The sequence below is a fragment of the Sceloporus occidentalis genome, unplaced genomic scaffold (genome assembly GCF_023333645.1).
Source record: "Sceloporus occidentalis isolate IW3139 unplaced genomic scaffold, rSceOcc1.0.p SCAF_99, whole genome shotgun sequence".
NCBI classification, from domain to species: domain Eukaryota; kingdom Metazoa; phylum Chordata; class Lepidosauria; order Squamata; family Phrynosomatidae; genus Sceloporus; species Sceloporus occidentalis.
Window position 1 is genome coordinate 2,531,492 of NW_028317079.1, and position 128,509 is coordinate 2,660,000.

At 39.6% G+C, this 128,509-nt stretch overlaps 1 protein-coding gene across 1 annotated transcript; it reads left to right on the plus strand.

Annotated features, from left to right (window-relative positions):
- Nucleotides 1-42,679: 42,679 nt before the first annotated feature.
- On the plus strand, nt 42,680-120,659 carry LOC149284105 (protein FAM13A-like). The gene is made up of 25 exons (XM_089497153.1): nt 42,680-42,706; nt 47,281-47,470; nt 49,147-49,356; nt 55,561-55,741; nt 57,742-57,892; nt 62,990-63,070; nt 63,613-63,693; nt 67,771-67,931; nt 91,664-91,705; nt 95,107-95,148; nt 95,947-96,129; nt 97,226-97,409; nt 98,073-98,149; nt 99,105-99,147; nt 101,091-101,238; nt 107,694-107,907; nt 108,002-108,146; nt 108,924-109,005; nt 109,538-109,758; nt 110,609-110,692; nt 113,242-113,337; nt 115,994-116,075; nt 117,531-117,729; nt 117,845-117,946; nt 120,536-120,659. Exons 1-25 carry the CDS (start codon nt 42,680-42,682, stop codon nt 120,657-120,659), a joined length of 3,150 nt encoding a protein of 1,049 aa, XP_089353279.1.
- Nucleotides 120,660-128,509: the final 7,850 nt, after the last annotated feature.

Here is a 128,509-nt window from a genome sequence, read left to right on the forward strand (position 1 = left end):
GGGGCAAAGGTAGGAAGTCCTATGCTTCCATTCTGTGGTCCTGTGAGTGAAATCTGAGTGCTAATTCACGAGAGGGTGCTGGCTGGGAGCATCACATAAATCACTACTAAAGGGGGGCTGGGCATTTGGATAAATATACAATGTGGGGCTAGCTGGGGGCAATACACTAGGGTGTGGGCGCATTAGGGTGACTGCATTGGCCAATGTTTCCAGGACACATATAGCTTTAACATTCTGCTGACCAGCCCAGATAAAATGCTGCCCTGCAGTATGGGGGATGTATAGACTCATGGAAGGAACAAACTAGTCCGATATACATCCCCCATACTGCAGGGCAGCATTTTATCTATGCTGGCGGCATCAATACACAAGGGTAGCAACTGGGGCAATTACACAAAAGGGGGCAAAAACACTAAAAGGGGGGTCAACGACAAAGCAGTGTGGAAAATACTTTTTTTTTAGGATTATTGTTGAAGCTAAGCCCATATGGTGGGTGTCAGTGTGTCAGAGCCTGTCCTGGTGTGTGTGTTTAAGTTGAACTATAGTCACTTTAAAGGACAAAACTTTCTAGGGCCAGAAATCAGTGAGCAGAAAAGTGAAGGTTTTGTGTTATTTAATATATTTCAATCTGCATATTTTATTAAAAAGGATTAGTCGTGTTAAATTGTGGCTTCAGGCGTCCTGTGTATGATGGCTTTTTTTTTACTGACGTACTCCCAATCCCATCACATTAAATCAACGTGTGTTAGAAAATCAGGAAAAGATGTGCATAAATGGTGGGCTGATTTGGTGGTGAAATGGGCCACTTGACTAGACTTGCCCCCCAGGCCGTAGGCTGCCAGCCCTCCCCTGATACAAAGATTGGATAGGAATAGTTCCAAAAATAAAACCCTATGTTCATTGTTTAAATCTTTTGGAATTACAGTTTAAAATTAATCAGAGTTAATTAATTAATCACTGTTTAAATAAACCTACCATTAAGATTATAGACCGATCATGTCTTTGTCAGTGGGCAAACGTACAAAATCAGCAGGGGATCAAATATTTTTTGCCGTTACTGTACATACCCCCTCCCTTCCGCACCACCTTACTGCCCCTGCAGCTTTGGGTCCGGCCGCTCGTACACTGCACGAGCAGCCTTGGTTTCATTGCAGGTCTCATAACATGACTCCTCTGGGTTACTGTCTCCCCGTGCCAGTTTAAAACTGTTTCTGAACAATTTCGAACGGGCACAAGGACCCAGGAACACGTGTTCGCAGGGGTCACCTGGTTTCCCCTGTAGTTACGCCACTGTTTGGGCTGGTTAGAGGGAGATCCATGATCTCCCACTACCGGCCCTGCTCCTGCAGACCCCACCCTGACCCTTGCGGCCCCTCACTCTGTGCCCGAGTACCCAATGGGTCAGTCCACCTCTGCATGTGTGTGTGTATACTAAGGTATACTTACGTTTGGTACAAAATAATTAAAAAAAACTTTGTGACAATGAAAACTATTAAGTGGACCGATCAAGGTTCACAGCAATATAGATGCACCTGATAAATTAGACTATATACCCCTAATGAGGCTGCATACTTTCCTTTAACAGACTAAGGAGACTTACCTGTTGGGCTCCAGAAGAGGGGAATATGAAAACAAAAAAGTTTACAAGTTTGGAATCAATTTTGATAGCCCTCTTCATTCTGGTGACTGCTGTCTGCATTGCGTTCATTGTGCTACATTTTGTTGACGTTCCTAAGAGTACATCCCTAGACACAAATGGTAAGACTTTAAGTGAGATTACAGGTAATTTAAAGAAGCATATTACAGTGGACTCTGGATTTCTCCAGTTATTTATCACGGTCATATTAGAATAAAATAATCTGTGTATATGGGGAAGCTTTTTTATTAAAGTTTATTATAAATTTCCCAATGCTAAAGCTATTTAATTGCTTCATGTTACTTAATTTTTTTTTATGTATTAAAAATTATTTATCACTAAAAAAAAATTTAACTCTCGATAATGTTGGCAGAAGAGGTTAGCACAGAAAACTTGTATTCCCTGAACTATATCAGGTAGAATCAAAAAATCTAAGTAAAAACATGATTAAATGGTTTTAGTATAGAATTCCAATGTCACTTAGAAGCAATATCTGAACTGTGCTTTTCAATGATGGATGGCTTTCAATTACTCTTTTCCTACAAAATAACATTTCCTTCTGAAATTATGTAGTTTTTGAAGATCCCTCTTGCTCAACCTCAGGTACCATATATATATATATATATATATATATATATATATATATATATATATAGATATATAGAGATATATATATATATATTACCACCCTGATTTAAAACTTAAGATGTTTTTTTTTTTATTTATTTATTTTTTCTCCATGCTTGTAAACGAAGGAATGCCGTTTTGAAAAACTCTTAAGAGTTGCTTCTAGCTATTCAATTCAGTATTCACATAAATGAAAAAATACTACTGTAAAGTACCAGTGAGGGAGTTTAATAATTCATGAGATAGGCATATTGTTATCCTGGAACTAAGGCAAGGCCAAGAACTGAACTCTGTGCATCCCCTGTAATATGTTTTGGTTGTAATGCGTATAATATTTGTAGAAATTGAATTTTTGATTCTTTTTCCCAAGTGTCCCCAAGTGCAATTTCAACTCCTGCTTTGCTTTTTCCCTCCACTTGAATTATTAATAATAACACATTACAAAGGTGAATGCGTAGATAATGTTTATCTAGAACATTTTTTTAAGTATGTGTAGACCTGTCACCTTATCTTAGGCATGGTCTGATATTATTAACTTTGGACCAGTGTTCTCACTGTGCCATTATCATGTTTTATGATGGAAAGATTGGAATCCGGTCAAGAAAGCATTCTCTACATATATCACCTGCATCAGGTAATACTTTGACCTCTGCCTGTCACACATACATTTATTGTCCAGAAAAATGTAACTAAACATCAAGATAATCCTAAAATACTGCCATAATTATCAGACTATAAATAAGAATAAACGACTAAAGACCTTTGGTCTATTTTATTTGCTTGTTTATTTTGCAAATTTCAGATAAATAATTGTTAGAAGCCACAAGGCTTAATTAAGCATTAGACTCACGACTGGTTGGATTTGATAAGGGCTGCCCCTATCCTCTGGAATGGCCTCCTCCGGCCTGTCTATCTGTCCCCCGGCCTTCAATCCTTCAAAAAATACCTCAAAGCCAACTTCTTTAAGGATGCTTACCAGATTGCACATCGACGCCCTCCCATGTTCCTTAAGCGCACATTTTATAGTACCTCTCCTGCAAAAGAAGTGTGGCTGGTCCATCCTTAACAATGGCGCTTTTACTTATTGTGTTATACACCCTTAATCCCTCTAGATTGTAAACTCGTTTAACCAGGGCCCTCCTCATATGTTGTTTGTGTGAGTCAATTTTTTTTGTTCTAAACTACTCGTTAAATCCTGTCTAACCATTGTACAGCACTACTGAATATGATGGTGCTATATAAAAAAAAAAAAAAATAATGATGGCGCAGTACAATTCAAGTCTGCCATGTCGTTTTTTTATATTAGGTCTAAACAGCAGTGCCATTATATAATATAGATTATTGTTTCTGCTCTGTGTTTGCACACTTTAAATTAATGTATATCTTACATACATTCCTACATCTCAGCTGACCTGATAAAAAAGATAGAATTACATTTTTCATTTACAAGCCTTTACATGTGACAGTGAGCGAGTTAATGGTGTACTCTGCATTTATTCTAATGATGTCAAACATGACAGCAAGATCCATAAATTACTACGATTTTCTTCATCTGAACTGGCCTACATTTTGTGTGCACTGGGAGGTTAACATGCTTTTACAGTGCTATTTATTTGAATTCTGTGCAGGTTGTGGTACCATAAAGCACCTGTCTGAGCCTTCAGGAACCTTTTCAAGTTCCAACTACCCACAGAACTATGAAAATAGTCAAACCTGCATGTGGGAGATAACAGTCCCCGAGGATAAGGTAAGCGATTGGTTTGGGTTCTACGCACAGTAGAATGTTAATAAAGAGTATTAAGAAAATATCAGCAATTTGAATGTATAGAAATATCCCTCAGATGCATATTTGAAACTGTTTGAATTTGTTTATTGTTTGTAAAAAAAAATGCATATAATAATACATAGTTATTACACACCAACATTGTGTTTGTGAGATACCTCTGTTGCCATAGCACTGAACGCAAGCCTTAAATTATTCCCACAACACTCTTGTAAAATAAGATGATGCTTGTGAAAAGGAAGCACAACTTCTTGGTTTATTTAATGTTGAATTATGGAAGATTTTTTTTTCATAATGTTACATTATATTGTATTTTTTCTACATAATAAATGTTGGCTTGTTATGTGTCATTAAGTTTGGTAGTCATTCAGAGCCACATGCCTACCAGAAACATTGCACTTAATGCCCACGTCATGTGGGGCGGCCTGAATGAACCAGGCAACAGGCTTGCTGAACATCATATGATATCCATATAAGGTGGTGAGCGCAAAATCTTTTAAAAAGGTAAAGCCATGCGGTAAAAATTCACTTTAAGGTGGAATCCCAACAGGCATTCCCATGTTTTAAATAGTTTATGTTGTCAAAAAAGTCATATTTCTCTGTAGGATATAGAATTAAAGGTTCTGTAAATTTAACAGCTGTAAAATTTGAGTACTGATGAATCTCAACCACTTACGAGATATATATTTTTTTTATTAATCCAACATTTTGCTTCATTGATATTTTTTGCCAGGGCCACTTAAATGTTATGTGACATAACAGCAAACACCGATAGGTTGCTGGCAAAGCTTCTTAAACATGTCTGTGCAATTTTATGTGATTAAACCTTGGGCACAAATAGTATAAAGATAGGTAGGCTAGGGTGGAAAAGTCAAAAGAGCTTTTTGTCTAGAGAAAAAATAGCACCTATAATCAATATACTGCACTAATGTCATGTGATCAAGTGCCGTTGTTGATATTCTTGCCAAAGATACAAACATGGTTGGAAAAAAAATATTCTAACAATCGATTACCTGATATATTTTAAAGGTTGTTCACTTGTGGTTTGTTGAGTTTCACCTGGAAGCCAGCACACTGTGCATTGGAGATCATGTCACTGTTGGAGATGATATTGGCACATTAGGTAGGTACTGCCAAGAGGTAAATGTTTTAGAGCAGTATATTAACATTACATAATGACTGGCCTCATCTACTTACATAGCCCAAGTCGTATTTTACAAAAGACATACCTATCACTGGGCAGAGATGATCACTGTAATAGAAAAACACAGTGTGGTTGGTCACATCACCTTAGCGAAGTTACATCATGGTGGCTTGGTGGCCCACCCACAAAACACAATAATAAAGAAACAAGTGAGCAAATGAATGCATCTCCATACTCCAACTGATGAAGTCCTGTTGGTATAAAAATCTGAAGTTTACACAGCAGAAAGCACCATCTTTAATTATAAAATCATAGCCTTTCTGTCGACAGATGCCCTTTAATTGGTCTGCTTGCTTTCAGACCAGTCCAGTCAAATTATCCGTGACCACCTTCCTCATTACTCAATATAATCACTTTAATTAATTACATTTCTTCTTTTTAAACTCCCGTGGTAGGTTGCAAATATCACATCGTGGCCAAATGATTATAATACATTCGTTTTGCTTGAATAAATTAAACTGGGAATTTTCAGACAGATAATACTGTATGTTACTGTATGTATGATGAAGGGAGAGCCTGATGGGTATAGAATTCTTGCTACCCTAGGAGTTGGAATTAAAGAAGGAATAAATTAGGCATACCAAAAAAATATAAGAAGCTAATTTAATATTTGCAAATAATGCTGTGATAAATTGTTATCTCACGCACCTAGGTTGAAGTATTACATATAAATAAGTATTTACTCTGTAAAAAGCTTTTTAATGTTTAATGTTTTTAGCTAAATCTAAAAATGACATTTGTATTGGCTGTTACAGACAGACCTGCTAAGGCAAGAGCTGGTTTTTCAATATTGTGAGGAGATGCGATTAAAGAATTCAATACACATGACACATTGGCTTTTGGCAGGCTTTTGCAGTTAAAACCAATAGTGTTGTTGCTAGGCAGGTGGTTCAGGTAGAGCAGCTGATTGGTTAATCAGCTGTTTAGCAGCGCGCGTTTCCGGCGGGAAAATTCATACAGCTGATTGGTGCAATCAGCTGTGTTCGTGGCACAAGACAAGTTTGAATTCAAATAAATAGAAGCGCGCAATGGGTATAATTCTTAATAATTGGCGAAGAGCTGTCCCCGAATAAGCGTCCCAACCTCCTCCCCTCCTTTTTTTGTTATTGTTGTAGCTGTTTCTAAGGGTAAAGGTTGCCTCTGCTTTGTGGTGGATTGGTTATTAAACAATCTGGCTATGTAAGTGTGGATTATATTATGTTATGTTTGTTTGTTATTTATAGTGGGTGGTTATTTGTTTGTTAATACCTCTTATACCCTTCAATAAAGCTACGGCCAGTTGTTATCCAATTTAAACGGTGTTTGTGGTTTTTCGATCAATTTTATTAAAGTTTAAGACATGTACATGCAATGGAAATAGTATGTGTGGCATGCAACTTCAACTATGTGTATCTGGAGTTAAGTTCATTCTCCACAGGCTTGATTTCTAGTTCTAGCATACCCTAGCCTAGGGCATTTATTACATCCAAATTTGTTATAGCATGCTAATGAGAGTAACTGTAGCCTTCATGTATTACACCCTCTCTTTAGTATATAACATAACAGTGCCTGTCCTTTCTTCCATCAGGTACATACTGCGGACATACGGCTCCCAAACCATTGGTTTCAGTGGGCAACAAAGTTACTGTATCATTTATAAGTAACAGTAAAACAACCGATAAAGGATTTCAGGCTAAGTATGAAGCCATTAACCCCAGCAACACGGCAGGTAAGCTTTAAAATAAAACACATTATGTAAAGAGTATATTGCAATCAGCGAGATGATTATGGTTGATAATACATTACATATTGTATAGATTTATAATACATTAAATATTTCACACTGTTTTTACCAAGGATAAATATGGGTACAGGTTCAAAAAGAAATCAATATATATATTATTATTTTTTTTTAATTATTATTATTTTTATTTTCGGTACATATATATTTATATGTGTATGTGGTGGTGTATTGTCTCACCTTTAATCATGTCATGCCCAGAGAGATCATACAAGAAACCTTAACATTTAGGAAGCCTATCTTTCTTAATTAGAAAATGGATAATTATTAGTTATGAATAAATGAAGGAATATAATGCTTATGATCACAGGTTTGCTAATGAACAATATATATTATAGTGATACTCACTTGAGAAGAATTTGCGCCTCACCCTCCTACATCTTCTGAGGGGTGCTCTTGGACCGACGGGGGTCCTAGGCATGGGCCTTAATCTTCTTATATGGTATTAGACAGACTTTTCTTTATTTTATTGTGTGTATAAATTATTTTTTTCCAGATATTGTGGGAGGAGGAGGTCTCCTGCATACAGAAACAGGGGAGTTTATGCCACCAAGGACAACTGGAAACACGTATATGAATAATGCCCTTTATCAGGTAATGACACTAACACTGAGCATGGAGTGTCTGTGTCTATGGGCTTCATAATGCTGCTTGCTATGTTAATCCAGTAATTGCTGAAAGATGCATGTACAATGTATAACTGGCTTATCTGCACAGAATTGTGGGAACTGAAACCAGGTGCGGTCATGTTTTAAGTACTGATAATTGCATTCTATGGAAATAAAGCAACAATTTCAGCACATCAATCAAGACTTGTAATTATAGTACTGTTTATTACATTTAATAATCACTTACCCAATTGGATAAGGTAAAAAAATCCATTATAGAATATAATTAGCAAATAAGAATTCATATAGAAATGTGTAGTTACTAAAATTTGATTGGCATACCTAATGTAACCTTAGGTCTATATGGTCTTTCTGAGAACGCGAAATCATAAGGCAAGAATCCTATGCTTTGTCACATAAGGAAATTGATTATTGTCACTATACAAGCAATTCTTTATTATAAAATGTTTAAAAAAAACTGTTATACAAAGGCGATTCTTTGTGAATTTGTCATTTGCCACTTAGGTGGTTTCCAATACCTCACACAGGATTATCTAAGGTTTTAAACCATCATTTTTTTGATTTTTTTTCTAATCTGAAAAAATATACTTTATTTAATTCTGCTCTTTTGTCTGCAAACCGGGATGCTGTAATTGTAGGCAGTCCTATAATATGTAGGTTCACTTTCTCAGATCAAATATAACACCAGACATGGCAATTCTAAAGAAAACCTGCTTGTCCAATGATATCCTTTCCTCCATATACAGTAGATATATATGCCTAATGTAATACTTAAACCCTTGATAAACAGATAACATGCTCAGTGAAAGTTTATGCAGGAGAAGACTGCATAGCACTGCCATAAAGAATCAGCTCAGTGTTTTGCTTGTGAAGGGAAAGTCACCTTGACTGACAATAATGGCATCCTCCAGGTTTGCAGACAAAGCAAGCTTATTGGAACAAAATCAGATAAAATCCATTTTTTGTCAATGCTAATCTAAATTACTATATGCATCATTATTTTATGCTCAATTTGAGAAATATTTTACCATGAGACTTTCCCTTTATGTATTTTTCCTATGGTAATTGAAGAATTATACCGATATTATATACAGTTTACTTTACGATAAATTATTGTATTGATCTGTGTACCGCTACAAAATCCAAATCCAAAACAAATTGATATCTATTGGGATCATTTCTAAAATGAATGCTTTTTTTTTATAAATATTATTATTCAATAAACAATCTAGTATTGCTGAAAAGAAAATGTAATTGAGAAGCACCCTTTATCTGCTTTGTTTGTTTAGTGGAGATTGTCAGTTGCCACGGACCATAGGATTAGGCTGACATTTTCATCTTTTGACCTTGAACCTGAAGGCTCAGCAGGCTGCAAGGATGTAGTTGAAGTATATGATGGCGACATCAAAAGTTCACACAAAGTTGGTATGTTACATATATATTTACTTAGTTATTTAATTTTTGGTAAACCATTCTACATTTTATTTTTACAACAGAATTATATTTATAACAGAGGCACCCCTTGAGCCATGTAGGTGGAAACAGGGCATGACATGACATGTGTTTGGGGCTTATCTTCCTTCAACAGTTGGTGGAGTTGTAAGGAGACTCTGGGGAATCCCTTCCCTATTAAGGGGCTCTTTTGTTGATGATACTTAATATGTTTGGGTAAATATTTGCGAAGGAAAAACTTCGCAAAAAAGAAGATGCCCATGGTCTGAATAGGTTAATTTGTCCAGCGTGTGGGAAAACAAAAAGCATAATGCAAAGGTAATTGTGTTGTTCCACAATTGTTGTTAGTGGTCAATGATAGTGGACCATAAAGAATATTTAAGGGAACAGCCTCTGTTCTTCCTCCAGTGGTAAAAGCCAACAGGTGCCAGCCATTTTGCAGCATGTTAGATCAAAATAAATTGCAAATATTTGTCACGTCTGTCATTTACAGGAAAGGTGGAAATCAATTTGTAGTAAGCCTTTGTATTCTTCTTCATTTTTTGTCTGTGAAGCTGTCTTTTCTTTTAGTACACCACTCCATGGAACAGCCTTAATTAGCTAGATTTAAAAAAATATTTTTTTAAGAAATGTGTTTTCCTCCTTGTGTAAAAATCTAAAATGTTTTCTGAAATGAATTGCTTGTACGGAATTTTGTTTATATGTCTTAGATGTTTTTTCTACTAGTAAGATTACCATATTTCTAGATTAACGGATATGTTAGCACTAAGCAGAAACAAATTTTATATTGTGTAACATATATAGTCAACCTTCAAACAAAACAAAATATGTTTTTGGTCTAGGCATAAACTGGTTTACCACCAATGGATGCCTTTTTTTACTGTGGCATTTTATTTCACTAAATGTTGGTAGCAATGTTGCAAGATCTACGTGTTGGTAAATTATTTTACTGATAGGTCCCCTTTTAGTCATTCTAAAATATCGATTGAACTGTGAGTAAAATAATTTACTAATAATTTAATAATCACTTACCCAATTGGATAATTTACCAACATGTAGATCTTGCAACGTTGCTACCAACATTTAGCATTATGGGATCTGTATCCTCCGCATAAGTAATAAAAATAGAAATAATAATACAAATTAGAAAAGAGTCTTCATGTTATCAACTGCGAGATAAAACTGTAATTAAATCCAGAATAAACTTATTTAGTATTTTGTTTAAGTTACTCAGATTTAAATTTTTGAGCAAAATGTAGTAAGGTCATGTAACTCTTGCCTTAATTCTCATAATCCTTCCGAGAAGATTGTATAGGAATCCTACTATCAGCCCAATTAGAACATCATACCAGGCTTTGTGGACTCTATTTTAGCACTGTAGAGTGCCTATAAAGGTTTAGTTCCTCTAGGACTATTATCACAAATGTCAGGCCATAATTGAAGCAGTACGAGTATAGCAAGACAATAATAATATAAGTATCCTGTATAATAACATGTCAATAGGAAGAGAAAATACAGTATTTGAACGTCTTTCAGACTTTATTAAAATCAGAAGAAATATAAAAAATATATAGTAATAATAATAAATCATTATGTTTACAGGACAGTTTTGTGGAAATCAAATTCCAGCACCCTTGTATTCCTCTGGAAATAACCTAGTTGTACGTTTCAAGTCAGATAGTGAAGTTGCAGGACAAGGTTTCCATGCCCAATACATCGCTTTCACCGGGAATCCTCCTGCTACCGAGAGTCCACCAGTAACCACAACTACCCCTTCTTATGTTGGTAAGCAATTATTCTTAAAAAATGTACAACTGTATTAGTTAGGAATCTAATTAGTCCATGGAGACATTTGCATTATGTTATGTTATTGTTTCTTCTTAGTAAAGACATCGCTGTACTGAAGTTCCTGCTCTGCATGCTCTATATTAGTGAGGCCGCTGGCCTACTCGCAGCGTACCCATTAGTGGTTCTGACCAAAAGTGAACATTTTTTTTACTTAAATAGGTTGCTTTACGTTTCAGAAGTTTTACATTTCATATCTGAGATGGCCATAGATGTCAGCACTACTAGGCAACGATCTCCCAGTTTTCACACGTCCACATTCTGTCCAAAACAGAACTCCGCCAACTATGTTTAAGTTACTTATATAACTGCATATAAATTAGCTCCTGGATTGGTTTAAGAAAATACTTCAGCAGCAGCCCACTTTTATGCACCTTTGCAGGCAGGCCCAGACTGGGACAAAAAATAGGCCCGGGCATTTAAGCCCAAGCAGCCCATATTTATTTATTTATTTATTGTTAAAGCCCACCCTTCATGTACCATCTTTGCATTTACTCATTCACACAAATCATTAACACATTCATTAATGCAGTCTCACAAATCATTCAAGCAATTCATCCACACATGAATTCATTAATTGTCATACGCATTCACACAATTCATCCACACATTTATTCATTCATTCATTCTCATACGCATTCACACTACCCCCTCTCCCCATCTTATCTGCCCCTTCTTAGTGTTCCCCCTTTTCACTATGTACCCCTTTTCACTATGTACCCCCTCTCACTATCTATCCCCTCTCCCCATTTCTCACTATCTAACCACCCTCTGCCCCTTCTCACTGCACCCCCCTCCCTCACCCTACTTACCTTGTTGCCGGAGCAAGCAGCAACTGCGGCCGGGCCCGCGGCAGGACCGGACTGACTGGGCCTATGCGGCCTCTATGGCCGCATTAACGCAGAGCATAAGGGGCACCTGCCCCTTAAGCCCGCCGCAACTGCGACCGGGTCCGCCACTCTAAGGGGCCGGGAAGCCCCCACCAGGGCCGGCCTTAGGGGTCTGCGGCCGCACAGGGCTTACATTAAAACATCGGGGGTTTTTGTTTAACTTTATTTAACATCCTCCATATTAAATAAAGTTAACAAAAACGTTATTTTAAGGTAGGGGCCTGGAGCTGCAGCTCCATCAGCCCCTAAGTCAATCCGGCCAAATGCCTGGTTTGCCCGATGGCCAGTCCGGGCCTGTTTGCAGGATAGTTAACTATATTCATTACATTTGGAGCAATTTGTTATCTGCACCCTGTTTTTCTAAACATTAAAAATAATTAAATTGTGGTTAAGAAAATTAAAATGCAGTTCATTTCATGTTTGTTATAATGAGAAACTTATCTCGGGGTACATAATTAACTCTCAGACTTTTCTGCAAACAGCAAGAAGTTTTATTTAAACAGTAAAAAATCCTAATTAATTATATGGATAGCGTTTTCAATTTTTACAAGAAAGAAATGCCTTTGGCTCTGCCATTTATCCCAAGCGCTTTAAACATGCAATCTGCTCGAAGCTGATTTCCTATATCCCGTGGAGATGTCTTTATAAAAAGGGTAAAATTTCTGTGCCCGGCTTTTAACAGGGTATTGCTAATTGGTTCTTCTTTGCCCCTCTGGTACAAAAAAGAATAAATGGTTTTTCAAAAGCAGAACATTCATAATAATGCTAATAATGTGTCCCCATGGTAATTTCCTATTGACAAATCAGTATTCCTTAATTTCAGGAAATTAAAATAATATAGATTTGTGTATTTCCCAATTGTCAGGAGGTTTGCATAAGATAAAGTATGACATTTGCAGGCAATGGAGCAGAAAAGGGATCCCATTATGGTGTAAAAGATGCCTTCTGTGGTTATACCATAGTACTGTTTGGAGAGACCTTTTATAAGAGGACCCTTAATGTATGGTAGTACTGGTTTTATTTCATGACTTTCATAATAACATGTCCTGAAAAGTGTTGCTGATGCGTTTTTTCTTAAATGTAGTAAAGTCTATGTAGAAAACACTTGCTTTACGTAATTATTACGTTGTGTTCTTTGTAGAGTCTGGCTGTGGCAGCAATGCTCTTCAACATGGCCGTAAAGGTGTCCTGCACTCCATGAATTATCCAGACACTTATCCACCAGATCTGGACTGTAAATGGAACATCACAGTGTCACACGGTTGGCTTATCAAACTGACCTTTACGGACCTCTCTATGGATGGCGAAATGGGACTTTGTGAAGGAGACAAACTGACTATATCTGACAGCTCAGATTTGATAGGTAAATGGTAATCACTGCATGTGTTACATCTGAATGCAAGGTCTATAATGATGATGGGGCACTGGGCAACCTACCCATAGTGGTTCTCGCAAACCACCTGTACCTGCTGCCAGGAGCATGCAATGACCTGAGCCACAACCCACGGCAATCCTTCCATTCATCTTCAAGTGCACAACAATGAGAGTACTTTAAAGGGCAACTGATACAGACCCCTAGGACATGCCTAGTTCAGGGCAACAGCACCTTTTGTCCCATGTTAAAGACGGCTCAAGGTTATATGCAACAAAATAAGCACAGAGCACTATGTACACCACATGCCATTCATCAACCAAAAATATCAGTCTTGGATGAATGGCAGGATTTATGAGTGGAAAAAGATAACCTGGAAAATCGGTATTGGTGAAAGCAAAGCATGAAGTTGGATAATTTTGATATATCTATTGATATATATATATATATATGCTTGTTCTACCTAGGCAACAATGAATTGTACTGTATTGTATGCTAAGCAAAGAAACCATAGCAAATCTGTCATTTTATTCTTTCCTCTGAAAGAAAGGATATCACATGTACCAACCAATCAGTCATTGAATTTGGCACGTGAAAATTTAAGTGTTCCTGGAAAAATATGAATGTTAAAAGTTTGGGGTCACTTATCTGTTTTCATGGAAAACAAGGGCATTTCTAGCTGAGTAACATAATTGCAAAATAATTTTCTAATGATCAATTAACATTTTAAACTTACATTTGGATTAGTGAACGCAATGTGCCATTGGAACACAGGAGTGATGGTTGCTGATAAAGGGCCTTTGTACGGCTATGAAGATATTCCATTAAAATTGGCCGTTTCCAGCTACAATAGTCATTTACAACATCAACAACGTCTACACTGTATTTCTGATCCGTTTGATTATATTTTTGTGGACACAATTTGATTTTCTTTCAAAAACAAGAAACATTTCTAAGTGACCCCAGACTTTTGAACGGTAGTGTACACAAGGAGCAACATGTTTACATGCTTACCAGGAGTAGCCTACCTAAATTGCAATGAGGGGATTTTGTCCTTCCTTATTTTTTTCATCTGATAACAATAACATAACAAATAACGTGACCATGTAAAGCAAACCTTTGAAGCATGTATCTTTTATGCCTTTTGAAGGGATCTTTTGTGGGTTTGTCAAGCCTCCTGTGATCATCAGTTCAAACAACCAGCTTTTCTTGACATTCGAAACAAATAGAGAGAGCTTTGATACAGGATTTGAAATAAAGTGGGAAGCAGTTCATCCTGAAGATATTGAAGGTATGTGTCAAAGAACAAGAAGTAATTTACTTGCTTGTTTGCTGTGTACAATTAATTGTTTGTGACAAAGATAGCTTAATTTTTTTCTTAGATATTCCATGTGTTTCTATATCTTGAAATAGATGTAGGTCAAGTTGGCAAGTGACACATTACTTCTGATCAAGCCCATTCATGTCAGGACAACTGGCAAACAATCTAACATATGATAACATAATATTACATATACCACACAACACAGAGGTGGAAGAAACTAGGCACTTAAGATACTCTAAAGTATCCTAGAGTTTCTATTTGCACATGAAAACTCTTCCTTGATGCCAATCACAGCGCATTCTATGACCTAAAGTCCCTCTGTGCGGATGGACACTGTGAAAGTGGCTCTGGCTCTGTGCTGGATTGATCTTGTAATATATGTACCTGCTGTAGAATCGATACAGTAGTAGACGTCTACTACAGGATGAAGCTCAAGGCCTCCTACCAATTGCTCCATGTGCCCCTTGAGTAATCCAGTCTTCTTGGGTAATCAAATCTTCCCATTTACCGTATTGGCTCGGATATAGGCCGCCCCCGTATATAGGCCGCACCCTAAAAGTTTGGTGCTTTTTTAAAGAAAACGTTTTTTTCTTTAAAAAAGCACCAAAAAAACATGCTGCCACTCTGTCTCCCCCCCGAGATATGCTGCCACTGTCCCCCCCGAGATATGCTGCCACTGTCCTCCTCCTCCTCCCCCCCCAGATATGCTGCCACTGTCCCCCCCGAGATATGCTGCCACTGTCCTCCTCCTCCTCCCCCCCCCCGAGATATGCTGCCACTGTCCTCCCCCCCGAGATATGCTGCCACTGTCCTCCTCCCCCCCGAGATATGCTGCCACTGTCCTCCTCCTCCTCCCCCCCCGAGATATGCTGCCACTGTCCTCCTCCCCCCCCCGAGATATGCTGCCACTCTGCCCCCCCCCCGACTTACCAGAGCAGACTCCCGGGTGTCTTGCGGGGCCGGCGAGGGACATCAACGCAATACGCGTATACAACTTACGGTGCCGGCACTCAGCGTATTGCGTAGATGTCCCCCGCCGGCCCCGCAAGACACCCGGGAGTCTCCTCTGGTAAGTCTTGGGGGCAGAGGTAAAACGCATCGTGCGGACAGTCACCAGCTGCGGCGATGCGGGTAAACAACCTCCGCAGCCGGTGACCGTCTGCACGATGCGCTTAGACAACCTCCCGTGCCGGCACCCCCCCCCCCCCGTGGAAAGTGCTGGCAGGGGAGGCTGTCTGAGCGTATCGGAGAGTAGGATACGGGTCCCCTGTGTGGTGTTTAAACCAAATATAAAAATATATCTCACAAAGGTTCGTCTACTTTAACAGATATTTAATAAGAGACAAAAACACAGTAACATACAATAAATGAGTGACAGCCCAACATACAATGCAACACTTTACAAGACTAACCTGCAACCTAAAGGTCCAACATAACCCAGCACACCACCGATTACCCCATCCATGCAGGATGGTGGGCAGAGAGAAACTGAACTAAGATTTTGCATTCAACAGGCATATTGAATCACTGTAGGTGTGCCCTCGTTAACATATCAAAAGACATGTAATACAGGAAGAGTTCAACTGGCTAAAACATTGACCACAATACTTATGTCACCACACCCTGCACCGCTGCGGGGGATCTGTATCCTAACCCTGCTGCCTGCCCGGCGCCCGGGACTGCATGTCCCGGGCGTCGGGCGCTAGACCCCGAATATAGGCCAATACGGTATATATGTACCTACATTGTGATCCTGTATGTTTAAATGACCCATGGTCTATTAAAGTATATCAATAGATAATGTGTTTGTGTTTAGCAGAACAATATGACTAATTTCATATCTGTATCCACAAATCCAGGAGATATTTGCGTTATATGCACACATCCCCAGTGTATAATTATGTTAGAATGGGTGAATGCTTACTGCTTATGAAATTAGTCCCAGTAGAGAAAACTGATTTACAATTCACCTTGAAGCTATACGGCTAAATTCCCAATAAATGTACTTCAATGGTACTTCCAAATATATTAGATGAGACCGCGCAATTATTAGTGACCATCCCATCTTGAGTAAGAGGCTCAATCCACAGAATACTTTGAAGAATATAAAAGTCTATAGTTTAAGGATTTTTGGTACCCTTTATCGGGCCAACATAGAGAAAGATATAAAGCTATATAAGCTTTTGGGACCTCCGAGGAGTCTTATTCAGGTAGAATTCGCGGACGTCCATCAACTAAAAACTAAAGTTGGGCTAATACAGCTATATCCATTTTTCTTAAAACATTTGCAGATAATTTAAATATAGCTAGTGGTAATTTCACTGACAAATGTAGAATCAGGAGTTCCTATGTTACCTTTGGTGCCTGAAGTGTTGTCGTGTTTCATCAATTCTAGAGAAATTAGTTTCTCTCATTTGTTCCTTTGAGTATATCTTGGCTTTTTTTAGTCTAAAGGATATTAAACCTGTGTCCCCAGAGATAATGTCCTATTCTATGCGGATGATATGTTTGCTCTTAAAATATAGGAACTTTGTTGAAGTTGGTTAAAAAAATCAACACCCAGTCCTGTCAGATCACAATAGGTATGCTTCTCTACCCTTTACAATCATAATAATTGATTGTGGATGTCCCACGGAAGATGAAAAATGTTTATTTTTCAGAATTTTCCTTTACTTACACAGAGATCCAGTCATGTGGAGGATACTCTACTGAAGAAAGTGGTCTGATAAAGTCCCCTATGTGGCCGTCCAAATATGCACCCAACAGCATGTGTCTGTGGCGTATAGAGGTACAAACTGGAAAAAAGCTGACGCTAAAATTCACTCATTTCGAGATTGAGGATCCAGACATCATTTCCAAGTCATGTTATGATTATCTAGCTGTTTATGAAGAAAATGCCGGCCAAGTGATTAAAAATGGTAAGTTCCCTATCTGTAAATAATGTTACAGTGCGGCAAACATTTAATGACTCAATGCTTTAGTGGCAAAATTTAATGATTTAGCTAACAGCACGAGTTGATTATGGGTATATATAAAATGTTCCAACTCCTCCTATCAGGTAAGATCATAGGTTGCCCAGTGTTTTTGGAACATGGCCTAGAATTCTAAATGATATGGATAGAGCAGCATTAATCTAGTCTACCCATAAGGGGTGATTAGCCTCTGCCAATGAGCTGCGATGAACCATAAACATCAAAAGCCCCTATGGTTCCACAGTATTGTGACCCACTAGGTCATACCCTAATGTACCATTCATGCCTTAATTGGACTAATCGTTCAAATAGGAATCTAAAGTATTCGTCTTCTTTGCTTGCTTTTATCCTGATTCCAGTATATTTTCATCAAATATCATGATACCCATAATAATTTAGTGGGGCAAATATATGTAGAGTAAACAAACGCCCAACAGAATATCCGAACTACCTTTTGTGTTCTCTCGTGGCTGATGTACTCTTTCAGTGTGCAGCCACATGCTGGATACATGCTTCCTCAAGCTACAAAAGCGATATCAAAATGTAGATTGCAGCCTCAGGTATCCAGCAGGAAGCCGCAATCCTGTGATTTACTGGCTGCTTGACCATTTTCGCTGCAATTTAAGTCCTGAAACCTACATTTACTGATAACACATTCCAGTTCTAGTCGAGGTATAAAAATTCAAATGGATGCATCTATATTCCTAAAATGTTCTTAGTTTGTATAAAAAGCATTTGTGGTGCAAAAAGGTAAAAGAAGAGCAATTAGCAGGAATATTCCACTAGTTGCTACGTGGACTGCACTATTATTACCACTTGCTCCAGAATTGCTCTTCCAACAGAACTCCCATGGTGTTTACGAAGGTTTTAACTCATACACATCTTCTAAACTCTTGCCTTTTTGTACACTTTATTATAATGAAGACATTATTTAACATGATAATATGCGATTGTATGACATTTTTCTCACCACTTTACAGGTCCATACTGTGGAAGTCTCATTCCAGAGTCATTTGAAACTCAGGGCAACCTGATTGTACTCCGATTCCACAGTGATTTCTTTACAGAAGGGAAAGGATTCCGAATCTTCTGGTCTACAGATCCATTGGCAGAGCCTCCTACAGAAGCTCCTCTACCTCCCAATCCTTGGGATGATATACAAATAGGTGTATTTTCATGGATTTGCAATGTTAAGATCAGAAATAGCCCAGGCGCTGCATATTAAATTTGATGCAAATTCTTTTGATGATCTTAAGCTTTGGCCCATTTGAATATTTTCCTCAGAGAAATACGATAACAGAAGATACATTTTTGTTCTTTTCTTTTTTTTTTTTTTTAACAAGAGGTTTTCATTTCTTGCAGATTGGCCAAACCAATGTGGTAAACCAACATATCCTCCTCAGATTAACACAAGAATTGTCAATGGTGAGCAAGCTGTACCTCACACTTGGCCATGGCAAGTGTCCATGCAGGTAAATTAACGCTTATTATTACTCAGAGGATCATAAAACGTGCACCAGTACTCGACCCTGATAATTAAGTCTGGCCTCCCTCTGACTCAGATTAACTGCATAACCCCAGGGAGGGATTAATATTAATAATATGCATAAGAGTGTTACTGCACTGGAGGAAAATCATTTTTAATGGTCTGGGCTAAGTGAATTCCACAGCACTAAGTGTAATTACTTTCAGCCAGTTTATAAAGAGAGACTTTAAACATTTTAGACAAGGTCATGTGTACTTCAGAACACCCTGTGGGTAAACACCAGCCGTCTCTTAATGTAGATCTTTGAAATAATGTATGATGAAATATTATGAAATCTGTGCGTGTTAAAAGCATTTAACACATCACGATCTGTGTTCCAACTCTGAATGGCTTAGGACGGTGTCTCAATGTTACTGAAAGCCAAATGGATCTGGTTTAGTAAGGAGAATTAATAATGTTTCACTTTTTTTGAGACCAGAGACAAAACATGTATTTGTTAAGGCCATTATGTGCAATATGCAAAATATACATAAATAAAGTATATTAAATGTTAATATGTCAAAAAATAATAATGAAATAATTTACGAGATTTAAACTGTTTTGCCAAAAGGATGATATTCAAAGTAAAATCGCTCAATGGCATTTTATGATGGGTCTCTTTTTTACCAAAGACTTCCAGGTGATTTTAAAATCCTCAGATTTTGTCCCAGTGTCCATCTTCAGATATCTATCCACATGCCCAGGGTATGCAGATCCCAGGACTGATTTGCACCACATACTGGGACTATTTTTTCTAGGCAACTTTTAACTTTCACTGTTTAGCATGAGTTATATTTATTTTACGTTACTTCTTTACCTACAGGTTTTTTTTATGGTGAATGCTTTTATGTTATTTTATATCTTTATAGGTTTGGCCAAGTTCTCGGAATGAAACCATTTACTTCCATACCTGTGGTGGTACTCTCATCCACAAGAACTGGGTTCTCACCGCCGCCCACTGCTTTATTAAGTAAGTTTTATTATTATTATTATTATTTATTTTTCCATCTGAAATAAAATGTTTCTTATTGGATATTAGAAAAAGGCAACTTTTAAATTGGTTCATGTGAAATAAGAATAGTACACAGGGTAGTTTTTTTTATACTTGATCTATTATCAATAGCATACAGTTAACAAGTGTGTGACATCGCATGTCTTCTTAGTTATTACACAACACATCATCAAGTTGTGTTTTTCAAGTTATGCAGATGAGTTGTTCCGCTGGCGTATGTGTCTTGGAAAGCACAACCTAACCATAGTGGAGCCCTCAGAGCAGTGCTTCAAGATCCTTGGAATTTTCCGTCACGAGGGGTTTAAGTACCCCAACATTCCAGTGGAATATGACATAGCCTTGGTAAGGCTGGATGGAGAAGTGTTGGCAAGTGATGTTATTGACTTTGCTTGTTTGCCACCCAAAGATCAAGTTCTAAACCAAAATGACAGATGTCATGCAACTGGCTGGGGAGATGAAACAGGCAAGTACACATCACGCTATAAATCAGGAGACAGGATTTAGCATATAGGTGATAGTGGGGAAAAACCTGGTCTCAGATTACCTTGAAGACACATAACAAAAGAATATGACTATATGACTATATGACTATATATATATATATATATATATATATATATATATATATATATATATATATATATATATATATATATATAGGACTAATATATGTCCTGTGGCCACATTAAGTAAGTCTATTGATAAAACACTGTTTTAAAGGTGTAGAGTATAAGAACAGGTCAATGCTAATTAATTAATCACATTAGTCAATCTTTCTCTGTGTTTATATAATTTACCCCATTGCAATCTATTGAAGAATTGTTATTCAGCTACTTGTGCTTTATCTCGATTCATGTGTTAAATATAGTTTGTGCCTGTTGTTGATTGCATTCTTATTTTTCTAAAAATTAAGGAGATTCGTTGTCACCAAAAGCTGCTGAAACTTTGAATCAAGTAGCTTTACCAGTTATTCCATATGACGTTTGCAAAACGCCTCAGTACTGGTGGTTCCAGATAAGAGACTCAATGATCTGTGCGGGTTATATCCTTCCTGATGAACTAAAGTCAGTGTGCCAGGTCAGTATATATTTGGCAGTGTCGGACAGGGTGGAAACCTATGCATGTGTTTAGGGGTATTCTAGATTCAAAATAATGGCTAGGTATATAACCCGTTAACCCTTAAAGGCATCCTGATCCCCCAGATTAAATATTATGAACATTCAAAGTACTCTAATATTTACTGCCACTTGTGTAGCAGACCTAGTTGTTCAGTGTGCAGCCGCCAGCTGGATATACATGACAACACATTGTGAGAGTGTGAGATCGTAGTGTGAGGCGGCCTGCGGGTACATCAATAAGTGACCGCTGGCCTTAAAGTGTCAGGGCCAATTTTCATCCCCAGTCCTGCCCTGACAAAAACACTGTAATCTAGTCTACTTTATCACATGTCACATCTTTATAAGCAGGTTCAAGTCCAGAAGTCAAAGGGTACAACCTATTTGTGTACAGTATCGTTTTTATTATTTCTTTTTCTTTTTTTCCCCACAATATAATTGTATAACCAAAACCTGCACCGGCATTGGCACTCTTCGGTCATCTGTCGCATTTTGCTTGATTTTTCACAATGCTATAGAAACTACGAGCTGCAGACAGTTGCCACTTCTATATTGACCTACATATTTTCAGAGACATTTATACTGCTTAGAGGAAGAAAAAGCAGAGGTTTCTGGGAGGTAAACTCATGAAAATAAATGGAGCAGCACTAAATCATTTTATTTTAATTAATTTAAATAATCATCATTTACATTAAAGGACTGTTCTTAGTGCTGTTTTTAGAAGCACATACTGTATAAAGTTTATTTTTAAGAGGAAGTCCAATGGAAAGAATTCAATCATTTTCCTTTGATCATTAAATACAGTGTTTTAATATAGTTGTGTAGTTTAGCACTGAGGCTGGTTTTAAATAATTTTATACCAATAAGTTTCCTTATTCTATAGACCAGGAGGTTGCCATTCTAGTGTTTCAACACCAGTTCCCTCACACTTGTAATTTCCCCCTGAACTGTCCAGCGTCTCTTTTACTGTAAATAATTCCCTTACGAAAAAATTACTGCAGTTTTTCTGAAGTAATACTGCAGTTTTTTGGACATGAAAAAACTGCAATACTGCACTTTTACTGCAGTATTACTGCACATTTACTCCACTTTTACTGCATTTGTACTTCACTGTACTGCAGTATTACTGCACTTTTTTTTTTATATTGCAAACCTACAGTTGCACTTCAATGTACTGCAGCTTTATTGCATTTGTACTTCCTTACAAAAATAACTGCAGTACAACTGCAGTACAGTGAAGTACAAATGCAGTAAAACTACAGTAAATGTGCAGTAATACTGCAGTAAAAGTGCAGTATTGCAGTTTTTTCATGTCCAAAAAACTGCAGTATTACTTCAGAAAAACTGCAGTAATTTTTCATAAGGGTGTATTTTGCAGTAGGACTACCCACACCACCTGTGGGTAGAATTACATAGTAGTACCTCTTGTCCATTCCTGTGGATGCACGTGGTGCCACAACAGATCCACCTGTTCCTTGAAGGTCACACTCGCGTCTCAGAGATGATCAGCAGTATGCTCAGTACACCAAGATCAGGTCATGGGCTCTTTCACCTTTTCTCTCTGTCCCAGATTTCTGACTTACTCCCTATCAATAGCATTCATGTACTAGCCAAGGCTGGTAGCCATGATTTTGTCACTGTTACATTGGGATGTGCCTCTCTCTGCTTAAGGTGAAGCCATCATCCAACTTCTGGATTTATTTCAAGTAACTCAATTCAGCCTACACTAGCGTATTCTGTTTAATTATCTATAGTTTGTTTCTATAGCATCCATGAGTTAAAATGTGTTTGCAATTAACAGTTGCAGTGTTTGATATATTATACCACATCTCTCTTTATACAATACAGGGAGACTCCGGCGGGCCACTTGTATGTCCATCTATAACTGATAAGTCAGTTTGGGAGTTAAATGGGATTACCAGTTTTGGGCCTATCGGTTGCATTATGGATAAAAAACCCAGTGTTTTCACTCGAGTCTCTGCTTATTTGGACTGGATTGATCAAACCATCAAGAAGAATATATATGATGTCAATGGTAATGCTCTTTGATCTTCCTAATAGTCTGAAATACAAAAATGTGAAAATCCCAGTGTCTGCTGCTGTCGTATGACTTTATGGGTATACACGTTTCTGAAAGGTCAAAATCCCCTTTGAGAGTCATTACAAGGAGGTTCCTAAGTTTGTAGGTGAAACTCTGCACTATGATTCATAAGAGGAGAAAACTAGTCTTCCCTGGTGCGTACATGATATAAATAGAACAATTCGGTAAATTGGGAGAGGAAAGTCAGTGCCCTGTGTTTAACTGTCTCTTCTTGTCAGTGCTTAAGCATGTTTTTCACTGGCTTTAAATAAACGCGACCTTGTATATCCGCAATGTGGGTGTTTGGAGAAGTTTCTTAAAACAAATTGAGAACTCTGGAGATGTACAAAGCTTCCTGTTTTGCCTTGATTACAAATACCCTATTAACCATGTAGCTCAAATGGTCAAAGCAAGGCTCTTCTTGTTATGGTATTCTTACTCATTTTTTCTGTATTTAAAAGTATCTGGCTGCGGCGGACCCAAGGATTTGCACGACAAGTTAGGAACGTTCACATCGATGAGTTTTCCCTCAACATATAAAAATAATGCGACTTGTTTGTGGAATATCGTGGCCCCAGAGGATAAAGTCATCCATTTGCACTTTAACAGTTTTGTGATTGAACAGAGTAATGACTGTCTCAACGACAACCTTGTTATATCCGACGAATTGGGAAGCCTTGGTAAGTAACACATTAGTAAGATTTTTTTTATCCCAATTCTCTGATTTCGCCAATATATTTGCATTGATCCCCTCTCTAAACACCATCACTAATTGGGCTATTCAATAATCAAGGTCACTCTACCAGGAAACTACCCAGAGCCGTAACTCTTCGGGTAACAGGTGTGCTGGTCTACCGATGTGGTAGATGATATCGGTGGACAGTTAACATGGTCGGAAGGGGAGAGGGGTCTGAGTCCACACCACTCCCATGACCCAAAGATTCTCCACGGAGACCCAGAGGAGCGGCGCTTAACCTGGAGTCTCTGGGTGAAATCCATTCATTATGAACTTGTGAATTCATTAATTAGTAGACCCAATAGCTGGACTGGGTTTCTCAGCAGCCTAATTGCGCTTGAGTTCCTTGTCAATATCTTGGAAACGAAATGATTCTGCTTGGCAGAAATTTGCAAGCAACACGTATTTTTTTCTGAATACTTAGTTTGTTTAGCTTTGTTATCTTAGTCCAATCTACAAACAGTCTTAATCACTCAGCCAGACACTCTGGTTAATAAAAGTCTATGTAAGAACAAACTTCATTCATTCGCACTGCCATAAAGAATCAGCTCGGTGTGGTTTTTCAGCAAGTCACCCAAAATTTCACATGGAGGACAACAATTGGAGCCTCCAGGTCTGCATATATTTATTGGAAGAAAAAAAGATGAAACCAAAAAATCCATGAGACTTCCCCTTTAAATAAAAACGTGTAAAAACTATTTAGCTTGGGTATTTATGGGAATTTAGAGTTCACATTGGCAGAATAATTGTTGGCTGAATCAACATTTCCTTCAGTGCATCATTAAAACTTAAATGAAAATGGTATATGTGAATATCTTAAAATATATGCCTAATGGCTATTTATAATTAAAATGCAGATTTCCAGTTTATAGAATGATTTGACTTCCTTTGTGTGCATTTAGGTACGCACTGCGGGGGATCTTCTCCAGTGGATATTGTTAGTTACAGCAATCTACTTTCTGTGAGTTTTAAGACCAACGGCAGATTGGTGGAAACAGGATTTTCTGCAACCTGGGAATTTGTGGACCCTGCTACTATCCCCCGTAAGTTTAAACACTTATACCTTAAGTGAATTATTCTATTAACCCATTAAGGACAACGGGTTGTCCTTAAATCCATTAATCCATTAATGACAATGCATTGTGAGCCCTTACATGTACGTGCTTTGTCGTGAAGGGGTTAAATATGTTGTTTTCCCTTCATAATAAACAGGCAACAATGTGGCCGATACGTTGTAACTAAGGCTTGAAGCACAGCTATTGCTCTATGCCTTTTTAATCTGTACTGTATGTAGTTAATCTCTGATGCTGAAGTGCAAATCCACTGAGTGTGTAGTTAACCTCTTCAATTCCGGAGTGCAAACCTTGCATATACAGTATTTGTAGTTAACCTCTTAAATGATGAAATGCAACATTCTTATGTGTGTGTAGTTAATCTCTTCGCTGCTGGAGTGCATTATTTCAGGATGTGCTGCTAACCTCTTTAATGATGGAGTGCAAATGCCTCTGTAAGTCTGCTTAACCTCTTTAATACTAGAGTGCAAACCTTTGTAAGTGTGATGGCACTGCAGCTGGGATGCAGGGCACTGGGGCGCCATCGGCTAACCGAAGATATTAACTAAGGTAGTCAAAACAGAGCTAGAATTCAGTTCACACCCAGTGAATGCCATTGAAAAAACACCTAAGGCATAAGTATTGGGGGTTCTGTCGCACTATATGGCCATATATTGCTTAGCACGCCAATATGTCAAAGTACCCTAATTTCACTAAATCCTACTAAATTTTACTTGGCTATATTGCTTGCCAAGGAGCTGAATCAATGTGACTGTACTGCATTTTAACCCTAATGAGACTCGGAAGCAATTTAAAGCCTTCCCTGAACACCATCAATGAGGCGCCTATGTGTCAGTAGGGGCTGCTAAACCCTAAGATTTGGTCAGAACCTGCAAAAAAAGAAAATAAAAATAGGGGAGTGCACAACCTAAAAAAGCATAAAAGCCATACACACGATTAAAAATGGTCAGTAGTGCCATTATATTGGTTGACATTTTTTAAACTGCTACCATCGTGTTGAAGTGGTGCATTTTCCTTATGTAAAGTAACTTAACTCAATATTGACAACTAAATAATCTTTCCTGGATTAAATAATGGGGCATATATATATATATATATACCCACTGTATTTTAATGGATCGAGATCTTTTATAAAGCATTTCACATTTTGAGAGAATGCTGACACCTAGTGGATTAAGTTTTAAGTGCATATTCAGTACAGATCCCATATTTACAACAAATATAGATTTAAGATGTATAATATGTAGTATGTGTTATATAAGCTTTCATTTAAATAAATAGTTAATTTACTGTGAATTACTATGATCATGTGGCATCTATGATAACACAATCATCATTTTTTCCAGTTAATGTTCTCAGTCATGTTACTTGTAATTGGGTTGCTGACATGTTAACTTTGAAGTGGCGAGCACCAGCAGGCATGGGATCTTATATTTCAATGTCTTTTTAACTTGTTTCCCAGACATAGCTTTATGTGGAGGACATTATAATGCAAACTACGGAGAGTTTTTCTCACCTAATTGGCCTAATAGTACCTACTATGGAAGCCAAGCTTGCACCTGGAAAATCACGGCTGGAGCAGGTGAACGGCTCCATATTGTCTTCACAGACTTTACTCTCCAAGGTGCCAACCCCGCTGGAATTTGTAAAGACTACGTGGAGATTTTCGATGGAGACAAAGCTGGTGCTTCTAGATTGGGTAAGGCGTCTATGAGAGTTCTAGATCATGGTTGAACGAAACTTTTCAGAATAGTTCAGCTAAGTAAAAAAAATGCTTGCTTTAAATCATGATACTTAAGGGTTATACATTTTAAATACCAGTCATGAATTTCACTAAAAGGACTTTGAGATTGCAAAAAGGACACTTTATTTTGTTAATAAATGGGGGGATTCATGCCTGCCATGACCAGTTTGCTTCACATTTGCATAGTATTTCCCAGATACCTTAATGTCTATGTTTCAAGCAGTGATGATTCAATGTCTCCCCATGCCGCAGACTGTCTTTCTTCAGACTAACAAGGATCTTTCCTGTCTTTGTGCTCTGAAATGGCTAGTGTAGCAGCGCCGTGGAGACAAAATACAGCCACGGGATTATCAAAGCACCATAAACAGGAGGAACTGTGCCTGCAAAATGGGAACACTTAGCTGCCCCACTTACCAAAGATCAGAGCACATTGTCAGCAACACTGTATTTTATGAGCACAGAAGCTTGCTTATGGCTGAGCATGGGGTGCTCTCAGCCAGCAACCCACCGGGCATTTGCCCGTCGTGCCAGATGCCTAGTCTGGCCTGTAGGTGAGCAACAGGTAAAACATAGTTTGCTTTACAGAGCCGTGAATAAAACAGGCAATTACTGATCAGTGTAAGAAGCTCTTTATTTTCCTCTCCTGGGGGACCAAACATAATTATATTGCAATATTAGATTTTTCTGTGTTCATGGCTTCACTGCTAATTGTACAGGCTTTTATTTGTTGCAGGTCATTTCTGTGGAACAACTATACCAAGTACTATAAATACAACAGGAAACACTGCTGTCATTAAATTTGTCACCAACAACGTTATGATGTTTGACGGATTCCGTGGATACTGGACAACAAATATCTCTAATGCTGCGGACTTCCCTTTTAGCATTACAAAACCATGGAGTGATATTCCAATTGGTAAGTAGGATAAAACAGCTTTTCAAAGTTTGCACCAGCATCATTCCTAATACCCACACCAAGTATTTACTTGTTTCATATATAAACATGTCGGACCTTAGGTATAAACAGAAATTCTACAGCTGGGTGGGATGTCACAATGTGCATATTTCACCTACACCTTCGTGATAAAGGATCTGGTTAAATGGACAGTTTAGTGTCCCATGAAGTCTCTTTGTAAGTACTTGAATAAAAATTCTTCAACATGGTAAAAACAATGCTTCAGAGTTGCGTTGCACAAACCTTCCCATGGTTCTGTTTTCATACCAATTAATCATTAAGTCAGTGACCAGCACAAGTCATTAGAACTCTTGCTCAGCCTGCGCTGTAGCTGGCTAGTGGTGAGTATGCCATGGGGAGAGAGATAAATGCATAGGGGGATTCTGCAGAATCCCTCCTTGCATTTGTATAGGGGGAAGTGATTATTAAAGGGACATAATGTACAAATTACGTCCCTTTAATAAGATTAACGGATCTCCGTTTTCTTTTTTTAAATTATATATAAAAATAAAATATATTTTATATTTATTACAATTTATATACATATTGAGGTGAGTATTTTTCACCATTAATCTCGCATGCCCTCCCCTGAAATTAGCAAAATTTGAAGTTGCATGGATTTGCAAACAACTTGTTGGTAACTATGTTGTTTTCTTAAGCTTTAGAATGCAAAGACATGCAGCCTCAGTCGACTGACCTCTTGACTGCTTAATAAATAGACAGATCTGGTTGGTTAGTGACACTACCTGCATTTGTGACATTTCCTCCCTATCCTGGGCTTCAGGAGGGATATATTGTATATCCTTGTGTGGCACAACCACACATTTGTGTATTTTGTTTCAGCCAATAACTTGTTTTTTTTTTTCCAGACTGGCCTACAAGTTGTGATATCCCAGTTAAACCATTCAGTGATGCTGAGCAAAGTAAATTAGGAGGGCTAGTTCCTTCACTGGGACACTTTTCTGTACAAGTAAGTATGGGATGCCTTAACTTACATGTGAATTACAGTAGTTAGAAGCCGCTCAGTGACCACTGATGCACATACCTGGGCAACTTCTGGGCTCCGGCTACCCGGAGCCATCCCTTGCAGGACACGGCCAGGACTGTGTCTATGCCTTTCCATGCCATTCCACTAGATGGCACTAAAGGGCTACAGTGGTCCTTATGTAAATTAGGTAAGTCACATGTCTTTATACACTTCATGTGAGTTGTTAAAACTAGTACAGGTTAGTAACCAGGCAAAATATGTAATAAGTGGACAAAGTAGTGCATCTGGTAATGTGGTAAATAAAAGGCCATCTCCTTCAAGTTGGCCGTTTATCAAGGTTTCCAAGATTCAATAAAATGGTATAACCATAGCCTTTGGCAAAGTAAGGTTTTACGAAACTGATTCTGTTTGTGTACCACAGGCAATCCTTTGTCTGGAGAAATGGCATTTATTTCACATGTACAGTATTTTTCTGATGTATAATAAGCTTGGTTTCCATCTTAATGAACCAACCAAGACACAAGTTCTTCCTTCCTGAGTAAATGTACTTTGTTTGCTTGCAGATCCATGATAGACCCAATCTTCCATTCCTGCACAGGTGTACCGGCACGCTCATAAACACACAATGGATTCTTCTGCCTGCTCACTGTTTAGATAAGTAAGTACTGGAAACAACACCATTATGGGATGCACTCACTTTTCACTTCTTTGTTATGCACTTTTAACGGCGATCACACACAAGAAGAAAGTAATAGATTGCATGCTGGCAGTTAGGTGAAACAGGTCTAACCACTAGACCCAGATATTCCACATACTTTTTTACATCATGTTTTGTTTATTTTTCCATGTTTATAGTCCAAAGACATTTACGATGCATTATTGTAAACCATTGTTCATAAAGTAAGATGGACCAAGTGGTTGAATTGGTCTTTTAAGGCACAACTTTACTGAGAGGGTGGTAGATAACTGGAACATCCTCCCAGCAGAAATGGTCAGGTTAATACAGTGAGGGGATTTAAATATTTTTCAGCATGACTATATTATTTGTATATCTATAATACATTTGGTATCTAAAAGCATTTTAACTAGATCCCTTTGGGTTTCACGTATAGCCATGGTGGTGGCAAAAGTAATTAGGACATTACACCCTGCACTAAGACACTGGCATTATCCATCCCTTCTATGTTCTCTTGTTTGATTAATGCATTTTGGATGGATGGGATATCTTTAAAACATTTCTAGCTTAACGAGGAGGGACACATAATTACTGGGACGCTTCATGTATGCATGGCAGCCAAGATATATAAGTGTAAATGTTTCTGACATTTATGTGCTGTATATAGGTGTATCACCCAGGACAGGGTACATAGGTACAGTTATGTATGTATAAATAATAAATATGCTTTTTCAGTACATTCAATATACATTCCATATTTAACATTATCTCATTTGTTTCTTCAGTGGCCAAAACCCTGAGAGTCTGCGAGTGTGTGCTCAGTCTGGATCTTCAAACTCATGCTATGGAGTTGATGGTGTTATCAGGCACAAAGATTTTGCTTATCCACAGATTAACGATCACTCTCATGATATCGCTCTATTGCACCTGTCTGAACATGTGTCTGGATTACAACCCGTGTGCTTGCCGGGCTCTGAGCAGCCGATACATGCACATGCAATGTGCTACTGGGCTGGATGGGCTGCTGCCACAGGTACTGGCATGAGATGGAATGGCATTAGACCAGACTGACAATGTGTACTGCAATGGTTCATCAACTGCATGTAACGGCACACATACCATACCTAAAGATTCATTTGGAAATCAGTGAATTAGATCTGCTACGCATTAAAAAAAGGAACAAAGTTAAAATGCCAAATCCTAATACTACACAGTGCATCATGGGCTGAAATATACATACAAATTCCATGTTATTGATAAGTACATGTAATGTGCTGCCCCGCAGCATGTGGGATGTATAAATGAGCAATGGCTTCCCTTTTTATATCCCACATACTGCAGGGCAGCGGTTTACAGGTAACATGTGAAATGTTTATGTGTCTGGGAAAAAACTACTGGGTCAGATTAAAATCACTGCTGCCGTGTATAAAGTTCTCCAGATAGCATCACATTGGCTTGATACCAGGATGTGTTTACTTTTTTTATTGATACCATTTATTTGTTGTTATTTTGTGAAGCAGTATGTTATATGTAAGCATAATTGAACACAAATTCAATCAAAGAGGTGATGGAGGCAATAGGATATGGGGAGAGGGGGAGAGAAAGAGAGTATGTATGTGTCAGTGTAAGGGTATGGTGTAAGAGTGAATTGATGTTACTGTAAGGGTATGCTGTTAGTGTGTGTTGGTGTAAGGTCATGGTGTTAAGAGTTAGAATATGCTAGTGTAAGAGTATGGTGTTCAAAGTGAAAGTGATGTCGCACAAGTTAAAAAGGCGAAAAGACCTTCAGGAGGATGCTGTGAGGAAATGGTAGTTTTCAGACACAGAGCTTCAGCTAGAAGGGACATTTAAAACAGTGTATCATTGTTTATTGTTAGATGTTTGCATACATTTACAGACTCAATAAATACATTCATTGTAATGTGTTTGTTCATTTAGATTTAGTTCTTCCAGTATCCATCATGGAATATGAAATCTGCAGTTTACCCAAGTATTGGTGGAGCCAAGTCACTTCTTCAATGATTTGTGCTGGTTCTAAATCACCTGAAGAGCTACAATCAACTTGCCGTGTAAGTATCTGTCACATAAAACAAAAATATCTGTAAAAAAATATAAAAAATGAAAATAACCAAGGACTATTTATATGTTGTTTTATAGCTAATAATTCACGAGAGAGATTTTAATATAAGAAAGGCTTTTAGCCTATTATGTGTTAGATTTTGGTCTTTAATTCCTGTTTTCAGCAGCGTTTATACAGCAGGTTTTATTTAATAGCCAATCAGGGCTATCACACTGAAATGTATTTAATATATTGCTTTCCTCTTCAGAGTGACACAGAAGGTGCCCTTATCTGTAAATCAGACGTATCGCCCACATGGGAGGTTAATAGTATTGCCAGTTTTGGACCCTCAGATTGTCTTTTGGACAAAAAGCCACCTGTCTTCACCGAAATAGCTACCTATAAGGACTGGATTGTAGACAGCATCAAAAAGTTCACCTGCGAGAGCCAATCTGGAACGAGGGCAATTTAAACTGCGATCATGATTTGTTCTTTATAAAAGTTTTAATTAAAATAAGAAACATTTAATGGTGTCACTCTTTATTCCTGCATCCGGGGTTACCGCCCTCAACGAAGAGAGATAATCCATTTTCTTCGAAAACAACAGACTCTTTTAAGAAGCTTTTCCGGTTTCTATCACAACGACCTATCAGTGCCTGCTTTTGTGTCACATGACAAATAAGGGTTTCCAGCAAATATTATGAACGAGGCATCATTTTACATGATTATGTTAAGATTTCTGGGAAGTGTTTAGACGTTTAAGAGTACTGGGAATGGTGTTCCCAATGCCGTGTTTAGGTAGAAACTTTGGTGCATTTGTTGGATCAGTCCCAGTGATTGTTGGTAGCAGCTCCTGTAGTTTTCAGCTACGTGCTGGCTGAGAATTATAGGAGGTATATAGCCAAACCATTTCAGTATCATTTTCTTAACTACACTTGCTCCCTGTTGTTTTTATTGCATATTTGGGGATAAATGTTCTGAAGGATGTACAAACACCCCATCTACACCTGTCAACAATTGATGATTGTGTTTAATGGGTCTCCAAATGCCTACTGAGTGAAGACAAGAACCAAGATTCATTGAAGGGGGTTATTCTTGATTGGGCAACAGAATAAGTGTTTTAATTAAACTAATAATATAAGACATGCACGTCACATAAGTTACCACTGGAAATGCCACCTTGAGGTCTATGATGCAAAATCACAGACTTCAATCAATGAATCAGCTTGCTGGGATAAATGGGGGAGTTTGGTGGAAAATCGGGACTGTCCCACAAAACATGGGATGGTTGTGAGGTATGCTTACATGCCACCTTACATACATGCTAGTAAAAGTATATGTTACATAGGTTGGAAAAAAATATTTATTTTGTTATGCCCACAATCATCTACATAGCCCAAAAGGCCAAGTATCTCCTCGTTGTGTGTTTAGAACAATATACCTTCTCTTAACCAGACTCAGACGAGACTGCATGTATGCGGAGCACTTGGAGGAAAGGAAAGAGAGAGCGGAGAAACGATAGAAACATTTAAATAATGAAAAGTACAAAAGAGAAATGTTAGAACAACAGGTGATAATCTAAAACTAGAATGTCGGAGGTAATATAAGGATGTTTTACTTTACTGAAAGGGTGGTAGATAAATGGAACAGCCTCCCATCAGAAGTAGTAGAAGCAAATACAACAAAGCCAACGACATAAAGCTATCCTGAATCTAAGAGAAGATCAAAGATCGATTTATATCTAACATCAGGAAAAATGGGCAGACTAGATGGGCCGAAGGTTCTCATTTGACGTAAAATTCTGTGTTTCTATTAAAACATTAGGCAGAACGGGACTGTAAAAACCTATATTTGCTTTCCAAAAACAAACGGGAAAAGGTTTAGAATCCAAAATCTATTACAGACACCTTTCCTATGTCTTATGGAAAGGTATACAAATTTAAATAGGGATATACCTAAACACCAACCAACATTTGAAAAAAATTTTTTTACAAGACATCCATATTCCTATGAGCATCTATGAGGCGAAAGAGACTTTATGTAAGAAGTGACAATCTCTCAAGCCTAATAATTTGCTGGGCCTTATGGACATACCTGGGTGCTTTCTGCTCCCTGCGGGATGTGGGTAGGAGGTCCCACCGATGTGAGTGGGCAGCCCCGCTGATGTGAGTGAGCAGCCCCAGTGATGTGAGTGGGCAGGCCTGCTGATGTGAGTGAGCAGCCCCAGTGATGTGAGTGGGCAGGCCTGCTGATGTGATTGGGAACCCCCGCTGATGTGAGTGGGCAGCCCCAGTGATTTCAGTGGGAACCCCCGCTGATGTGAGTGGGCAGCCCCAGTGATTTCAGTGGGAACCCCGGCTGATGTGAGTGGGCAGCCCCAGTGATTTCAGTGGGAACCCCCGCTGATGTGAGTGGGCAGCCCCGCTGATGTCATGGGACACACGCTACATTGGCGGGGAATTGTTTTATTCGCACAGAATTTCAATCAGGTCAAGGTCTGGACCATCGATTCTTTTCTTTTTCAGCCATTCTGTTGTACAGTTGCTGGTGTGCTTGGGATCGTTGTCCTGTTGCATGACCCAATTTCAGCCAAGCTTTAGCTGTCAGACAGATGGCCCCACATCTGACTCTAGAATAATTTGGTGTACAGAGGAGTTAATGGAGTTCTGAGAATTTGCCCCTTCACCATGAGACCTGAGATTGGGACCAAAGTTCCCGGGTATGATTATAGGTGGTGTAAATGTGTGTATAATCTATTTCAGATGTGGTTACGGTGTCATTTTATGTGACATGTGAAACAGGAAGCCCCCTTTTTTACAGTATTCCACGTAATATGAGGTAAAAGTCATGATGTTTAACCCCTTAACGACAATTGCCGGTCCTGGCACGACACGGAAAAGCATGTGCTTTACGACAATTGACGTGCCAGGACCGGCACGTCTTTAAACGGGTGCAGAAAGCGATCTGTTTTCGCTTTCTGCACCCAAAAAACGTTGCTGAATGCCTCGACCTCGAGGCATTCAGCAACGCCGCGATCGGAACGAAGGGGCCATCTCTGGCCCCTCCACGGGGCGTCAACATCCGCCATACTTTGTATGGCGGCGGACGCCCGTTTTAAAAGCGTTTAGGAGGCGATCGATGATCGCCTCCTAAACTTAAATGGTGTCGCTGGAATGCCTCGATCAGGAGGCATCCAGCAACACCAAACACTTACCTTTCGATGGGCTGTGACCGCTCCGGAGAGCGGTCACAGCCGCAGCTGCCGATGATCTTCGCCATCAAGCAAGATGGCCGCTGCCCTGTAACAGGAACCAACAAATTTTAAAAGTTCGCTAGATGGTCCAGACCATCTAGAGAACTTTGGCTCCACTTGCAGGTTGAATACAGGTACTGCATTCACCATGCAAGTCAATGGAACCCAGCTTTCTAATCACAGTATGATTAGTAAAAATAAAATAAAATTAATAATAATTAGAAAAAAAATAGTAAAAAACTAGTAAAATGTAAAAATCATTTCCCACTGATGTCACTATCAGGGGAACCTCCAAGTTGAAAAAAAATGTTAAATTTTTTTTAAAAAAAGACAAAAAAAAAAAATATATATATAAAAAATATATTTTAGCATTAGCATATTAGCTTAAAACAATTCTCGCATGGAAAGAGTTAAAATACTGGCATATTAAATGCCCGTGGGGTGTCTACTTTTAAAAAAGGTATGATTTGATGGGGTAAATTGAATTGGCCGGGTTCAACAACGTCCCAATTAACACCGGGGGAAGGATGGCCACACACCTAATTTCCAATTAGAAAAATGCACACGTACCAAATGTGGCCTTTTAGTTCCCACAAAAATGACACACCCATGCATGTGGGATATCACTGCACTCAGGAGATGTTGCTGAACACATTATGGGGTGTCGTGTGACAGCGGCATATACCAGGAGCTGTAAATTCATACATAAAGTAGGTGTGTGTGGGAAAAATACACACACAAAAATACTACTGCAAACTTTGAAAACATGCTGGTGGTAAAATGTGTGCATGCAAAGAGTTAAAATACCAGCATTTAAAATACCCTGTGGTGTCTAGTTTTGAAAAATATATGGTTTTGTTGGGCACACTGAAATGGCCCGGCTCAAAGATGTACCAAATAGGGCATGGGCAGTGGATCCCCAAATGCCAAAGTTCAACATTGAAAAATGCGCATCCCCCAAATGTGGCCCTTTTGCCCCCAAACGGCCAGGCAAAATCATTCATGTGAGGTATCGCTGTACTCAGATGTTGCTGAACACATATTGGGGTGTTTTGTGATAGTGACATATACGAGAACTTTTTAATTCATACCTGAAGTAAAATGTGTGTGGAAAACCAAATGCAAAAAAATGACTACCACAAAGTTTGACAAAGACTGGTGGTAGATATGGTGCATGGAAAGAGTTAAAATACTAGCATTTGAAATACCCTGGGGTGTCTAGTTTTCAAAAATATATGGGTTTATTGGGCACACTGAAATGGCCCGACTCAAAGATGTACCAAATAGGGCATGGGCAGTGGATCCCCAAATGCCAAAGTTCAACATTGAAAAATGCGCATGCCCCAAATGTGGCCCTTTTGCCCCCAAACGGCCAGGCAAAATCATTCATGTGAGGTATCGCTGTACTCAGGAGATGTTGCTGAACACATATTGGGGTGTTTTGTGATAGTGACATAAACGAGAACCTTTTAATTCATACCTGAAGTAAAATGTGTGTGACAAAACAAATGCAAAAAAATGACTACCACAAAGTTTGACAAAAACTGGTGGTAGATATGGTGCATGGAAATAGTTAAAATACTAGCATTTGGAATACCCTGGGCTGTCTAGTTTTCAAAAATATATGACTTGATGGGGTAAATTGCATTGGCCGGGTTCAAAGATACCCGAAATGGCACATGGGGGGAAGAATTACCAGATTTGGAAAAAATGGCTTTGAAATAGCAAAACGCTACCTGTACTTATTGCCCCATAATGGGTAGAAAAAAGCAAAAAAACATAAAAACATTGGGTATTTCTAAACTCAGGACAAATAGTAGAATCCATTTAGCAGGTTTTTTCATTACCTTTTATAGATGAGTAAAAGATTTTTCAACTAAAAGTTAGAAACAGTCATTTTTTTCTAAATGTTTCACCATATTTTATACTTTTTTTTGTAGTAAATAATATGATACAATCAAAACAATGTCATCTAAAGAAAGCCCTTCTTGTCCTGAAAAAAACAATATCTAATGTGTGTGGGTTCAGTAAACGGGAAAGAAGAAAATTACAGCTAAACACAAGCAGCGCAGAAATGTTAAAAAGGCCATTGTCACGAAGGGTACAAAAAGTAAAATCAGCCTTTGTCACGAAGGGGTTAAACATGTTCTGCCTCAGATAAACAGTATAGTGGGAGACAATTTGCATGCAAGTCTCTCTGCCACCTAAGACATCTTGGAGAGAAATGATTGCTCCTTAATTACTACTAATACTGTTTTCCATTGTAACCCTCACTTCCTAAAATCAGACAGCGCGTTATTAGCGAGATATCAGACCCTCAGCGGCAGACAAACGCGACAACACGGCTCTAATCCAGACAAAACGTGCGTTTTTCGGTTACGCCAATTCCGTAGACTGGTTAGGTCACTACGCGGTCACCAGCGTGAGCTGGCTTTGTGAATCCCGTGTGGGGCGTGCCGTTCACACGTGGAGCGTGTTTACAAACAGCGAGAAGGGAGGGATTCACCACATGGGGATACGGGGGGGTGATCGAGACCCCCGTCAGCAGGATACGGGACACGGAGATCCGCGCTAGGTGACGGGAGCCCCCTTTTAACAGGTGCGTGTCTTAGTTGTGGGGTATTTCACTGAAATAATCGCTTGGCTCCGGTACTACAGGGGTTAAAATCCACGTGGTTGCCTTAGCGTTACACATAGCGTTCGGTTATATGTGTCAATCATTTATCGCCGTTTGATTACTTAGTGGGGGTGGTTTGGCGCGGTTAACTCTTTATTGGCATTACTGCAGTGGTTGCAGGTAAAGGCCTTGTATTGTTGCAGCAGGTCACCCAAGTAATGCATGGCACGGGTGGCTCTTGAAGCGTGGGTGTGGATCTGTCGCCACTGAAAAACACAACCAGGCTCCGCCCATCCGCTGTCACTCAGGAGAGGTGTGACATCGTTGTGCACAGTTTGTTTGTTTGTGCTGTTGTAATACTTTTGACTGTTGTGTTTGTTGTAGCGACCAGCCTGTAGTTTAATGCAACATTATTTGTTTTCTAAATAAATAATTAAGTATAAACACGTGACAAGGGCTCATAAGGTGTCCCGCTACCCCCCCCCCGCCACTATGGTAACTGCACCCCTTAAGGACCGTTGCTATTTTAGGTCTACGATCACAATATGTGATAAGTTGTGTGTGTCCTTGTTGTTACTCTATTTCTTATTTTGCATACCCACACTAATTATTTTTTCGGGACAAATAGGGTGTTTTTTAAAACCATATTCATATACTGTATGTTAGGCATTATTTTTATGAAAAAAAATGGATAAAAAATAACAGGTTTATATATTATCTACAACTATAATATATGGGGAAAAAATAGCAAAAATATATTTAACTTGCCCTAATTTGGAAGCTGTCCTTTATTCCTATATCATTTCCATTTTATCTCAAGTTATCTAAATTTTCTTTAACCCCTACCTAACCTGAGCTTTGTCTAACTAACCCCCACCACACTAAATACACAATATAAACTTAAAAATGTGTGTGTATATGGAGGCAAAGTTAGCACTTACGAGCATTATCTTTGCCATCTGTCTGTATCCATGCATCTGATTGGCTGTAGAAGCGGTCCTCTGGCCTGAGGCTGGGAAAGCATGGAGCCCCCGAGATTCACTGAGGACCCCCTGTGCCAGGGTGCGTGTTCACTGTTTGGGATTGTGAGGTTAGCACACCACCTTGTATGATGAGTGCTGCTGGTAAGTGCACTGAGCACTTGGCATACCTGGTAACTCTCCGGGTTTGACCTGAAGATCTCCGGGTGAAGCACCACTTCTCTGGTTTTCCGGGTCAACAGCAGAATCCTCCGGGCCCCCGACGCCACAGGACTGCCCACTGGCGTCAGCAGGATTTTATCAAATCAAAATGTGATTTCTGTGGCCCTAGCCCTTGCAGGTAAGAGCCAAGAAATTCAGGAACGACGGAAGGGGCTGTATATGCCTTCGGGGACCTGATGTCCACTGTTTCTTGCTGGCACCACTCACTTTTTTGTTTTTATTTACGGTGGGGCCACTAAGATCCAGCGAGTACCTATTAGGGAAGGCTTGTTCCTCTGGACTTGAGGCCAATTTAGCGTTACACCCCGAGGTTGCTAGGAGCCCCCAGACAGTGGTCCTAGTCTGAGCGCAGTGCATAATGGTTGTTTTGTGTGCGGGTCATACACATCACTTTTTTTGTGAGAGCACCTGGCACTTTGGACCCCTCTAAGAATGTATTTTTCTCATGTCACTAGCCCTAGCCTTTTAGACTGGACTGCGGTGAATGCAATTTTTATCACAGCTGCCTAAAGGGCTTTGTTTTGGAGCATTTTTCTATAGAGCTGTGTGATTTATATTTTATTTTTATCTGCTGAAAACAAATATGGTCTATCTGACGGCACTCCGTATTGATTTTTAAAAATCTAAATGCCACAGTGGAACCGGGTACCCTTAAAAGTTTCTGGGTTTTCTGGTGAGGGAAAATATAGATAGCCTTTGGGAACCCTCCTCCCTGTAGCGAAGGTTAGAGGGGGGTCCTTCCCCTTGTGGATCTGGTCCCCTTGCAGGCACTTATGCCCTTGGGGAGGACATATACCTTCAGGGAAGAAGAAGATTGGGGACCTGCTCTCCCTGAGGCCTTAACCTACTTGGGCACCTTGTCACTTTTTATCTTCCACATCGATAGTTGGAAGCATGGAATCCCAAGCTTCAGAATTAAAATGGGGGGAGGGGGGGGGACAACATAGGATATATAAAATACTTTTTGGCTTCGATCAAGCGAGAACCTGTGAGAGAGGGAAAGCTTGGTCCTCTGGCCTTAAGGTCAGGATATCCGGCCCTCATGCAGGCCTTTTGGCCAGGGAGGACAGCCTCTGAATAAAAGAAGAATAAAACTGGTGTCCACCGTGGCCGTCAGGCATGTTTTGGCACTTTTCACATTTTTTTGCCCCTTTTTATTCACGGTGGAGAACCTGGGAGCACCAAGAACATGGGATAAATAAACGTTGGCTAAGATCATGCGAGTACCTGTGAGAGATTATAGTAGGGGTCTGGGTGTATGCGCAGTATCTCACAGAACATTCTAGCACCTTAGAATGCACTCTCTACCCTTCCAGACTTCTTTTTTTACTTCTGAGCAGCCTCACCCTTTTTAGGCTAGATGTGCGGTGAGAAGAGGTTTTAACAAACCAACCTAGGAAGGTTGGCGCCATGATTCTGCACTTTTTAATTTGTATTTATTAATTTACTTTGATTGCCCTTGCCTATTGCACTGAAAATACTCTATATTTGTCAAATACAAATGCGATACATCTTGTGCTGGCAGAATGATTAAAGTTCTCTATAGAGCTAAGTTCCTCATGTCTACAAGCCACGTGCACTGACCACATATACAGCTTGCCAGCCAGATGCACACGACTACTGCCTTGAAAGCAGATCTTCTGCCTGTTGGGCCTGCTTATATCGGTTTTCCTGTGGCCATCATACTCTAAACCAGAGATTTGGATTCAGCTCTGTTTCTCCTCCTCGTATATCCTTTTAGCCAGAATCTTCTCTGGAGTCGTCCACAATAAAAACTTATTTCCTTGTGTTGCAACTTACACTACTTTGCCTTCTCCACCCCATCCTTTTCACAGCCTTTCTATTTACCTAACGCCTTCCTCCTCTGCCCTATGTATTCACATTTAAGTAGACATGTCAATTGCCACTTGATAACCCGTGCAAACATCCTACAAACGGTTTCCATAGTACCGTAAACTTCAGGTCCAAGGACAGGTCACCGAAGGTTTCCCTCTGGCTCTGCTTAGTTTACATAATTAGAATTCAGTGACAGTTCCTATATAACTACAGATTGTCTTGGGGACAAACATGTAGCGTACAGGCGGGGAGTTGGGTGGAAAGAACTGCCTCTATCTCCTGCTGTTTAGAAATCTGTTCTGCCTTTAGCATGGTCTCTCCTGTATGCGCATGGACTACAAACGCCTAATTTTTAAAGCATGATACATGATCATAGTATTAAAACATATTTTGAAAAAGTTCTTGGATGGGAGTCGGAAAGAAACAGCTTTTTTTTTTTTAAATAAACAGTTCAATACAGGATTTCATTTCACTGGGTGCTCCGTTTCTACATGTCTTCTGACTTGGTTTGAAGCCAGCAGACGGTCAAAGATAGTGAAGCATTTAAGAAATATGAGTTTACATATTTCTTCTTTGGTTTTTTTTGTTTTCCCTGTGCATTCTATGAGAAAATGCAAGAGTGGACTGGGAGATATCGGTAAATAGGCCTCAGAAACTAAAGTGTTTACAAGTTAAGTAACCATAGACTGTCTAGATAGTAGGACCAGTGGCCTACCAGGCATTTGCCCTTTGTGACCTAAGGCCAGGTCAGACCTTGGGGAACGCCTCATGGTGTCATGGCCCTGCTTGAGCAACATGTGACATCACATGCTCCAGTTTCATGGTGCGTGATATTTTAAAGTTGGTAAGAACGTGGTTCTAAGAAAAGTATAATGTGCTATAACTTACTTTACGATGTCCTCAATTTAATGATTTTTTGATTCACTGAGAGGGTGGAAGCTCAACCATTCACCAGAAGTGATTGAGGGTAATGCAGGAGATAGACACATGGCCAAGGTATTTTAAAGCAGGCTAAATGGGTTCTTATTTGCTATCAGATGCTGCGTGCCAGTGTCGGAATGGAATCGGAGCTGGCCCTTCATAATGAATAAATTACGAATTCTTGAATGCCATCTTTGTTCCTTATACAGGACCAGTGGTCCTTGCAGGAGAAACTTACTATGGGTTGCCCTTTTATAATTTACAATTAAAGAGGTAGCTTAATACCCGATACAGCCCCACCAGCTAGCAATGCCTATACTTCCTAAGGTCCTATCTCCACCTGGGCTACATAGAGGTGGCCAGTAACTAGCAGGAATACGCTCCCATTAAAATCAGTAGGAGTGCATTCTGCACATTTGCTCCGTGGGTTTTGGTAGAGCCCCTGGAACTCTTGTGCAATCCAGAGCTGGTGAGTATGTGTGCATGCGCGCTATTGCACATGAGAAGATGTATTCAGACAAACAAATGCCATATAAATATCCAAGGCGTTAATGAAAGAGGGCGAATGTGTAGAGGGGATTCTGACAAAAAATGACATTAATTTAGGGGTGACACTCGGCTATTGTATGTATCCACTCATACTAGAAAAGAGGGTCATCGAGAGAGAGAGAGAGGATAATGACTTTCGAGTGTAACATGTCCTCCTGGATTCAGAGGATTAGAAGAAAATAAATGGGCTCACGATTCCGTAATTGTCATCGAATACCAGCTTATTATTATTAGCTTTCGCTGGCATTTTCTGTGAAGTGGTTGATTAAGATCACATGTTAAGTAAAAAGACTTTTTAGCTGCCTCCTAGTAATAGAAGGACCAGGTTTCTGGACTCACAGCGAAGTCTTAAATTGCCAGTCTGCCAGCCCTAAACAGGATTAAAGAACAGCACATTAAACTATTTATCCCAGGTACAGAAAAGGTGGGGGTGGGGTGGCAGGAGGGCATTGTGATTAGGATTTATTCACACTAGCCACTAGAATGGTGACCATTCTGTTTTGATGCTAATGCATTTAAGGCTTCGGTCACATGACCCCTCACTATTACCAATACACTGTCTGGGGCTAGGATTTCCACTGCGTGCTGCTGATCCCAGCCATGTGGCTTCTTCTCTCGATCAGGGATCAGTGCAGATTTGCTTTGTGAATTACATATTTTTGGCTCTGCGTAATTTTAGCCCGAAAGGGTTTATTTTTTATTTTTATTTTTTTTATACACCCACCCGGAGGTGTAAGACGGGAGAGGTTGCTGAAGGCTTTCACCGTTCCTTAATGTTTTCATCATCCCATTTACACCCCTTCTTTCAGTCACTTCCTGAAAGAATGGGAGCCGGAGCGCTAAGTGTTTGTGTAAGTACCGACATTGTATTGTGTTCCTCTCAATCCCCTTGCTTAGGATCTTTTTTTTCCTTCACGACGGTGACTAAAATAAAATAGTTGTGCTGATTTCTGCAGAAGCGCTGCCCTGTGCCTCCTTGGTTTATTGTTTAAAGAAGTCTGATTTACGTTGTGACATATTTCATGCATAAGCAGGGAGCCGTTTGTGAATGCTTTGCAATACAATAATGATCTTTTGTAAAGGTTTCCAGTTGCTATGAAGAATGTATGTATGTGTATATATATATATTAATAACGTGTATTTTAAAGGAGCAAACATCTTCGAACAGGAGATTGGGGTCTTACATGTAATGTGAGAGAGTTTTTAACCTTAGAGTGTGGTGGATAGGTGGAACAACCTTCCAGCAGAAGCAGTAAATGTTATGGGATAGGCATCAGGCTTTGCTGATTATAAATCAAGACTGAGAACCAACTTTGAAGTTTCACAGCAGTTAGATTATTACAGTTATTTATTAATGTAGCATAGTGCATAGAATATAACTCGAAATAAACTGAATGGATCTAATCTTCCGTCAAACTAGATGTACGTTGATCATGTAGGTTGCATTAAAACATTAGGTAAAATGAACTAAAATATCTCTTAGGTTTCTGGCGGGGGCGGACTGGGGTCTAAAATTGTCCGTGACGCTTTAGGGCCAGTAGCCGGTAAGTGACACCGGATGTAACAGCGTAGTGGGCGCGCATGTGTGTCTAGTAGGTGGCTGCATGATGCCATATGATTTAATGCACAGAATGACACATACGGTGTTCTTTAAGCACTAAATTAAGGTCCGCTCCTCCAGTGTTGTCATGATTTACAATATTATGCAGAGTTCTGGAATAACAGTAAATGGCCTATTCACTAAACCTTGATTTGGCATGAGGTTTAAACATTTCAACTCCATAATATTACTGCGCGTTATGAAGGATGAACCAGCTCAGCACTCCATGCAGGAGAAGCCCTGATACACAGCAAGGCCAGTACAGTGTTACATTCTGCTAAGCCCTGTTGTAAATATGTATATATCTGTATCCGTTTGGCTAGTCCCATTTGTCCTTTGCTTTCTTACTTTTAACTAAGCACTTAGATTGTTATACGAACCATCAACTCATTATGATTATTATTATTATTCCTTAAGTAAAGACTCAGACCTTAATCAGCCCTTGGTCTTGTCTTAAATTCAGGGTAGCTTTATGTTTAAATTCCCTGAATATATTAGCCTCTACCGCTTCTGCTGGGTGGCTGCTCCATTTTATCTACCACCCCGAGTAAATATCCCTTCCCTTCCATTCCTTAGCCTCAGGCCCTCTAGTTTTAGATAATGACCTCTTGTTTTAACATTTTTCTCCTTTGAAACAAACTTCCTTTCTGTGCTTTGATAAATAATTTCAATGTTTCTATCATATCTCTGCTCTCTCTAAGCTCTACATAGTGAGATCCCTTAGTCTTTCCTGAAAAGTATAGTTTTATTATATTGTCATCTATTTTGTTGTTGTTGTGCTACCGCTGACATGCATTTTGTTAATGTTTCCTTATGCCTGCCATGGACTTCCTTAACATTGAGCTGCTTATTCATACAAAGTATCTAGTTAATTCTGCATATCACTGCGTTGCCTGGAAAATATCAGTAGCGCGCCTTGTTACCAAATGTTGTCCTGGGGAACCAAACTCTCTAATCTTTAGGACATACAGTGCTTTATTTACTCGCTTTACTCGCTTCTTTTATATTTGTAATCTTAGTATTTTAGTACACATCCCATCTCTCAGCAGCTGGTTTATCCCCAGCAATAGGGACTTTTATTGGAAATGTAAGTTATTTGGAAGGTATGCTCTCAATCTCTAAATCTATGGTGTGTGTGTGTGTATATATATATATATATATATATATATATATATATATATATATATATATATATATATAGGTAGTTATCACACCTTAACTGGTCCTAAATATTATGAGGTCTTATATGTTTGAGTATTTAATACATTTAGTAACACAATGGTAAGCAATGGCCCTCCGCCCAACGGAAAATTTATGTTGAAATCCATGTTGCTAACCACAATTCAACGGTAACCTTTCTTTCTGTCTCTTTAAAGTCCAACTCCAGAAAGAGCGGATGATGATGAGCTTTGGTACCTTTGCTCCTTGGCTAATAATCCAGGTTTATGGACAAACCATTATTATCCCCAAGAGAATGAGCAGATCCTTGTTTGTAGTTATTCCAGGTTTTAGTTATTTCTCATGGCATTTATGCGGGGGTGAAATAACGATTTCTGAGCAGCTATTGTATAGCGCTGAAGAGTATGATGGCGCTATATAAATCAGTAAACAAATAATAACAAGGTACTATAAATTGCAAAGTGGGGCTCATGCCAGTATTGTGAACTTGTCATGGGCCCCAGAAAACAACATAAACATACCTTGGAAAAACTATAATAATCAGTACCACCCACTACCTGCCTTGTCCTGCCCACTTTTTGCCAGCCCCACCCCTCTCAGTATTTATATAGCGGGGTAGGCCTCTTGGTTTGGCAATAAAAGTCCATGCACTTACTTATTTATGGCCCCTGAACAATGGTATGGTCCAACTTTGGTTCCCAGGCTCTGACATGGTAGAAAACTAATTATTAGTGCATTGGCAAAGCCAAAAAAATGCTTTAAATAACAGCCACCATTCTGTAATGCCAGAAGCCATGTATTATTTGGTGTGAATGCCTTGCATTACCCTAGGGCAATAAATCCGAAGAGCACCAGGGTGAACACTTATGTTTTAAACTCTTTCTGAAAACTGACATTGTTGCACATGCAAACAAACACACACACATTGTATTAGTGTTTCCATAGATAGTATGTAGGCAAATGACTGGAATAAAGTTTGAAAAGTGGTCACATCGCCAGGCATGACAGAAAGGAGGAGAAATGTTAGAACAAGACCAGAGGGTCAGAAATTTAGATGTAAGGAAATTTTGCTTCAATAGAGTGGTAGATAAATGATACACCTCCTATTAGAACTGTTAGAAGCTAATATAGTGAGAAGGGAATTAAAACATGCATGGGGTAGGCATAGGGCTAACCTGAATCTAAGACAAGACTGAGGACTGACTAAGGTCTGAATCTTTAGATCAGGAAAAATGAGTAGGCTAGATGGTCCAAATGGTTCTTATTTCCCATCAAATTCTATGTAAAAGTTCCAAATTGTATTCCAAAAATATGGAATTGAAGTGAATCATGTCATCCACTTGAAGGAGTCTCTATAGCTGAGCTCGATGGTTGGAATTTAACTGGGCTTGAAGGAGCTGGGTCGAACTACTCTCCTCATGTCGTAGAGCCAAATCTGGTTAGTCTTGGCCCTAAGTTAGGAGGCACTCCACACCGTTATGAAGTGTTTTTGCTGACATTCAACTGGTTGCTATGGTGATAATACTACTTTTCAATCTTGATAGTATGTACGCTTTGGATTAGTTTTAAAGGGATATTGCAAAGCAAAAGGGATAAAAGAAACACTGAAATTATGTGTTTAATAGACTAGGGCCAAGTAAGGGTTGTGTCCTCATCCCTTTGTACAGTGCCTCAGAATATGATGTCACTATATGAAACAATAAAAAATAATAGGTAGAAAAGCTGGGCTGAATGGTTCATATATATATATATATATATATATATATATATATATATATATATATTTCTAAATTGCAATATTTTTGTACATTTGGCATAGGTGTCATTTGATTGCGACCCGTATACTGTAACATCACTAGGAAACCCTACAGTTACTGTTACAATCCCCTTTCGTTTCATTCACCCCGAGCTCTTGTTTCAAGGAATGTGTGCGTGAATTAAATGACCGTTTCCGCTTTAATAGCGCCGACATAGAACGCATCTAGAACCCAGCCTTATGTTCCCGAAACAATTCTTTGCGGATGTCAGTGGACACTCTGCCTGTTCAGATGTAAACAGAAGGAGACAGCCAAAGGTCTGCTCCAGCCACCAAAATCTCCATACTTCCTGTCTACATAAACAGTCCTCCCCCGACCTTGCTGAAAAGCTCTGGGGACATAACTCTTTAGTTGCCAGAGGCATCAGCCCTGGGTGTTGAAAGGGTTAAATCCTCTGATGCAGGCGAGTAAGCAGCAGGGCTTCCCTGTGACTCTGAGTTGTATGTTAATTAGTCGCCCTGCCTAAAGGTTACTGTGGTAATGCAGCATGGATACGGCGGCGTATGTGTTCTTCCTGCAAAAAGCCCGGCTCCAGCCCCTGGTTACAGGGAAGTTCTCCAAGTGCCCCACCCCCGTATGGCAGGCTCTGTGTGCGTATGTGTGTGTATGTGTGTGTATTACAGTGAGTGTGAGCTCTGCAAGCCATCACACAGCGTCCGCTGCTGGGGCAGTCACACACTCATGCTTATGGAAGCCTGTTGATTCTCTTTAATTTTTTTTGCTATGGCACAAGATGCCTAAATTCTTAAGCCGACAATACAAGAGCCAGAAAATGCAGCCCCCTGTTGTTTCTGCTCACGATTGCTCTCTCTTCCTCTACTCCTTCAAGCAAAGCAAAGCTGCCGTACGATTGAAAGAAGATATGAAAAAGGTGGTGGCGAGGCCTGGCAGAGGGCAGCCTTCCATGCCACGCACAAAAGTGTTTGGGGCGCAGCTTAAGGACTTGCACAAGGAGGGACTGGTGATGAACAGCGTCCCGAGCGTGGTGTGGAGTGTCGTGGAGTACTTGAGGAGTGAAGGTAACGATCATTTTCTTTACTTTACATGTGGTTTAGTAAAACTAAACCAAAGTTTTTCTTCTGAAGAATCCGAATATCTGCTATTGTTGCCTACCAGCAGAAAAGGCGATATAAGAGAAGACTTGATTACAACAACAAAAAAAGTATTTGTTTATGTGCCAGGAGGAAAATAGAAAAGAAAATATCTTCTCAGATAAAGATTTAACTTCTTTAGTAAATATGTAAAGTCTGCGTATATGAAGTGTGTTTGTGTGTGTGTATATATATATATTTATATATATATATATATATAATTATTATTTTTACCTTTTATGTATTAAGCACCAACATATTACACAGTACAATTTAAATGGGGAAGTTAACACACTTAACAAATATTCATTAATACAAGTACGTTAATACATGCAGATACATCATTAGATGAGAACCCTGCCTGTGAGCTTACTATATATATGTGTGCAATTGTTATTTCTGGACTAAAAAAATAAAATATTTGCAAATGTTTCTTTTATCCGTTTCAATATAAGTAATCCCCTAAGGCAAATAATCAAAGAAATCAGAACGAAATCCCTGTAATCAATGCACTATCCAATAGAAAAGCCCATATAATAACACTTTTAATAAATGTCTTAAAAAAATCATATGGAATGCAACGTAAATGTAACCACAGCACTTACCACCTGAAGCAGCTTTGGTGCCGCTTTGATGTTGGCAGTTATTATTGCTTATTCGAAACAATGTTACTGCAGTTATTATTAGTTATTGTATGACAAGTGACCCCCAATCGATGTTGACCAAAGATTTCTATTGCAACATAATATTAAAGAAGAGACAGCAGTTACATTTCTCCGATTCCATAATCTATTGGAAGAGTCGACAGATACGGAGCCGTCTTTGTGGAGCTACCATGCAGGAAAAAAGGAGACAAAATCAAAAAGGGAGAATTCTTGCGCGTTTTACACTCTGCACAAAAAAGAAGGCCATCAGTTTGTGATATTTTAGATGTTTTGTGTATTTTTTAACGTTGAAATTTGTGAAATAAAGACGTTGTTCCAAATGAAACAAGCATTTCATTGTATACATTTTGATGAATGAACCGGTAGCGCACACGCTAAGGTGGCACAGGAAAAAGTATATCTAAAAGCTATAGTGTTCCATCTGTAATAGTATTATTGCCCACCATGATCTGAGTTTAGTATAATCACCAGAGAGAGCCCTGTCTCATTGCCATAAAGCGATACGGCACAGCTGATGGTTGATGCTAGCAGAAGAGCCCCATAGAAACTGACATCAGATAAAAAACATTTGGCCCATTTTTCTGGTCTGGTCAGTCCCACCTATTCATGTGTGGATCCCAAATGCCAAGTTCGATTGAGTTGGTAGAAGACTTGAGTTGCATATATTGCTCAAGAATTCACTAAAGTCAACTGCACTGACATCTTGACCACATTTCAAGTTGATTTAAGCCCCGAGTCATGAAGAATTGCAATAGAAAGCATTCCAACTGGTCTGGCCACAAAGTCGAGTTGACAATTAAGTTAAGCAAGGGGACCACTTCAACAAAAGAAATGTGAACCCTCTAGAGAAGGGAACGTTTGACCCAGAACTGCTCAAACCCTCTATAAGGCAGGCTAACAAACTAGACAGCCTTCTCACCTGGTTGATTTTTTTGGCAGGGATGACTCAGGAGGGGCTATTCAGAGTGAATGGAAACGTCAAAGTGGTCGAACAGCTGCGTCTTAGGTATGAAACTGGAGAACCAGTGATGCTGGCAGATGACACGGATGTCCACTCGGTCGCCAGCTTACTTAAACTGTTCCTCCGAGAGATGCCAGATGGTATAATCAGTGCTGGAATTGTCCCCAAGTTTATTCAGGTTTACCATGGTAAGTACAGACTGAGTCAAGTGCGTCTACCCTTCAGACTTTTGATTTCTCATCGGTTCATTGCAAAATATTTTAATGCTTTTTAAGACTGAGGACTGTCTGTGGATACACAGGGAAGCTTAAGAATAGCGGATTTCTGGATTTTCAAAAACATCAAGTTCATCTTCATATAGGGTAACATCCAATGTGGCCTCGTGTAAGAAACCAAATGTTGACAAGAATTGAGCTGTGGAAAGGGTTGGTGTGGGCTGCATAATTTTAATTATGAGAACGTGAAGAAAAACTTAAGTCAACAACATGCATCCGACTTTTATTAGGAAGATTTTAAAATAGCAGATATACCTCAAAGTTAACAAATGAGATCAAACAACACATCATTGTGGAAGGGACACAGTTCTCAGTTGGACCAACGGTGTTGTTGGCTGTCCTCAACTTTAGTTACTGTTTTCCCATGTGGCCTCATGCATGGGGATGGACAACCCTGACCAGCATCTGCACTACCTTCCAATTCAGCCCAGCTGGGTTTATGGAAAGTATTTTTGTGTTGTTTTCTAGTGTGTCTTGACAGTATTGTATTTTGCACTTGTATCCACTGTCATGGGAGTATGTGCAGTATTGATATACTGCATTATTAACGAGCTTTATAGTGTCTCCTAAAAGGCCCTCAGTGTGACACTCCTTGAAGCCATTTCATCTTGGAAAAATAAGTTTGTTCTGGTGGAAAGTACCTCCATGTAAAGGAATGTCCACTATTTTGAATTAAGTAGATTCTACTCCAACGCCACTTGCTTCCTTGTTTTAAGTGGTGGTTTTCACTTGCGAATTGTGCTGCAGAGTCTATTTTTCTCATAGGAATTTATGGATAACCTCCGTAAACAGACTTTAAACTTACACTGAATACTGTTGTTTATAAAACGACAACATATTCCTCTGTACTATATAGTTACACTTTCTAGATTTTTTAAATGGGATCCAATGGCCTCTTTTATTTATGTCATTCGAACAGCTTTCTGTACATACAGAGGAGTATGGCACTGTTTTTGGTTTAACGCAAAGAAAGTTGTAATTAGTAATAAAGAAAAACCTTCTTCACAATCAACATTGATATAAATATGGAATTAACTCACATAGGATAAAAATGTTTTTTCCCCCTTTAAAGGTTAATGCAAAGTTAAATCTGAGATGCAGTCCTTCGCATCACTGCTCAATGAAGAAACCTCTAAACCACTACTTTCTACATTGGTAAACAAAGGCCGCGCCTTACACCGGCGAGACAAAGCTTGTGCTCATTATTTCTAGATTATCCTCTGTGAAATAGTACATTTATGGGAGTGAATTTGTTAAGTAATCTAGGATTCCTTTTACAGTGGATGTGATGCGTGATTCACCGCACTGAGCGCCAAAGTGAAAATAAGCATATGCTAACTTCTTCTTCTACGGCTTTCACAACGCAAAGCTGTCGGGCGTTAAGTTTGTAGTTTCTTAAAGGGGAACTTGCATAACAAAGGATACAATATTTTTTAGCAGTATGGAATAACGCAAATATAAAGTGAGTTATTTAGACAATGATTCAGGGTTTGGGGGTCCGTCTGTCTCGGGCAGCACAGCACATTCTCAGTTCTTGACTCATTTGTAGTTTCTGTGGGTCTGCGATCCCTCTTTGGTCCGGGAAAAAGTAGCGATTTAGTGTTCTCAATTAGTTTTGTTATGTAAAAGAAGCCGATCTCTGGCTCATGGGGTCAGAAACAAATTTTTGTTTTGAATATAATGCCAATCTTTGCCCTCCATGTTTTTTTTCACCTCCCTCTGGATCACTAGGTAGTGAGTTTAGGATCAGACTGTAGGTTAGTTGTAGGGTCTGAGAGGATTTTTTTTCCCATTGTTAGTGTACTATTTTCTGTTAAAACTTAAATTGTTTGTTTAAATAAATAAATAGAATTGTTCTTTTCAAAAATAATTCATGGGGAGCTGTCATCATAAAAACACAGCTGGTGAGCCAATGTCCACTTGACAGTCAACAATAGAAGACCATATACTTTGCACTCCTGATGCAAGCCTTATGATAAAGCGAAAGGCAAGTGCGGTGCTACCCGGTCTCTGTAGATGAAGCTTCGTACTTTTCAATAAACTTGATTTGTTGCTGGGAACTTGTTGCCACAATATCTTTCTTCTGGTGCTTTGCGTCCTAGGTAGGAGTCCCCATTTCTCTCATACTCTCCCCAGCTCGGTGTTGAGCAGCTGCTATATTACATACATAGCTTAGTCCACACTGGCATTTTAAATTATGGATAACATACTCTGTGTATAATTTTAATTTAATCACGTTGTTAAAATGATTGCAAGAAAGGCATGGAAAAGATGCCATGTGGGGGTGTAGATTAGGTTCGGCCCTAAGGTGTCTTAGGTTTTTTCAAGGTCGCAATTGGTTTATTCCTAAATAAGTGACCATTGGCTGGACCTGATTGGAGTAGGGGAGAGGTAGGGGAGAGAGAAGACAAAGTGGGCGAGCAAAGAAAAAGAGATGGGGCTAAAGAATATTGTTTCATTTGATTATTGGTATGAATTAATTTGCCAGTGTAGTCCTCATTGCCATACATTGTACGTGTTCATAAAAGATGCCGTTGTATCTAAAATCATTTCAGAGTCAACACAATTCACAGGAGAATAACAGCGAAATCAATAAAGATGGCAAGCAATTTTCATCTCTGTAGAACCTCTCTGTGTATAATTGGTGACATCTATTGTAGCCAACAAAGCAGAAGAATCAATTTGCATCTCTTTTATCTTATCCAGAAAGTCTTTTGTAGACTTCACATACGATACACCAGTTATAACAAAGAGTCGTAGAATCTTACCTAAAAAAGATCACTAATGGCTGACAGAGCGATTCAGTTCCAGACATTATTGAGTTGCCTGGAGGGCACGCTAGATTCTTATACCTTTTAGGCACTGTGTAAATTACCGGGATGACGGGAAAATTATTCATCAAAAATGTTTTTAATTATTCTGTGATAAACCCCTCATATGCATTACTAACCACGTTGTTAATTAGTCTTTATTGTGATAAAAATGTATCTAAGCTTGTTAGTTGTACTTGCCTTTAATCTGTTTCCATGGTAATTGGTTGATGCCACAACTTCGTTGACCGTTCAACACGTCACTTCTGGTTTGACAAGATTGTGTGACTTTTTGTCGGTTTTTTATTTTGGTGCTGATTCGGTTGTTCCTTTTTGGAGAAGGTGTTTGGATAAGTGTTCAGGAGTCACATTTAGGTAGTTTTCACTAGGCAGGCTTTGCCCCAAAATGTTGCATATATGAATAAAACCTGGTTACGCTAGTGCACCTAAATCTAGTGTAGAGATGATCTTTGAATTTTATTTTAGCAATTGTCATGGGACATGTAGGTTATGATATATGTGATATGATAAAGCTTAGCGGATGCTGCAGGTGGGGTTTGTTAACCATGCATTGAAAGAACTCCCATTGATTTCAATCGTCGACCATAGAGGAGGAGAGCAGCTGCAGAGCTGCAGCTTCTACCTCTGGTAAGTACCTAATTATACTTCTGTTTTGAAGAATAAAGTACACAGAGTATTTAGTGGCAGTGTCAGTAAACTGTCCCTTTTAATGGCTTTGGTACCTCAACTACCAACGCTAAAAAGATTTTCTTTTTTTGCACGTTATGTCACGTTATGTCACAGCAAGCTGTTGCATATGTATATAATGTGATGTGCAGCAATATACATTTTAGCAATGACTTTTTGCTTAATTTAATTAGGGTGTTTTGAGAAGCATGGCAAATGTATTGTGTTCAAGGCTTATTGAATTAACAAGTGCTCATGCAATCAAGTATCTTTCATTCAAGTAGTATCAGTGTAGTACCTTGTTAAGCTTGGAGGCCAAGCAAGCATTGAAATAGAAATATTATGTTTGGGGACTGGAGAAGATGGTGTGCGAGATTATTCTTGTGATGCGGTTTGATATCTGTGTTAAAGGTGTTGAATACGCTTCTCATTTGCATTCCTTTAAGCTTCCAGTAGAGGGCAGCAACATCATACGGGTTCCTAATACATCGAACTGTAGGGACCAAAGTGCTATAGAAACAGTCTTATCTTTTGAATCTACAGTTTTACAGTAACCCAACTTATGGTTTGGTTATACCATGCAATTGAGATATCGTAAAGGGACAGTCAAGTGTGCCAGGCTGCCCCTTAACAGAGAATGCACATTAAAGTATGTTGTAAAACCTGTAGGAAAAATAAGGTGGCTTTTCTTTCCTGTTTGTGCCCATTTGAAATCCATGGGAGCACTTTCTGAAAATGTGGAGGTCTCGTTAGACTGAGCTGGCACTGGAGCTAACTGGAAGTGAATATACCATGTGGGTGCAGGCAGTTGGAGTAACTAAAAGGCAGGTAAAGGGTCAAATGCATATAGTTGAAGTGCATATGATGGCTAGAGTGTCCCTTTAAATAAAAAAACAGCGCTGTAGAGAAGTTGAAGTTTTGACTTGTCAACTTCCCTGTTTATTAATTAATGTAGAGGGATCTTGCTCTGTATAATAAATAGTTACATAAGTCGCGTTTCTCTCCATTCTACAGTAGCTCTTTAACCCCTTAAAGGACACATTAAGCAAAATCTGATGGAGTGGGTTTGAGTACTAGAACACCCTGTGCTGTCAGTACAGTGTCGCTGTGCCTCACAGATAATTCCCCGGAGCAGGTGAAACCTGCTGTTTTTATTAATGTCTTTGCAATTCTGGTGTGGAAGTTCATAGACTGTTGTGGCCAATCACACGTTATTTTGGTGAATTTCGAATGACCCCAATTCGAAACTGCAATTTTTCAGTACACTTCCTGCACATGCAAGCAATTCGCTGCTGCTACTGCTGCTACTCCCACTAATTTCAACTAAACATGTGGAAGGAGTACACATAATACTTCTTTTTGGTTTCATTAGTGGTAGCCAGGGAAGGATTTAAACTAGGCGTACTGTTTAATTTCAATATCTAAAGAATGCTTGCACCGATCTGCATTTCTTTCATCTAGTAAAGCTGTTACAAGACAATACAATTTTACTAGGATTGACAAATTATTATTATTTATTGTTTTATATTGAACCATTATATAATGTAGCGCTGTACAATGGGTAAACAGGACATAACAAGTAGTATATAACATGATGATTTGACAGAACAAGAACAGGAGGGCCCTGCTCAAAATTAGCTTACAATCAAAAAAGTTACCATAAATTATGTTTTTACATGTCTCCGTATAAAATACTGATTGAAGGAACAGCCTAAAAAGTGTATTTTTATAATGCGTGCAGATCGGTGCAAGCATTCTTTAGATATTGAAATTAAACAGTACGCCTAGTTTAAATCCTTCCCTGGCTACCACTAATGAAACCAAAAAGAAGTATTATGTGTACTCCTTCCACATGTTTAGTTGAAATTAGTGGGAGTAGCAGCAGCGAATTGCTTGCATGTGCAGGAAGTGTACTGAAGAATGCTTCCTGCTTTCAATAGCGGCAGCCGGGGGAGGAGTTAAATAACAGATGTCTCATTGTCTAACTCCAGTTACTAAAGAAGGCAAGCGCTACTCTGCATGCAGTAAAACGGCCTGGCGTTTAGGCAAATCGTGCTCCAGTCGTCACTTCATGCACGTGTGTGATGTGGATATCAGTGGCAGCTCGGTTGTTAAGTTTCAAAAAGATTCATATAACATACCTAAAACACACATATGTATGTTGATCTGGCTATTGGATTGTATAGCTTTATTTAACTTATATGCTTATTTTGTGTTTCATGCAACACACAAAAATTGATTCTTATGATCAACCCTACCACCAAAAAGTACCCTATTATATTTGGAAATCATATAATTTAGCTTTTTGTTTCTGTTCTGGTCATTGATTGGTATGGAATCTTTGACTTTTCACCTTTTGTACCAGAAAACACTAGTTCATGAGGACTGGAAGAATATTTGTAGCCGATGACAACTTTAAATGTGGAAACGCATGAGTACGTCGATATATTCCTTTACAGTGATTGCTAAATAATAAGTATGAATAGACCTCTCCAGACTTCATTACTGTGAATGTCCATGTTGGAAGTTGGAGTGGAATCTGCACACAAATACAAAAGGCATTGTTTTTATTGTGTGAATTTAGCTGGCTTTACAACAATGTATTTGTTTTTCTCTGCAGAAAGTGGAAATGACACACAGAGAGTAAATGGCTTCAAGAACCTGCTAAAAGAATTGCCGGATACCCACTACAGCCTTCTCAAGTACCTCTGTCACTTTCTAACCCAGGTGGTGGAACACCAAGCAGAGAACCGTATGAATTGTTATAATCTGGCTACTGTTTTTGGACCAAACTGTTTCCAGTAAGTTCCATGCCTGTGAAGTCCATAATGTGTGTGTGTGTGTGTGTGTGTGTGTATATATGTATATATATATATATATATATATATATATATATATATATATATATATATATATATATATATATATATTATATGTAAATCCTGTCAACGTTTTTAGTACTCATGTCTAAATCCATTCCAGCTTAGATATCTGTTCATAGATATCTGTTCATTTCTACAACCAAAATCTGTACTGTACTGCATCAGTGCTACTGACTGGTTCGGTTGGAGAATATCTGGCCTATAAGCGTTGAAGAGAGTTTAATGTCCTCTCATTTGCACCTTCAGAACTCCACGCTATCCAGCATAGGCCCTTGTGACATTACATAAGGTAGCAAGAAAAAGTAAATGGACCCATGCATTTCATGCATGGAATTACATGCATTTGTGTATAAATTTCTCCTAAATATGATATGATCTTCTAAGTTTCGATTAAGAACAAAGACAATCTGTTTTAACTATTAACACACAAATTGTTGTATTGTTTTTGTCGATATTGAATACATCATTCGAACATTCACAGTGTGGGTTGGAAAAAGTATGTGAACCTGTAGGTTAATCACTTCAACAAAAGCTTATTGGAGTCAGGCGAAACCAATCAATGAAACGGGATTGGAGTTGTGTTTTAGAGCTACTTTGACATAAAATGTTTTTCATGAGACATGGTTCACATCAGCAGATGCTTCTTTATTGTGTCCTTGGTTCGAATGCTTGTCCATCAAATACCCTGTGGTAGAACGTTTATGACCATCGACCTAAATTACACAGCTGTTATCATTCTTATGCTTTGCATGTGACATAATTGGGAGTTAGGTCTTTTTTTTGTCCTCAAAATTAATGGAACATTATATAAATTTGATTCATTATTATTTTCTCGTTTTGTCCATAATATTCTGAAATAAACAATTTGGCCTTTTTGGTAGCATTTCTTGGTATCTACTACCCATCATAAATAATAATTTGAACAATGAAAATATATTATAAATAAAAGAAACCCCGTATAAACATGGTTTGGTACATACTTTAGTAGAAAGCGGATTACTGGAAACCGTTATTAAACTTAACATTAACAATGCAATCAAAACACACACAAATAATGGATTTTAAATGAATGTTATATAAAAACACTCATTAAAATGGGTCACATTGCAAAATGTTATTTGAGAGTATTTTTTATTTGTACTTTATTGCTATTCATCAGCCTGACGGGCTGTGTTTAAAGAAAGAACATTATTGAAATGCTTGATTGTTCCATTATTAGGATTAAAATAATAGCCGGCAAATGACACCTATTGGAAGCAGAGACGTACCTATCAAAGTAAAGAGCTTTTATTGTGTTTATTCACGGGTCCTGTTCTTGTATTAATATGAAGGGGCTGATTCCCTTTCTACAATAAGAAATACAATGATCTGATGTTATTTGAATTTTGGATTCATACGTTGAATCAGTCGTTACATATCACATTTTATAACAAGTTTGGTGTCTCATTGATTTCAAGAGGAAATTAACATGATCCGAAACAAACACGTTTATAGATATATATTTTATAGTCTGTGCTTTACAAATCATACCTCCAACAGCTCAAATGGCCAAAGAGGGACACTTATTTTAGATCAACTTTGTATGTGGTGCTTTAGCTCCAAATTACTTGACTAGATATTGATACATATCTGTAATCTATGCACCCTGTTCCATGCGGAATTCCTAAAATACTTTTTTCTTGCTCTAGTTTCAAATGCTAGTTATTTCCTATTCAGTATTTATTTTCACTACTCTGGGTCTTTTGCCCTTTAGGGGACCTGATCTCTACTGTCGAGGGGTTACTCTATTTCTGTAATATAATATAGTATTATACGTTATACTTTTGGTCAAAACTGATAATGATGCTATTGTTCTTGCCGGACAAAGGATTAAAACTTTTCAAGTAAGTTACTTTTTTATTTTTTTATTTTTTTTACAGTGTGGCCTCTGGGTTTGAAGGTATGAAGCAGCAGGAAACCTGCAACAAAATCTTGGAGAGGTTGCTGGAAGATTATACTAAATTCTTTGAAAGTGAACACACTGAGAAAAATGGGCTGCGTGAAGATATGGCAAGAATCATTACTGTCAAAGTAAGTAAAAAAAAAAAAAAATGTCATTGCCTTTTGTTTATTACTTTGAGCTGTGCTCACCTGGGAGTTATATAAAAAGACGTTAAGCTCCACACCAGAGGAGAGAACAAAACACTCCTGCAGAGAAGAAGAGATTACAAGAATACAATATTGAGAATACAGTACATTTTAACGTTTTTCTGCATGCAAATGCATAGAGGGATTCACATTACTCTCCCCTATGCCACCCCCACCCACACACACCGCCACCCACACACACCGCCACCTATTTGCCTTGGAGGAGAAGTATTTCATCGGATAGCCCAGCAGAGCAAGTACGGGATGCTCAACATGATCCGGCTCTGGCTGGATAGCTCAAGAAAGTCTAATGAAATTCCACCTTGTGAATGTGCAGAAAGCTCTCCCATTGAGATCAATGGAAGTGATTTCCTGTCAGTGATTGGCTGATTTTGGAGCAGAGGGTGCATGCATTATGTATTTTTGTCTTCTTTTAAGTGAAAGAATGCATAATAAAGTACTTACAAATATACAGCCATCTCAACATGTCCAAAGCTAATGTAAAAATAAAAACACTCTTTAACTAAAGAGAATGTTGGTAATCATGGGTCTATCTGCAGCTCCAACTCGGACTGTGAAGTCAATGACATTTTCGCACAAAAGCCTGATCCCTGCTACCATGCAAGAAACCAGGGAAAAAATAAAAGTTTCCCTGGATAAACTATAAAGCATTGATATGGTTGTCCCCTAAATCTAATTGCAGCAAAACTACAAAAACAGTTTCAATAGGAGCAGTTTCTCATTACAAGCCCCAAACCATCACCAAGTCAGTGCTGACTGTCTGTGGGCACAGGCAGAAGGAGATGTGCTTTGCCAAAACAAATCTCCCACAAGCCAAATAGTTAAGGATGGGGAAAGAGTAAATGTGTGTGAGGGGGATTCTGCAGAATCTTTCCATGCATTTACATGGGAGAGGGTCCATATGAAAATGTAAATGGACCATTTGGCTATCCTATCCAATGTGTGTGATGGCTGGAGTGTCCCGTTAATATCCTTGGTAACACATAAATAACTCATTGGTTCGGCATAAAGGGCATTGAGCAGAGTTCATAGGTTTCATGGCAGGCAAGTTGGTAAAGTGCCCGGTTCTGTTGGGAAAAGAGTATTTTTAGTGAGATTAAGGGTCTGTGCTGCAGTTTGTTATTGATTATCTTCATCTACTACTCACACCGTGTATCTCTTTCATGCTGTCTATCTGTGAATGTCTAGAAATGTAGTCTTTGAAGTTGATATATTTGTCACTTGGCGGATGCCAGGTAATATTCATTCCCTTGAAAACATTAAACATTAACAGTTTTAATGTTTTGGGTCATCATAGTTTTTACAGGAGGAGTTGCAGCTAAGAGTCAACACAAGTTTTTAGAAAACAACCCCTCACTCAACTTATCTGTGCTCTACATATTGTTTCCATCTAAAACACTATGCAGATTTATTTGAATGAAGGTTTGACTCTATGCATGTGGAAATACCCCCAGAATATCCAGAAAACCTACATGGCCAATGTTAAGTAAGATACTGTTTTTCTTCTCTTATATGAAAGAAGAAAATGGCATAACCAACCCTTCATGCAGTAGTCATCTTAAATCTGTATTTTGGTGTTCTGTGCCATACCTGAAAACATGGAGCTATCCTAGAGACTTAAGGCCCATTGCATTTGTGAGCTGGTGTATTGTCACATGCATACAACACTTAACCCTGGTTACTCCCCAACCAATTATAACCCTTGCCACAATTCATTCATTCTTGGGCGGAGCAGTTACTTCTATGATTTTTCATGGTGACATTCGTGTACATTGTGTGAGTGACATTGTGGTGTCACATTGTGGAAGTGGGAAGAAGTAAGAAGAGAGAGACAGGTCATTGGAGGAAGAAAGAGGGTGGTTGGGAGAGTATTTGCATATGAGAGTAAACATATGGGGGCAGAGTTGTTGAGGGCCTTATAGGCCAAGGTCAGGAGTTTGAATGTAATTCTGAAGTATAGGCGGCAAATGGAGTGATTGGTACAGTGGGGCAGCAGATAAAGAACAGTGGAAAAAAAAAGTATGGCAAGATGGACTGGAACAATGAAAGGCAGGAGGAAAGGAGACCAATTGCAACAATCCAGAAGTGATATCACAAGGTAGTGGATTTTATTTTTGGTTGTTTCTTGTGTAAGAACGTATTCTCAAGATGTTTCTCGGGTGACAGTAGCAGGTAGGCTAGGTGATGGTAGGCTAGGGCTATAAGGCGACCCATGGTAGCTTTCATAATTTTAGTGTTCATTTCAACATAGCAGAACATGTCCCTGAATGTTCCGTAGCCGTATTATGTGCGTGATTTCACTTGGCATTGCAAAAAAACAAACCTACTTGTTCAAAACTCATCACATTTTATTTGGTATCAGAACATCTGCACAGCTGCACACCACAGGCCTGTGGTCTGATGCATAACTCATTTTTTAAAGCATCCAAGTATTTACAGCATCTTTTCCCTGTAATTTGCGTCATAGATGCACAGACTTTATTTTCAAGATGTGGATTCACGTTATTCCTGCTTCTGATAGTATTAGTATGTTCTTCGCTTGAGGTAGGATTCCGTGGCTTGGTCCATCTCCCCTTACCTTCTATCTCACGTCATCATACACTGCTTTGCTCCTCTTGTATGAGGAGACACACAAAATGAAAATCTCATACTTTCAGTCAATCTAGGAATCACTAATTTCCTAAAGATATTCACGTAAACTGCCAATTTGCATTAATGGTGCACCTACGGGACATCTGCAGCCAAGTCTCAAGTGCAGATGGAAGATTGATTTCCACAGCTGTCAGGTTGATGAGAGTCTGGCAGACAGTGAGAGACCTAGATTAACTCTGTAGCTATGCACAACTAGATACTTTTAACCAGATTTTCAAGTTTAGGAAGTTAGCTCATCTAGATGGCCTAAGCAAACAAGGAAACATCACAACAACTTCCAGAAACCTCAAGTACAATAAATATATGTTATGCATCGCCACATAGAAGCCACCATTGTCGCCCCTTCCTGTTTTTCTTAGCAGTTTAAAAAAAAAAATATATATATATATATATATATATATATATATATACCGTATTGGCCCGAATATAGGCTGCACTTTTCCCCCCCACTTTAGTTCTTTAAAGCGGGGACTGCAGGGGACCTGGATCCTCCTCTCCGGCAGCCGTGGACGTCTACGCGATTTGCGTAGATAACTTTCGCTGCCAGATCTTCCGCCAGGGCTTGTATGGTGGAGCACCGGAAGGTTATATCACGCCGGTGCTCCACCATAGAAGCCCCGGCGAAAGTGCCGGCAGTGGAGGTTGCCTACGCGTATCGCGCAGATGTTCACCAGCTGCGGCGATGCGCGTAGACAACCTCCACTGCCGGCACTTCCGCCGGTGCTTCTTCAACATATGCTGACAAACTGATAGACACCAAAAATGTTAAAATACATGTATTTCTGTTCATTAGATGAAATACTGTTTTAGCATTCCACTAATGTGTATTTTTTCTTTAAAAATATTTTTTTCTTTAAAATAGCACCAAACTTTAAGGGTACGGCCTATATTCGAGTCAATACAGTATATATATATATATATATATATATATATATATATATATATATATATATATATATAAATGTGCTAGACATTTATAAGTCACAGGCAGATGTAAATCTTATAACTGTGAGGGCACATGACTTGTTATGTACTACAGTACCCATGATTCTCTGGGACAGGAGTAGCCCCAATATGCTTTCTAAATCAGGTGACCCTGAGACTCTTGAAATATTAACCTTTTAATAGCCCATTATGAAGATTGGAAATGGTGACTCCTCAAATGGGTTAACCAAATGGCTCTAATACCTGTCCACATGGAAACATCGAGACCATGTTACATTAACCCTTTACATTAACAGTAAATGTATTCACTGTATTATTATTATTATTATTATTTACTTTAGGAGTATAATCCAGAGAAGCCCCTTTGTCCTGAAAAGAGTGTTGAAGCGGATGACCGCATCCCATCCCCAAGGACAAAGGTGTGGTGAGCTTTATCAAAGTTACATTTAAGATAAATACTTGAAGAGTATTTGTGCACCGTTCATGTGGTAGATGCATTAATATTTAACCAGTACACCTGATCTTGTGGTGAAACATAATTTGCGTAAATGCGATAAAATTAGATTAGTGGTCTTCCACAATTACTTGGCTATGGGGAAAGTATGGATGGCAGGAGAAGCAGCTGTTATTTTATATAAACATCTTGCATATGGACAAATGGTACACATGGCTTTAGTTGCTTCCACCAGGAAGCGGGAACAGAGTGTAAATCGTACTTCCATTGGTACCTTATTAACCCTATTTATTGCTACATCAGTGACACTTTTTATTGTTTGGAGAAAAGTGCATCAAAGATTGATGGTTATCTTGTCCTAATTAATGCAAAGCTTGGGGATGTTTTCAGATCTAGACATCTTAAATCTTATAAAAAAATGCATATATTTTATAGTTTTGTTTGACAAGGTTTGGAAATGTGATAATATAACTGCTTCAATTTGTCAAATTTCAACATTGTCAATCTTCCCATAAAAAGACAAATAATTTAAAAAACACAAATTTGGTATGGGATGCAATAAAGTGCTTACCTAAATGAGTTACACAATTATCGTGATGCTAGTATGGAAGAACCTGCTTCAGAAGGAAAATGTGTCAATGGAGGTGGGCATGCATAAAAAACGCAAACTCATTACATGGCAACTTTTCCTCCATAGTAAAGAAAAGGCAAGGAACTTGGGCGGATGCCCTGGCTAATAGCCCCTCGGTTTGATGGCCTGACACTACCTTTGGTGCACACAGAAGCCCAGCATAGGGTGACTAACTTGGTTGCCAGAGCTGGAGAGCTCATCAAGTTAGGTTAACATCTGCTTGAGCGGTTTAACCAACTTGGATGCTTTTACTGTATTTTCATTTTTTACTTTATATATCCCCCCATATATCACATATATAACATTTGTATTAAATAGTTTTTTATTAAATTCCTAGGAGGTTGTCATTGGCTGTCCCAATAGACAATCGAATAATTCCGTATTAGAGCTTGACAAATCATCATCTCCAAGAAGAAAGGTAATAATATAGTTTAGTCCCAATGTTTCCAACCTCAAATGTTCTGTCCTTTTTTTTTTTTTTTTTTTTTTTTAGTTTCACTACTGTAATCCTCTTCTAAATGCCTCTGTGTATAAAGCATATTTATTGTGGTTTCTGGCCAGAAGAAAATTTGCACATTGGGTGCCAGAAGCTTCCAAAACACAGAAAGTAAACTTTATTTTTGCAGCATTAAAGTTCCAAAGTCAAAGAGCAGGATGTGTCAAAGAGGATCTCCTCTTCTTGTAGAAGGACCACTTAACCAGCTAAGATTTACATGGCCTGTTCTAGATTACAGTCAAAGCAGCATGGCCTTATACTAAAGAGCATTGGATAACCCTGTTAATGTCTATTGCTCTATGTCTTCCCTTCATCACCTTACTTTGCGTACTTGGATTTGAAGAGCTGAACTTTGGTGGAATCTACCAGTGATGAAAACATAAGTTAATATACCATAGCATTTTTACCAACCTGGGCCCTTTTTCACCAGTTTAATTAACACTCAAATAATATTTCTTTTTTAGGAGGTTCTTCTTGACAGCTGCATCGGGCAGTCAGATAACTCCAAATTAGATGTTGTCAAATCATCATCTCCGAGAAGAAAGGTAAAAACATTTATTTCTTTTTAATATCACCCTTCTAAAGTATACTGTAAGTTTGTCACAAAAATGGGTAATAATGTAATGTGTTTACAAATGCTCTTTAACTCTGCAATAAACAGTTCTTTCTAAAACATGTAAATGAAAGGGTTTCCCTGCATAGCAGATGTTTATCATGTAGCAAGTCTGGGACCTTAATAGGAGGGAATGGAAAATTACTGACTGCACATTTGCTTGCCAAATAGATGAACATAAGTCAGCAAGTGTACTATGCTAGGTCAGAGGAAGTGTCAGAAATATATTTGCGAAACAAGCCAGTTAGAGACATTGATGTAGACGTACGGACTTCTTATAAAAGATAAATGCTTTCATCGTGAATATGACACCAACACATAGAACTATTCCTTTCCAGTAGCCTTTACAGCTGGTACTACTTACATTGCTAATCCCTAAAAGGCACAGTCTAGTCTGCAAAATTGTATTTTTATTTGTTGGAGAAGAATTGTGTATGGACTGCAGTGCATTTTACTGCAGGCATATTGGACTTCATTCTTTAGTTATTGGAGTTAGAATGTGAGATGCACTGGTGCTACCACTTTAATCTGAATAGATCTTAGCCCCCACTCCACAATCATATTAATAAATCTTTTCTGGATGGGACACACGACATTTTGGACAATGCAATGCTTCCAAATTTGTGGGAAGTTTGGGGAATTTTCTGTTCCAGCATGACTGTGCCCCACTGCACAAAGCAAGGTCCATAAAGACATGGTTGGAGGAGCTTGGTGTGGAAGAACTTGTTTGGCTGGAGCAGAGATTGTGAGCCAGGCCTTCTAGTCCAAAAGCAGTGCCTGACCTCACAAATGCTCTACTGGATGAATGGGCAAAGAATCCCACAGAAATACTCAAAAATCTTGTGCAAAGCCTTCCCAGAAGAGTAGAAACTGTAATCGCTGCAAGTAGTGGGGGACTTCATATTAATGTCTATGCATTTAGAATGCGATGTAATAAAAGTCCATGTTGGTGTAATGGTCAGGTACTCAAATACTTTATCTATATAGTGTATGTTTCGGAATGTGTGTGATTACTCGTGCACTCTTACAGTGCTAGTGGAAATATCAAAATACTGGTAAATATGTATAAATATCAAAAGGGTTAATCAGGAAAAACTTCCCATCAAGTATACAAGTGATGATTCCTGCTGCATGACAGAGCTGGACTCCCAAAATAGTGGAAGCTGTTGTAGCTGCAAAGGGGGGACAACTACATATAAATGTCTATGTATTTATAATGTAATGTCGTAAAAGTCCCTGTTGGTGTAATGGTCAGGCATCCTAATACTTTTGTCCATATAGTGCAAGTACCGGGCAGAGTGTTTCACATAATAATATCTTTCACTTTTAAAGACTTAATTGATCAAATAATGCAAGTACAAAGGTTGGTAAGTACGTGACATTTTTCACTGCTACACAACCTTCTGTAAATTCACACAATGAATAAACATTTCAGTTGGTTGTATTGTGCTTCCTGAAACATTTTGTTTTGACTCTGGATAATGAGTTCCCTAGATCTTGGCTGATTCCCTGCCAACTCTTTTTAAGGAACTGTTTAAGTGTTGTTTCACTTCAGTTACTTACTATGGGTAGGTGTGTGTGTAGAGGCTCACATCAGGATTTTACATACGTCGGATAGAGCAGCACTCGAATTTCAGCAGCTGCTTTGCAAATATCGGCATTCAGAACAATTTTGCGAGGCTCCAGTGTAGGTAATAATAATACATATTTAAGCATACCTGGGAACTCTCTGGGTTTGATCTGGAGAACCCCCAATCACAGTCAATACCCAGTACTCTGGGTCGTGGGAAAAGGGTCCTGACAGGCCCCACTCTCCGCCCATTTAAGTGAGGGTGTTTCCCACAAAGTCAGGGGGGAAGGCCCACTGACATCCGCGGGAACGCCCACTGACATCCGCGGGAACGCCCACTGACATCCGCGGGAACGCCCACTGAAAATCCGCGGGAACGCCCACAGACATCAGTAGGCAGTCCTGGCCGCTTCCTGCAAGAATAGGCTCCGGGAGCCCACAAGTTCCCAGGTATGTATGTAGGATCTGGGTGATTTATCATTTTGCACAGACCACATCATGCTATATTTGGTCCTAACAAATTTTTTTTAGGTAGAATGCTAATTTATCATTCATGATTCAGTTTCCTTTTAATTTGATAGTTAACTAGTACATTGTTTTCAGGTAGGAAGTTTATTTTTTTTGAACCAGGTATACTAAGGTACAGGGTGTAGTTATGAGATAAAATAGCACAGAACAGGGTAAATACAATATGTGTTTGTGAAATTAAAGTGAAAGTCACGCACAAAGAAGAGTCTCAGAACTGTATGAAACAAAACCGCATTCAGTTTCTATGAGCAGGCTAAAAATAAACAGATTTTCAAAGATCACCAGCTGATGGTCTCTCTGCATTTGCTAATTATTTCCTGTGTGCACGTCAATTCTTGACAGGGTACACAATGTTTAAAGAGCAGGAAAACCTCAAAGCATCAATCGGGTTACTGACATGGGAGCAGGCATGAGGCACCCATCACAACCTTGTACTTGTGCTATTCACATGGAAAGTACCAATTTTAATTGTTTGCTGAAACAAGTCAAATTCTGCCTAGTAACAAATTGGCAGAACGAACATTAACGTCTGAATTGGATACCATTTCAGTGATTTTCTTAGGATAAGTAGTAACACTTAGTCCATCTTTTAGGTCTATTTAGTGTACAGTTGTGTCAGCGAGTTGACTCATATCTCAACATTTGTAATGACCTAAGAGAGACGCTTTTGTTTTAGACTAGGGGGAGGGTGTCACTGAAAGGTTTTATGTGATTTTGTGACCTATTCATAGCTATTTATTACTGTGACTTTCAGGGCTGTAGAACATTGTGATGTACCCACAAGTTCTAGTAAAAGAGGAACTTTAGGGGATTAAAGAGGGACAGAGGAAGTTGGCACTTAAAAAGGGACTCCTAAACTTGGGATAATATGGAAATGGTGGGGCTCAATATGGCCCTTCAGACACTAAAGAGTGAGTTGGAAGGAGAGATACAGTCTCAACGCACTTCAACTATACATGGTGAAGGTCCAGCCCTGCCAAAATTGTTCTTTCAAGAAATCTCTGTGATGAACGTATACTTCATACTAGGGCAACCAAGCTCTTTTGCAGAAGAAGATCACAAAGGCCCTTAAAGCATACTACTATTAAGGACAATGGGTGGTCCATAAACCCATTGAAAACAATGTATTTTGAGCCCGTACATGGACGGGCTTTGTCATTAAGGGGTTACTATGTTGCAATCTTCATCACCTCCTGGAAACTTTAGCAAATAAACCTTCCTGAGCTGAAACTGTATCTTTCCAGCAAACTATCACTAAAGTTTAGTGAATTAACTCCTGTGAGATTATATCATGTGCCCTGGCCATTTTAGGAGCCACAGTTATGCTTGGAATGTTATTTGGTATAGCATGATCCATACTCAAGTACCTACTTTAGGTCCCTTTTGCCACAACACACAATATTGTATGAATAGTGTCCTACCCATAGAACCCCCCAGCATCTCCAGTTTGGAACATTCACAATTGTTGGGCTAAATCTGGACTGTTCTCATAGCTGATTTATAAAGCTTGAGCCTTTATATGAGTGTCCATGTTCCTGTGCCGTGGAAAAGACAACCCAAAACATAAGAAGGTTCTAGTGAAGAAAAAAAAACCAGCTTGTTTACACCAGTGTTTTTCCTCATTTTGTTAGGCCGTACAAATTGTTCTGTTATGATCTACAAATCAAGTTTCAGATTCTAACGTCCTGTCAATATGCTTTATCTTCTCTTCCTGTATTGTACTGCAGGCTGTGTGTTCTCCTTATGACTCATCTCACTTTGTGGCGCACGGTTTGCTGATAGAGTGCTGTTTTGCCACAAGTCCTAAACAAATGTTTCTAGCACAGCTGTTTGCTTCTCGTCCCATGTTAATGGCTAAGGCACAGGTGTTTGTTGTGTTCATCTGTTGATCTGTATTTCCTGGCCATCTAGGTTGAAGTGCGACTGCCTGAATTTACTGTGCCTCAGCCAAAAACATCTGAAGGAATCCCCCAGACCAGTGCGCGCGGTACAGAAATGGCAGCCTCTCCTGAGGACATGGACCTACTGGATCACATCTCCTTACCTTCTAGCAGCACAGAGTCCGTTCACAGGTTAGTAAAAATTTCTTCCTGTTAACTCCTTGCACAGAATTCCTTTATTTGAATTATGGATCCAGACATTTTGTATTTTTCATGGTGTGTGTATATATATATATATATATATATATATATATATAATGTGTGTGCATCAAAAGAGCCTATAACAGGAATTATGCAAATTAGTTACTTTGAAACAGTATTCTATTATGATGATGGTAACTGTGTCAACTCCAAAAAAACCTCTATCCCTCTATATATATAGTAAGCTCGTTTGAGCAAGGCCCTCCTCATCTGTTGTCTCTGTAAGTCAATTTGTTATGTTACATACTACTTCTAATAACCTGTCTACCCATTGTACAGCGATACGGAACTTGATGGCGCTATATTAAATAATAATAATAAAGTATAGCTCATAAGCTCACATGAATGAATCCTCAGCCTGTATGGAAAAACATGCTCAGTTTTGTTGTAGCCCATTTGTAGCTTTAATAGACAAATCTAGTCTTAAATTAAGCTACAATGGTTTGCCTTTTTGCGTTCTGCTCATTTAAAAGCATATTTGATATTGGGCCCTATGTGGTTACGCTGTGTCTCTATGCATTCTGTAGCGCTAATTCTTCCACTGTGACGCGCATGCATTCAAACTGCAAAACGCGAATGAACCTAGTGGCATTGTATCCAACGAACTCGGTGGCCTTGATGATTATGCAGCTCAACTAAATGGTGGGTGATCCATCACCATCATTTTTCTTGTGGGAAGGGATATTTCTATATTCAGAGTACTCTACAAAGAAGTCACAGATAGAAAACCATGATATGAAAGCAAAACATTTAACCTGCAGAATCTTTTTATAACCTTACTACTTGCTTACAGAGTAATTTGAAAGAAAAAAAAGATATTAACTAAAAAATTCAGTATTGATTCTCTAATTGATAATTCTTCACAGACGGCACAGTAAAAAGCTCCTGTTGCCCACGTGTCATAAAATCATCTTTTTGATTAACCCTGGGCAAATATCCTTCTTTTGAGATTCCAGATATTTTTTTCTCTTTAGAAACGAAAATGGCAAAATAGGCAATTGTTTCACAGAACAATAAGTTGTAAACGTGGTCGATGCATTACCTGTTTTTATCACGTGCACAATTAACAATAGTGTTCTACCATTTTTATAATTGAACCATGTGCTTTCTGAGTATATATAATTATGTGAAGCATTTTCAGCATTTTTGGTTGATTATTTTTTTGTAATATATAGGTGAATTCTAAAAAAAAGAATTGGTTGCTTTGGTGTTTTGTGCATTTGTTTGATATGCTAAGTAATGAAATATGCCATATACTTACCCCATTGAAAGGGATTTTGAAGGTCAGGAGATTCTAGGGCTGCATCATGCCATGTTCAAAAGATGTTGTTGAACTGTTGTAATGTATTAGTCTAGAAAAGGGTTACATAGCCTGTTCTATGGTTCTTGAGCTCCGCTGACACACTGTCTGAGCCGTAGTGACCGAAAGAGGTTTGGGATAGTTGTGACTCTTCCCAGGAGTGGTTGCCAACAATTATTCAGGAAGTCACCAAGGACCTTAGAGCAACATCTGAGTTAGTTTAAAATGGAATTCCAGCCCCCATTGGAATCCTTTTCCACTGCCCACTACATAATTTCCATGTTAGGGACTAGTCAGGGGTGCCGTCCCTGGTAGTGTAAAAGAAGGTAATGTTTTCTTGGTACTGCACCACCAGAGGTTTGGCGTAAAACATCACATGTTGAAGCCCTGACTAACTAGCTGTGCAAAATAGTAAGAGAGTCACATGAGGTTGGACCCCCTGGAGGGTGTTAATAATCAGGCCCTTTGAGATTGAGGAGTTAGTTGGACTTGCACCTTTTCAGTTTCTATATCTATTCCACTAACATAAAAATTCTGTCACTATAAAAACACGAAATATTTCACGGATGTCTGTAAACTTTTCAGATCACAACTTTCAAAAGTTCTTATTTTGTGCTGCCTTGATTAAAAACGACACAAGATACTGCTATTGTAGTATGTGACAAAGGGCTTTTTGTCTTACTAGTTAGCCTTCCGTGACCATAGCCAAATAACAAGATATCCAGAATTAGAGAGAATAGTTGTATGAACATTCCACATCTGACAAGAAAACAATTTGGAACATAATGTTCAACACACTGAAATGTTTGCTTGGAGGGTTCAGCTGTGGCTGACAAATATAGACACATTTGATGTGATGTCCTGGCTGGCAGCAGTTTGGTTCATGGGCCAAAGTCTGATCTTATTTTTTTCTACCGACTTGGCAGAAATGATACATGAGCTCCCTGTCACTGTGCCACTGCCAAATCAGTGCTGTCTGTCCTGCACTTCTCAAACATTTGTTGTGCTCCTAGTTTTATTGGCGCCTTATGTCTCTTTCCCAGTTTATTATAATGTATTCAGTCAATTAAGAAAATGAACTCGCAGTTGCCTTCATTGCCAGTGTGTTTGTGTGGTGGGGTGCTGCAATGAATATCCTATGCCAGTGATTTATTTAGTAGCCAAGAATTTTAGGTGTCAATGAATTTTGGAAATGACACTCTACAGTCTCAACCCCTCCAATTCTTCTCTTTCTCAAACCTGATTTATTTAGCTGGATGCCCCCTTATGTATACCTTCATTTTGTTGGGGGTGGGTTTTATCCAGCATTCTTGTGCTGTGCGGCACGCAGGGTCTAATAAAAGGGATTTTGCCAGAATGTGGTATTGTATCCTGGCAGACTTCCTTTCTTATGGTCTTGCATAGTACATGACATGAGAAAATATCTGCAAAAATCTTTGGGGGTACCACCAGCCAAAGTGGAATACTTTTGTTGGGGACATGGTTAAAGGTGTGGACCATGGGGTGGTCACAGGACTTAAAAAAATGACCCGCACCTTGAGACCTGTTGAAGCAGAACATTGGGATATGACATCAAACATGTTTTTTTCTTCTACAGCTTAGCTGATAGAGTAGGGATGCTTTTATTTCCAGAACCTACCAAGAATCACTACTGGCCGCAAAATTGGAACCGTGTGACAGTCAGTTAAAATCAGGACTGTCTTGAGGAAAATGGGACACTTAGGATATAAGGATGAGCTATGGGTTTTTGGGGCTACATACCTCCAAATACACCCATTGTAGCAGTTATATTACTTTAGGAGCCAGGAAAAGGTATATATCGGCTAAAACACACAGCAAAGACATATGCTTCTCCATAGATAATAAGGGAAGAGTATTTGATCGTTCATTTGATATACATTAAAATCACAATAGAGATCAAGTGGAAGTTCACAAAAAGGGATCCTCATAATGAAAGCAATGTTGTACTTATAAGCAAGACATTTATCATATCACACACCACAAGTAACATGCCAGGACACGTGTATGTTACAGTCTGGTGTGTGTTTTTGCGTAACCAGTTATGCATTCACTTATTTCAGTACGTGTTGTGAAGCCACTTTTTTCTTGTGTACCTATAATCATAGGCTGCCTGAATTCTGGGATTTGTCCTGGTAGCAGCATCCATAGTGTGAGAGGATATACAAAATACAGCTTTGCCTATTTTAGTTATTTGACAATGCAGCCCAGTCCCACATATTCTCCAGTTCAGGACTTGAGAAATACCTTTGTTCCAATTGTGTCATCCATAAAAATTCTACTGTTCTATCTGCCTAATGTATCAAAATACCTGGGTACTCATTGTGCCCCAGGTAACACATTTATGACAGCTCTTTGCTATTCTTATTTCCAGTTATCTCGTACATACTGAAAATTTCTTCTCAGAAAACTCTATCAAGAACCCCCTTAAATGAGCACAGGCAGCTCCTTCCTTAGAACAGGTGGACCTATCATAATGACTGAACCACTAATTAATCCATCTGCGCGCATCATAATTGGCCATATAATTAACATTTGACAAATGGAATCCATTTAAGCTAGATATCTGCTTGTTCTACATTTCCCTTTTTACAAAGCACTTTTTGTCCAGTTCAAGTTTAAATGGAATGAAGTGACATCACTCACAAATTATATTTATTAACCTACAAAATGTTCTCATTTAACAAACGAACAGACATATTTTCTAGCACGTAGCACCTACCATCTGTGATGCCAAAAGTGAATTCTCAGATAATGATCAAAACTCCTGGATTAAAACCTTATGTTGTGTGGCAGCAGCATCCTTGTAACACGAAGAGCTAGTACTTGAGCAAATGGGCATATTCACCTATTCCACTCCTGGCATCATACTTGGGGACTCTATAGTTTGATCCTAATTCTCTGGGTGAAGCTCTGCTCTCCTGGGTCTCTGGGTCAGTTTCTTCTTTCATCAAGCAGGGGAGTGGTGTTTGGCCACACCCACTCTGTCCTTCTCTCATCCACTCAATGTTGTTTGGACCTGCCCTTATGTGTGGCTAGCCCCACCCCTTCAAAAAGCCACTCCCCCCAGAAGAGGTAGAGTGCAGGTAGCCTACTCTGGGAAGTTGCCAGACATTTGTGGTAGAAGAATACCTATGTTGAAGTTACACATATTTATAATAATCTTGCATCAATTTAACTGTGATTTGTTAAGAAAACAAATGCTTATAAGTAATGTGTTCTTAGTCTGTGCATACATTTTGTTAATGGTAATTAGGCATCCTAAATCATACCCCTGTGTTGTAGGCCTTTACAGTAATTCTATCCATTCACAGTCCCTGCTTAGTTTACTTGGAATTTGCATCAGAATGTTGTGTGTTCTGTGTGACATAAGAGGAGCCAAAACGGTGATTGAAGGTTGCAAGAGATTATCTGTGCTTCAGGGTTGAAATAGTTTACTTTACAACTTCAAGATATCATAGGGGTGTTACAGAGATGGCAGTTAATCTCACCACTGGAACACCAAGGCTAATAATAATTTTATTTCAGCATGTAGGTGGACATTATTGCTGGAAAAGTAATGTAGTATGTGTGTGTATATAAGTATATGTGTTTTGTACAGTTGTGTGAAAAAAGTACACCCTCTTTGAATTCTATAGTTTTACATATCAGGACATAATAATAATCATCTGTTCATCCAGTAGGTCTAAAAATTAGGTAAATACAACCTCAGATGAAAAGCAACACACAACATATTGTGCTGTGTCATGATTTATTCAACAAAAATAAAGCCAAAATGGACAAGCCATGTGTGAAAAACTAAGTACAATGTATGATTTAATATCTTGTAGAACCACCTTTAGCATCAATAACTTGGCATAATCGTTTTCCGAATGACTTTATCAGTCTCACATCGTTGTAGAGGAATTTTGGCCCACTCTTTACAATGTTGGGATCATTGTTCTGTTGCTTGACCCAGTTTAGGCCAAGCTTTAGCTGACTGCCTCACATTTGACTCTAGAATACTTTGGTATAAGGAGGAGTTCATGGTTGATACAATGACTGCAAGGTCCCAAGGTCCTGTGGCTGCAAAACAAGCCCAAAGCATCACCTATCCACCATTGTGCTTGACAATTGGTATGGGGTGTTTGTGCTATGCTGTGTTTGGTTTTCGCTAAACGTGGTGCTGCGCATTATAGCCAGACATCTCCACTTTGGTCTCATCTGTCCAAAGGACATTGTTCCAGAAGTCTTGTGGTTTGTTCAGATTCAATTTTGCAAACCTGCCCATGCTGCTATGTTCCTTTTAGAGAGAAGAGGCTTTCTCCTGGCAACCCTTCCAAACAAACCATATTTGTTCAGTCATTTTCTAATTGTGCTGTCATGGACTTTAATATTTAACATGCTAACTGAGGCCTGTGGAGTCTGAGATGTAACTCTCTGATCGTGGAGTGAATTTACTGGAACGTCCACCCATGGAAAGATTGGCAACTGTCCTGAATGTTTTCCACTTTTGAATACTCTTTCTCGCTGCAGAATGATGGACTTTAAATTGTTTGGAAATGGCCGTATAACCCTTCCCAGATTGATGGGAAGCAACAATTGCTTCTTGAAGATCATTGCTGGTGTCTTTCCTCATTGGCATTGTGTTCACGCCAGTGTTCCCTCTAAGCTGTGCGCTTGTGCGCGCACACATAGCTTTTTTAGAGAGTGCACATGTCCAAAAATTGTGCGCACAACAGTTTTTCCCAAAAAAAGAAAAAAATAATAATTTTTTTGAAACTTTATGCGGCACGGACATTTGTGCGCACAAAATTTTTGCTCTGTAAAACTTTTTGCACAAGAGAAATTTTCTGCGCACGTCAACTAAGAAATATTAGATGGAACATTGGTTCACGCACCCGAATGTTCTAGAACAGCAAATTGCTAAAACTTGGCTTTAATAGAGGTGATCAATTAACCAAAGCCCTTTCATTAGCAGCACCTAAGAGTAAGGGTATACTTAGTCTTTCAGGCTTCTCCATTTTGGCTTTATTTTTGTTAAATAAATCATGACATGGAATATGGCATGTGTTATTGTTCATCTGAGGTCGTATTCACCTAATTTTTTAGCCCTGCTAAGGAACACAATTGTTGTTATGTAAAAACATAGAATTCAAAGAGGGTGTACTTTTTCATACAACTGTACATATGTATATGTATTTGTGTATACAGCAATAACATTATGACCACTGATAATGTAGTGAATAACACTTTTCTTGTGGGTGGGATATACTAGGGAGCAAGTGAACATTTCATCCTCAAAGTTGATGTGTTAGAAGCAGGAAAAATGGACAAGCGTAAGGATCTGAGTGATTTTGACAAGGGCCAAATTGTGATGGCTAGGCAACTAGGCCAGAGCATCTCCAAAAGGCAGCTCTTGTGGGATCTTCCCAGTCTGCAGCAGTCGGTACATGTCCAAGGAAGGGAAAGAGCTGAACCGCCGTCAGGGTCATGGACGGCCAAGGCTCATTGATGCACGAGGGGGGTGAAGGCTGGTTCATGTGGTCACATGCAACAGATGAGCTAAATGTAGTTCAAATTGCTTAAAAAGGTAATGCTGGTTCTGATAGAAAGGTTTCAGAACACACAGCGCATCACAGTTTGTTGCGTATGGGGCTGCGTAACTGCAAACCAGGGTGCCCAGGCTAACCCCTATCTGCTGCCAAAAGAACCTACAGTGAGCTTGTGAACATAAGAACTGGGCAACGAAGCAATGGAAGGTGGACTTGGTCTGATGACTCATGTTTTCTTTTACATCAAGTGTGTGCCCATGTTTGTGATGCTTACCTGGAGAACACATGGCACCGGGATGCAATGGGAAGAAGGCAAGCCGGCGGAAGCAGTGTGATGTTTGGGCAGTGTTTTAATGAGAAACCTTGGGTCCTGCCATTCATGTGGATGTTACCACTACCTAAGCATTGTTGCAGACCATTTACAGTATCGTGGACATGGTATTCCCTGATGGCATTGACCTCTTTCAGCAGGATAATGTGCCCTGCCACAAAGCAAAAATGGTTCAGGAATGGTTTGAGAAACACAACGAGATCAAGGTGTTGCGTTGACAAACAAGTCCTATCCATGGAGGCCCCACCTCGCAACTTAAAGGATCTGCTGCATCTAATCTAACGTCTTGGTCCCAGACCAAGTCCATGCTTTGATGGGTCAGGGCAGTTTTGGCGGCAAAACAGGGACCTACACACTATTAGGCAGGTGGTCATAATGTTATGGCTGTTAGTTGTGTGTGTGTGTGTGTATGTGTATATATACATATATGAAGGAGCTTGGGAGACCTATTTACCGCATGTTAAGTGTATGTTCTACATATTATACTTGGCTTGGACCCCTCAATTCCTGAGTGCAGCCCTGATTAGGCTGGGGTAGCTGTGTTCGAAATTGACATTTATAGATTATTTATTATCATTTTTGGTGTTATTTTACATGCCCACCTCACCTGTAGTTTCTGTAAGTCAATTTCTCATGTGATATATTACTTTTATATGTCCTGTTTACCCTTTGTACAGTGCTGTGGAATATGATGGCATTATATAAAGCAATAATAATTATAAAGACCAATTCATTTTTAATGCCCGTGTTCTTCTGAAAACTTTTCTCTTCATGAACCTGGCAGGCTTATGGATTGCTTTGGGTACTTGTTACTCATTAGCAAATGTTATTGTGCAACAAAAAAGCAACCAGTCTATGCCAAGAATGCCAACCTTAAAATGTTTGTATCCTAGTAGCATTTATGTTCATTATTCCCCTGGAAGAAAGCATAAATTGCTAGGCTTCTGTATGTTGTTGGAACATATTACAGACTTAAACAATAAATCCACGGTACAAACGATCTGTTCTTATAGCCGTAATGTGTAGGAACAAGCCGAAGTGTGGCTGCGAGCCAGTCAGTCTGCAGAAACTTGAAGACGTATGCTTGGCAGTACTTCTTGTTTGTTCCCTATGAATAATAGAAGGCCATGCACACTTGTACATTAACCCTTTCAGTTACAAACTTTGGCAAGGCCAGATTAAAAATTGATATGCTCCTAGGCACGAGGACTTCAGATTCACGCCACTTCTGGAAATGTTAGAGAGAAAAAAAAGGATATACATGCATTGAAGGAACATATATGATAGGGACTGGTTTTATATGTCAGGATACCACCTTATGTAGGGCTTTTTAGATGCAGGACTAGGATCTACAGAGCGTAGGAGTATAGGTTTGGCAGAGTAGAGAAGCAAATGATGAATGATGGATCCCTTTAAATGACATGTCGGTTAATTTGGGATTTATTGGCTGATGTTACTCGTCTGTGTTTTACTGACTTCCAGCCATATATTTGATTTATATATCTGGAAGTCTCAGAATATTTGTTAGAATATATTGTTCCAAATGCAAAGCATGCGGACAAATATGTTGGTGGAAGCCTTGTCCTTACACTGTCATATTTTTGGAACTGACTACGTGAGCTGACCCTTTTAAAGGATAAGGACGTTTTTAAATGACAGCTTTGTTGTTGAGTGGCATAAGGGGCCTACTCGATCTAGTTTATGGACATTGTAAAGGTTTTAGTCTGTAACCTTGGATGGCTCTTGAATGAGCAATAAACCATTTCACTTAAGCTGTGTCAGAAAGAATAATCTGTAAACTGAAGGATCCATTTCCAGGTCATGTAGATTTAAAAAAAGAAATAGTTGTAGTGATCCCTTTGGAACCAGCTTCAAAATAGTAAAGTCCTTTAACACATGCTTAATAACATTTAGGAGCTGAATCATGCGTGCCACATATCATGAACCAGCAGAAGCTCACCTAGTCTCACTCGTTATTAGATTCAGGATAGTTTTATCCCAATCTCATTACATGCATAAATTCATTCACTATATTAGCCTTTATCACATGGCTGTAGGTTTGCATTGAGAAAGGGTTTAGCACACCCCAAATATCTGCAGGACCCACTTGTCTGCCATGTAATGTATTAAACGTGTGGATACTATTGCATACAGTGCCTGAGCATTTGTGGTATTTCTGTTGTTCTATGTTACATCTAGCAGTTCTGCTGGGAGGCTGCTCCACTTAACTACCACCCACTTGTGCTAACATTCCTCCTCATTTAAAACAAACTTCTCTCCAGATACTTTTGACCATGCAAACCATTTTAGTAGCCCTCCTCTCAACTCTCCGATATGTCAGTACCATTCTAGGATTGGGGTCTCCAGGTCTGCTCACAATACAGATTTCTGGTCAGATTTCTAGTCAGCTACTGCTGCCTCCATCTATACAACCCAGCACCCTGCTTGCTTTTTCCGACGTATTGCTTTGCCTGCTTTCCTTTAAGTCCTTCCTAAATCCCTCTCTTCTGTTGACACTGACAGTGTCCTCAATGCTATAGTCAAGTGCATTGTTTACATTTATCAGTATCCTGTTTACTTTATTGTTATATAGATGTATAGAGGAGATGTTTTACCAGCCTTCCATTGGCCTTAGAGAACTGTAAATCAGTGGGTGTTTCCAGAGCTTAAGTGGCAGTAACAATACTTCTAACTACAAGTTTATATATATCATGTTTCAAGGTATCCTTGGTAATAGACAACAGCAACCATAATATGTACATTACATGAATATTTTTTATCTTTTCTTTAAATTCTTTTGCATATTTTTGCTGAACTTGTTAATTAGCCCCAATTATCTTAACAAAATAATGGGTCGTGAATACAACACAAAAAGGATATCATTCATGGGAAAGTGCCACCAAACTTTGAGAAAAGTAAAGTTTATATCCTTTTATATACCTTATAGAAAACATTAAAATGTAGAATTCTTGGAAATGAAAATAGAGCTGTTCTTATAATTGGATATTTATGACAACAGATGCCAGACAAAATGACATTTGGGATTTTCTCCAACAGAATGTTAAGGCAGATCATTCTCTCACTGAACCAGTAAGGCAGTAGATCAATGTATTTGGTAATTTTCATTGACATTCACACTTTCTTGAGGCTGAATTATATCAAGATGAGAAACACCCACACTATGAGCGTCCCTCAAGCGAAACGATTGAGAAAAGTAGTACAGCTTTACCAGCCTTAGGAGGTCTTAGGACTCAATGACCTTCTCATGTGAAAATGACCAAGTAATGCATAGCAGATATTGCTTCCTAATTTCAGCCTTGTGTTTTGTATTAATGGGTGTTGATCCCCAGTATTGCATATGGGTGTTGATCCCCAGTATTGCATATTTGTGTCCAGTCCCAGCTTTTCTGCTGAAGCTTCAGTAAAAAAAAGCCGTAGTATATTTCAAATGTAGCCTCAAGTAAGGATTATGTGGTCTCTGTATAATCTCATTCCAGCTCAATGAATCTTTATAGGGATGCTCCAGCCATCAGCAGAATCCCCACTATCCATTTGCCACTTTCCCTGCCCCCAGGGCAAACACAACTCTTGTTTAGAAGGACGAGTTACAGGGGTCTAATGAGACGCTCACATGCATAGAAAGCACTTGGCTGCTTTATCCTTTTATATAAAGACTATGTGTTACAACATACTTCATTTGGAATTCTTCATTGGTGGGGCTGCTTGGGGTACTGGAGCTTCCCTTTTAAAGAGAAAATCAGACCAGTCATTTATATTTGTTAGCACACCACTACATAACACTATCACATACATATACAGCAACAAAACATTGTTTTTTTTTGTAAACCATCGTATGGGGCGTCCGCTAACACCGGAGGTGTCGTGAGCGTTAATGACTCTCATTGTTCCCATAGTAACAAAATACTTTGTTTCTATGTCATTGCATGCTTATTACATAATCATTTGTTAAATGATTCACAACAAGCACATCGCGCCTTATGATTCAGCAAAGTTCTAAGAATTTAGTTAATTACTATTTTTTTTAATATTGGTTTGGGAAAGATGGGAATTGTTTGGTAATTAAATATATAATTGCATTTACTGGTTATTAAAAAGAAATGGTCACTTTTTGAAAGCGTTGATATTGTTTAAAAGCATATTCTACTAGCAATAAAATATATAAATCACCTCACCTGTCATTTCTGTATGTCATCTTGTGTTCATACCTGGGGACTTCTCGGCTCCGGCTATCCGTAGCCTTCCCTTGCGGGACGCAGGCAGGACTGCACACTGACGTCGGTGGGCAGTCCCGCTCATGTCGGGGGGAACACCCCCATGTAAAGGGAAAAATGGGCGGGGAGCAGGGCGTGTCAAGACCTCTCTTCCGCGACCCAGAGGATTCGGGTCTTTACCCGGAGAACCGGAGGAGCAGCGCTCACCCGGCAATCTTGGAGAGTTCCCAGGTATGCTTATGTTATATACTAATTGTTATGCCCTGTCTACCCTTTGTACGGCCCTGCAGAATCTGATGGCGCTATGTAAAACAATAAATAATAATACAAAGATACAGCTATTACAACAAGTATATAGAGACCCTTGGAGTGTGATTGTTGTTGTTCTGGCTGCTTTGAGTACCATGTGAAAGGCTGTATCACAAACTATGATGGACAGCTGCATATTGAGGAGGGCAGAACACACTTACTGTCCTAGACCCTTCCAGAATCAGCTGGTTTCTTCTCTGTCTCTTTCTCTCTCTGGCATCTCTCAAATGAGATAGCGTGTTTATCTCTGGCTCCTGATACACCTGTCACATTTCTGTGTACCTTCCGACAGCCTTGTTTACAATCCCCCACTTCTTTACATATTGTGTGCAACACATTAATTGGGTATATAGACAACGTGCATATTTTGCCTATATTATTTCTCAAGATGTATATAGCACCATCATAGTCTGAAGCACTTCCAGTCTAGAAATAAAATAAGGTGTGAATTGTGATTAGAATTTTGTGTATCCAGTTTCCTTCGATGAAAAAGGTCCCGTGACCTAAGTGAATGAATAACAAATAATACATTCCTAGGTGTTTCCCAGGCTAATAAATGAATTAGCTGTGTGTTGGGATTGTGAAGCACCTGCTCCTATGGGCTTTACTGTACACGATGAAAACATTTATCTCCCCGTGCACTTTGTTCTCATTTCACATTCTAGAACATGCTGAAACTTGTCACATTAAACATAATTAATGATGCCGCATAGAGAAATCGGCAAGCAATAGTCACTTGTTATCAGTGCAAAGGATATTGACTCATATGTTTAGCACATTTTAAATGATTAAAATAAAAATCTTTTTTTCATCAGAACTTTTACCTACATCCTTCATGCTTCATTCTTTTACATTCCCGAGGCTTTATATAACTAGTTCTGACCAGATCAACTTGGCTTATATTGGCTTAAATCATGCAACAAAACTAAATTTTTTTGAGCAAATACGTGTACAGTATGTCAGTGGCATGTTTTGCCAGTTGGACAATACCTGGAACGCAGTGGCCACTTGTAAATAAACCTAAGCATGAGTATTGGGCACCATTTGAATCTCAATAAATTTTACCCCCAGCCTACTTGTAAAGCCCATAGTGGGTATTTTTTGTTTGACCCCCAATATATATATATATATATATATATATACATATATATATATATATTTGCTGTCATACAGTAATCATGGCTCTTGTTGGTTTGAAAGATGTTAATTTATTGTTAAAAATAAAACAGCATTACCGCCGAGAGGCCATTTTGTTTACTGTAAATGGAGTTTAACGTAATATGAGCCACAGTCCCAAAAATAAATGTACTATTGAAAATGTACTGGAGGTTATGTCAGGAATATGTAGTTGTCCTGCTATATATCATGTCCGGGAACATGACTGGGTGCTGTGGAAATGCTGGAACAGCTTACTGAGAGCTATGGCCTCTCTGGAATGAAGTGACAGTAAGCAGTTTCAGAAGACAGTCTCTTCAGGAATCACAAGCCAAACGCCGCAAACCCACACAAAACACCAACCACTGTTGTGAAGAAACCATGTACTATATTCTAGCACTGTGGTGATTTGTTCACCATGGAACAAAGCTTTTTTATTTATTTAACATACAGTATGTTCTAAAAAAACAATTAGAACAAAACACACGTGTTTGTATTGAACAATGTCCCGTGTCAAGCTTTTGTTAAAGGTGCTGTTCCACCTACTGTGATGAATTTAACGCTTTTGTATCCAAATGCATTAGATATCATTCCTAGCGCCGTTGATTGCCCAATCCCATTTTAGAAATAATTCTTTAATCTCAGTCAGATTTTTTGGCTGATTTGTTTAACATGCTAGAAAGCGCCTCAAACGTTTTGTCTGAGGTAAACAAGTTTAAGTCCCCGTGTTAAGAAATATACCTTAAAGAAAAAAAGGTTACAAATGGCTGTAGATTTTAGCAATGTTATGGTCACATTTTAGCGCTGTGTCTACCGGTAAGTAGTCTTTCTGTTACACAATCACAGAGGAAATAGAAATAAACGGCTACTTAGAGGTTTACAGATTTGACATGTACTGGGATAATTTGAATGATCGTTGTCTGTGGTGTTCTTCCTGGAACCTTCATTCATTAAGTACTTGGTAGACAACAACCTGAATGTCCAGGCACTTTGGTTGTAGTACCGGCTGATCCAGTTTTCAGGTTGTGAGGGTAGCCCAGAGTAAGCCAGGCTGATCCAGATGCAATAGTCATTATATGTTGGAACATGGCCAGAATACAAGGTGTACAAGCAATTTCTAAGTAGGTTCTCAGGCCTCGCCATCAATAATAGCGGTACTTGTTGTAGCCCACCTGCATTACCACGAGGAGAGCCTAAAACCCGCACATTCGGTGAGGCCCCGTTACAACATTTCATGGACCACTCATATGGAGTGATTGCATTATCGATTCAAATCTCTTGAATGTTTTGTCCCGTAGCAAAGTTGAAATACGGGGTAAGTATTGAAGGCACTATTTCTAACATTATCCTTAACAAGTCTTTTATCATTTATTTTACTTTGTATATGTTTACGAAAAGTTTATTTTATTTACAAAAAAAATCTATATCTATTTATTCTATAAAGTATATTTTGAATAAGTTTATGTTGCTCCAGTAGACCTAGCTGTTTCATTTATGTTTATACACGTAAAAAAAAATGCAATATATATGAATGGTATTATTATTTTATAGAGCGCCATCATATTCCGTAGTGTTGTACAATGGGTAAACAGGACATAAAAAGTAGTATATAACATAATAATTTGACTTACAGAAACAAGAGTTAAGAGTGGTCCCGCTCAAACAAGCTTACAATCTAGAGGATATAACTTTGATCTTGAATGTGCAATAAAAAATAATTTTACTGTTGAATATTAACGTTTTTAGGTATAGGCAAAAATTTATTGTGTTAATGTTAAACTCAGTGAGTTAAAGTGTGATCAACAGGTTGGTCATCATGGCGGCTTCTGTTTTGTACACGCCGTCACCATAATAGCTAACATTCTATATAAGTATTTGATAAGGAGCCAACATATTTTGGAACGTAGTGCCAATGAAAAGACAACTGTTTCAAGTTGGACTGGCTTTCCCGTATAAACAAGCACAGAAAGATCTATCGCGCTGCTGTTTAGATTAAGAGATTGTTGCGCGCAACAGAGAAAAGATCAAGGTCATGAAAAAGAGGGACAATGACAAAAGTGGAAATAAGCAACTAATAAGATTGGAAAGAAAAAAAACCCCACAAGTTTTATTAATGTGCAGAGCAAAGTTTGTTAAGATGATTCATTTTTTGGCTAACTTAAATTTAACAGATTGCAAGCTTTCGGGACTATTTAGGTTGCTTCCTCATAGAGATAGTGATGTATCCTGCCCATTTTCTGCAAAATTGGGGGGGCAGATCGCCCACTTGGGTGATAAGCCCTACCAGAGTATTGCTGCTCAGCGGGCGGTTACAGGGGAGATAAGAGGTGCTGCTGAGATGGTGGCCGGAGCGGGCACCAAGGGGGCAAAGGTAAGTAGACCGCTGAGTAGAGAGAGACCAATGTAGTCTCTAAAGCTTGCCATCTGTTATTGTCCAGTTAGCCAATAAAGACAGAATAATACCAGATCTGCCATACACACGGTACAGCTCTATGTCTGTTTTACAGTTACAGTTGCCAGGTGTGTAGTTTTGAGTTGGAATATCCGCTGTCCAGGAAATGAACAGCAATACCGGACATGCTTATTACTTCCCATTGTCCCACTGGTGTCTGTGTGTCAGACTGTTTAGGGATGGTGTGCTGTATCCTAAAGAAGGAGTAACGGAAGCAAAGTAGGTCATTCAGCTTCTTGTGACTGTTGGTTTTCTGTCACGTTTATGCGAGTAGTGTTACGCGCGTGGCGTGTGTGAGCTCTGCCTGTCTATCTGTGTAAACATGCAGCGAGAGGACACTACGTGCTCCGAGCAACGCAGCGGTTTGCGCTGCCGAGGGGCGGGGCCTGCCAAGCGCCGTACCTGATGTGACTAGGCCGTGTTTCCTCATTTTCTTGAGTGGGTGAAGCTCCTCCCACATTCCTTTGGCCAGCGCCGCAGTGATTGGCCCAGCGCCGCAAGAGTGACAGTAGACCTGAGGGCGGGGATCGCGCGGCCTGACGGCTGAGGATTGAGTGCAGGGTGCTGCTGGGGCATGTACGGGAGAGGAGGGGTGAGAGAGGTCAGAGAGACCAGCGGCGGCGGTAATAACCCGGCAGCTAGGAGAGGGGAGTGTCATTTAGCAGGCTGTCTTCATCACAAACCTGCCGCCGTTGTGCATCACGCGTGCTGCTGCATCTGCTCCTACTGCGTGACGCGGCTGCTTTAAGGAGAGCTGCTGGAGAAACCGAGACACTGGGATCATCACACTGGGATGGCCTGTGAACTCATGTCTCTGCAAAGGTAATACATTTATATGCATACACTGTATGTATGCATATATAAATATGTATGTGTGTATGTATATATATATATATATATATATATATATATACGTATGTGTGTATATATATATATATTTATATATATTAGTACTAAGTCCAGAGCCAGTGAGCTCTTGTGGCCCCTAGGGCATGGCTTGGCTGACTTGTTTGCTTGTGTTGCCTATGCATTTTTGTGTTGGCCTTTTGTTGCCCAGCTGTAAATGAGTGCAAGGAAAGCTGGAATCTAGTAGGAGGCGGTTGATGCAGCATTCTCACATTAGATGAGTCATTGTCTGGCTGCCGAATGCACTGTGTGCAGCACTATGTTTATATATTCTCAAAGTGCCTGATTTCTCCATCTTGAGATGCCCTTTGCTGCGGTACTTGGTAAACATCTCGTACAGGAGCAGAGCCAGATTCGCCTCAAGGCCCCGCACGCTATAAGATGTGTTACGGGTCTTCTGCTTTTTGGCTCCTGGATGTTTTTAGATTCACGCAAGCAGGTGCAGAATCTTGCGCGGCAAGCCTGGAAAACCCTGCCATTCCCTTATGTCATCGCTTGTTTACGTCCCTGCATGCAGCTACAAAAAGGAGCAGTTCACAATAGCCCTGATTTAAGGAATACTTTAATATTAATATACTTAATATATTTAATAAACAATATTGTGCTAATGTTGCGGATGGTATCTGTGTTTGAGTGCTCAGCGCTATATTTGCTGTCAGAGGGTGATCTAATATATAAATATAGAAAGTCGGAGCACTCCCAGTTGTTTTCTTGCTGTGGTGAACTGAAATAAATACATTCAAAATAAAAAAAAATGTGTGTGTGTATATATATATATATATATATATATATATATATATATATAAATGTGTGTGTGTGTGTGTGTGTGTGACCATGCTAAAATTTGTTTTTAAACCAAGCAATTAACCCGTACATGCCGTGATCACTAATATATACCGTATATCTGATTAGGTTCAAAGATCATGTTAAAGACCCCGGCACACCCCTGAAAACCTAGAACCTTTACTGCGCGCAGTCACGCTTAGAACAGCAATATGGGGCTGCACTGAGCAGCTTTTTCCAGCGGTTATGTATGCAATAAAAGTCATTCTAATACAAAGTTTTAAAAGTGCCTTTATCACCATAGCAACCCACGGAATGTTCTGGAAGCTTGGACCAATCCATTGGTTGCCATGGTGATAGTCATTGCTACCAATGAAATGGAAAAGATTCCTCACCGTTCTGTTAATACATCAGCTTTACCCCCTTTTTTTAAAAAATTCTACCTATAAATGCAAACATTACATTTCAGCCTCGTATGGCAATAGTAAGATATTTGTTGGCGAAGAGAGACCACTCCTCTATCGTATGCATTATAAGGCATTTGATGGCTGATGCGCCAGGACTGATAAGCTGCTTTACACCATTTTCGGTTTTTACTCGTAGCAGTTTTTTTTGTGCTCTGAGGGAGGGCACCATCGCTTGTGCTACTCATCACACCTTTAGTGGCAGGCTACACAGTGACTAGTAATTCTCCCTGTAGGCTAGAATCTTTTCAGTATTTTGTTACGGGGGGCCTGTCCCTGATCTCATTTCATTCCCTTTGCCCACATTAAGCATGAGTTTTTGCTTGGTCCTGACTAGTAAATGAATGTTATGCTATAGAACATTAAATTACTATTAGTTATTTTAGTATTGCCTACATTTGTGCTTGCAAAGCAATAATAAAAATTAATTTAGAAAATATTTTTTTCAATGAATTTCCAGCTTTTATAGCTCAACATCAGTGATACCACTGCTTTATATGTGATCCTAAATATTTTTTTTAGAGGGGGGGGGGTTGCACCAAAATCTTAATCAAGGCTGTTTAGCAAAGGTCTTTTAGAGTTGGTCAGCTGAACTTATTGATGACTATTTTATCAGTGAGTCACTTTAGGATATCCTAGGAATTTCCGTTGTGTACTTTACATCTATGTACACATAATGCTTTCCATTGGGATCAGATAAGTGTGATGGCACTCCTGGTTCTTGGGCTATTGTTTTCAAATGCTTGAAGGTGAGGCCTTTTTAATAGGTGAGCCATAAACATTTGTGCTTAATTGTTTAGGGGGATGCAGCACCTACAACCGCAGAGGTAAGGTTCCTTTAAGAGCCATAGCATTTACTACCACATTATCTAGTGGAAAAGCCTTCATGATCCTGACTGTGAAGTTCCTGTGAGCGAGCAGGCAGGTAAAATAACAATTTTGTTTCCATATAGTTTTAGAACTAGATTAGAATTTTTCACAAATTGCTTTTGTAGATCCAGACAGTGGTCTCTGAAGTTCAGCTACTCCAAGATATTCCTGGGTTTATTGATCCAGATTGAAGGAACGAAACACGCTCAATGCTACATGAAAGGAAATCAATGTATTGACGTGCCAAAGACTGTGTACCAAATGGATATATGGTTAGTTGCTTAAAGTTCCGCTTACATCGGAAGCCCAGAACCTAGTCAGGTCATCTGTGTGTAACAGAGGCTGTTTTGCTTGGGAAAAGAGTTTACTTTGCTATTGTGTACATAGGTGGTGGACATGGTCTATAAATACTTCTAGAACAAACTCGGTTGGGCAGGCTCTTACAGTATGCTTTGTGCAAGTAGCTTATTTTCCCGTGATGGGTGTTTTTCATGTCGAGCTTATATAGTTTCAACTGTTTGTCTGGTTCCGTATTTCGTTCTGTGATCCAGAAGATCAATTATTGTAAGTGAAGCCGTTTGTGTCGTTTTAGATGTTTCCATAGTAGGGGTTGAGTAGAAGACATTGTGTTTTTGAGAGCTCCGTCAGCTTTGATTTCCCGGATCGGCGATTAGTTATTTTGTTTTCTTGCTCCTGTTTGTTTGTCTGTTGACTTGAGCAGCTGCTGTAATCGGTTAGTCCTGTTGTCGCTGCACTCGCCTATGCCTGTTGACTGGGAATGTGGGCTGTGCGGTTGCGTTATTCAGGAACACATACCCCTGACATCTAAAGGGAATAAACATTTAGCAAACATTGCTGACAGACGCAAGATGACATGCTTATTTAACGCCCATTATATAACTTTACTAGGTCTGCAACTAACGATTATTTTAATAATCGATTAGTTGGCCAATTATTTTTTCGATTAATCGAATAAAAAATGCATTTTTTATTTATTTAAAATAATGTAATAAAAAACGTACAATTTACACTTTCATCTCTTTATTGCAATGGCCTCTCGCTATTCACCTTCTTATTTTACTGACATAATAATAAAAGCTACAAGAACCCAAACAGTGTTTCTCAAACTAGGTTTTAATACAAAGTTATTAGTAAATATTAATTCATATGTTAACTATTTTTCATATTTAATAAAAACTGAGAAAAAAGCCTTGTTTATATTTTCTTTTATTTACCAAACTGCCCCCAGCTTGCCACTCTGCCCCATATATGCCTTATACCTTTTATATGCCAGAGATTCCACTGTGCCCCCGATATGCCTTATAATCCTTATATGCCAGTGATATCCAACTGAGCCCCCTGATATACCTTTTACCCCCAGATATGTCTTATGCCCCCCTGATATGCCTTATAACTTCCAATATGCCACTCGCCCCCATTTATGCCTTATACCTCCCTATATGCCACTGTGCACCCTGATATGCCACTCCGCTCCCCATAAATGCCCTGCACCACCCTGAAATTCTCCCTGATTCACACTCTGCCTCCCCCAGATATGCCACTCTAAAATTCATTATACCCCCCATACACCACTCTACCTCCCCTATACACCACTCTAACTCCCCCAGATACGCCATTCTGCCTCCCTGAAATTCATTATACCCCCATACACCACTCTGCTACCCTGAAATTCACTATAACTCAGCCATGCACCACTCTGCCTCCTCCCCCCTCCCATGCACCACTCTGCCTCCTCCCCCCTCCCATGCACCACTCTGCCTCCTCCCCCCTCCCATGCACCACTCTGCCTCCTCCCCCCTCCCATGCACCACTCTGCCTCCTCCCCCCTCCCATGCACCACTCTGCCTCCTCCCCCCTCCCCATACTCCACTCTGCCTCCTCCCCCCTCCCCATACTCCACTCTGCCTCCTCCCCCCTCCCATACTCCACTCTGCCTCCTCCTCCCCCTCCCATACTCCACTCTGCCTCCTCCCCACCCTCCCATACTCCACTCTGCCTCCTCCCCCCCCCCCCTCCCATACTCCACTCTGCCTCCTCCTCCCCCCTCCCATACTCCACTCTGCCTCCTGTCAGCAACGGAGGTTCACAAGACACAAGGGAGCCGGGTAGAGAGGCAGAGTGGCGTATGGGAGGGGGAGGAGCCAGAGTGGTGTATGGGAGGGTGGCTCCCATACACCCCTCTGACTCCTCCCCCCTCCCATACACCACTCTGCCTCTCTCCCGACTCCCTGGTGTTTTGTGAACCTCCGTTGCTGACAGGCACTTACACTGCAGCTTCATAGAAGCCTCAGCGTAAGTGAAGAGCAGCAACGAAGGCTGTGTGTGCGATGCAGACCCCCACCAGCTGATAGAGGATGATCCTGTGCAGGAGACCTCGATTCTCTGTCAGCCGGTGGGGGTCTGCATGATGCGCACAGACAGCCTCCGTTACTCCGTTCACTTACGCTGAAGCTTCTATGAAGCTGCAGTGAAAGTGCCTGTCAGAAACGGAGGTTCACAAAATACCAGGGAGCCGGGAGAGAGGCAGAGCAGTGTATGGGAGGGGGGAGGAGTCAGAGGGGTGTATGGGAGGGGGAGAGAGACGGAAGTGAGAGACCGGCCGACAGTGAGGGGAATCCAGGTCCCCTGCAGCGTTGCGGGGGATCTGGATTCTAGTGTTATAATCCGATCTCTGTTTGAGGTTGGATTATATAAGGATAAAATCGATAAAAATCGATAATGAAAATCGTTGACAACGATTTTCATTATAGATTTTATCGATTAGTTGTTTCAGCCCTAAACTTTACCAAGCGTTGTATTAAACTATCTTGTCTGTTTCCTTATTTGATGGTTTGATTCATCTGGAGGTAATTAAAAGCAAGCACGCGTTCCAGTTATTTCCTACCGGCTGATGTTCTTCGTCAGACATGTCTCTCCTACTTTTCTAGGAGCCTGATGAAGTCCATTTACTGATAAAGTAATACAAACCCCCGTATCTACTGCTTGAAAAGTTACTGTTTACTTTCTAATGTTTTTTGTGTGCGTGGCTAGTCTACACCCAGCCAGGCTAAGTGTGTAAATTTAGACCTGTTACTATGTCTTCCATCAGGAATAGAACAGGTATGGAAGGGCGTACCAAATGTGCCTATCAATCACTGCACCAGTAATATGCAAATTCTGTTTTGATGATCAGCAAATCCAACATTAAAGCCTAGGCGCCCCATCAAGTGGCGTAATGTACTACAGGAAAGATCAGATGGCAGGATCGTGATGAAGAAGCCTGAATGGTGTAGTAGTGGAATGCCAAAGTCAAGTGAACGGTGGAAAAATGACACTCAAGGAGCTGAGGTGTGAAACCCATCTGCAGCATAGTCCGTTATTGCGGTGGAACACGGTGTACAACATAAAGCCCCTTCCCCAGCATTCAAATGTAAGGCAGATATGCCATGTCCCACGTATCCCGCAATAAATGAATTTATAAATTAAGTTGGAAGTTTTTTTTTTTTAAAACAAAAAACAGTACTAATAGATTTCGTGTATCCATAGTTCTGTAGTCCATAACTGCTTTACTCTACCGTCGAAACTCAACAGTCTTACTTGTAATTGATATGAGTTGGCCATCTTTAAAGCTTAATTCGTTGGTAGCCCATCTCTTTGTGCACGTGGAATTACTGTGCATCGCCGCTGATATGTTTTGTCTATGTAAAGATGTGTCTGATGTCATCTTGTTGCAGACTCTGACCCAGTAACATATCTTTCGCTTGGTTGTGGGGCGAGGCTGAACAATGTGTACTCTGTGCTAGTACTTTGCCTCTGGGCAGAAAACAAGAACGGTGCCAGCTGCAATGCCCCTCTTCCAGCTTGTTGAAGGATGGGCATTTACCGAAGTGTTCTAGGATTCATGCCTAATGATGTAATGAAAGTTTGAAATGGAAAATATGAGAAGTACAGGCATGCGTACGAGTACGTGTCTGTCACCGATGGATAAGACATTATATACCACAGCTAGGAAAACACATTTTCAGCCATATGTCCATAATTTTTTTGCCATGTTCCTGTTAGGACTATCTTAGAGATGGCTAAATATCTGATATACTACATCAATTAATGATCAAAAAGAAAATTGTTCTATGTTAATGTGTGGGTCATTACTATAAATGGGACCCTCCCTCTGTTGCGATGTTAGTAAGGTGTTCTGCGTCTGTTCATATACGGTGGATAACGGTAAACTATGATTAGATTCTTTCTGACCTTGGCAAACGTCCTTGGTTCTTCAACTTGGCCTGAATGAGTCTGAACCGAAATAGAAGATATTGTGAGACCCTTATCAAGGCAAGTGATTACCAGCTAAGGTCATGGAGTCCTATTTAGTCGATTTTATGAATACAAAGCTGGGGACAATGTCCATTTGTTAGAAGATATCTTGTAGATGGCATGAATCTCATCTCATCTAATCTTCTGGATCCAAGACTAACTCTGTTGGCACCGTTTGAATTAATAACATCGTTTTTATAACATGATAACTTGGACTTTGTGTTTGAAAACTCTGCAATAATTGGCTGATAAGGTTTATCTTTTTGTTCCTGTGCCCCAACTGTTGGACCAAATGACCTTTGGTTCTCCTGCCACCTTATGCACTGTTAGTACACTTTGTCTTTGCTTTTGAAATGGGGATACAGTATATCTATATACTTTGCATCGTTTTTGTCTGTAGACATTTGTTTTGAGACTTAATTTTATATAGGCAGCTTGGTTGGAAAGGTAACGCTTCTGGATTGATACGACATACTGTTATAAGACAATTGACTTTGTTCTAAGATTGGATCGATTGGTTCCACTTTTAACGATATATGTTTGGTGGTTTCCTGAAGTTCTGAAAGAATAATCTATAGAATATTATACATGTATAATTCTAATAGCCACCTAGATATGGGAATCAGTTCAACCCCGTGTGTGGGTTGTTGTGTTCATAGAGCAACTTTTCCCCTCTAACTCTCTGGCTAAATAAGTCCCCTTCTTGATTTTGGCCGGCTTTGTAGTTGTGACTCTCCGCATGCCTGCTCCTTTTACCAGTAGGTGCCATCCTGAGTCTTTGGAGGGTGTTGTACATTTTAATCGTTTGCTCTTTTTTGCTCATTATCACTCTGATCTTATTATTACTCTTGTCAGAAAATCATTAGTGTTGTTTATTAATGGGCACCTTTTGTTTTCCCGGTGTACAAGGTTAACATTTCTTGAGCTGTATATTTTATCTTGGAACCTAAAGCAATGTAACTTATATTTATTAAATGTATTTCTTTATTTTACAGCTCCCAAGAAGATGAACGGCCGATGTCCCCCTTCTACATGAGGTATTGCTTTTTGTATTTTCCGTTTCATACAAAAACTATTTCAGCGTTAATGGATATTGGGAGAATTACTTTTTCCCCAGTTAAGGAATGTTATGAGAATGTTTATTTACTTTTCACAACAAAAAAAATGAAATATTTGAGGAAATCTGTTAATGTGAGCTTGTTATTGCATGAACGCTACCTATCTCCTTGAAAAAAACCCTCTGTGTGAAACATCCCTTCAAAAGGCGTTGTGCCGTAGCATTAAAGATTATTTTTCTAGTGGGGTGGCACCTTGTTCTTCGTTACTGTGCTAAAGTTTCAAATCCCTAGTGTGTTGAACACGGGAAGAACGTTGTGATGTTTGGACAGATATACAGGAACAATGAACGCTGTCAACATATTTAATGTAAACTGTAAGGTGTAGACCAGACCCATCAGATTTGGTGGTGGTGTATGAATTGCTGTTCCCTGTCTCCAGCCTGGCTTGGTCTGGATATAGGATGCACAGGGCAAATGCCTGATGGACTAGTGAGCCTGAGCATATGTTTTTAAATGCTGATCTCATGTAGTCTCCTAACGCATCTGCCAAGATCCTTTATATGCCCGAGTCTGTTTTTTTGGACCAAGCACTGCATGGTCCATAACCTTTGCAATGCACATAACCCAACTTCTAGCAAAGACAGCTGCCAGTCAGCATGAGATATGGATCGTGTGTTCTAGGAGGTATGGTGTGAAAAATGCATTCTCTCTTGTTTGTGTCATAGTTGCTGGCATAGGAGATCCAAAAGTTATATAACAACTGTTCACGTCACTTTATTTGACCAGAATGTTTGGTTGTTACGAGAGCTTAAAGGCAGCAGAGAAATATCTGAGACAGCTGCACATACTTCTGAGCTATGTCCTTCCATATGTATGACCCTCAGAATACCCTTAGCCAAATGATGGTAGCAGTAGATAATGGATTGTGGGTGCATTGAGGAACATTCATGCTGCATTGGGTTATGCGCAAGATATGGCAGAACCTGTTACGGAACATGACATTGCTGTCCTGGGTTAGTGGCCCCGGTGACTGGCCGAGTTGTGCGATTGTCCCAATGAATGTGGTGTGATTGGCTTTGCGGTTTCTTGCTCCACGAATGACTCTTTCTAACAGGAGCCGTAGAGAGAAGACTATTACCACATTTAGTATATGACTTATCAGCATGTGTTGTAAATTCAGAAGCAGTTAGCATTGGTGTAACTGCTTGTGTCTTATAAAGGTAATAAAAGGTTGTGCAATAGGGAGCTACCTCAATAAATCTCTACCAGAGCACCTCGGTGATGTCGGCGTAGTCCTGAGTATCTATAGCGCCTTTCATCATTATACATTTCGGTGTAATTCTTCACTATATCATTCCTGTAGATTTATTTTTAAGGTTTCCTTAGTAGCGCTTGAGTCTTTCGCCCCAAAACTGAAATCAACTAGCCAGGAACTCTCTAGAAAACTTTTTGGAGCCATTAAGGCATATGATGATGATGATGATGATGATGATGGTAATAATAATGACTGTCTGGTATATGGAGTTTGTCTAGACTTGGTCTAAACATGTGAACTACATGGCATCATTTTTTCTTTCTTTCTATGTTTTATATCTGTGTCCAAATCCCTTTCAAAGGCCAGATTTCCGATAATGCAGAGCTAGTGAAACCTAAACATAACTTAATTCACATTTACTACTGGAAGCATGTTATGATTTTGTTTACGTTACAGTAGATATATGGAACCTTCTGGTTCTTTCTAGTTTCCAAGGCTGTCGATGTTCTTCCTATATTGGATGACTGACTTCTGACCAATATGTTTATTATGGTGGGTAATAAGCATAGGGTGTGGTAATGCTATAAAAACACTTATATAACACTGCGCATAACTCCCTGTATTATTCATACTACCCACACAGGTTAACCTTCTTTTATGACTATTTTACTGTGAATTATTAATCCTGATTAGGGATAATCACATAAATGGGGCTGTTTTTTTAATTTATATTTCCTAAAGGTTGGATGATGAGTTCATGTTTTGGAGAATGTTTAACTTCATGCAGGCTTATGCCAAAAAATGTCCAAATATCTCCCAGCTGGGTCAGCATTTTCCATCAACCCTCGGCTTCAAACTACTTTGAGAAGGGAGATTTGGGGGGGGGGTTACATACACTGGGTAGACTTGGAACTGACCACCCCATGTCAATGAATGGTAGATGTTCTACTGCCCTAAAAATTAAGTTTTATTTGCCTCACACAGCGTCACGAGGGAACATAGTGTGAGGGCATTTGCTATTTAACAGCGTGTCGTTAAAACAGCTGGGCATGATATTAAAAGGGAATGCGTTTCTTGTGACGTTATAAATTCGGTGGCACGCAGAGTGTTTCGAGCCTGCGGGGTCGGTGCTTTGTAAGTGAAGATGGATCTTTTAATTGGTCACGTTCAAATAGCAAATTGGATGTAAAGCTCTAAAAGTGGTGTTATCACCATGGGGATTAATACAATGGCCTTGTTAGAAGGATTTCATTGGTTGCCATGGTAACGAGACCACCTTTTTAAAATTTCGCTTTTTTTTTTTCTTTTTCTGTTTTCTATTTTACTGAAGGCTTGTGCGTTTGGTCTCTGAGCCAATAGCTCTGGTAGTTTTCCAAAGCTTAATAAAACAGCTCCTGTAAAATGTCCCACGTTGTTAGCTGGCCTTATTGCCTCTCTAGTGGATAATTTAACCCTGTGTATTTAATAGTTGCCATAGAATGGCTGTGCGCACGATTTCTTGTCAGTGTAAATTGGAAAAATGCCCTTGTATTATTGTGGTTTCTATTTTGTGCAAGTTTATCCAGCATTCCGAAGGATAGCTGGTTATTGAAACTGTTTGCCAATTTGTGCGTTTTAATGAACTTGGAAACTGTATACCGGGTAGCAATGGACTTGCCCTTGTGTTGCCTACAGCTCTTAAACTACAACTCCCGTTGTGCCCATTGGTCTTAAGTGGCCCGATCCGGGTCGAGTGTGAGACTCGCGTGATGCAGCGTGGCTGATCAGGCCGATCTCCACCGGTGTGCCGTGGCTGCTATCGCTGGAGTATAACCTTGTTAAAGATTCCTCCAGTAGTAGTAGTATGCGTGGACTCTGCTCTCCCCAGTTAAATGCAATGCGTCACAGGGATGACTTGAAGAATACGAAAACAGTTTGCAGGATGTGTGTGTGTGTGTGTGTGTGTGTGCGCGCGCAGGGGATTAAATCTTCCTGACAGAGGATCAGGTTTTAATCCACTTTTGGAGATGATGCAAACCTCCTGAAACGGAGAAGGCTCCAAGTAACCTGAGAGGCTTCCTCTTCGCCGTCCTTTGGAGTCCCGTGTCACTTAATACAACTTTATTCTTTTGTGTCCCCTCTGCAGTGGTCACGTGACTCAAGTTAACACCGTCCCAGCTGGCAGAGAGTAAGTCTCTAAGCCTGTATATGTGTGTGTCTTCGCGTGTGTCTTCATTTTTTAAAGTTATTTCATATTTGCACACAATATTTTAGCAAATCAATATTAATTAAAAAGTTAATTCATGCTGGTTTTGTAGTTCTAGAATTAGGCAACAGATAAGGACCATTCGGCCCATCTAGTCTACCATAATCAGTCCTTGGTCTTGTCTTAGATTCAGGAAAGCTTTAATGCCTATTCCATGCATTCTAAAATTCAATTCTCACGGTATTTGCTTCTACAACTTCTGCTGGGAGACATTTTTATTTATCTACTACCCTCTCGGTAAAGTAAAACCCCCTCACATTACAGCAAAGCCTCTGACCACCTCGTTTTATATTACGATCTCTTGTTCTAACATTATTTGTAATCACGTTATCACAGATATATAATTTGTGTATGTATAACTATAGATGCTTACCATTGGTTATAATTAAAATCCAGTTAAAATATTGGCACAGGCCATTCGCAGAATGTAGTTGGCTAAAGGGTTGTTTCATTTGCCCTTCAGCTCAATTTACAGACAACCCAACACTCCATTGATATCAGCTTAATGAGTTGTTCCTTATAAAAAGTGAATCCGGCCAAGGTCATCTTGTCACCGTAGCAACCAATAAAATGGTCTAATTGGACTTTTTCCATCAGTTACTATGGTGATAAGCCAGTGTCTTTTCTTTAAACTGCAATAGAATAACATATTTTCTCTGTACTAATTAATTTGTGGGTCTGTTGCAGAACCAAGTTATTCAATCATTTTTTGCCCCGCAGACTTCTGGAGAGGACCATTCGAACAGCTGTGGAGCAGCATCTCTTTGACGTTCTTGGTCCTGGAAGCCAAAGTTCAGAAGATTCAGAATCTGGGACGTCATCGCCTTCAACCAGCCTGTCTGCAAGACAGAGGAGAAGACATCTGAAAGAACATGACGAAACCCGGAAAAAACCAAGAGACATGTAGGGAAAGCTTTTCGGATCATCGCTGCGTTTGCTAACCCATAATGATTAGGATGTTAACCCTTTGAGAAGGGCATTTCGTGGAAACACATTGCAGTTAGTGAAAGGTTGCACTGGTCGTACTCAATGGTGAAAATGTAACTTCTCTCAGTGTATTTTGCTCCCCATTACAGTAAACCACAGAGCGTTTTGTTAAGGAAGATACTTTTGTTAAAGGCTTGCCATGATAATATCACATAGTCACAATGACTTGGCAAAAACCGGGGGTGTTTGTGTTCTGTTCCTTAATATAGTACCTGGGGTTCTTGCTGTAACCTGCCTCAGCATCACCCAGAAACAGCAGCTTTGGGTAGTAGAACTAATTTTATCCACTTTCCCATCTAGTGTACTTTAAACGTTACATTTTTCACAATGCTAGATCTGCGCATGACCCGCAAGTACAGCTAGATCACCATTTTCATTCTAGGATTAATAGGCTTCCATGTAAATGTTTCCAAATCTTGGCATGTGTTAAAACGTTTGAAACTTTATATTCTCTGGCCTGCTATTTAAAAAGAGAGTAGGTACGGGTGACTGCTAGGAAAAAACCCAAATATTTTCAAGTGTCTTGTGATATGTTTTATGTTAGTAGTGCTTTCAACACAGTTAAAGGTCCAGTAAGGTGTAGCGATCCACCCCATTTTGTTTAGAGACATTGTGTGATTGCTGGTGACTGCCTAGACTCATGTGTGTTCACAGGCACCTGGAGTTCGATATTCAGCTCCTAGTATGTCTCCCCCTAGTGGCTTGGGTCAGAATGGACAGATTGACAGTGTGACATTGGTATGATTGACAGGCCAGCATGACATTGCACGAAGAAAAGGGCACATGGAGGCAGTGAGCAGCCTCAATATATAGAAAAAAGGAGGAGGGGTATTGAAGAAAAAAAACATTATTTTTTTTTCCTCAATAACCTATGTAAATTTCATTATTCTGGCTAGCCTTTCTTATATTGATCCAACATGTTCGGTTTGTTTTGTGTACCACCCAAAGCATTTAACCTGTTTACATACATGAGCTGCATCTGCACTATTACTTACTCTATTGTGTCCTTCAGGGAGGTGATTAACAAGGAGAACATCCCCTCTGGGTGTGGGAGCCTTGAAGAGTGTGGCTTGACACAGGAAGGGGAGAAGCTTCAGGAAAACTGCTCTGGATACATAGAAGAAAGAAGTAAACCAAAGAGGCAAAAATCAAGCAGCAAGCTTTCTGAGCTCAACGACAACCAGGAGAGTACGCTGGTGAGTGGAGAATCCATCTGCTCGGGACTATTCAAATGATGGTTTCCTCTGAGTGAGATCTGTACCAAAAGCAATACATCATTTACCAAAACCACTAAAACTGCTGTTCCACCTACTTTGCTGAATTGAATGGCCATTTTAACTAAACGCACCAATAAAATACAATTCCCAGAATGGTGAATGTGTTAAAGAGAAGGTCCGGACTGTTCATTGGAAGCAGTGAATTTTCTCACGAGACCAGCCGAGATTCATAAAGCCATGTACCGTAATTCATTACAATTTCATCTGGATGGCGTAGTTGACTTGAAGAGATGTCATTTGCAAGGCTAGAAATAGAGCGGCTGCGGGAAGCAGATATGACAAACGGTGACTTGCCTGAGCCGTAGGAAGTATCTGCCGCTGTGCTGACGGCCAGTTATATACGTATGTAGAGTTCGCTGTCACTAGGTGGAAGGCACACTATAAATCCACACTTTGCTTTATCCTTCAAGGTCAAACATATGCAAGTTCTTAGCTCTCCTCAGCATGCAGTGTTTGGCGTTTGGAGGAGTTATAATATCTGTGCCGTTCTAGAGAACGCAGGCTCTTCTTTGTCTGTCCACGACTACCCAGGTCTCATTGTCATGCTAAAAAAAAATCATGTTTTGTTTTCTGCCGTTGCAGAGTACAGAAAACTTTATCTCCTCTAAAAGTGTCGACAGACAGGAGTTTAGCGGCATGGAAGTGCTGTCCGAGGCAAGGTAAAGATCAAAACCATGATATGCTAGCTATAAAATGAATGACGTGTGCGTATGAAAGCAGGGGGCTACAACAAACCAGTCTGTTCCTCCACTCAGGGGCAGCGGCCTGATATATAACATGTGTATATATGATGTTTTACAGTCCATATGTGTGCATTTCAGGAGGTAAATAACAGATCGGCATTTTTATGCAAATTTCAGACTGAAAATTAAACAAACACCCCCTTAAAAAATGACTACCCCTTTATATAACTTTCATTTGCTACTCAAGAGTTTCTCAACATCCACCCCGCAGAGCGAGACATTTCAGGGTTTTCTTTCGTTGGCAACTGTCAGTCTGTCTTAAATGGCCGAACCATTGCTTTTGCTCATATAAGATCCTGAAAGCCTGCATGTCACCCCGGATGCCCAGATTTGGGAGACTATGGCTTGTCGAAGACGCTTTAACTTCCTCGTTGTTTCTCATTATAGTTCAGTGGTATCAGGAGTTAATGGGGCAGTTTAATGTCACTGAGAGGGGCTCTGTGAGTACTTTAAAATGCATTCCTTTCACTGAGCTAATGAGGCTGAATAGAGTATAAGTATGTAGTTCACATGGTGATGCGTTTAGCCAAACACATCTCCTGCACTGCATATAGGGTAGTAAAAGGGGCAAATACACATGGGGGGGATCCTGCATGAATTCCCCTTTCATATACAAAAAAAACCCTATCAAAACTTAAAGGGACCACACAGCTATAATATGCGTACGAGCAGTAAACCTCAGCATTTTTTAAAGTAATTAAAAATAATTATCTGCGTGTATGTATTTGATTTGTCCTGCCTACAAAAAATTATAGATAAAATATATTTTCTTGTGACTTCCTAATTGCTAAATACATTTTGGAGGGTTTTTTTTTCCTTAAAAAAAAAAATGCTGATCGGGATTTTCTCTTTTTTTTTTTTTCCCCTGTAGCAAAGACAACGAAAATGACAGAGAATATTTCAGACCACCCCCGGTATGTTTTTTCTTTCCTGTATATTTATGGGTTTATTGTCCTTTTTTTCTTTCTTTCTTCCTTTCTTTCTTTTTCTTTCTTCTTTCATGTTGCACAGGATGCGTAGAGAATACTTTATGTATGTAGTGACAGCCAAGATCACTTGTACCAAACTGAGTCATTGGAAGGAAAGATGGTGAATTTGCTTCTTGGGGGGAAAAAGGCACATTTTTAGTTTTGTTCTTTCCTCCTTCCAATTCTGTTAGCCATGTCCTCTCCTTGTTCTGCGAAGGGAGCCCATTAAATCATTGATTTAGCATATCAATACTTCCAGGTTTGTCAGATGGAGTCCTTCTGTGGCTGGTAGTTGGGAAAAATAAAGTGTAAAGTGTAATGTGTAATTAATAAAATGCATACATCTATGTATATTATATAGTCCTTTCTATAAAAATAAAGAGGCTCAAAACATCTATTGGGAATTCACCCAAATTATCAGAGGGTTTTAGGTAAGTGGAACAGTTGTTTAGTGGAATTGGTAGAGGTTAATATAGTGAGGGTATTTAAATGTGTGGGATAGGCATAAGACTGTCCTGGATATAATACCAGGCCAGGGGCCAAATAAGATTTCAGGTTCTCATGGTTGGGGAAAGAAAAAGACACAGGCTTGATAGACCCGAATGGCTGTTACCTGGCATCAAAGTCTGTGTTTGGGTCGGGAGGAGAATGTTCAAACTTAATAGACCCCTTGCGATACAAGTGTGTCGGACAGGACCCTCAGTGTTTGATGACGGATCCAACATGCAGATGTTTAAAACAAAGCAGTGGGCAGCCAAATGTTCTGCAAAACCGCCACGTGAGCTTTGTGCAAACGTAATAAAACAGAGTGCCTGGTAAGCCTCTGCATTAGAGATCTTTCCACGAACGATATTTTAGATTGGCGAGATTTAACCGGGTGCTCACGAGCCGCAGATATACCAAAGTGTTACTGTCCGTAAGCCGTTTCCCTTATATGCAGCACAGGGTTTAGAAGTATCAATATAAATGATTTATCGCAAAAGTATGAGGCTCTCTGCTAAGCTGCTTTTATGTTTTTACCTCTGCACTCCAGTTTTATATACAGGTGTGTGTATATGTATGTCATTCATATATATCTATCGTATTATATCATATTTATTATAACATATATATATATTATTATATCATATATATATTAGTTTTAAATGTAGGGGTTAACTATGTTTTGAAGGCTGACCCCTATCTGTATCTCTGTATGGTTTTGGCAGTGGGTTCCGGTTTAGTTAGCGTGCCCTACGGCTGCCATTGTTAGCTCAGTAGTGTCTCCATACTAAGGCCCCCCTAACTGCTGTGCCCGATCACACAATGCCGATAGAGAGTGGCGGCACTGCACTGGCGTTATTCGGCATAAACACATTAACCGTGCCAGCAACAACAACAAAAAAAGTCACGTGCCCGTTGGCTCAGTCTTCTTGCCTGGGGGAGTCCAGTTAAGATTGTGTTGCTACGTCAGCCATAGCAACGGCAAGCGCTTCGGTATCTATGTCGAGATTTATTTTTTTGTCTTGTCATTCCTGCTGTCAGCGGGAGGGAGTGGTAGTTCCTGAAAGGGCTAGTCTGAGAAATAAACGGAGATGGCAAGATCCGTGCGGCGTACTGGCCAACGGGCTTGAGGAATCGGGCTGCCGGTTTGTTCGTTTATTTAGACCGCTGCAGGCTGGATGGGGAGGAGAGAAAGTCCAAAGCATACAGAGGGGAGCTGCGTTCCATAAGAGATTTGCATGCAAGGGTCAGAGCACATGGAATCGCTGGAGTGCAGGCAGGGAGCTTCAAGCTGGGGATTATTTAAAGCCCTGATCAACACCAAGAGGAATTCCATACTCAATTCACTAATCATTCTGCGTCGTTTCGTTTCCCCTCTCATTGCTGTTGGGATTTTTTCCATTCAGACTGTAAAAATGAAGATTCAGGAACCCCAGAACAATTCTGAAGCTAAACAGCAGAGAGGTCTGGAGGTCGATGCTGTGGAGGAGAGCTTCGTCCCGGAGGTGCCACGTCTGGACCTCACATCATTGTGTGATGATAACAACTGGGAAGGTAAGGACTTTTCAAAATTAGCTTTTCTTTATTTTGCAGGTCTGTCCTGGAAAGGCGTATGTGTACTGTGTTTATAGGATAAGTTTCCAGTTGTACACCACTTTAAAAAAACACTAGACTTAAGCTGGCGTATGGCTTAATCGCAGCCCATGTTTTAATACCTGTATAGCATGTCCCGGTTTCTCTGATGTCTGTAAGGGAGCTGTTTTTGTTATTCTTCCTACTGTGGATACTGAAAACTAACTGCAGTTAGCGCTGGTGCCTAGAACTAAAGTCTGATAGCCCAATGGAGCGGTGCTACGTTATGTAGACCCAATCCTCTAATTGACTTTATTTAGATGTTGGATCTCATCAGGTGTCTGTAAGTAGGCCACTACTCTCTAAGCTGCATTGCTTACTTCTGTTTGTACATTTTGTTACTTGAGCATCACTTGTAAATTCCAGTACAGGTAATGGGACCTAAGCATTCGGTGGTGAGAACATCGTTGTTAACTTTTATTTATATATCGCCGACAATTTACTCAGCACTTCCTACAATATATACAAAGGGTCTGGCAAACCGATACAATAGGTAAAGAGGGCCCTGCTTGCAAGCTTACACTCCGGAGGATATGACCTGGTGCCTGTCGTTGGATGTAGATATGAACTTGAAAATGTAAAAAAAAAAAATGCATGTAGTTCATGTTATACTTGCATCCGCCGTTCTCCAATAAATACAGTGTTTGAGATATAAGAATGCGTTCCTGTGAGTGAGGTTTGTGGAATTATTTAATATGGTTAGCTTTGGACACAGTGGCGTCTCCAGCTTTCATATTTAGGGGGGGCACATGGGGGGCCAGGGACCAAAGTAGGGGGGCCAATTATAAAACAGTATATATATATATAATATATATGCGTTGGACGTGTATTTTTAACTACATCATATGTACTTATCTCTTTGAAGTGATTGAAATATGATTTCAAAATAACAGCTGAACTGGCAGTTATTTTTCATTCTTTAATATTAGCCCCTGCTGCCAATATATATATATATATAAATATTAGACCCTGCTACCGATTATATAGAAATATTAAACCCTGCTGCGGATATATATTAATATTAGACCCTGCTGCCAATATATATAAATATTAAACCCTGCTGCCAATATATATATAAATATTAGCCCCTGCTGCCAAAACATATATAAATATTTGCCCCTGCTGCCAATATATATATAAATTTTTGCCCCTGCTGCCAATAAAAATATAAATATTTGCCCCTGCTGCCAATATATATATATATATATATATATATATATATATATATATATATATATATATATAATAAATATTAGACCCTGTTGCCAATATATTTTATAGTGAAAAAATTGGACCCTACCCAAGCATTTCCTTGGGCCCCGCTCAATGCTCCCTTGCATGCAATCACTCCCTCCGCTACCACACCAAAAAACCGTGACATTGAGAGGTCCCCTCCCCTGTAATCATCCCTTTGTCCCCTCATTTACTAAACCATACCGCTCTTTTACTTACACCCTGTAGTTCGGGTATAGATCAAATAAACAACACATGGAAACAGCACATGCAACTGAATAAGACAAAAAAAAAACCTTGTATTTGCAGGTATACATAAATAATGTATGGAAACATAGCATTGCAGGTATAAACCAACAGAACACATAAACCCAGCATTGCAGTTATAGATCAACTGGAAATCACATATAAACTCAGCACTGAAGGTATAGATCAAATAAAACAACACATGAAACAGTACTCCAGGTATTGATCAATTGAATAAGACATACAAATCCTATATTTGCAGGTAAACATAAATAATGAATGAAAACATAGCAGATACAGATCCACAGAATGACACAAAACCCAGCTTTGCAGGTATATATGAATTGGAATTCACATAAAAACTCTGCATTAAATGTATAGATAAAACCCCCTAAATTACAGGCATAGATCACTGGTCACACACCCCAAAGCCAACCCTGGTGTCCACATTGCCCACATAGAACCCGATCAGCACCAAGATAACATTAACAAATTACAGTCGAGAGTGAGCCAACTTTGTCCCCAAACAGCCCGCCCTGACACCCAAACACACACACCAGGACAGGCTCTGCCACACAGATACCAGGACAGGCTCTGCCACACCGACACCCAAACACACACACACACACCAGGACAGGCCCTGCCACACAGACACACACACCAGGACAGGCCCTGCCACACAGACAGCCAAACACACACACCAGAACAGGCCCTGCCACATCAACACCCACACACACACCAGGCCAGGCTCTGCCACACAGACAGCCAAACACACACACCGAAACACACACACACACACACACACACCAGGACAGGCTCTGCCACACTGACACCCACATCCAAAATGCTTTCCACACTGGTTTGCTGTTTGTTTGTTTTTCCCCCTTGCGTATTGATGCCCCAGCCAGCCTCCCTTTGGTTTTAATGTATTTCCCCCCCACACCCTTGTGTATTGCCCCTTGTGTATTGAGTTATGTGATGTCCCCCTTTGCATTGTTAATGACCCATGTATATTGAACCCAGCCACCCACCCCCCACCTTTTGTGTATTGATTTATGTGGTGCCACCACCATTTTGTATTTAATTGTTGTCCCAATGCAGCCCCCCCCTTTGAACATGGCTCCCCTTCCTCCTATTACCCCAACTTTTTATTTTTTTAAATACTTATGTTTTTGCCACATCCTTCACTGCTGCTGTCCTTCAACGTGCTCTTCTACCTGTCACGAGGAACTGTTCCGTGTGACTCCGCCCCCTTGAGTGGCCCATCACATTGATGTGACGTGCCGCTCATGGGGGCAGAGTCACACGGAACAGGACACTGGGCGGCACTGTGCAGGCACGCTGGCCGCTTAATGATTTTAAAGCGACCAGCGTGTCTTACCGCCGCTTAAGGACTCACAGCCACATCGGCTGCAATGGCATCTCGGTGTGCCGGCCAATTCGGCCGGCCCACCGCGGATGCTACGGGTATTAAAGACGGCCTTGGCGTGGCCGAATCGGCCACTTAAATGGGCCCCCTGCCCAGCCCACCCCTTCGTCTATTAAAAAAAAAAAAAAAAGATGGCGTTTCAATTGGGGGGGCACACGAGTGGGCACAGCATGCTGTAGGGGGGGCCATGGCCCCCTCTGGCCCCCCCTGCCGACGCCACTGTTTGGACATGAATCTTAGAATCTACTAATTTCCACAACCAGTGTTCTGCTGGCTCTGGTTGCGTAAGCGATTTGTCCCTTGAGAAGACACATCACCATCACTGGGTCCAAAATGTGTCAGGCTGATAAACATCTTGTTTCTTCCTGAGGTTAAGATACTCCTTAATGTTTTACTACGTGGAAACACAATGATTAGTCAGAGGTCAGGTAAAATGATTTTTAGCATACAGTTGCTGTCGTAATCCTTAGGCCGTGGCATCTTGTAGCCAGCACCTTCTATTGAATAGATTCTAAAGAGTCTGTAAAAGGTTAGTTCTGCAAACCCCCTGTTATGTTTATTTCTAATTTGTAACTGGAGCAGGTTTTGATCGTGCATTATTCATGTGAAATGTCAGAGGGACCTTTCTCATCTCAGCAGCCTTCCTCAAAGCGTCTCGTGCGTTACTCGTCTGTGCTGCCAGACACTAGAGATACGTTATCACAATATGCTGGGGGTGTTGGCGTTTGCTTGGTCTGTGTTCGTTGAGGGCTGTAAGTAAACGATCAAAGCAAAGCAGAACTTGACATATCCACAAGCCAGGTAGCCATGGCTCCTAGATTTCTAGATCTAGGGCCTAACTTTTTGTGTCATTTAATATTGATTGATCTTCTTGGGTGTACCTCTCATTCTGGTTTTTAACCAAAAAGCAAGCTGGCTTTTCAAGTTTATCTGTCTGGCTTTTAATATCTTTACAAATTGGTCCAGACCTGCAGTAGGTGACCTTTTTTCTTCTGTGTTACACTGAAGAGGACCATCCTCCCAGATTGTGTGAGTGGGCTATCCTGGACAGCTGGCTTATTGGTGCAGTGGGACTTTCTCTTATATTTGCTACTTAGTGGTTTGGTTCAGAGAAGAGGCAGTAAACCCCCAACAGCACATATTTTTCTGCAAACCTTATCAAAGACCCATATTTAGCTAAAATAATACTTGTAAATGTAATGCAAGAAAGGAGCGACAGATGGCTTGTCGACATCTGCTGCATTGTACAGTTTCATGTTTCTCCTTTTTATTTTTTAACACGTACAATGCTGGAGGATTTTACGTTGGAAATCCTTGCACACTCCTTTGGAACTTGAATGGCCAAGAGGTCTTGTAGGTCTGATTGATCCTGATGTATTGTACAACATAACATGTTTCTCACCATTCGGTATCACATCTTTGTTGTGGTCTTTAAGTTGAGAAAAAAATATTTAACAGCAGAAGCTACTATCCAAAATCTGCTCTAAATCTCAGTAATGTAATAAAGAAAATGTCCGCGTTCTCTACACCGTGTAATATGTCTAGCGCTGGAAATTTCCACGCATGAAGGGATTAGCATTATGTGTTTGTTTCTCATTGTTTTCCTCGTCTGTGGCGCTTTGAGTTGTCTCGGTAACCCAATACTCTTGGGACATGTGCGTTTGAACCTCCCAGACAATGTTCTACTGTTCGTACCTCCTGACAACCCTCAGGTTTAAAACCCAATGTAATTCTTTTCTGAAATGGCAAGATTAGGTGACAAAAAAAATGATAGCAGTGTACACAAGACCCCATAAATGACATTTTTCTAACCCTGATCTTCTGCCCTTTTTCAAATGTACGTTGAACTAGAAAGTAAGTTTGTGGCTAGGGACGGCACCTCTGCGCAGCCAAGGTTAGCCACGGGGCTTTCAAAATAAATGTTTTGTACATGAAATGAAAGTTTTGTTTTTGAGATTCCTGCCTGTAAAGATTGTTATAATACCGAATCAGAAACAGTTCAACAGCCTTGCGCTATAAGTCTATGTTGAAAGGGTTTTCATCACGCTGTCATCTAATAAGATTTCATCTTCTGTTTTTATTATTATTATTTTTTATGTCGTTTTTGGCCAGACAAGTCGTCTGGTGCTCCTTTCACATCCCAGCCTGCTAACGTCCTTGATGTATTGAAAAAACAAAGACTGCTGTCATCTTTCTTTTGAGTTCGGGCTTAAGGATATATCTTAATACCTAATGATGTTCTGTCACAGAAGCACACATGTTCCAGGCATTGTAGTGTGGTTATTTGTGTATATCTATATGTGAGTCTGCCTGTATGTTGTCAGTATAGACTTTTTTTTGATTCAGAGACAAAATTCAGTGTTTTTCACTCTAGTTTTCGCTCTTACACTCTCAATGTCTCTGGCAAGTGCTCCCATGTCTCCACTTCTCGATGGAGCTCCTCTTCTTCTTCTTCTGGCCTGGTGTAGTACTTCTGCAGCAGGACGGAGTCTCTCCTCCATTCCTCTAATCAGGGGAAGGTGTGCTCCAAGACTCTGCTTTGATGCGGACCTACTACACCAGGGTGGAATAAAGCTGTGGAGAGCCGGGGCAACCAGAGGAGACAGAAGAAACCAAGAACAAGTCGCAGAGTTTGAGCTAATGAGAGAAAAAACGCAATGAACACTTGGAGCTCTCTGCTTTCTTTTCATTTGTCTCCTTGGGGCCGCTCCTTGCTTTTGAACATTCGTACGAATTGACTATTTTTACAAAATTTGTACGAATCTGAATGCACACATCTAATATATATTGAAGGAATAGCCGGGCCACCCTTTAATTACACAAGGCTTTACTACAATGTAACATAATTTATTTAGTAACGAGCAGTTTCTGTGGCCTTTGATTAGATACATATCTACAGTGTTAGGACTTCTGTCTAGCACGTATTGCAAGCCTTTCTTTAATGCTGAATTCTGGTGATTTTAGAAAATAGTATACCAAAAGAAAGCAGGCGTAGCATGTTGAGAACTTTGCTGCACATGTGAAGGGAACTTGTTTGTCGTAGCCTGCAAGCTGCTGAGTAATCCTGCTGTGCTAAGCAGTACCGTACAAATCAGCTTAGGTACGATGCGGACGTCGTATGAATCTGGGGCAAGTTGTGGACGGTTGTTGGCAGATGCTTGGCGCAATGGCAGTACGGGTAAAGGAACTCGTATTTAGGATTTCAGCGCAATTTGGTGGGAAAAGCAGCAAGTTCAGCTTCTACGCTCGCCGTGTGATCTGCTTGGAGGAGCTGCTCTGTTGCTTTGCAGTGTCCTATGGAAATTTATATCCAAGTTCACATCAGTGTGTCTCTCAGCTGGCCACACTGCCACCAATATATACAGCATACAACAGTGTACATGACAACACATTTCTATATTCTTTTAACATGTGTTTATTAATTTAAAAAGGCAAGGACACGGTTATCTACATATTTACTTATTTTCAGAACCAGTTCCTGCTCAGACCTCATGGGATCGGGACCCTGCAGACCCCGATGAGGCCCGTCTGTCTCCTCAAGCAGGACGTCTTATCCGCCAGCTTCTGGAAGCAGACAGTGACCCTATGCTGTCTCCTCGTTTTTATGCCTATGGGCATAGCCAGCAGTTCCTGGATGACACTGAGGTTCCTCCTTCACCTCCAAACTCCCATTCATTCGTGAGGTACTACTTTTTGCATAACTAAATGCATCCTAATAGAATGATACTGAGCTGACCAAACGGAGAATATATCTTTCACCCCTTGTGTTCACCACAGTCGGAGACGCAGTTCCTCGCTGGGATCGCATGAAGACGATAGAGATGAAGATCTGACGCCGGCACAACTCACTCGCAAGATCCAGAGCCTCAAGAAAAAAATACGCAAGTTTGAAGAAAAATTTGAGGAAGACAGAAAATACAGGGTAGGATATTTATTTTGTCCCCTCTTGTTTTGTTGCTGCATCTTTTTAAAGTATATGGCGAGTGAAACCTTTCTAAATTACCATAGACTAGTGACATTTTAGGGTACTGTGGGTACAATATGTGCCGTTACACGCTATAACTTTGTGAATCTAAAGAAAATATTTTTTTTTACTGTTACAAGTGCTGTTGTTGACACAAAGCATACAATTACTTTGTTCCTTTTTACTGTTTCTCAAACCTAGTATTATTAAACGCCCACCTTTGTCTATTGTTTTGTACAAACGTCAACACTGAATAGAAAGCTAAAATAATGTCTTGCATCGCTGCGCTTTCTCTTCAGGTTTTCATTTGCATAATTGCGTGATTATATCCGCGGCATATTAGAGATGACAATCCCATGTCCTTGACATTGGTTTACACATAACATTAGCCTCAGCGGGGTGTATTCACTAAAGGTAGTGTTGACAGCAGAGTTTTGCACGAGGGCTGTGATTTCAGCTCCTTCGCTTGCGCTTGTCAGGCCCTCCTATGATGTGTAGTTAAATCCTGTGAGATTTCTTCAAAGCCTCCTCACCCATTGAGTTATGCATTATACAGGGCCAGCTCAGCCGTTCATGTTAGCGAAACGTGTCACTGTTGGACCTTCACATTTTATATTGAATGGAGGAAGGTGAAACCAAAATTATCCCTTTAGGGCATAAACACAGTTTCTAGATTTTTCACTTTGACTTCAGGTTCCATACTGATCACTTTTAACCGGTTTCTCTTATCTTTAGCCTTCTCATCGCGACAAAGCTACCAACCCAGAGGTCCTAAAGTGGATGAATGAGCTGGCAAAGTTCCGTAAACAGCTAAAAGGTATTGCACAGCTTCTACTCACCCGCTCATTGCATGTCTACTGAAGTTTCACCGTCGCATTTGGTTAAGATGTTCTAGGCTTGTAAACGGGTTTGTGGCAGTGTTGGCATGTGCTTGCTCGTAGGTGTCGTAACCACTCTGCATCTTAAATAAGGTAGCCCTTTACATTGAAAAGGTGCATCCCATAGGGCACCAATGTATTTTCCTCCCTTATCCCTAGTACAAAGGTGACATGGATTCATGCAGAAAGATCTTCATTCTATTTGTCCGATAAACATCAACATACAACTCAATTCAGCAATATATCCTCTATTCTACCCATGTTTATCTACAGAAAATATTTGTATCTTTTGGAAGATGAAGAAAAGTTCTAGATGTTTTGAAAAGGAATTACTTTTTGACAATGAAATATTAAAGAAAACCCCTAATGGTACTGGTTACATATTTATTTGCCTTGTTGTAACAATTTTGTTTTGTAACCTTTTCCAGTTATATAATGAATATATTTAAAATTAAGTGCTTTTCTACTCAGAGTCCAAATTAAAGATCTCAGAAGAAGACCTGGTTCCTCAAGTGCGCCAGAGGAGCAACACCCTGCCCAAAAGCTTTGGCTCCCAACTCGACCGGGAGGAAGAAAGGAAGCAAGAAGTTGCAGAGAAAATAACCAAGCCTTCAATAGAAACCACATTGGAGTCTATCCAGAAGAAGCTTGAGGAGAAACGAGCAGAGGTGAATCGACCCGATGATGTCAAGGTAGCTACTTGTTACTTTTGGCTTAGTAAGCAAATAGTGGAGTCTGACCATATAGATAATATATTAGTATGTTCACGCAATACTAAACCACCATGAATGAAAAATAATATAAAAAAATACATATAAACTCTCCCAACATATTGCAGCAACCTCCAGTAGTTAAAGACGATAATGGGGTGCGAACACGTGGAGAAAGTGTACAACCAAAAAAGCGTACTAAAGCTTGAAAAGTGAGCAGTATATAAGGGAATGGATGATAATCTTCGTTCAGGCTCATAACGGTTTAAAACAATGTACTTCCACGATTCTGATAAGACAGGTGGAGACTCATGGCACATGCAAGATTGTTTCATCAGAAAATTGCAAAGGTCTAAGATCATTTTTATTCGTCCATTTTTGTTTTCTTCCCTTTTATTCAAGCTGCACGCGTCTGAGATTTTTACAACCATGTATTTTAAAGATTTTCTATTGTTATTATAGGGGCTTATTTATATAGTATAGATATCTATGTATATATATTTTAGTCAAAATGAATTTTATTTATGATTATAGATTTAACCGTGCATTATACAGGGCCAGCTAAACTCCAGCGGCATAAGCTCACTGGGGTTTACGCTTCATAATGAACCGATTTGTTTAAGCCAAAATTCTCCTGACGACTGAGGGGAGCATAGATGTTCTGATGCAAAAAAAGTTGTAAACGTCGTCAGGCAGCGACATTGCTCCAAACTCTAGAGCTTGTGAAGAAGTATATTGAATTAGTATGTTAAATCATCCGGGATGCTTTCCATTATCAAAGTACCTTCGTGACATGATCTGTTAATTGAAAACCTCTGCCTTTTGCCTGTAGGACATGACCAGAGATCAAATTGCATCAGAGAAAGTGTCCCTTCAGAAAGCTTTGCTTTTTTATGAAAGTGTCCATGGCAGGCCAGTAAGTATTTCTCCTGGCTTCTCCTGTTTCCTATGTTTATAGATGTTTTTTTGTGCAGTAACAGTTTGCAGTAATGCCTGTGCTTGCCCGCCTCTCCCTCCAGTTTGCAGCATCTTTGGCATCACATTAGTCTTCCTCTCACACTGAAGATGGCCGCAGTCTCTGATCCTTAATTATAGTATACTGTGCCCATACATATGTATTTGGGGAGGGGGGAGTAACTGAAGGAGGTTCATTTTTTTTATTTAAAGCATTAAACTTTGTTATAACCAGGTATAAGGGTCCTTCTCGGTTATGCCTGTGATTCTCTAACACCGTGCGTAAAGATTTTTTCTGACTGTGCCATTAACGTACACTTATCGTAATTAGGACCGTGCTGAAGCGTGGCGCGTAACCTCTTCTGTTAATTAGGTGTTTTTAACAAGTCGTAGTAAAAGGAAGCCAGTTTCACTGCAGGGTTCAGTCAATTCTTTTTAATTAAATCGGCAGGAAAAAAAAAATGGTTTTTTTCCCCCTTTTTTTTCTTGGCACTAGTCCTTTATGGAAAAGTACTGATTTTGAGAATATAATTTATTAAAAGCGGCCATGCCAAAAATAAAGTCTGAGGCCAAAGAGCAGAACAGCATGTAAGCCTATTAGTTTTGGAATCTATTATGCGGTACAAGCTTGTACGTGCTGCTGTAGAATACATTAGCTGGAGATGATTATGTAATCTTTACAGATCATCCTTTGCATTGTATCGGGGAGATTATGTTTTTTCCCACTTTTATTCGTTGTGGGAGCTTGAAAAGACATTGCGAAAGTCCAGAATTTCAGGACGCTCTAATGTATCCGTATAGGAAAATAACCTGCTTTGATTGCATGGTATTTCAATCAAACCTCAAGGTCTGCCTGGGTTTGTACTGCTCAGAGCACCTATTATTTATACGGTGTTAATGAGCTTTTTAATACTCATGGGCTTTATAATTAGATTTTTTTTTTCTATTTATTATGTATACTTTTTTTTTTTAAACTGGATTATAGTGAAACTGCTTCTTGTTAGGAGGCTACTGACAATGTCAGGTTTTGACAACAACCGTTTCCCTTTATGGTCCAGATAGTTGAAATGACATGCCGGCATCAGTCCCTAAGTAGAAACCAGGTTCATTCCTGTGAACGAGTGCTATCATTTTTTATGAATCTTTGTAACTTCTTCTAAAACATAAGTGCCATAGCAGCATTTAAAACATGTTAAATTTAGGTAAGGAAAAAATTATATATATATATATTAAGCCAGTATCACAACCTCATGCTGACGAGTCCCATGAATGACAAAACAGCTGTCCATGAGTGGTGATCTGGATATTGCACCACTTACCCGAGCTTTGTCTAAAGGCTGTATTGTACAACGGGCAATTACTTTCAAGGGTTCCATGTAGAGCCCTGCGCGGGACTGCTTTTTTAATCCCGCTCCCGCTGTTTTTAATCCCGCTCCAGCAATGTGGGTGTTCCGCTCCCGCCACATTTGTGGCCAATCACGCCCGCCTCCTTACCTGATTTCCCGCGCAGTCCCGCAAGTTGTTCCCTCACAGCGTCTCTTCTCTTGCTCCGCCCAGGAACAAGGCGGAGTCGCAGGAAGTGACGTCACATCACGTGACTCCGCCTTGTTCCTGGGCGGAGCAAGATAGGAGACACTGTTATGGAGCAGCGAGAAGACTGCGCGGGATTACCGGGACCCGCAGGTACAGTGCCTGACCGCCCGCAGCCCCAGCAAGACCGCCCGCACCCGCAGGTACAGTGCCTGACCGCCCGCAGCCCCAGCAAGACCGCCCGCACCCGCAAGTTTTTTGGCGGGACCCGCCTCCCAATGCAGTCCTCTAGTTCCATGTATAAAGATGATAATTGTTAACCTTATTTGCATGCGCCTACCCAGAATCCCTTGTGGTTGTAGCAGCACCATGAGATTTCTGAGGGAAAAACAAGCCTTCTGGCTTGTCTGGTGTCTGTAGATGAGTGTTTAATAATACTTCTACTACTCCACATATATATATATATATATATATATATATATATATATATATATATATATATATATATATATATATATATATATATATATATATATATATATATATTTATTTATTTATTTATTTATTTATTTATTTTTTGGTAGCTCATCTAGATGTGGGTGTTAAACAAAATAAAATTTAATCTGCCCAACCTTTGTGTTTTTTTGAGAGAGACCGTTTGCCAACAGTATGCATGACTATAAACTTTGTCAATTGTCTTTGATGTGGTTACTTGACATTACACGGTTTCCTTCACTAATAATCATGGTTGGCCGGGAACGCTGGCAGCCTAGCGACCGGCAGCTAGCTGCCTTGAACTACAGAATTCAGCAGTGTTTTTGTTTTATTATGTATCCTTCTGCTGGGGTCTGGTTCCCGTGGAGTGTTTCTGCTATTTACACCTTTGAAGTTGCGCAAAATTGCCTTTGTTGAAGATGTGACAGTAGATGTTTCCTAAAACAATCACTCCTGCTAATCCTCCGTTGTGTATTTGGCCTACAGGTAACTAAGAACGAGAGGCAGCTAATGAAACCACTGTATGACCGATACAGACTGTTCAAGCAGATTCTCTATCGAGCAAACACCATCCCAGTCATTGTAAGTTGCAAGTTCTTTTCTGCTATCTTAACCCTTTCCTGCTGTGTGCAGCAGAATTTATTTTTTTTCTTCATTTTAAATGGAAAAATTTAATCTCGAGTATTATGAAAAGGTGACCACGTTAAAATTACCATGTGTGTTCTTCTGTTCAAAAATTATCTTTTTTCCCCCCAACAGAATCGTGATTACATATTAGTTATGTGTTCTGTATGTGTGTGCATATTTGCTCATGTGTTGCACTTTGTATGCCCCTGGTTCTTTGTCACATGCTTTGTCTTCACATATATTCCTGTTTTTTACTGTCTATTCTTGCTTCTCCTCTCACTTTCTTTGTGTGTTTTTCTCTAGACAGAGACCTTCCTTACTCAAAAGAGAGATGGACATAGCTCAGTTTGTTCCTAGCGGGTGGGTTATGGCTCTGTCTGTGCCAGCATAACAAATGCCCGCTTCCCACTGTTGCTGCAATGTTATTAAAATGCAGTTACACGGGCCTCCCTTAAAAGCTACGTACCTTTTTTAAGTGTCCGTGTCAAATCCACTGTCAAATACAGGGATTGTATGCTTATAGATAAGCCTCTTGTTTAGAGTGCTTACCGAACGCAAAAAAAGTCTACTGTGATTGTGCTGCGTGGGAATTAGATACTAGATATGAAATGCTGTGTTCTTTCCGTTTGTACGCTACAGACGTGTTCTTTAGCAGAAACGCTAGCTCTTCACGGTTGGCAACTAAGCAGAATTGTCCTATTCCCTTAACATATTTGGTTAAATACCGGCTGCATTTACTGTTTTGAGGACATTCAGGCACTGGACTTTTCAGCGTTTTAACCCTGAATTTCGGTTGTCCATTATCATTCTGATCGGCTTCTTATTTACCCCTTTCCAATGATTTCCTCCTTTCTCCACGTGTGTTTACACACATATACTTACACTCACACAAGCTGTTTCCCTTTCATTCTACGATTGTGTGGCCAACCTATTTAGCATTCAAATGGTAAATATAGTGCAAAGTGTTCAAGTGTCTGGGTTTTGCCACCACATCACATGTGATCCATCTAAAAAGATTTGTAGCGTCCATATATAGGAATTAAATATATTTCTATATATATATATTTATTTTGGTTCTGGCCTTTTCCATCCTAATATGAACCGGCGAGGTTTATATGAACTCACTTGTAAAATGCAGTTCTACATATTATGGCCCACCTGCTCCCACGTATGATGTTGAAGTGTTCCGTAGAAGATTCACATATTCGTTTGGATCTAAACTGCCAAAGAGTGTGAATGGACATATGTTCATTTCAGTGCAGCCTTCCTTCCTGATTCCAAATCCATTCACTGGCCTGACTTGCACCAATATAGGTAATATAGCTTCCAAAACCCGCCCCCCACCCCCCAGTGAACATGGTAACCACGAGAAAAGCCTTTGCCGTTGAGAATGGTAGGATATAGGAGACTAAAGAGCAGGGCCGGAATTATTGAATTCTTTCAAATGCCTCTTTAGAAATGAGTCTAGCTGAGTCTGGCTTTATGAACGAATGCTAAATTGCTTTCGTTCCCCTGTCTCGTGATAGTCTCTGTAATTTTGAACAACATGTTAATAACTTAAAACCTAAATTGTGTATCAACTGTGATGTTCTGACAATATACCTCCAGCAGCAAGAGTCCCCAGTATTGAAACCTAATGTCCCATTGGTAGGAGTTGGGAGCCTTCAATGCAACCCAAGTAAAAGCAAGCCTAGATTACCTCATCCGTGCTTAATGCATAGTTTACTCAAATGGTTTATGCATACATGTTTTTTTCTTTAATATAGGGGCTGAATCCTCTCTGCTGTACATCTAAGCAAAACATACAATCCAATTGCCAAGTCCTTTTTTAATGTATGTGATAGCCATAAGCATTTTTGTCCTTCACTTCTGGACCATACAGGACCAGGAGAATTTATGATTGTGGAGCTGGAGTAATTACTGAATGCAGGCCAGCAAGGCACCGAGTGTCAATATCCCACCCCCATTAATGTTACATTGTACAGCAGAAGGGTTTTTCCCCATATTCATAGTGCTAGCTCAACAGTAAGTACAATGAAGTCATTCACTGGCGGGGTTTATTTCAACCCAGAACCTGGAAACCCTCCTAAGTAGGGATTTTCAAATTACGTAGGTAAATATAAATATTGTGCACTTAACGGTAGGTTTGCTTTAGCAGGATGTGTAACCAGTCATAATGTTGATGGCTATTTCCATGTTGCTCCCACAAACAAGGAGTTTTAGATGACTGATATTTTCTTAGTAGGCCACCATGTTCATAGAGAAAAATGCAGCCATGCAAGCTTTAAAGACCTCAAGAAGTCCTCAAGATGACCTCTTATGTTAACTTTATAGCTAAAGGAAATATTTAATGTCCTGATAACACTGAACATGGTAACCCACTAAATTAGATATCATAAATATCTAAAGACACTTAAGTTCCAGTCAAACAATGCCATATTATACTAGACAGTGATACTTAAACTGTGCTCCTGAGGCTTGGAATTGCTCTACCATTGAGTTATTCCAGTGCTGTTTTAACAGCATAGGATCAGTAGTCTCTAACATAAACTGGGAATGTTTTAATAGAGAGGGATTCATGGTGTAACATACTTGTTAACACTCATCACAGGGATCCCCCTCCAGCAAGAGGAGAAGCCCTTTGCTGCAGCCAATAATCGAGGGTGAAACAGCATCCTTCTTCAAGGAGGTAAAGATGAACAGCTGATAAATACAATATATGCTAAATCTGCATCAAAACCCCACCAATCGGTCAACCCCCTTTTACTGATTGTGTTCTTGTAATCGGTGCATTGATTCCTTGCAGTGCTTTTTCTAAAAATCAGTAGCTGCTTCAACAGCTCTTTGCAATCCTCCATAAGTTACCCATCATCTTGAATGTGTTGGCTTTTTATGTTGAAGAGATCTCTATGACCTCTGCAGCTTGTTTTCTTCCATTCACCCTGTGTTTTATCTTTGCTTTCCTCTCTTCCTTTTTATGATCTTATTACATCTCATAAGGAATGTCTTACACCCCCCAGCATGAAACGTTTGGTAGCTCTGGCGAGTCGTTCTCCTGAAATGATTAAGTCTTTTGGGATTAAACCTAGTTTCCTTTTTAGAAGGACTCCGTATCTCTGTACTCATCCTGCCTCTGAGTCTCTGTGTACTTGAATAATGTAATTTTTTTATATATGTACCTTCATGAAACATTGCTTCATACAAAATACTTATTCCATTAGATGCATTAACCACTTTTCAAAATAGTATTTGAAATATGGCATTAAAAAAAAATATATATTTTATATTATATATATAATAATATAGCCACAGGAGTCAGTAATGTAATAAATATTCGTCTATAGCGCCATTGTTACTATAAGCCGTATCCTTTTGAATTATATATAAATTAAGCAATGTTCTATGAAAGTGACAGATTCGCCATAAGGACATTTTTTTTCACCGCAGGTAAGGCGATAAATCAGTTAATCTGCCTCGAACGACCCACTCGTGGGATGCCATAATGTCTCGCCTGTTGTAAACCTTTCATGAGCCTAACCATTTTTGAAGCTCTAATGGCACCATTGGTTGACTTTGCAACAGAAGAACAGATTGACTTGACTTGTAGCATCAGGGAATCTCCACAGAGCTATGAGCTTTTCACAGGCTCTCCGCATTGACAGCTATTCTCCACGTTGACAGCAATGCTGACCACCTGATCTTTGGTATTACGTCTTAAAAAAAAAAAAATAAATAAACTGCATCAGATACTACAGTAAATGAGTGGGGGTTTTTTACATGCAAGCTTATTCAATAATTTGCATATCAAAGCAAAAATCTACTGCTACTCAGAGGTTTTGTAGCATTGGTTTTAGGGCTTTCTTAGGATAAACCATACAACGTATCTGTTTTCTCAAGCACCCCCATGGATTATTTTTTTGAACTTGTTGACCAAAATAAATCATAACTTTCCCCATTTTGGCATGTAAGGAATCAGACTGTTACTAACTGTGCTGGTTGTGTTTGGGTGAACTGTACTAATTTGTTAAAATGGGTTTCTTTTATTTCCTCTTGCTTTCCCCCAAAGATTTTTGCATTGCCGTGCCTGATCGCCTTTGCCGCATTTGTGGGGTGGGGAACTAAATGTTTTTCTTCTTTTCTGAATGTGCAGGAAGAAGAAGAAGGATCAGACGAAGACAGCAATGCGAACACAGACTTTGCCGTTACTATGAAGCCAGGGTTCACTGTAAAGAGTTTTTTAGACCAGCTAGAGGAGGACGCAGATGGCTTTGTATCACCGGTGGATGACAAGACCCCATCGAAGAGCAGCCAAGACCTTGGGCTTGGAAACCTTCATTCTGCATCAGTGTATGTACAGTTCTACTTAAACATCTATAGTTTTATTTCCATACCTGGTCATCGTTTTTTTCCATGAAAGTCTGTGTGTCATGTATATTGACATGTATCTCTTGTGTGGCTTTAGGTCTGAGCTTCTTGAACAACTGCAGGAAGCAAAGGAAGAGAAAAAGAGGATAAGGAAAAAACTCAGAGATTTTGAGGATAATTTTTTTAGGCAAAACGGAAGGTAAGTTATTCATTTATGCAGCAAAATGTCTTTCTTTTTGAGTTGTTTTTGCGTGATCAGAAGTCAACATTTATCTGAGGTTTCTATCAAGTATGCATCTTTCTCTGCTCTATTTGCTCTTCAGACATCAAATCCTGCATCACCATTGTGCTCCAAGATTATCTTGTCACAGTCTGTTATGTCTGGGTTTTTTTGGCCTTTATGCCTATACAATGATGTAATAGCTGGATTTTGAAAAAGGTGGGAAAAAAACTAATCATCTATCATAGTGGATATGGTTATATAGTAGTAGATAGTATGTATAGTTTGGCAAATTGAGACAGTTTCTCAGGTGATCTTTATACTTTAACTTGTTTATGTTAAAATTGACCAAATCTATCTTAACCCCTTAAGGACCGGGCTCATTTTTCGTTTTGTACCCTGTGGGACCGAGGCTGTTTTGACACTTTTGTGGTGCTTGTGTTCAGCTGTAATTTTCTCCTCACCCATTTAGTGTACCCACATAAGTTATATATTGTTTTTTTCAGGACAAGATGGGCTTTCTTCAGATACCATTATTTTGATCGTATCATCTTATTTACTATAAAAAAAATAAAAAAAACATGGTGAAAAATTGAAAAAAAAACATTTTATGACTTTTATTTGAAAAATCTTTTACTCACCTAAAAAAGCAAGTAAAAAAACTAGCTAAATAGATTCTACTACTTGTCCTGAGTTTAGAAATACCCAATGTTTTTATGTTTTTTTGCTGTTTTTTGTAAGTTATAGGGCAATAAGTACAAGCAGCGTTTTATGATTTCCAAATCTTTTTTAACAAATCTGGTCAGTCTGCCTCCATCTCCTCTTTGGAACATCTTTGAAGCCGGTTAACTCAATTTAACCCATTCAAACCATATATTTTTGAAAACTAGACACCCCAGGGTATTCCAAATGCTGTTATTTTAACCCTTTCCATGCACCAATTATACAACTACACTTTGTCAAACTTTGTAATAGTAATTTTTTTTATTTTTTTTTCCACACAAATTGTACTTTAGTTATAGATATACAGGTGCTGGTGTATGTCACTGTCAAACAACACCCCAATGTGTGTTCAGCAACATCTCCTGAGTACAGCGATACCCCACATGCATGGGTTTGTCAGATTGTTTGGCTGGTAAAAGGCTACTTTTGGGGCATGCGTAATTCATTTGGTCATTGTGCCTCCCTCTCCTCTTTGGAATATCTTTGAAGCCGGTTAACTCAATTTAACCCATTCAAACCATATATTTTTGAAAACTAGACACCCCAGGGTATTCCAAATGCTGTTATTTTAACCCTTTCCATGCACCAATTATAGAACTACACTTTGTCAAACTTTGTAATAGTAATTTTTTATTTTATTTTTTCACACAAATTGTACTTTAGTTATAGATATACAGGTCCTGGTATATGCCACTGTCAAACAACACGCCAATGTGTGTTCAGGAACATCTCCTGAGTGCAGTGATACCCGACATGCATGGGTTTGTCGGGTTGTTTCAGATTTAAAATGCCACATTTGGGAAGTGCGCTTTTTTTCTCCATTTTGGTCAGTCTGTACCTATGCCCTATATTTGAGCTAGGCCACTCCAATTTACCCCATCAGCCATTTTTTTTATATATTAGACACCCCTTGGGTATTTGAAGTGCTTTTATTTTAACTCTTTGTTGAGATTTTTGAGAATTTTTAGCACTTGCTCAAAATAATAAACTTTATTTTTTAATTTAATTTTATTTTTTTAATACTTTTTTTATATTTTTTTTTACACATTTTGCTGGTACTGGATGGTTCATCTAGTGACATCACTGCATAATTATTTTTAAATGTTAGCACATTTTTTTTTAATTTTTTTTTCCATTTTTTATTTATTTTTATTTTTTTTGAATATTTTACTAATCACATAGTGATTAGAAAGCTGGGCTCCATTGACTTGCATGGTTGAATGCAGTACCTGTATTCAACCAGCAAGTGGAGCCAGTTCTCTAGAGGGTCTGGAGACCCTCTAGCGAACTTTTTCGTCTTTATTGTTTTATTTCCCGGGCCGCCGCCATCTTGCTTGATGGCGAAGATCACCGGCAGCGGCGGCTGTGACCGCTCTCCGGAGCGGTAACAGCCCACCCAGAGGTAAGTGTTTGGTGTCGCTGGATGCCTCCTGATCGAGGCATTCCAGCGACACCATTTAAGTTTAGGAGGCGATCGTTGATCGCCTCCTAAACGCTTTTAAAACGGGCGTCCGCCGCCATACAATGTATGGCGGCTGTTGACGCCCCGGGGAGGGGCCAGACATGGCCCCCGATGCCGATCTCGGCCTTGCTGAATGCCTCGACATCGAGGCATTGCAGCAAGGCCGTTTAAGCAAAGAAAGTGATCCTTGATCACTTTCTAAGCTTATTTAATTTTTTGACGGTTCAGGACCGTCAAAGGTCATTTAGTGACCTTCTTGTTATGACGGTCCTGAACCGGCAAAGGTCGCGAAGGGGTTAAAGGGTGTTTGATCTAGGTAATTGGGGTATGTGAGGTGTTTGGTTTTGTTTTGCTCTAACTCTGCTCATTTTTATCTCCACCAGAAATGTTCAGAAAGAAGACCGAACACCCATGGCTGAAGAATATAGTGAGTACAAGCACATGAGAGCAAAGATTCGACTACTAGAGGTTCTAATCACCAAAAGAGGCACTTCACAGCCAGTGTAATGGCGGGAAACATTTTTTTCAGAACTGGAACAGCTTGTATCCTAAGATTAAACTACACTAAGCCGGTTGGGAAGGTTTGCCAACTGAAACTAAAGCTACATCCTCAAAGTGATGGTTGCTTCAGACTTTTAAAGTGCCCCAACGGTACTGGATGCTCTCGTGAGCAGAAATGGTCTTCTTTTCTTCAGGAGGAGGATGCCTATTCCTGCTTACTGGACAATGGGATTGGAAGGCAGTTTATTTTAAACCAGCATCAAGGTACGCTCCAAACCCGAGGTATGACTGCAGTACAAGACGTGTACGTTCGGAGCCACCTAAATACTACTAAACACTAACCTGAACATGGGGGATGGTATGTCCTGGAAGGACTACTGGTTACAATACCATTATGGAACAACATGGATTACAGCTGCTTTGCGTAAACAGGCTGTATCATATCTTTTATCTTGTTATACCAGTCACAAGCCGTAATCTGGCTGATGGATGTAAAACACAGGGATTTACACTTGGCTCTGCATCATAAATGGATCTTGTCCATTGACACACTGGTACTGAATTGCATATCCAGGATGATATATTACCTCACGTTAACACAATTTAAGTGAAAGCGATGGGAAACTCTGTGGATTTGGATTGCAAGTCTTGGTCCATGTTGTACTTTTGGCATCCATTACACCTGATGGAAAAACCTTGCTTTCCTATCCGAACTAGATTTTTACACCACAAAGAGGTAGACAGAAAATGGGGGGGGAAACTATTGGATGAGTTTTCAGACTTACCATCAGAGTTTAAACTGTCTATATAATGTTCATTGGTGACTGGTGGACTTTTTTTTTTTTTTTTTTTTTTTAAACAAAATTATCTTTGTTAACAATATTATGCGTTAATGACATTTTGTGCGGTTTCTTTATTGCTTTACCGTTACACACATTGAAGATGAATCCCTTCCCTCTTTTTGCAGCATGCACTTTCTTCTTTATAAAATAACTGTAATGCTTATAAAGAACTAATCCGACTGTCTCACACGATCCTCGACTGCATATGTTTGTTGATTTGTCCTTGTCCGATTACATTTCGTGTGACCCCCACCATGCATCTTTACCCCATGGATGGAGGGGCTTTTTTTTGCCAACGACACTAAAAAATTGTCTTTGCCAGGGTCATAAATATTCTGTTGTATGAAAACGGGAAGTCAACGGTAAAAAGAATCAAACCTATGATGGTAAAATAGCCATAAGCACAATGCTACTATTTTAGGACGTTAGGAAAAGTGTTTCTAGGCCATCTGGGGCACATCTTGGTATGGCCACTGTTCACATATGTACCAAACCTATGATAATATCATACATGCATGTGTAACCAATGTTGTTGTGCTCCCGCTTCAGATTCGCTAACTCCACATATTCATAGTCCACAGACCCTTTAAAGTCTTATATGTGTGTAAGGTTTGCCACATTATTGGGACAGTAACTTGTGTCAGTGCTCCTGAAACAGCTGTGCAGATTTGCAGTTAAAAATTAAATGTGGGGCTTTTATTTGGGCCAAAGGACATCTCTTTTGGATTACAGAATATGTAATCACTCGCTGAAGTTTTACATGTGACCAGAAATGTTGTTTTGTGGCCTTTATAAAATCCACGGTGTTAAGTATTCATTTAAAAAATATATATTCCACACAAGCTATCTGATCTTACTGTAATGTGGCCGAACAGTAACTACTGTAAATACAGAATCCAATTCAGCGTTGTCCTCACTGTTCCACATAATAAATGTTTTTGGTGGTCTGGGTATTGGTTGTTAGGACAAGGTGGATGCTGGAAGGAGCTAGAGCTCTAAGACAACTCCAGCAGATATGGTTACAGCACAGGCTTTGCTCTTTTATTTTAAATATGTGTTGTACCTGGTGATGCCAGAAAAGCCATCAGAGATAAGTGTTATCACAGACGTTACTGGAAAGCACGCGTGTTTGCTGGGCACGGCTTCTCAAACCACTTCCTTGGAATCTTTGACCAATACTATGAACTTTTGTCTCATTTTAAGATAGTCTAGTTTTTTCACTAGTCAGTTGACGTGCTGGCAGAGATAGGCCTACCTCTCCTTGGCTGTTAGGATTGGTTTCGGAAGCGCCGACTTACAGCAAAGCAGAATGAAGCATCATTTCTACACTAGGCTTTAACTTCCCAATAGACCCTGAAAATGAAAATAATTTGGGGCAATAATGGCAGACATGGTTTCTTCATGTTTCTGCGTGTGGTTACTCATTCCTCCTGTCTCCCTCTCTCGCCCCCAGTAGAAACATTATTGCAGATGATAGAGTTCCCTCAGGGTTTCTATATTTAGCTGTAACAAGCTTTTTGATCAGCCCATGAGCTATTATAAGCCATGACTACAGAATACAGTAAACTGCCTCTCCTAAATAGCTTACCAACACAATATGGTATTTTAGAGTGGATTATATTTGTTTACAGGCCTAGATTGTCCAGACACAGGCTACGTGAACATAAAATCATAGTGCGCAGCCATCGGCCGCACCTACATCATCAGGCAGCCACTGGCCTTAAAGTGCCAGGGCCACTACTTGTTCAGTCCTGTTTGTATACAAAAGTGTTGAGAGGATACATTTTTAACTAATACATGTAATGACAAGCTGTGCCCATCATACACAATTCCTTAAACATCTGAGCCCATTGTGTCCATGAATTTATTATAACCAAGCTTGGTGCAACTTGTTTCGGGGGGGGGGGGTGCTGTTGGTTGGTCTTGGCAATAATTTGTATAAATTGCCTAAGGTGTTGAGCATTAATCTCCTGCTTCCAACACTGATGGTGGAACATCTGTCCAAATTTTCCACTTGTTAAATTACATTTTAGGGGGAGGGTGGTAGCGAAGTATTAGCTTTATGCTTGAACTATTCCTGCAAAAGGATGTTTGAGATGAATTCACTTTTGTCGAGGTGGTTATATAGCTATGGGAATTTTTGTATCCTGTAAAAAACATTGTTTGATGTTCAGCTGGTATGATCCAAACAGTGATTTTTAGAATATATCAATTTTCTTGATGCACAATTGTAATAGGGAGTGTGTTTTGGAAAACTGGAGATAGTCTCAGGTTGTGAAGACATTTGAACTCCACTTGTAATGATGATCCTTATTATCGTGGGGACAAAAGTGTAAGCCAAAAAGAAAGTTGTTTGTTTTTTATGCTAAAATCTTTTGCAGTAGTCATTTTACCATAAATGATTAAAAAAAAAAAAGATAGAATTTGCTGTATAGAAATGACGTGCTTCTAATTCTCTGTTTTCCATCTGTTTGTACACGCATGTATTTATCAGTTTTGATAAATAAAGCATCATTTGATTAAAAACCTAGTATGTGCATGTGTTGTGGTGTCTTCCTAATGCATGGTAGTGTTGAATTTGGTGCGCCTAATACGCATTTCAGTTTTGACAGCCCCACAGACGTTCCTGGTGATAAGTGCACTAAAAAATATTTCAAGCGCCTATAGATTTCTATAGTATATTTAGCATTGGAAAACATAATCTTTACTTGGTGTTAAAATGCACTTATAGGTACATACATACTGTTCACTATGTATACAAAGTGTAATTATGGTCCTTTTTTATGACTAGCAGTGTTTGGACATGCATCATAGCTTTGCATAAAAAAACCATCAAAAAATCTTCTTTAAAAACAAATACAGGTTTAATAAATATATTTCTGGTTTCACTTGAACCATACCTTTTACTGCTTCTTTATACCTGTAAGCTTTGCAAGGTCAGAAATGTGCCATAATTTAGCTTTTGTATGAACAAAATGGACTGCATGGGAACTACTAGTATCAGATTGCAATATGGTTTTCATTTTTTTCTTTGTTTATGCAAATATCTAATATATATATATAATATATATATATATATATATATATAAAGTAAATATTTTAAATCAAGCAATTACAGCAGCCTTGAATGATTGTTACGTTCTCATAATCATCCCTTTATAAAAGGCGAGGCTTGGATCATCTTCTACGCAAGGTTTGTCCAACACAAAGGGACCTATTGAAATCTCCATCCAGTTTCTCAAGTAATGGGAAGGGGGTAGTCATACTCCTTAGGTTCTATGTATATACATTGACCTTACAGCTTTATACTCTGTAGTTTTTCCATTTGCCCATAATTTGTGCAAATGTGGAATTGTGTTGGCCCTTTACAGAAAAAGTTGGACAAATATCTATATATAATGTAATTTTGTGTTTCGAAAAATAGTATTCGCATAATACAATGTTTTGGAAGTCTGTAAATCTGCTTCATGTTTGTGATTCTCCTCGTATAATCTGCTAGACTAACGCACCAAGTTCTTTTGTCATGCTGCCTTGAGGGGAAACAATAGACTATATCTCTCTTAATCACCCAAAGGGACCCTCTAACTCACTAAGGTCTATGGAGGAAAGGACTTTATTAGCTTTGGCTTAAAGAACCAGCTCGGCATGATACTCGTAGACGAATGCTATCCAGATATTACATGACTAACAGTATCTGCTTCTATCTATGCGAGCAAAAGAACTTTCATGGAACAAGATATAACCCACCTTTTCAGTTGAATGCTACGTCATTGTATACAACACTATATTTAATGCTTATAGAAGAGAAAAAAACCCTGTGAGTTATGGATTTAAGCCATTTCCTCTTGTCTTTAGATTTCAGCTTTTTGCAGTCATGAGGGACCATCTAGCTATATGTGAGTGATGTCAAATAAGTGGGTCTTGATGTATTCTTTTTCACACAAACCAATGAACGCAAGATCTTTCTATTCATTTACCAATGTAAACAGCATATCTGATACGCATGCAAGTTCAAGTGGCAGCCAAAAAAAAAGTGGTTAATAGGTTCCTTAAAACAATGTAAACGTCACAATTTGTATGTTGCACAAGAATGCTCTTAAGGTGAATGTTTTGGACATTCTGTTGGATGTTCATAACAATTTCAGGTTGTTTGAGGTTTTGTATGCAATGGAATTAGAAATCTTTTGTATGATCTGAGAGAGAAAATGGTAATTGTACATTTTTGTATTTTGTATATAAAATAACAATAAAGCTATTTTTGAATGCACAAGCATGTCTCTGTGTGAATTTGGGATGGTTAAAACGCTTTAACGTAGTAATCTTTTGAATGTTCGACAAGGCCTGCTCACAGCTGGCAGGAATCTTTATTCTGAATAAACTTGACAAGGATTTAAATGCCCAATTATTTTGAGCAAATTATCATTCGTTTCCCATGGTCCCAAGTCGAAGCTAACATTGCACTAAAGAAACAGGCAAAGCAGGAATTTGTATCCTCTTACCTAGGGCCACCGTCTAATCTCTTACAACAGCAGTCCGGAATCAAAATGCCGTTTCTGTGCAAGGGAACCAACAAATGGAATCACCACCTGATAAAGACAGTTCTGACCGATGCACAGGGGCGTACCTAGAGGATTTGGCACCTGGGGCGCATCCTGTATGTGGCATCTCCCCGCATTCAAATATAAAGACACCCAAGCAAATAAGAATATTTAGATAACTCTTATCACTATATACTGGGCCGGACATTGACAGCGGTACAGCATAACTGCCATCACTATATACTGAGCCAGGCATTGATGGTGGTACAGCATAACTGCTATCACAAAACACTGACCCAGACATTGACATGATGACTGCCATCATTATATACTAAACCAGACACTGATGTGGTAGGCCTCTACCATGTGATATTTTTTTTATTTATTTTTTTACATTTTACTGACATTGTAACAGTGCTTTGGAATCTCCTGGCGGTATATAAACTAATGTAATGTCTGGCTAAGTAAATAGTGATGGGAGTTATGCTCTGCTGTAGAGCATCACTCCCATCACCATACACTGAACCAGGCACTGATGGTGGTACAGCATAACTCATCACTCACACACTTACTAATGCTTTCTCTTAATGTCTCTATACCTTTCCTCTGTCAGTCTCTTCCTGCTGCAGCTAAATTTCCTCCCCCTCCATTGCCTCCTCTTCCTTCTTCCTCTAGACTCTTCTTATTCTGTCTGTGGAATCGCACAAGCAGTGGGCACAGCTTCATATGACATCAAATCCCGCCATGCATCACAGGTGAGCAGGATTGTCCCCCCACGAGCCTGCTCCTCTAGTGACTAACGGTATAGTCAGTCTCTGGAAGGGTGCACACCTGATGTGGGCCTGGTGGCACTCCCTGATAAGTGGCACCTGGGGCACATGCCCCCCTTGACACGCTACTGCCCATGCAGGTAAACCAGAAAACAACTATTTGCACAGATTTGGTAAGTTATGGTGGACAAAAAAAAGGGCCGGCTGGGGGGACGTGATGACGTGACGGATGGACGTGCACGTCGGAGGAGGCGGGGAGGTTGGGGCTGGAGCATGAGGAGAAAGAGGACGGGGGATGGCGTTTGATGGTGGACAACGGCTATAACGCCGTTGTGCTGCTGTATAGCCGGCTGCAGAAAGGCGATTTTGCTGACCTCGACGCCCTTGATGTCCCTGAGGTATGGTCGAACCTGATTGATGGTCGGAAAACTACATCATTGCCAGATCCATGTGACCCTATGCGACCCACGTAAAATCCTCAGCAGGGAATAACATCGGGAGAGTGGAGAAACTTGTGGAATGCCGGGAGGTTGTTAAAGCCGGAGAGAAGGAGACTGACGACGCATGACATCAGGCTGACCCCCGGTATATGCATTCCATTCTTGTGTTCAGTCATAGACTGTTTGGCTGTAGTTTGGCTGCATTTTCTATTTTCTTTTTTTTTTTTCTTCTTTTGTTTTGCTCTGCTTATTACCTTATAAATTCTACGAACCGTGAAAATCTGTCGAACCTGTGAAATGCGGGAATTTATGTGAACTCTTCTTGGAAATTTAATTAGTAATAACGTCAATTGTCCATATAGTTCCTATATACCCCAAGATATACTTCACGACTAAGAATAAATCTAATAGAAGAAAAAATATAGAAATATAATGCCTCCTAAAAATTCACAGACTGTGCAGCAAAAAAAAGAGAAAGAAAGAAAGGAACTTAAAATGGAGAGATCAGATAAAAGATCCTCCGCCTCAACTCTGGCTTTTTTTTCTCCACTTCAACAAAAAAATAAATCACCAAGTAAAAACACGGAAACCTCATCCATGGATGACTCCTCCGAAAGTTTAACGGAGCCTCTAACACTATCTCAAACTTATTTAAAAAAATCTTTAGACTCTCAAGCAAGTGTTCTAAAAACACAGATGAATAAAAATGCTGAGGAGTTGAATACCAAACTGGAACAACTAACTGACAAATTAAAGGCTATAGAAATAAACATAGAAGATCTATCAAAGATGAAACATGTAATGAGAGGGCTGGAAGAAAAAGTATCCATAATGGAAGATAAAATAAGTGATCTTGAAGATCGAATGAGGAGAAATAATTTGAGGATTAGGAATATTCCAGAATCAATAACTCAAGATAAACTAAAAATGTATCTCGAAGAGTTCTTTAAAGTTATGGTTAAAGATACTCAGCAACTTAATACTCAAATGGAAAGATATCACCGCTTAAACAAACCTAAAAATGCCCCTGAAGCAGCATCCAGAGACGTTATTATTTATTTTCAATCTTTTTCTTATAAAGAACTTATTTTACAAGCAAACAGGAAAAGGAATACAGAAGATAATGCATATAAAAACATCATGATTTTTCCAGACTTATCCTTTCAGACCCGCGCATGGAGGAGATCTTTTTTTGAAGAATTAAAAATTCTACGTGATCATAAAATCCTTTATAGTTGGGGCTTCCCAAAGAAAGTTAAGATTATC

Bases quoted from the DNA above. Each gene is read 5' to 3' on its own strand.
- LOC149284105 (XM_089497153.1), top strand. From the start codon at position 42,680: ATGGGAGCCGGAGCGCTAAGTGTTTGT. The intron at 101,239-107,693 runs GTAAGGACTTTT...ACTTATTTTCAG, and splicing joins TGATGATAACAACTGGGAAG to AACCAGTTCCTGCTCAGACC. The intron at 117,947-120,535 runs GTAAGTTATTCA...TATCTCCACCAG, and splicing joins TTTTTTAGGCAAAACGGAAG to AAATGTTCAGAAAGAAGACC.